The sequence below is a fragment of the Pelodiscus sinensis genome, chromosome 1 (assembly GCF_049634645.1).
Source record: "Pelodiscus sinensis isolate JC-2024 chromosome 1, ASM4963464v1, whole genome shotgun sequence".
NCBI classification, from domain to species: domain Eukaryota; kingdom Metazoa; phylum Chordata; order Testudines; family Trionychidae; genus Pelodiscus; species Pelodiscus sinensis.
This window is the reverse complement of record NC_134711.1, coordinates 74,433,010-74,577,188: the sequence shown is the minus strand read 5'-3', so window position 1 is coordinate 74,577,188 and position 144,179 is coordinate 74,433,010. Positions and strand designations below refer to the sequence as shown.

The 144,179-nt window shown below is 42.6% G+C and overlaps 1 protein-coding gene and 1 long non-coding RNA gene across 4 annotated transcripts in view; both read left to right on the top strand.

Moving 5' to 3' along the window:
* The window catches only part of LOC142826571 (uncharacterized), a 57,447-nt gene extending 14,257 nt beyond the window's left edge, over nt 1-43,190 (top strand). Inside the window, exons 2-3 of the long non-coding RNA XR_012900785.1 lie at nt 28,177-28,305; nt 42,238-43,190. This is a non-coding gene — a long non-coding RNA (uncharacterized LOC142826571). The remainder of the gene's footprint in view (nt 1-28,176; nt 28,306-42,237) is intronic.
* A 12,383-nt stretch (nt 43,191-55,573) lies between these two features.
* On the top strand, nt 55,574-113,764 carry SLC6A15 (solute carrier family 6 member 15). Of its 3 annotated transcripts, XM_006114017.4 has the most exons (13): nt 55,574-55,772; nt 71,608-71,713; nt 76,526-77,015; nt 81,307-81,464; nt 82,203-82,329; nt 85,701-85,882; nt 90,024-90,134; nt 93,849-94,090; nt 94,194-94,386; nt 95,155-95,347; nt 98,827-98,986; nt 104,828-104,990; nt 105,758-113,764. In XM_006114017.4, the coding sequence occupies exons 3-13, from the start codon at nt 76,727-76,729 to the stop codon at nt 106,127-106,129; spliced, it is 2,190 nt and encodes a 729-aa protein (XP_006114079.1). In that variant the 5' UTR covers nt 55,574-55,772; nt 71,608-71,713; nt 76,526-76,726; the 3' UTR covers nt 106,130-113,764. The 3 variants fall into 3 exon arrangements, with proteins under 3 accessions (XP_006114079.1, XP_006114078.1, XP_006114080.1); XM_006114016.4 differs by lacking the exon at nt 71,608-71,713; XM_006114018.4 differs by lacking the exons at nt 55,574-55,772; nt 71,608-71,713 and adding an exon at nt 55,962-58,152.
* The last annotated feature ends 30,415 nt before the right edge of the window (nt 113,765-144,179 follow it).

The window sequence follows — 144,179 nt, the reverse complement described above, 5'->3', positions numbered from 1 at the left end:
GTTTTTCTGAAGATTTTAATTGCTAATCTGCAGCCTCTTTCTTACATTTAGGTTATGTCTACAATGGCAGCTTCTTGCGCAAGAACAGCCGTTCTTCCACAAAAACTTGCCAGCTGCCTACACTGCACGAGCGTTCTTCCAGAAGTAAATTTACAATATAGCATTGGAAAACAGGGCTTCTTCTGGATGAGTTATTCCTTTCCCCAAGAGGAATAAGCCCTCTTGTGTAAGAGCTCTTCCAGAAGAGGCCAGTGTAGACAGGCAACATGAATTTCTTGCTCAAGAAGCCACTACGGTTAAAATGGCCATTAGAGCTTTCTTGTGCAAGAGAGCGTCTACACTGCCATGGATGCTCTTGTGCAAAAGCATATCTCTTGCACAAAAGCACATGGCAATGTAGATGCTCTCTTGTGGAAGAGTTTTTAAACAAGAACTCTTCCACAAAAGGGTTCTTGCACAAGAAGTTGCCAGTGTAGACGTAGCCTTAGTGTTTTTATATTTTATGTTTATAAAGGGGCTTAGATTTGAAGAGTTTTCAATCTGGCCCTGACAGGGCATTCACGACTTTTGCACAGAGTAACTTGTGCACATTTGCTGTACACACAGTGACTAGGTGTTAAGGACTGTTTGTGCCACTCTATTGATGGGAAGTAATTAAAGATGACCTATATGTGCAGTGGAAGAACCCTCCAGTATATGGCTAGCATAGAACTGGCATGATCAGCCTCCTTCTATCAACCTTCTTCTACCAGCTCCTTCAGTGTATGTTTTGGAGGGCAGGAAAGAATGTGGCCAGAACACATATTAGTCTCACAATCCTAACCAGCTTAATGGCCACTAAGGAAATATTGAAGACTACCATAATTTAGAGGAACCCTAATGCTATTCTAAATTTTGCTAGGATCAAATGGACCTCCAGCTGCATTGGGTAACAGAGAAGTACAAAGATGGCTTAAAAGTGGTCCTTCTATCTGAATTCCTGTGATGGAACTCTTGTGAGGCCAAGAATCAGAACCAATGCTTACACACTTTACTGATTGTGCTTAGGATGTCTAACTGACATTTTTTCCAGAAAAACTATACTTAATGTCCACACTGCAATTGCATTCTTTCGACAGAAAGTCGAAAGAATGCAGGGGTTTTTCCAACAGCAGTAAACCTCTTTCTATGAGGAGGAAGCCTTTTTCTGAAAGAGATCTTTCAGAAAAAGGCATGTGTGGTCGGGGAAGAGGGATTTTTTTCAAAGGAAGAAGCCTCCAGAAAAAAGCACAGGTGCCCGGGTGGCTACTCCATCCATAGTAATAATGACAACTTAAATGCAAGAGAGCTTTTTCGATGCACTTTTGCCGTATAGACACTCACTTTTGAAAGAAGTTTTCCTGGAAGATCTCTTCCAGAAATACTTCTTCTGAAAGAAGCCTGCAGTCTAGACATAGCTTAAGAGAGACTACAATCTTTTTTCGTGATGAATATTGTTAACTAAAAGGACTGATTCGACAAAAAAAAATCAAGTATTACAGATCTGTGGAAACAGTGGTTAGTTTAAATAGACTCAAGATACTTTTACTTTGGGCCTAGAATCAGGACCTGATTTTAATTTGTTTTTTGGAACAAATACATAAAGCATTGCTCCAAATTGTGCTCCAAATGCTAAAATTGTGTAGCTTATTTCAAGCTAAGGCTGAAGCATAGATGCACCTTGGATGATTACCTGTTCTGTTCATTCCTTCTGGGGCAGCAGGCATTGGCCATTGTTGGAAGACAGGATACTGGGCTAGATGGATCTTTGGTCTAATCCATTATGGCCATTTTTATGTAACACTGCACAAAATGCCTCAATTTTACACTGGAAAGCTACACTTACAATGCCATTGTGACGATCAGTTCCTCTAAAAATCCATAGCATCAGAAAGATATTGAAAATGAATAATTCTTTGTAATTTGTTGCCAGGAAACTAAAAACATGTTTCCATTACAATAGAGCACATTATTTTACTTAAATTGTTATTCTGACATTACCTATATATACATTAACTATAGAAAACATGGCAGTACTGTAATTAAAACTGCCTCAGTCAAACTAGTGGAGAATATACTGTAGGAACAATAGAAAATCTAGTATTTTTAAAAAAGGCTGTAATAACTACAGAATTTATGCAGCTTATATATGGTATATTGATAAACTGATCCTCAGAGCATCTGTGTGTGGCTGGTAAGAATAATACCTATTTTCCATATAGGAAGCTAATTCACAAGGAAATGTCAGCTCAATTTCAACAAAGCATGTGCTTAACTTTGACCAGTTCAGGATTCTCAAACTTCTAGAACCACTTCTTAAGAGAATGTGCACAACCCTTTCCAAATGTCCTATGTCTGATCTGATCGCATCCTAACCCTGTGAGAACTACTGTAAATCAACACATTCATTTGATTTTAAACTGTTTATGAGCTTCCTTTCCCACAAACCAATATTTTCCTCTTCTTGTCATCTCCCATGAACTAGATGCTAATAGGTCATTTTTAATATATCTAATGTCTATGTTCCTGTCAAAATAAACTTCTGTTCTCTTATTCTGTCAACTTGAACTTATAATAGCATTGTTACTGACTGGCTCTTTACTTTGCTTCTACACCTAGGTTTAGTCTTGTGTTAGTAATGATGAACCTTACAAGAATCAGTAAAGCAGCAACTATAGAGAGTAATTTTGGACAGTGAGGGCTGACTCTACGGGGTGCTGAAGATGAAGTTTGGCTGCTCAGACTTCTGAAAATTCTGTTCCAAGCTTAGCTGCTAAGTTTAAACATCTACCATGTTTACCCCAAATATTTTTGAGTTTTGGAGACTGCTGTGAGTTTTCCATGCAAATTTGAAAGCCACTTTTAAACAACCTAAATGCTAAATAATTTAAAATGTTCAATAGCCATCTCCAATAATATGGAGGAAATTTCACCCTGACAACAATATCTGAGGATGCCAAATTAATTACACCCTCAGACGTATCCTAAAATTGAAATCTAAGTATTTGAGACATTGAGGTGAATTTTATCTGTGTTTAAGAAACCAGCATGGGCCTAGGTATCCCTTATATCCCAAAGGTCTTTGTCAGATCTGAGTACAGGTTGGACCTCTCTCTTCCCTCACCCTGGGGACCTAACTGGACCATAGGAGGTCCCCCCTCCTACCAACTCTCCAGACTACCTTTCCTCCCCACTGCCAGCTCTAACCGTCATCCCACTCCTACCGGGCTGCTATGCTGCTGCAGCCCCAGCAGCCACATCCCTGTCCCCGGCCACACTACTGTGGCAGCTGTGGCTCCAGCCCTGATACCAGGGCTCCGGCGCCGGTCCCGGTCCTAGCCCCACCTGGCTCCAAGACACCCGCTTTCTTGTCACTGGGGCTCTCAGCCAGGACTACTTGGTCCAAGAACACCCATGGTCCTGCTGGACTACAGACATTGCCGAATGTGGGAGTCCCGGTTTTGGGAGGTCCAACCTCTAGTGCATAGTCCTTGTTCAGCTCACTCCCTTTGCAATGGGGATGGATTTTACTGTGGACAAATTTATAAATGTGTTTACATGGTCAGCATTAGCGTGATGTAGCGGGAACATCCTTGGCCTAAAAACCAGAGACTGATGGACTGAAAGTAACTCCTGCTAGCTGCTGCCTCCTTTAAGGAATGATGGACTTGGGAAATTTGGGTTCAAACCTTGTCTCTGCCACAGACTTTCAGTATTGCCGCACAACCTTTCAAAAGTCATGAATCAAAGCTCCCCAAATAATCTGTGATTTGGATGAAAAAATGCTCAATTATTTGTCTTCTGGTTTATCAGCCTTTAGGGTGCACTAGGTCATACCTTCAAATTTTTCTCTGCAGCCATGGCATCTGGAAACATACCTTCAAAAAAGAAAAACCGAGACTCAGAATCACCATATTCCAAGGTTTGGGGGTCTTAGGCAAAACAACAAATGTTGCAAGTCATGTGATGAAATCACAAGAATTAATGAGAAAGATGAGTTCAAATGTGGGGGAAGACTCTCAAACTTTCTGCGCCCCTTTTCTGCATCTCTAAAGCTGAGATAAAGAACATGATCTACACTTTTTCAGAATTGTCTATTTATACTATAAACTTGTTTTGGAAGAGATTGTCTGTTCTTCTCAAGGATTTAACATGGGGGAGGTAATATCTTTTAGGGGATCCACAGTGGTTGGTGAAAGAGACAAGCTCTCTTGCAAGCTTGACTTTCACCAACAGACATTGCTCCAGTTAAAGACATTACCTCACTCTCTCTCCCCAATATTCTGGGACCAACACAGCTATGACCACTCTGCAAACAACTGTGTTTATGGACAATACTTAACAGAGTGGACCCCTGATCTCAGATGGCAATTTAGATGGCACTGTTAGAAAAATGATAAATAATAAGGTTTTGAAAGTAAAAGTGAAGGCAATCTTGACAACTATAAGCTATGAGTTCTGTTTAAGAAAGTGATTTGTTGGATTTCCTGGTTGTACTGTTCAGTAAGTATCACAGTTCTTTGATACCTAATATTTTTGGAATTCTCTTATTTAATCCCTTTAAGAAAGTATCTGGTATCATATCAAAGTAAGTCATGCCCAAAAGGGAATGTCATATGATTAACCTTCAGGAACACCAATGCAAAAATAAAGTTAAAAAAAGATCAACAGCTAGATTCACTAGTAGATTCCGGCTGCTTTTGTCACTGTGGTGTACTGCTATGCAGCTGGAACATGCTGGTGGCTCTGTGTCCAAATCCTTTTTCCATGTAAAATTAAAAATTATGTGTGATGCATAATAGAGAAAACCATAAAACAAATATCCATATTTTAACAGCATGAAGTATAACAAACAGAATGTCCCTTACACAATGGCAATGTTGAAGGACAGCATTTTTTAATGTGTTCAATCCAGTGGTGGGCATCTCAGGCCAGTTATATCTAGTTTTTAAAAAGCTTGTGGTCAATAGGGAAAAATGAATAAAGAGGGAAAAAATCCATTTCAAAAGTGCAGTTCTACACGGCCTTGATTTTTGCTTTTATCAGGAAATGATTGATGCATATCAAATAAATCAGATATATACTAACCATTCCCTTGCAGGCAGACTCCTAAAACATAGGGCTTCCTAGGGAATAGGAGTGCCAACTGATGTGAATCTCCTGGCATGGACAATTTTCTCAGGATATTTCAGGATAAAAGCAGTCACATGCTCTTGCATCACATGGGGATTGTCAGGGGATATCTCTTCTGAATGCCTAAAGAGGAATCAGAGAAATGAGCTGGAAAAAAAAGGTGGCTCTGCCAGAATTATCGCTTCCACACATTGTCAGGTGACAAGTGCCCCCTCCAAGGGCAGAATACTATTTTCTGACAAGCATATTTCTTGTGAAATATTATATTAGCCATCTGCAGCATAATATCTTCAATAATTATCTCTGTGCTAAACTTAGACAACAGCACTTGTAGTAGATAAATTATGCATGCTTAAGTGTCTGTCAAAAGGATGGTTATTTCACACAATATGCACCCGTTAATACATCACAGTTCCTGAGACCTGCCAAGATGCTGGAAAACAAAACAAAAACCGCCAACATTACTCGATCATGCAGGGGTCTAATTAGGAAGGCCAGATTGCAATTGGTATTTCATACATCAAGTGATGCAAAGGGTAACAAGAAAGGTTTCTACAGGTGTGTTAGAAACAAGAAGAAGGCCAGGGAAAGTGTGGGAGGAGTACTGAATGAGGAAGGCAACCTAGTGAGGGATGATGTGGAAAAAGCTGAAGTTCTCAATGCTTTTTTTGCCTCACAGACATTTATCTCCCTCCCTTCCCCCCCCCCCCCATCCCCCTTCTGTTCTGAAATTTGATTTGTCCTTTTCATATGTGTTCATTTTTTTTAATTGTATCCTTTGGAATATATGGTTGTGACAATTTTCTTCCACTATTTGATCTGAGGAAGTGGGTCTGGCCCACGAAATCTCATCACCTATTAAACCATCTTGTTAGTCTTTAAAGTGCTACACAGTCCTGTTTTTTGTTTCAGCTGCACCAGACTAACACGGCTGCATTTCTACCACTTTTTTGCCTTTGTCTTCACAGACAAAGCTAGCTCTCAGATTGCTGCACAGGGCAGCACGAGAAGAAGGTGAGTAGCACTTAGTGGTAAACAGGGTTGCCAGGTATTCGGTTTTTGCCCGGATAGTCTGGCATTTGTGGCCTCTGTCCGGTAAAAAAACCCAGAAAATACCGGACATGTAAAATGTCCGCTATTTTCTGTTTTTCTTGGAAGGAAGGCTGGCAGGGACATTCTTCCCCTGCTGCATCTGGTGCAGGCTGGAGGGTGCGGGAGGGGGGGGAAGGAAAGGGCTAGGAGCACAGGGATTCTTCAAGGAGCAAAAACCTTTTTTGTTGTCCTGTTTTTTGGGGGTTTTTTGCTCAAAAACTTTTGTCTCCTGATTTTTTTTTCCCCGTCCGTCAACCAAGTTTGGTCTCCTTTTTTATTTTTTTTCTCAACCAAGTTTTTTTCCTGCCATGGTCGGGATTTTTGGTGAAAGCATCTGGCAAGTCTAGTGTTAAAAGAACAGATTAGGACTATTTAGGAAAGCTGGACATGCACAAGTCCCTGGGGCCAGTTCTAAAGCCTCCCAGGGTGTTGAGAGAGTTGGCTATGTGATTGCAGAGACACATAATTAATACAGGCCACACTCAATACTTGGAAGGAAGGGCAAAAGAAATAGAAGTTAATGGAGGCTACCTCAACTCCTATTTGTGATGATATTTGCACAGTGATTAGCAGGATTGTAGTTAAAACATCAATGTCTTCAAGTTGCAGAGCTGTTAGTCTCTTAAATATCTCAGGGTATGTCTAGACTGCAGGGTTTTGTCGACAAAAGTGGACTTTTGCTGACAAAACTATACTTGCATCTACACTACCGAGTTCTGGCGACATAATGTCAACAGAACACGGCAGATTTATCGACCGTGGCAAACATCATTCTACGAGGAATAATACCTTTTGTCGACAGAAGGCGTTATTGCATCTATACTGCCCTTTGCGTCTACACTCTCATGTCAACAAAGCGGCTTGCTTTGTCAACAGAACTGGCTGTAGTCTAGATGCTCTTTGTCGACAGAAGCTTTGTTGACAGTATCTGTCGACAAAGCCTCTGTTGACAAAAGCCTGTAGTCTAGACATATCCTCAGTGTCAGTGTAGTGCAGTGGCAGGCTTGAATGAGCTGGCTAGTGTGGAAACACACTGCTAGAGCAAGAGCAAGGGTCATCTAGAGCAGTCTATTGAAATTACTATCAATAGGAATGCTCCCAGCCAGGTGGTGATTCTGAGCAGACTGGAGAAGCAGCTTCCTTAGGCAGCCTATATACCGGTCTTTGTTTCACTTTGGTGGGTCCTCACCTGTGGATTAGGCCCAATACTTTTCAAGCAGGGCTCACCTAGCACAAGGCCTACAGGCTTCTCATCAAACTCTCTGGCTCGGAGATGACTCATCAAATTTTAAGAGGCTCAGACTCTGATGTAATTTAGATTATGCTGGCTTAGAAATATCCTTTCAAAAGATGCCCAGGCTTGGGGCAGGTATGGTGTCAGCTGGCTCTCACAAATGATGAGTCAAAACACTGCCCTCCCAATGGACACTCGGCATGCACTTCTCATGGAGAATTTGTAGTCCAAGATCTGCCTCACTGGTATTTTTTCTGCCTCAGGACCATGAAGTAGAGAAGTGGTGGTCATAGCCATCTGGAAAAGGAGTTTTCAATGCTTTTATTTGGGGGGGAGGGGACAGAGGACCATGTAACACTGGGTGTACAATACTTATATTGGGAGTTTAAGACCACTAGGTTATTTGGGTGAACAAAATAGAAACTGTGAAACACAAGCTTTATCATTCTCCAGTGATCAAAGTAGCTAGTCAGGGCAAGTGATGACAAAGCCCAAGTATGGCCAGATATGGTTGGCTTCCCAGAACATAGATCTGATATACGAGCAAGAGAACTGCATTCTTAACTGAAATGTTCAAATCTGAGGTCAGATTTATACTGTTTGACATCAATTGTACCACAAATGGGTGCCAATGCAGGAGAGACTTCACAAGAAACAATAAATCATTGTTCACAAGAACATTACCAAAACAACAGGATTTCTAAACTATGGAGGGCTCTGTGGGTCTATTTTCCTTGTTCAGGTAGTTGCCCATGTGAAATAATGTGTTTTCTTTACCATTCTGGTTAGGTCAGGGTAAAATCAAATTGTGAGAAAGAAGAGGAAACAGCAGATCTGGCATTGATAGAGAACCTTTGTGGTTCTCACGTGCTTCAAATTCTTATGATCTGTGAATACCTGAACTGGAAGACTTCCAAGTAGTTATGGTATTCTTTAAAGTTGGCTTTAATGGTCAACAGTTGGTACATTCAGGATCAGGTGCCTATATATTGTAAAGTCACCACTGGGCATAAGCCCAAATTTTGCATCCATATTCATTCCTGCACTAGTGCTAAGGAAGGCAGTTTGCACCTCTCTGATTGTGTTGCAGCTGGGAATAGGTTCAGTCCCCAGCATGGTCTAAGGTAACCTTATGGGCAGCGCCATCTGGTGCTGTGGCTGCCAGGACTTGTAAGGATCTGGCAAAGCTTGAAGACCAGCCTAAGGATGTTCCAGTATCTCCAGCTGTTGACTTTTTTTCATCCAGCTCCTGTCCTAAAAGTGCACCCCTGCCCTGGAAAGGCTGGGATTTAGGCTTGTCCTATGCTGAGGGCCACCTAATGTGGAACTTCCCTCTCCCTCCTCCAGATTTCTAGACCAGAAGTAAAAAGTGCTACCAGCTGAGAGCAATACTGACATGTGGTTATATGTTGACTAGAAGAAAATAATATTGTACATAATAGTGCTGATATGCTACATCATTTTTGATTAAACATTTAGTGGTTGGTAGTCTGGTAAGAGCAGAGACTCAGTAATTGCAATCTCCTGCAACAGACACAGGAATGAATATTTTATCAGCTATAATTTGGCAAGGATCTACAGCACTGCTGCCAATTACAGCTATTAACTGCACAACAAGGTATTGTTGTTATTGGGTTTAATATACATTGCATTGAAGGGGACATTATTTATTATATGTAAGGGTGCCATATCATTTAAAAAGGATTATGATTACAGGATGGAATAAAGAGTCCATTAAGGTTTTATAAAACAATTTAATATTAAATAATATTCCACATTCCTTTGCCTTGGAAGAAAATGTAAAGCATTTAAAACGCCCTTTCAGACTTCTTTTTTTACTTATTCAGTCTGGTATCCATCAGTCAACAAGCTAGGATGAAGGATATAAAGCAAATACATATAATAAAGATAATGGAGAAAGTAATTAAGGAAATAATCTGCAAACACTTGGAAGATAATAAGGTGATAGGGAACAGCCAGCATGGATTTGTAAAGAACAAATCATGTCAAAGCTTCCTATCCAGGTGTAGGGCTCTGCTCCCAGCTGGGGCTATGCTCCCTGCCGCCTGCTGCTGTCTTCAGCCCCGCCCCTTGCCAGCCCTGGTCAGGGCTGCGTCCCCCCACCACACCAGCCCTGGCCAGGGGCCAGGCCCGCTGCCTCCAACCATGGCCAGGGCTGCACCCCCTATGGTGCCTGATCTGTGCACCTAGTTACTGGCCCCACTGATATAGATATTGGGATAGAGAGTACTCTTATTAAGTTTGCAGATGATACCAAACTGGGTGGGGTTGCAACTTCTTTGGAGGATAGGGACATAATTCAAAATGACCTTAGCAAGTTAGAGAAATGGTCAGAGGTAAACAGGATGAGGTTTAATAAAGAGAAATGCAAAGTGCTCCACTTAGGAAGGAACAATCAGTTCCATACATACAAGATGGGAAGCGACTGTCTAGGAAGGAGCATGGCGGAAAGGGATCTAGGGGTCATAGTGGACCACAAGATGAATATGAGTCAACAGTGTGATGCTGTTGCAAAAAAAGCAAATATGATTCTAGGTTGTATCAACAGGTGTGTTGTAAGCAAAACTCGTGAAGTCATTCTGCCGCTCTACTCTGCACTAGTTAGGCCTCAGCTGGAGTACTGTGTCCAGTTCTGGGCGCCACATTTCAAGAAAGATGTGGAGAAATTGGAAAGGGTACAGAGAAGAGCGACAAGAATGATTAAAGGTCTAGAGAACATGACCTATGAAGCCAGGCTTCATGAACTGGGCTTGTTTAGTTTGGAAAAAAGAAGATTAAGGGGGGACATGATAGCGGTTTTCAAATATCTAAAAGGGTGTCACAAGGAGGAAGGCGAAAATTTGTTCCTCTTGGTTTCTGAGGACAGGACAAGGAGTAATGGGCTTAAAGTGCAGCAGGGGAGGTTTAGATTGGACATTAGGAAAAAATTCCTAACTGTCAGGGTGGTCAAATATTGGAATAAATTGCCAAGGGAGGTGGTGGAATCTCCCTCTCTGGAGATATTTAAGAACAGGTTAGATAGACATCTGTCAGGGATGGTGTAGACGGAGCTTGATCCTGCCTTGAGGGCGGGGGGCTGGACTCGATGACCTCTCGAGGTCCCTTCCAGTCCTATTATTCTATGATTCTATGATTCTATGATATAGCCCCAGCTAGGGCTGCACTCCCCACCAGCAGCCCACCTCGAGCTGCACTTCTGAAACTTGGCAGCCAGGGCTCTCTGGTCCAGCAATATCCATGTTCCTGCCAGACTACAGATGATGCCAGTCCAGAGAGTCCTGGATTTTAGAGATTCAATCTGTATTATAAACATATATGCACAACAGCACTGAACTAAGGTTGTATACGAGTGGTCCCTAACCTTTTTATGTCCAAGTTCACTTTTGGAAATTAAAGTGAAATCTGCAGTCTACTCTATCCTTGTCCCCATACTCCAGCCATTCCCCTAAGTCTTGACCTGCTCACTCCATTCCCCACTCTCAGTTGCTCAGCCTTCTCACCTTCATTACTTTTACTGGTCAGCAGCAGGGGACTGGGTTCAGGAATGGATATGTGATACAGTACAGTGTATGGGATGCTGAGAAGGGTATCAGGGCTCAAGCAGGTACTTGGGGATACAAGAAGGGGATCAGAGCTCAAGAGGGGGAATGGAGTGCTTGTTCTGAGAAAGGGCTCAGGGTTGGGATGTGGTTTTGTGGAGCTGGTTCCGGGAGTGGGCTCAGCTGGATGTTGGGGTGCAGGTGGAGGTGTTGGATACCGGTTCTTGGTTGGGGTTCAGGATGGGATTGAGGTACTGGCTCTGGGAGGGTAGTCAGGGCTGGGGCAAGGGCTAAGGTTCAGATGGAAGTATGGATGCTGGCTCTTGGATGGGGATGGTCAGGGTGCATGTCAACCCTGAATATTTTGGTTTGTGTCTGCAGAAGTGCACAAGGGACAATCCCTTTTTACGCTAGGGCAGTGGTCGCCAACCTTTTGTGGCTACCGTTGAGCCCAGGGGCGGCCCCAATTACTTGGCGGGTGCACATAAATGCCCCAGCGGAAGCCATGGTGCCCAGAGGCACCACGTTGGGGACCACTGTGCTAGGGTATGTCTACACTACATCACTATTTTGAAATATCTTATTTCGAAATAATGTGTCTAGATACAAAATGCATTTTGAAATAGCGTTTTGCTATTTCGAAATAGCGCGTCAACACTGATAGGACGCTGAATCACATTTAAGGCCGGCCAGAATCAGTTCTGGCAGGGCATCAGGTCAGGAGTTATCTTGTGTGGCTGCTGCCTGAGGCTATCTGAGACCTGTGCTTAAAGGGACACCCGCCCCCTGGACAGCTGGTTCTAAGGTTTCCCTGCTTGTTTGCCTACCTCGCTGGGGGACAGCAAAGCATTTTTTTCTCTGCGTGCTCTGATTGCCCTCACTCAGGACACCACAGCACTCTGCAGCATGGAGCCAGAGCCACCCCTGGGCACTCTGGTGCATCTCCTGGATGTGTTGCTGGAAGCCTGGCAGCACGTTCTGCAGTCAGTAACAGTCTCCCTGGTGTGCCCCACTGGGGGCTTGTGCCTCATTCCTCCGTTACATCCTTCCATTTACCCCTCCCTAACCCCCCTTCCTGCTGTACAATAAAAGACACATATGTTCATTACAACAAAGCCTCTTTATTGAACAAAACTGGGCCGGGGGGAATGAAACGGAGGTGAGACTGGGGAAAGAAGGTGGGGGGAGGAGAGAGATGAGAGGGGGAAACCTGGGAGGAGGGAGCTGGCAGGGGGAAGCAAGGGGAGAAAGGGGGAGGAGAAACTCAGGGCTCAGAGTTGGGGGTCTTGCTGGCCAAACTGTCTCCCAGCACTGTGGGTGCAGGGGCCTCAGTGTCCCTGGGGGTGTGGGGAGGAAGAAGCGGGGGGGGGAGAAGGAGTGGGAGGAGGAGCGGTAGCTGGAGAGGCAGCAGGGGCCAGAGCAGCAGGAGGCAGCAAGCTCTGCCCCAGGGTCGATGACCACCTGAGGGGCATGGACCATCCTGCCCCCCCAGATGAGGTCCATGGCATAAAAATAGGGGCAGGGTTCTGGGTCTCCCCCTGTTTGGGAGCTGCCTGCAGTGGCCCTGGCATACGTCTGCTGCAGCTCCTTTATTTTCATGCGAACCTGCTCCTGGGTTCGCATGTGGCCTTCGGTGGCCAGGCTGGCAGCCATCCACCTGTGGACGGTTGCATTCCTCCATTTAGTGCGGAGATCATGGACGTTGGAGGCAACCCCCCAAACTTGAATTATGTCCCTGATCTCCGCACTGGACCAGACAGGCACCCACCTTTTTCTAGCCCCTGGTAGGTTCCTGGGAGCTGGCAGACTGGTCCTGGGGAGCAGTGGAGGGCTGTCTGGCACTGGCTGCCTGGCTCATGCGGGGGCCAATGGGTCAGGTGCAGTGACTGCTGGCTCTGGGCTGGCAGGCTTGGATCTGACACAGGCACTGTGGCCAGAGTCTACCCCTTTAAGGGCTCTGGGGAGGGGAGGGAAGGAGAGGAGTTTTCTTGGTTGTGTCCAGAATGGCCTCCAGTGTCTACACAGCTCTTATTTCGAAATAGCAGTTTCGAAATTGTCTCTATTTCTTATGGAATGAAGATTACCAATTTCAAAATAAGTCTGCCTCTATTTCGATTTCATTTCAAAATAATGGTTTGGCTGTGTAGATGCTGGTAAAGTTATTTCAAAATAACTTTGGTGTGTAGATATACCCATAAAGATTGTCAGCCCTCCAGTGGCAGAAATGACAGTTGTCCTCACATCTCATAGAGGGGTGAATGAAATTTTCTTCAGAGGTATATCTTAAGGGCAAAGAGAAAGACTGGTAGTATTGTTCTGTTCTGTTGTAGTTTGTGTGAAGCAGACTCAGTATCTGAGTGATGGCCAACTTTAAGTATCTCCTGTTACTGGGCTGGACCTCAATCTGATGTCCTACATTGCTCATGTGATCTGCCTATTCCTCCCTCTCCCCCCATTTTACTATAGCCCTGTTAAAGGAAGAAAGCTAGTGTGTGTTACTGTCACGCTGGGTCAACGCATGACAGGCAGCCAGGGAAGAGCACAGCGAGTTGCTGTATCAAACAAAGAAAGAGTGATGGGGAGTGGCATCATGAACTGAGGAGACATGGAAGTTGACCTCACAACAGTGTATGAAAGATGATAGGTGGGGTGAGTATAAGTCATGAACAGTCTTGAAGTGAAGACAGTTAATTTATGCTTGAAGCAGAGAAGGGGGAGCCAGCGGAGAGCTACAAAGAGAGGAGAGATGATTGACTAGGAAATACTCTTTGCAGCAACACCCTGCAAAGCAAAACAAGAGCAAGACAAGGTTACATTTCTCAAGGTAACAAAACTGGCATGATCCAAGCATGGGGTGAAGAGAACCTGAGGGTTGGAGAAACAAGGTACCAAAGTTGTTGTTCTGAAATTAGGCTTAATTGCTGGTAAAATAGTGAGGAGAGGGGCTACTCTTTCAGCATCCTCAGAAAGATACTGGGGGAAAATCTGGTGACCACAATGCTGTCTGCCTGAAAAAAAGAGAGAACAAGCTTCACCATCATGGCTGCCACTCCCACCAGCTCCAGTAGCAATATGCAGATCTTAGCTATTACTGTTAGAACATTATTGTGCAAGGAACATCTCTCTTGTTGTTCTTTCAGTGACACTTGAAGATTATTTTGAAAAGTTTCAAATGTTGATCATTTAAACTGTAGCTTTATTAAAAATGTGGTTTTAATAAACCTTTGTCTGACACAGTCTGGTCAGACCATCTCTTGGAACTGGGATGAGAGAGGGAGGTAGAAAGCTTTGGCATCTACACTGGTTCCAAATGAATGGGATAATGTGACTAAGGGAGTCTCTACCCTAAAAGTGCTATGGCAGCACAGCTATAGTGCTTCTGTGTAAACACTATGGCTGTGTCTACACTGGCATGAATTTCCAGAAATGCTTAAAACGGAATACTATTCCGTTTTCAGTTTTTCTGGAAAAGGAGCATCTACATTGGCAGGCTGCTTTTCCGGAAAAGCCCTTTTCCTGGAAAAGCGTCTGTGGCCAATGTAGACGCGCTTTTCCGGAAAAGAGTCCCGATTGCCATTTTTGCGATCGGGGCTTTTTTCCGGAAAAGACTACTGGGCTGTCTACACTGGCCCTTTTCCGGAACAGTGTTCCGGAATAAGGACTCATGCCCGAGTGGGAGCAGAATAGTTTTTCCGGAATAGCGGCTGATTTTGTACAGTAGAGCATCGTTGCTTTTCTGGAAATTCAAGGGCCAGTGTAGACAGCTCGCAGCTTATTCCGGAAAAGCGGCTGATTTTCCGGAATAAGTGGCCCAGTGTAGACACAGCCCTCGGCTATGTCTAGACTGGCAAGTTTTTCTGCAAAAGCACTTGCTTTTGAGGAAAAACTTGCCAGCTGTCTACACTGGCCGCTTGAATTTCCACAAGAACACTGACTTCCTACTGTCTGAAATCAGTGCTTCTTGTGGAAATACTATGCTGCTCCCATTCAGGCAAAAGTCCCTTTTGTGCAAAAGGGCAGTGTAGACAGCTAAATCAATTTGTTTTGCGCAAAAAAAGCCCCGATCGCGAAAATGGCGATCACCTGCATCCTACTTCAGAAGACATTCATATCTGCACTTGAAAGGGAATCCTCTGAACTGGCATTCATGCTAAAATTCAACACTCTCCGCAGGGGGCCGAACAAAGACCCCAGCTACCTTACCTATTACAAAGATAGCTTCCCCAATTATCACCTCTAATACTATTAATCTACCCTTCCCCACCTCTAATATCATTAACTCATAGGCATTCACCTTCCTTCCCCCCCCCCCCGCATCCCCCTTCTGTTCTGAAATGTGATTTGTCCTTTTCATATGTGTTCATTTTTTTAATTGTATCCTTTGGTATATATGGTTGTGACTATTTTCTTCCACTATTTGATCTGAGGAAGCGAGTCTGGCCCATGAAAGCTCATCATCTAATAAACCATCTTGTTAGTCTTTAAAGTGCTACATAGTCCTGTTTTTTGTTTCAGCTACACCAGACTAACACGGCTACATTTCTATCACTATTCTAAGTGAAGTAGTTATTCTCACCTAATTTTCTAGTGCAGACCAGGTCTAAATCACACTCTACATCCTACCGCCTTCACCCCCCACCCCCAGCATGTCTTTTTCTTTCCTTACATGTTTTTCCTTTTTCCTTTCCCTCTCGTTTTGCTTCTTTTCAACAAGAGGTTGACTTAGGTGGCCAAGACTGCATATTTTGGAACACTGATGTAATCCAGTGATCAGAAAGACAGCTAAATGCCATGCCTCAAGCAACTGGATGCCAGGTTTTGGAATTGCTGACAAGATCTTATGCTAGGTGTGAGTTTTTCTGGCAGTGAAGCCTTAAGAAAAAGTGAACACCAGACTCAGAAATTGCTGTTCTTGTCTTTCCCTGTTCATGTGTGTTTGCTTTATATTGTCCCTGGGAAATGGGATTTGGACTTTAACAAGAAACACAACAATGACAGCTACAGCCCATCTTGGCTAAATTCTATTTTCCCTCAAAAGGACAGTTGTTACTATCTTAAATACCATGGAAGAGACTGTCACATGAGGGATTTTTCTTCAAAATCTCTCTCCATCTAAAGGGGAAGGGAACAAGGGATGCTGTTAAAATAAGACTTATTGAAACTTTTCAGTTCTATTGTTTTTAATCTTTTTCTCTCTGTATTTTAATAAAACATGAACAAGGATTTTAAAAGTGTATTTGCCATGGGATTAAGCAGGCTGAAATTTTTACGTATAAACCACAAACATTGTTTAAACTTGCTTAATGTTGGACAGTAAATGAGTTTCAGAGAAATTTAAAATACAGTACCCACATATAGCATAAACGCCTTAACTAACAACACAGTAAAGTAGCAATATGTAGATCTCAGCTATTACTGTTAGAACTTTATTGTGCAAGGAAAATCTCTCTTGTTATTCTTTCAGTGACACTTGAAGATTATTTTGAAAAGTTTCCAAGTGTTGATCATTTAAACTGTAGCTTTATTAAAAATGTGGTTAGATTCCCTCCTAACCCAACTCTCAGTAGGAAAGTATATTTATTTGCTCTCCCACAACTGAAATCCACCAAGAGGTAGAGTGCAATCATGCTCCCAAAAGGGCAAATTTTGAAAATATAAGTAGATAATGAGAGGGGTTATAATAAAAATAGTTTTGCAGCTTTAAGTATTAGATTACAATTTTTTTTGAAAAGTTACCATTTGGAAAGCTGATTTTTTACTTTTTATTCTAAACTCAAAACACAGATGAAATAATAAAAAAAATTACATTTTCAAAACACACTTGCAAATTGTGATAACTTGAATGGCCAAAATGAATTTAAAATATATAGCAAAATATACTATACACTGTTCAAACAGGAAGTACACAGAAACCAACTACAGAATTAGTACAGGATCTTTTTAATAGCACCCAAATCAATAAAAGCCAAAGCTCAATTAAATTCTTTAGATATTAGAGAAGCCAAACTTTTAAATATTATTTATGAAAACCAAATGGAAGATGAAAAGACCACCCTGCAAATTAATATAGTAGACTTCCAATAATCTGGCACCTTTGGGACCCAGCGGGTGCCAGATTATTGAATATGCCAGAGTATCAGGAGGTACTCCGGCAGGGGGGTCTCTGACGTGTTGGGGGGGGGGTCGGCAGGGAACGGCGCGGCATGGGGCGAACTTTCCGCCGTTTTGCAGGGAGGTGGGGGAAGCCCCGTGCAGCCACTGGTGACAGGCTAGCTGGGGCTGCAAGTGGCAGCGGCAACTTGGGGAAGTGGCGGGGCAGAGCAGCTGGGCTGCTGCCAGGTTGGTCCCGCAGCACCGCTCAGGTGAGGGGCGGCAGGGGGGTGAGGGGCGGCGCTGCGGGACCAACCCAGCAGCACCCCAGCTGCTCTGCCCCACGGCTTCCCCAAGTCTGCCACTGCTGAAACTGACCAGCAGCGGACTTGGGGAAGCCGTGGGGCAGAGCAGCTGGGGTGCTGACAGGTTGGTCTCACAATGCCATCCCTTACCCCCTTGCTCGGCGCCCAGCAGCACCCCAGCTGCTCTGCCCCACGGCTTGCCCAAGTCCGCCGCTTGTCAATTTCAGCAGCGGCAGCGGCAGACTTGGGGAAGCGGCGCAGAGCAGAGCAGCTGGGGTGCTGCTGGGCACGGAGCAGGGGGTTGAGGGGCAGTGCTGCAGGACCAAACTGACAGCACCCCAGCTGCTCTGCCCCACGGCTTCCCCAAGTCCGCCGCTGGTCAGTTTCAGCAGCGTGAGCAGCGGACTTGGGGAAGTAGCACGGAGCAGCTCCAATTGCCCTGCTGGATGAAGCACTTCAGGGTTCCAGTTGGTGCCGGACTCTCAGGAGTGTCAGACCACTGGATGCCGGACAATTGGAGTTTTACTGTATACTGAAAAGCAGAGCCTACATTTTAAGGAGTGCCTTAGAGCATTTCTAGAATAGGGAAAATGGTCATGATTGAAAGCATACGAATTAATACAATATTAGGTATGTGATTTCAAGATAAAATGAAACTTGAAAAGCGTTAGGCAAATAGACCTACACAGATCACTAGGATATGTCTGTACTGGGAAAATGAGATTACCGTAGGTGAGGATCCAGGTAATAACCTGTTTATAAAAATTACTGTCTTTTTGTATAGGAGTGCTTTAAAATGCCTGAGTGAAGACACGTTAAAATATACATTTCTCCAGTGGAGCATAATGCTTAGACACAGGTGAAATGCATAATTTTTCCACCTGAATTGATAGCCTTTGCAAATTGTATCAAAATCCCACAAAACGGTATAATCCCAAGAGCCTTCATTTCTATAAAAACAGCCTGCTTTCTTCAATCACTTTGCTATAGCACTGTGTTAAAAAACAGATGAAGGTGGAAACAGACTATAGAATGTGGATCCATTCAGTGCCTTTCAGTGAAGCTGTTTGGTTTATCTTTTGCTGTGTGTTGTCTTTTAAATGTAAGGATTTTTCTTCCCTCTACAAACAAACATGTAAAGTTCCCTTTTCTTGACTATTCTTTGGTTTATTAACATTTTTCCATTTTATACTTCCTGATTTGACACTTCAATCTTGAAAGTAGAGCCCTTCCCCTCCCCCAACCTCAGCTCTTTAAAGGAGCTGTTTCCCCCAACCAACTGCCAAATTCCTTAAAGAGTTTCTCTCTTCTTTTTAACAAACCCTCTAAATTTCTTTCTGTGGGCTTTATGGGTTAAATCATAGTCTGCATTTTTGCCTCCTGAAATTTACCATAGTAGTTTGCATCCTCTATTATCACATGGATAAAGATGTTGGTCATCTAACCTTGTCCCCTCCATTATTGCCATGGTATAAAGACACAAACAACAACGGCAATGACTCCATTCTGCCTCAGGTGTATGCTGTTGTCCATAAAACTCAGTTGGCCAAACAAGGTACTGAGTGACCTTCTAGCCTATCTGCTAGAAGAATCCAGTCCAAGTTGCCAACATGAAATTTGTAAAATGAAGTGGCAATTTTATTTTGAAGAGCATTCAAAAATTCATAGAATTCGTTACATCTGCCTTTCTCCTCCTAGCACCCTAAGCATGATGAAGGCCCTTAAATCACAAATACATGGTGCTCTGAGTAAATAGAAACTGAGGGTATGTCTACACCACCACCCTAGTTCGAACTAGGGTGGTAATGTAGTCAACCGGAGTTGCAAATGAAGCCCGGGATTTGAATTTCCCGGGCTTCATTTGCATGTTGACGGGCACCGCCATTTTTAAATGTCCGCTAGTTTGGACTCCGTGCCCCGCGGCTACACGCGGCACGGACTAGGTAGTTCGGACTAGGCTTCCTAGTCCGAACTACCTGTACTCCTCGTTCCATGCTTAGACACAGGTGAAATGTATAATTTTTCCACCTGAATACACGAGGAGTACAGGTAGTTCGGAATATGGAAGCCTAGTCCGAACTACCTAGTCCGTGCCGCGTGTAGCCGCGGGGCACGGAGTCCGAACTAGTGGACATTTAAAAATGGCGGCGCCCGGCAACATGCTAATGAAGCCCGGGAAATTCAAATCCAGGGTTTCATTTGCAACTCCGGTTGACTACATTACCACCCTAGTTCGAACTAGGGTGGTAGTGTAGACATACCCTGACTGATCAGCATTTTGGCAGAATGAAGAGGCTTTGGTGTAAAATGAGATTCAGGCTGACTTAAATACTGAGCAATTAGCAACAACAAGAATGTTTTACTTAAAAGTACACAAATATTGCCAGAGTTATAGTAAAATGTATCTTCTCTTTGGCTGAGGGTGCATTTTAAAGTGCTGTAGCCTGCCCTTCATTTTCATGTATAGAAACCCTCATTAGTGTCAATGTTCATATGGGTAGGCTGATGACAGAATCTCTCCGCTAATAGAAGAAAATAATCATATAGAAAAGGTCAACAGTAACTGCCATGCAATAAAACTTCCTAGCTCAGAACTCAAAACCTCTTGGACCTCACAGGATGCTCCGTCATCACTGTCTGTGAGTTTCCATTCTCAAAGGAAATATGCATTACAAAGAGGAAATTGTGACTTGAAGAAGACTTTAATACCGGATACCAGATTCATAAGAAAAAATTTCTGTTATTCACCTGGATGATGTCACCTGGCCCTGTTAATCATGGCTTTGAAATCATGTCTAACCAGAAAATCCATTAAAGAGAACAAGGAGCCAAACCTTCTTCATTTTGCTATTTGATATCTACTCTGGCTCTGGAGTCTGAAAGACTCCATGCTGGCTACCATAGCTACATAAAGAGTGGAGAGGAAGAGTGGAGCAGAAGGAGCCTGTGATCAAGCATCCCTCTCTCTCTCTCGCTCTCAAGTGAAGCATGGAGGCTGAGACTGAAGGTTTTACCTCATTCTTATCTATCATATAAATGTAGTCCCTCTTTTCTTCTTTCTTACATCACATCACCCATACAAAGACACATTCTTTGTCTCCCCTAGATTGCAGAGGAGAGGGATGGTTGAGAGGACTCTCAGTGCTTCAAAATACCTGTGAATTCCTAAAAGAATCATTATCTGTTGTTAGTTTACACATACTCACATACACCCATATCTATAAAAAAGGCTGGGATGTAATCAATAAATCCCAGGAAGCATATATTTAATTGCCAGGTTTATGGAGCTAATAGGTCATTACTCTTTCCTGTGGATTGGGAAATAATAGTGATGGTTAGGGGGCCAGGTGCACGTTGAGAAGTTTCAGTACATGCAATAAGGGGCAAATCCAGATCTCATCACTCCTTCTTAGTGTCTCACCGATGCCAAACCCCTTCAAGTGTATAGATCCTGAGAACACAAGGGCTGCATCTATACTGCACCATAACTCGAAATAGGATATGCAATTTGAGCTATGAGAATTGTGTATCTTATTTCAATGCTATTTTGAAATAACTTATTTGCTCATTTGGCGTTGTGACTCAGTGCCAAATTTCAAAATAAAGTGCTATTCTGAAATGTCCCCTTACTCCTCATAGAATGAGGTTTACAGGAACATTGGAATTGTGAGTGCAAAACAATGAGCTTGCTGTGAAGACGCGGGATAGCTATTTCGGAATACTCTAGTATCCCAAAATAGTGTTGCAGTGTAGATGTAGCTAAGATGGCAGCAAGGCTACTCCAGGCTCTGGCAGGACTCTTCAGTCAGAGGAATGATCAGAGTTATGGATAATGATGAGTCTGCTAGACCCATTCTGCCTTCACTGCATCCCACCCTGCACCCTGTCATATTCCATGTGCCCTGATAGTTGCGCCCAAACCGTGGATCTAAATAGATTCCACAATGTGATGACCTTCCCCACCAGAGGATACACAAGAAGGATTTGCCTTGAAGTGATATTTTTAGTGTCTTCAATTTTATTTAATGATTCTATTGAAAAAGTTATGTTAATGGGATGCTGAGGAAACAAAATGAAGCACTCTGAAGTCAGGAAATACCACAGTTCATGTTCTCCAGGCACTATAACTCCTCCACCATGTATATGTGTAATGCACCTCTGGTCAAAGCATTGTGTTAATGTTTGGTAGAATATTTCCTTCCCCTTTATTTTAGCTCAGGTGAATTAGAAACCACAGCTTAGTCTTGTAAGGATTTTGATATATCTGTCTCTATATATTATACAGAGATAAATCAGAGGATAAAAATGACATGGAATTGCTAAAGGAAAACATTAACTAAAATGTTTTAGTCCTTGTTACTACTACAGGTTCAAATGCAAAATATAGTGAAATGTGTACTCTCCTGTAGGTCTCTTCTCTGGGAGGACTAACCCATCTCAGTCTCTGTAGAATGGTGTCCAAACCACCTAGATGGCACAGCATCTCATTGAAACTGAGGGAGGAAAATTATTGTCTCAAAGCCATTTTCAACCTCTGTCAAGTCTTTGTAATGGCAAATTCTAGTCATCATCTTCTAAATCCAACAAAACTGGCAAAGTCCCTGCAACACAATTCTTATAGGAAACCTTCCTATTCCCTTTCATAGCTCCACCTGTTGGTTAGGGGTGCCATTTCAGATTTTGGTGTACACTCTGCATGCCACAATGGGAAGGCAGACTGAGAACAGAAGCGTGCTCAGAAGCATCCTCAGTACAAGCCAAGAAGCAAATAGGGAGGGACCAACCCCCTCCCATACACACTTATCTCTATCCTGGGGCTACTAAGGCACTGGAAAACTACTTTTTTAGGCAGACAATTTAGCAGTTAGCTGACAGGAGCGCTGTGTCTGATTCCTATAGAAAAGACAGAAAAATTAATAGATATTAGACCCACTCAGCTCTGGAACTCAGAGATACAACTTCTGTGTTTTAATTTGCTCTTTTCTCAGTTGTTCAGTAACACCTAGCAACCAAGTATGCTTTACCAAGTATATATTTTGGTTTTGTTAATAAAATTTCCTTTTTTAAGGCTATGATTTAATTTTTGTTTCCTGAAAGATAACAAGAGGACTGTGTATGCATGCCTAAGTTCAGCTATCAGAGATTGCAGTTTCTTTTTTTCTTCAAGCTCTCTTGTGAAAAAAAAAAGAGCTTGGGGGTGCTTTCTTCCTGAGTACAAGAAGAAGGGAATTTTCTCTTGATGGTGGCAGCCTATTTCCCAAGGGCAGGGAATCTGCTACCTTGGAGGTTTTTTTTTTAAAAGCAGAAGCCTATAGAAGCAAAGTATTTTTAAAGTCTCTTGTGGGTCCCCACCTTTCGGAACAGAGTGTCTATATTGGCACGGACACTTTTCCGCAAAAGCACTTTTTGCGGAAAAGCATCCATGTCAATCTAGATGTGCATTTCCGCAAAAAAGCCCCGATCGCCATTTTCGCGATTGGGGCTTTTTTGCGGAAAACAAATCTGAGCTGTCTACACTGGCCCTTCTGCACAAAAGCTTTGCGCAAAAGGGACTTTTGCCTGAACGGGAGCAGAATAGTATTTCTGCAAGAAGCACTGATTTCTTACAGTAGGAAGTCAGTAGTTTTGCGGAAATTCAAGCGGCCAGTGTATACAGCTGGCAAGTTTTTCCGAAAAAGCGGCTGATTTTCCAGAAAAACTGTCCAGTCTAGACACAGCCATTATGTATCCTCTCCAATGTTCCCTCCATTTTTCTTTCCCCTGAGAGGAATGAATTTTGTTATGTGCGTCCATATAGAAGTGATGTATGACAACACCTTCATAAAAATAAAAATTAATATGATGGAGGTAGGGCCAAATGGTTTTGAGTGTGACAGGGGGCTCTGAGCTGAGACAGCAGGTTGAGGTGCAAGGGTTCTAGCTAGGGATACAGGCTTGGGGGAGGGGTCAAAGATGAGGAGCTCAGAGCTGGGACAGGGAGCTGGGATGCAAGAACTCTGCCTGGGAGCACAGGCTCTGTGGTGGGGCTAGGGCAGAGGGTGTGGTGCTGAATGTGAGGGGGAGCGCCGAGGCCAGGCCACACCTTGGGGGCTGTGGGTCCAGGCTGCTTTGACTGTGGCAAGGGTGGGTCATGGGATGCTCCAGTCTTGGAGGGGATGTCCAGTCCATGGCAGGGGGCTCCTCTGAGGCCAGGCACCGAGTCTATGGTTACATTCTGGCTGGGGGGAAGAGGTCCCTGGTTTAGGCTATCCCTCCTCTGGTCACCAGGCTGGAGGCAAGGTTGGAGGTAGGACAGCCCTCCTCCCTGCCTTGCACGTGTTGAGTGCCTCTGTGGGGCTAAGTAGCCAGCTGTACAGCTTATTGAGAACTTAGATCCTCCCCACTGTTTCTTCTCTGCGAAGCAAGCATGTGGCTTACACATTAGCATTATGTCAAAGTAATTAATTATATGATTACATATTATTTGTATTACAGTTGTTCCTAGAAGGCCCAACTGATATCCAGGCCCGTATTTACTAGCCATTGTACATTACACTTAATAAGAGTCAATCCTTGGATCATACAACCTAAGTAAGTGAGCCAGGCAATGGGTGTAAGGAAAAGACACAGAAAAATGAAATTACCTGCCTGAGGTCACACAGTATAGCAATGGCTGAGACAGAAAGAGAGCATGAGTCCCAATCAAGTGCACTATCTAGTGGACTATGCTGTCTAGCAATATATCATGCGCTTTTAGAGGAAATGTATCTACCTAGCTGCCTAAGTTCTTGTAGTACACTCATTTCTTCAGGGCCTTGCTACTTTACTTCCCAGTCTCCCTCACTATTTCTCCCACTGCCAGTCAACACCCAGTTCAGGATCATTGATTACAATAATAGGCAGGCTCATGTCTTACTGAGAAATCAGGTATCCATGACAGTTTAAATTTCTTCATGTTCAAAACTCTAGCCATAAACTTAGTGGGTTCTTAACATAGGTGCTCGTGCATGCCTAACGCATTGCTCCCGAGTGTTCACTTAAACAGAAGAAAAAAGTACTGTACATATGTCGTGATTTTTTAGATCCTTAGTAGCTGGTAAATCAAAACCAATTTCATTAAATACTTGCCAACTCTATTCCTCAATTCATACATTAACTCAGCTTTCAAACCTCAGCCTGTTTAACAATAAGTCACAGTAATGTTTTCTGTTTTAAAAAGATAAACAAACAAAAACATTCAATGAATTTTGCAGACAAATATTTTATTCACTGAAAAATATAGTTGTGTTATTCACAAATTTGGGGCATATTCTGCCAATAGTTTTGGCAGACATTTTTTTGAAGTCTGAATGTTAACTTGTGACATTTAAAAAAAAGTTTTGACTTTTCATTTCAAAATTAAGTTTAGTGAAGAATTTGATTAGTTTTAGCTACCCCTCCCTACCCAAAACCAGCTAAACAAACAAACACCTGGAATTTGAATTACAAAGCATCATTTTCGGTGAAACAAAGTTTTGTTCAACCTGATTTTTCCTCATTTTCCATTTCAGTGAAGAAAAACAAAAACACACAAAAAACAAACAAAATAAAAACCTGTTTCTAGCTGACCCTCTTTTTTTCTTAGTTTGGCCCACTGAACTGAGAAAAATCAATTATTCTCTCAGTTCTAGATGAAAGGTTTCAATCATTTTGTTATAATGGTATTTTTTTCTTTTACTTGCCTATCACTCAGAAGTGGCTCATATGTTTTTGCTCATCTTTTACAGAAAAAGGTAAAACACAAGGAAAAATCAAAATTGATGAGAACGAGATAGAAAGTAATTATGTGACATTAATAAATTCTGAAGAATAGGCAGCATATAGGTTGTTTGTTACTTTCTGGAGGAGGCCAAGCAGCCTTGCTGCATCTGACTACAGGAGGGTCCCCTGAGGGAAAGAGGGCCTCCTTGAGCCAGACACCAGTGTGCACAACTTTCAGAATGTTAAATCCCAGTTGGGGTTTCAGAGTTCCATTACGGAGTGCCTCCTTGAGTTGAAGCATATATTTGCAGCTGATCTTAGCTAGGCTCAGACCTTTATAAATTCATGAGAGGAAGAGTTAAAGAGTTTCCTGGCCAGGCACCATGACAGGGAGCTCTGTTGATATTACAGGATCTTACTGGTCTGGTTTAATTGTGTTTGTTTGGAATTTATACACTTTAATCTGCATGAAGGAAATATAATCAAACACTATGCTAGGTAGTATTATTTTGGATGAAACAGCATGTTGTAAAAGAGGAAATGTTGGTGAGGAGGTTTTATTTTGATTAGGTTTCCCATATACCATCCCTTCTCTTTTCTCTGCCTCTTCTCCCCCTTATATATGCAAACTTTGTTTGTGCTCTAATCTTGGCTCTGCCACTGCTCAGTGGTTCCTAAATGTCAGTTTAAGAAGTGAAGTACAGGTTGAACCTCCTAAAACTGGGACTCTCTCGTCTGGCAACTTCTGTGCTCTAACAAGGCCAGGGGTGTTGCTGGACCAAAGAGCCCTGGGACAGTGGAGGCTGTGAAGTCCCAGCTGGGCCAGCAGGGGAACCCTGGTATCAGCTGGGCAAGACAGCATCTGGGATCCTCTGCCCTGGTTGGGGAACCCCTGATGTCAGTGGGTCAGGTGGCCAGAGTGGCCTTGGCTGAGGAACCCTGAGAACTCCCCGGTGGCAGGGGTACCACAGAGCAGCCCGGGAGTTTCAGCAAGTGGTAGCAGGACTGGCCTGGCAGCCCTGGCCATGAAGGCCCAGGAACCCCTGAGTGGCAATGAGTTTGGCAGCAGCCAGGCAGCCCTGGCCGGGAACCTCCCCCAGGGGCAATGGAGCTGGGTCGCAGCAGTGGAGCAGGTGGCAGCCAGGTGGTCTCAGGGCTGAGAAACCTGTGGAACCCCCAGAGGTACCAGGGTTAGTAGTGTCTGAATGGGACTGGCAGCAGCCTGGAAGCCCTGGCTGGGGAACCTTCACCAGCAGCAGGCAGGGAGACTCCACAGGGCCAGCGTTAGTGGGGTAGGGTAGGGAACCCCAGCCTTAATAGCCCCCGGGAGAGGAACCAGCAGCAGGACATCCAGCAATGGAGCATTGACCTTCCCTGGTGCTGCAAACTCCCTGGTCCAGGACAGCTCAAGTCCCAAGGGTACCGGACCAAGGAGATCCAACCTGTACTTCAAACACCACAAGGCAAACCGGAAAAAATAAATCCACATTTCATTCATTTGCACTGATAGAATCATTTTGGCTCTGAATCCGAATGTGGCTCCTAAGATAAGACTCATCCTAGAACTATTTTTATAGACACACTGTGAAGTGGGAAAGCAATGGGAGAGTTAAATGGACAGGGTGATACAACTTTAGCTCAAACACAAATGATATTGTCATAATAAAAATTCGTTTCACAAAGAAAAGACGATATAAAATATAGGAAAAATACCTTTTTAACATTGAGAGCCAAAAACAGCCCATGACCTTTACACCCACTGCAAGGTATTGAAAATTATACTGGAGCAGTATGTCAACTAAGTTGAGAGACCTATGGGAATTGCCTCTTCTCTACTACCTTCTTGTGCCCTATGGAGAAGCTAGGCAGGATCTGATCAGCACTATGTAATTTATAAGTTATTGCAATGAACACAGCATGACAATATATTCACATTGAAGGGGAAGTCATAACAACTCACTGCACTGAAACATTTTCCATGCATGGCTTGAGGGTAAAACAAAGGTCGTATTTATCAGACTGTAAAGACATTAAACCAAGTTGCCATCATAATTTCCTATTCGTTTTACAATGAAAATAACCATAACATAGGTTTCATTTCTTTTGTTGTGACCCTCAATAGAAAGACAAATTTTTAAGTGATAATGCAGCCTGAAAATGGAAGTCCATGTTGTTTTACCTTTTTTTGCCTTCAGCATAGTTCATTCTGTCTTTTGGAGAGCAGCTTAAATCACAAAGTTTCTCATTTTAGGCATAGATATTTACATCTGTCAATTTTATTAGACTGCATAGAGGATACAGGAATACGCTCCAGTTTACTTAGTTAAAAACAGATTCTTGATGTGACAGATTTTACTGGGGTTAGTGTTGACTTACACATTTCTGCTTCTATTCAAGCAGCTGTCTGGTGCTCAGTTTTGGATTTTGTTGTGTCCCTATTCTTCCTTTATGCTTTTTATTTTTATTTAAATTTTTATTTGCATTAGTTGTGATGTTACTATGCCCCTAGTTTTTCTAGGAATCATATGGGGGCGGGAGGGGGGGGGGAAACAGTAGCTATACAGCATTATAACAGCCAACCTTCATTGCACATGATGCTTAAAATATGAAGAGCTTAAGATAAGTCATGCTTTCTTGTCATGCACTCTGAAATATTCCTTTGATGCTTCTATTCAGAGAAGTAACATCGGATAGCAGACTATGCATAGGACAGAGTTAGGAACACTTACTTTATAATTGTGATGCCTCCACCAATTTATCCTGTGGTGTTGGACAAGTCTCAGTTACTCATCTTCACAATTGGATAATAATTGTACACTATTCTTGGAAAGGTATAAAACCTTATCGAAATGCTGAGTATGATTTTGAATAATTAAGCATTTTTATTCAAATGCTATTTTTCACATAAAGAAAATGCAGGCAGGGTAAATTATGCTTTAAGGATATATTTTCCTGTGAGTTTTCACAGAGTCACAATTGTTTCTACATATGACTGATAATGTCTGGTCACTTGTGCCTATTTCAGAGACCACATCTGACAGTGAGGAGGATGTAAGGTGCAATGCTTTATAAATGTTTTCTTAAATGTGAAGAATGGAAGTGATATTGCATGTTAATGAAGACTCTGAAAACAAATTCTTTCAGCGGGAAAAAGGTCATCTTACATCTCTGTTCTCTAGGCCAAATATATTAAAAACCAAAATGACTGTGGTACAAACATCTTTGACCTCTTTAGTCAGTGAAACATTATGGACCTGATTCTTTTTCACGATAACCGACAACTTCACAATTATCTGGAAGTGTAAAGTGTCTTAGAAATGTAAAGTGTAAAGAACTTAGAAATGGATAATAAATTCATACACTTTAGAACCACTATAAACCTCATAATCCTTTCATTGTATGACCAGCTGATTACCGCTTTGTGAATTGGTAAAAATTTGCCTGGCAAGCAAAGCTTTTATTATGGGAAGAGGGGGGGGGGGGGGGAGGGGGAGATTTCAGTGTTCCAGGTTCAGGGTAAAACTTAATTAAAGATCAATGGATACTTAGCAAGAAACAAACATGTGAAGCAAAACTTACACAAAACACTCATGTTTGCTTCTTAATTATTCTTTGCCATTTCTCTTTGCTGCTAAGTAAAGCTACTTTTAGTGAGAGTTGGCATGCTGTAAATGGATTAGCAGTGGGATACATAACTAATACAATGATATTCACGTTTGACAATAGTGTTAGCAGAGAAATCACTTTGAGAGTGAGTGTGAAAGCAGGGGCTGTACATAGGAACTGTCTTCCTCAACAACAGGAAGATGAGTCACAATCATTACTCATTTTTCCCCACATCTAAAATCCAGCTGCTATTGGAATGATCCTTAGCCCCAGGTACTATGCAAGTTAACTGTGGGCACAGACTTCTATAAAGTCAGAAAAAGGAATGTGTAATATGCAAATATGGGCAAGGTCATGAGATGAAAGCTATGTTTCTCTGGGGGGTTGCCTGATAAGATCTAGGCATAACTTGCTCACTAATATCTGCTTGATTATTTCTTTGGATTGTTCTCACTGTTAAGTTCCTTTCCTCCACCACAATTTGTGACCATGGACCAATCCACATGTGTGTCTCTGGAACCTGGTCATTGCAACTTGTTTAGAGGAAATGCATACGCACATGGGATACAAGCTCTGTTATCCAGCAGGCTGGGGAAATGTGGCGTGCCAGTTAATTAACTATTCTTGTTAACTGAGCATTATACAGGTTGAACCTTTCTGGTCCAGGGGCACTCATGTGGCAAAATCTGGTCCTGTTGGACCACAGATGTTGCCAGATCAGAGAGCCCCAGCAGCTTGGGGTAGTAGAGTCCCTTCTATGGAGCCCTGGGGCTTGCTGTGGAACTCCAGTGGCCCCGCAATAGTGGAGCTTGGCACCCTAGGGCTGGCCATGGCACCAGGAGCTCTGTGGCCTGAGAAGCCAGTCTCCCCTGGTCCTGCAAACTCTCTTCTTCAGGACCAGTGAGCTTCTAAGGGTGCCGGACCAAGGAGGTCCAACCTGTACTTTACCAGTGGAATACTAATTTCTTGGCCATGTATCCACTACAGTACAAATAAATGATGGCCACATAAATACCACCCTACTGCCTGCTATTCTTACTTACATGCCTCTAGTTTCCATCCAGGACACATCACATGATCCACTGACTACAGCCAAGCCCTTGGACACAACTGCATCAGCTCCAATGCCCCAGACAGAGACAAACACCTACAAGATCTTTATCAAGTGTTATTAAAACTAAAATTCCCACTTGGGAAAGTGAAGAAACAGATTGCAAGAGTCAGATGAGTACCCAGAAGTTACCTACCACAGGACAGAACTAAAAAGGAAAATAACAGAACACCTGTTATCACAAACAGCCCCCAGATAAAGCCTCTCCAGAGCATCACTGACAACCTACAAACTATTCTAGAAAACAATCTCACATATCTTTGGAGACAGGCCAGTACTTGCCTACTGTGGGGGTGCATACTCACGACCTTGCCTCAGTGACCCACTGCCAGTCTTCATCTAGCCTATCTCAGGGCAAACTGCAGCCTGTATGGGTTGCTCATCACCAGCACAGGGCGTGGATCTGCTACCCCGCTTACCAGAGCGGTCTCACTACTGCCATCCAAGCCCTGGGCCTTCCTCCAGGCCCTACAGCCTGAGACCAAACTTGGCCAGAGCTCCCCCCTGCTCTGCTCTAACTCCTGGGAGCCTCTGCTTCCTCATCTGCTAGCTCCTTACTGCTCTCCACCCTGAGCAGCAAACTGTTCTTCTTTATATATTCCCCAGCTGGGCCCTCATTAGCCCTAGTGGCCTCAGCTGGGTCTTCACTTTCAGCCCCTGCTCCGAGCCTGGGTTTTGCCCTTAAAGGGCCAGTGCAGGGTGTGCACCCTGTCACACCTCCATTTCACACCTCCTCCCCCAGCCAATGTGATGCAAATACTCACCAGCACTCACAGAAACATTAACCCAGGAACTTATCCCTGCAATAAACCCTGTTGCCAACTCTGTCCACATATCCATAGAAGAGAAATCACAGGACCTAATCACATCAGCCACACCATCAGGGTCTCATCCATCTGCATTTCTACTAAAAGTGATATTTGTCATCATGTGCCAGTAATGTCCCTCTGCCATGTATATTAGCCAAACTGGACAGTCTCTGTGACAAATGATCAATGGACTCAGATCCGATGACAAAAAAAGGTAGTATACAAAAATTAGTAAGAGAACACTTTAACCTCCCTGGATACTCAGGCTATGTCTACACTGGGAAGATTTGGTGACAAAAGTGCTGTCGACATGCCAAAGTTGCCAAAGGTGAAAAACAGTCAAATCAGTTTTTCTGCCTCTCATTGTCATAATTACATGGCCATATTGCAGCACCCTGTCAATGGATAGAGCAATGCAACATGGGTAAGCATCCCACAGTACAGTGTAGTGGGAAGGCAGATCTGATCCCTGCTAAGGAATGTCAAAGCAGCACAGAAGTCTTTCCATCCCACCCCCTGCAGGAGTCTGCCTGTTGTTCTGTTCCTAGCAGGGCAGAATAGAAGCATTTACATCATTTGCTCTTTCTTTGTTCCCCAAACAGAGCAGCGCACTCAGCTGTCAAGATACTACAACTGTCAGAAAGAGGAGAGGTGCATGCTTGCTGGCAGCAGAGATCATAGAACACTGAGCACAGCCATTAGTGAAGGCATTGTGGGATACTGGTTGAAGCTAGTTCTCTTGATAAAACATACAGCATAGTCCATACCAGCACTTTGTTGACAATAAAAGGAGGGGAAATGACAAAACACCAAAAAACCCAAACACATACACAATTCCCCCCCCAAAAAAACACTTCAAAACCAGACAATAAAAAGAAACAGAGCTCCAATTTGTTTGCAAATTCAACACAATCAAATTAGAACTTAATAAGGATTTAGAATGGTTCTCACTACAAAATCTATTTTCTAGGTATTCACATCTCCCCATCAACTGCTGCCAGTGACTTCACACCTGATGGAATTGGCCTCATTAACACTGGTTCTACACTTGATAAGTAACTTCCTCCTTTTGATATGCTAGTACATACATATCCCAACCTCTGTGATTGCCACTCTATGCATCTGATGAAGTGTTTTTTACCCACAAAATCTTATGCCCAAATTAATCTGTCCATCTGGAAGGTGCCACAGGACTCTTCATTTTTTGCAAATACAGACCAACATTTTTGCAAATACAGACTTAATTATTATTGTAGAGGGTGCAGGAGACTGGACTAAATCTGTAATGACCCAAAGACATACCTTATAGGCTGCTTTTTTGGAGTAAATTCCTGATCTTAGTTTGGTTACTTGTCTTCTGCCTGTGTAGCATAAAAATAGAGTGCTGAAAGTGTAATTACATAATGTGTTGGGCCTTATATGAATCCCTAAACTGAGGATTTGAATCGGAAGATATCAGAAATGCCAGTTAATTGTGCTTTCTGCATAATTAGTTGAGTGCCAGATAACAGAGCTTTTACTATATATGCTTATTGTTTGAGTGCAACTTTTAGCATGCATCTCTTGCTGCCTTCATTTTTCTGCCTACATTGGAAGGACAGGGCTCCTTACTTGAAATAATCAAAAACAAACATGAATTGCTTCTTGCTGGAGGATGACAGTTCTGTTTCAAGACAACTTTCAAAAAACAAAATTTGTTCCACACTGGAACAAAAACCAAAACCTTTAATACAATTCAGTTTCACAAAAAATGTTTGACTGCATCCGGTTTTAGACTGAAAGGGTCAGTTGGTTTTTTACTAGGGCCTCTTTTTCTCTGACTGGAGAATGAAGCTTGGTCCTCAGAAATCTTCCCATCTGTTGATGATGATCAGAAATCTTCCCACTCCATTGATGATGTCTCCTTGAAACATTTCTGCTTTGACAAAGAGAGCATGTTTTGACAAAAGAATGTTTTGTAGAAAAGGTTCCAACCAGCTCTAGTCGCTTCCTGTACACTACAACAGAAGATCAAAAGAACTGATATAAGTATTCATCCTGGAAGTGACTGTGCATTGCTGAACAAAAGTGTTGGGGCCTCTATAAAGTTAGCACTGTAAAAATAAAGAAATAGCTACTTTACAAATAAGTAAAACAAGGTCTCTGTCTCAAGTAGCCTCCAAAGAGAAGTAACATCAGAAGAGTGAGAGGGGATAAATATTTTACAGTCAAATATAAATGATTTTGATATATAAATATATTGATAATACACACATATGATTTTGTCTTCTGGCAGCCAAAGGAAGTACAAGATGTAAGGAGCTTTTCAGATGATTACACAGCACAATTTCATTTGTGTTTTGTTTGTTTCTGTATTCACGGATTCCTCTCTCTTGCTTTCAGAGGGCATATGAGCATTCTGTTCCTTCTAAAGCACAGTCTTTCCTTTGATTCTTTCACTGTCAGCATGAGCATTTGGGAGACAGCCTGGGAACTGAGCGTCTCACCAAGATTACTACTAAACACTACAAGTTCTGCAGCACCTGTCTCCACAGCCCTTTGGTCTTTAGTAGCTGGATAGTAAAAGGAAAGAACATTCAGTACCCTTACTAGCTACAGTTACATTATAATTCTGAGGCTGAGGTGATTTCTGGTTCTCGGTTGAACGTATACATCAAGGGTGCTTCTAAGAATGAAGCAGTATAAAACTAAAGAAAATGAAAGGTGGAATAATGAATAGTTGGGGACCATATATCTGATTGATATCCCTAATAATTCAGTAGGTGTGAATCCCAATAGAATACAATATCTCTACAGATCCTATAGCTGATGGAGATGTCCAACTGAGGTTATCTGAACAAGAGCATGAATTTTATAAAGTATTTAAACTGCAGAATACTCACTAAAATCAGTTCGTATACCTTACTGTAAATTGGTACCAGATTGCTCAACAATGCTTGGCTAATAAAGGAACAGAACTGTGACATTCAAAATTTGTTGGATGAATAGATCTCTGTTCTCTAAATAAGCCAAGGTCAGTATATATTTGCATATTGACATCTCAGTTGGTGATTTCAAACATCAGTGTATAAAAGAATCAACTGAACAGAATCAAAGAAAAAGGAAAATATTGACCGTATTGATGTTAGTCTTAGAATATAAGCATTCCTAAGACTTGTGGACATTTTCAAACCTATTTTTAGATGTACCTGCCATGGCGTGAGCACTTGCCACCACTGTGTCTCCTGCCAGTAGCACTGGGAATTAGCTCTTAACAGCCCACAGGGTACCTCCCTCTGGCTGGTGTCTTCCCTCAGTCAAACAGATAAAGTGATTTAATCTTGCATCCCTGCAAATTATGATATATTTTTTTTTCATCTGAGTCTTTGATTGCTGGAGGCCATCTCATTTATGATTCTTGTACAACTGAGAAGCTAATGCGATATTTATTGTTTCTGATTGTTATCATAGACATTTTTTCTTATACATGCACTGGAAACTAGCATTGATTACTCAATTAATTCAGACTGAAAAAAGCAAATAAATATTTCAGTTTAATGGGTTTTCTTCATGCAGATTTTACCCTGGTGCCTTATTCTATAACAGACATTGTATTTTTATCACACCGTATATGGTATACACAACCACGCTACGGTGACACTACAGAGGATGGTGAGGAGTGGCTGGGAGTCAGTGGGACTGCCAAACGCTGGGATGGGAGCCCAGCGGTGGGGCCAGGAGCCTGGCAGTCCTGCTGCCGCTCAGCAGATCTGCCCAGTGAGCCCCAGCAATGCAGTTGGACCCCAGCTGGGGGGCCGTGTGTGCAGCAATGGGGCCAGAGGCCCTGCATGCAGAAAGACCGGCAGCAGGGGGAAGCCAGCTGGGAGGCTAGCAGCGAGGCTATGGCTGGGGGGGCATAGCAAGGGGGAGCCTCCAAAATGAGCTTCCCTGGTCCAGCAAAATCCCTCATCAGGAATTGGTCAGGTCCTGAGGGTGCCAGATCAGGCAGGTCCTATCTGTAGATTTAGAAGCTCTCCTTCTTATGTGAATCAAAACTGCAGCTCACCAGCTGATACATGAGATTGGGGCAGATCCACAGCTTCTGTCAGTCCCCTCCCCCCATTACCGCACTGGTTACCTGCCCTAACACTTCCAAGCAATTTCTGCACTCATTCTAAACACTGTAACCCGGTACACTGATGAATGCTTTGTGAACAGCAAACGCAGCTTCCAGACTAGTCTGAGGAAAATTCTTTGAACCCTAAAGGTGAGCTGCTCAGAGCTGAAATATATAGACAGGGGTTGAGATGTTATGCGTAGGGGTTGCAAGCTGAATCAGTGACACATACACAAATTGTTTAGCATTAAGCATTCACACACTTACAACAGGATTATCTGGCTATATTGACTCTCTCCTCAGACTCTATGTTACCAGCACTCCTTGCTATCTTCGAGACACCACCGACTTCCTGAGGAAACTACAAAACATCAGTAATCTTCCTGAAAACACCATCCTTGCCACCATGGATGAAGAAGCTCTTTACACCAACATTCCACTTGAAGACGGATTGCAGGCTATCACACACACCTGGGTACAGAGCTCTGTGACTTTGTCCTCACCCACAACTACTTCTGATTTGGAGACAATTTGTATCTTCAAATCAGCAGCACAGCCATGGGAACCTGCATGGCTCCACAATGTGCCAATGTCTTTATGGCTGACCTTGAACAATGTTTCCTCAGTTCTCTCCTCCTAGCATCCTGACTCTACTTACGCTACATCGATGACATCTTTATCATATAGATCCACAGGAAAGAGACTTGTGAAGAATTTCACAGGGATTTCAACACCTTCCACCCTACCATAAACATCAGCCTTGGTCAATCCACATGAGAGATCCACTTCCTTGACACTACAGTGCAATTAAATGATGGACAAATTTCCACCACCTTATACCGGAAACCTACTGACTTCTACACTTACTTTCATGCCTCTAGCTTCCATCCCAGACACATTTCTTGATCTATTGTATACTGCCAAGCCCTAAGATAAAACCGAATTTGCTCCAATCCCACAGACAGAGGCAAACACCTACAGGATCTATATAGAGCATTCTTAAAACTGAAATACAAATGGGAAAAACAATATGAATTCAGTAGTAATTATCGATTCCATTTGATAAATCTGGATGACAGCCCTCAGCCCTCTGACTCTCATCTGAATAAACACTTCTCAGAGATAAGGACAAATGGTTAGCTATGAGCTGTTTTCTTAGGGTATGTCTACACTACCACCCTAATTCGAACTAGGGTGGTAATGTAGGCATTCCGCACTTGCAAATGAAGCCCGGGATTTGAATTTCCCGGGCTTCATTTGCATAAGCCGGCCGGCGCCATTTTTAAATGCCGGCTTGTTCGAACCCCGTGCCGCGCGGCTACACGCGGCACGGGCTAGATAGTTCGAACTAGCAAGCCATTCCGAACTGTCTGTACGCCTCGTGGAACGTTCCACGAGGCGTACAGATAGTTCGGAATGGCTTGCTAGTTCGAACTATCTAGCCCGTGCCGCGTGTAGCCGCGCGGCACGGGGTTCGAACAAGCCGGCATTTAAAAATGGCGCCGGCCGGCTTATGCAAATGAAGCCCAGGAAATTCAAATCCCGGGCTTCATTTGCAAGTGCGGAATGCCTACATTACCACCCTAGTTCGAACTAGCGGGGTAGTGTAGACATACCCTTATTTTCACAGATGAGTACAGAATGGGGATATTTTCACTAAGATCCCTTGGGATATCAACAATATTTTGATGACCACTTTGATGAGCCAAAAAATAAAATCTGCCGGTTTCATTAGTCCAGCATTTTAAACCAACAATATTGGTACTATGAAGTAAATAAGGGGTTTTTGCAATGTTTTATAGTCCCCACTCACTATTCTCACAAACACTGTCTCATTTTAAAGATAAGACACAAGGAAAATCAATAGAAGTTCATGCTAACTGAACTGCCTTCCTGCTGATGCTTTTATTTGAATGCATCACTAATTGTCCCTTTGTACAGATACAGAACAGAATCTTTTCTACAATGGCCTGAACACAATGCAGCATAAAACATGATGAACATACATATCTGGTTCTTTACTTCTTGGTTGCTGCTTCATAAATCTTGTGATTGTGAGGTTCTTCTCTGGGGTGCAAATTCCTCCCTACTTCTTGATCCTGGGGAGTAATTTGTTGCTAGTTTATATCCACAGGAAATTAAAATATCCCAGGCTGGCTCAACTGTACTCCTATACATGTTGTATATGCGGGGAAACTCCATCCATTACTCACCCAGATGTGATGTAAGTAGGTATGCCCACTAAAAGCCTGATCTCTATCCTTGAAGTCAATGTGAGTTTTGTCTTTGACTTTAACAAGCACAAGATCAAGACCATACTACAGGGTGCCTAGATTTCTGCTCCAGGAAGCCTAAACACTGCTGTAAGATTACATCATAGTCTACCCATTAGCATTTTCAACTATAGGGTCTGTAAATTCTGTCTGCATCAATTTGGTATTCTGGTAATCTGTGTGAGTAAACAGATGAACTATAGGACTGAAGCACAGCTGTATGAAAAAAGATTCAAAGTGTCTATGCAAAGTCAGAGGTGTGGAAATCACATCTGGGATGTGTATTTGGAGATTGTTGGAAATTCCCTTAGGATACGTATATACTGCATGCTTATTCCAGAATAGTTATTCCGAAATAGCTTATTTTGAAATAGCATGTTTACACTACAGGGAAGCCTCCAAATTAGTCTTGATTTAGAGATCCAGGAGCCAGTGGGGAGGAATAACTTAAAATAGCCCTGGTGAGGGACTATTTTGAAATAGCACAAGTGGAGCCTCTACACACGCCTTATTTCAAAATAGCTATTTCAAAATAGGTGTTATTCCTCATAGAATGACGTTTACAAATTTCAGAATAAGCCATCTGTTATTTCAAAATTATTTTGAAATAATAGCTGGGTAGATATTCACATTGTTATTTCAAAATAATGCTAGTGATCTTGAAATAACGGTGCAGTGTAGATGCACCCTTAGTAACTGAAGAATCCAGTTGGCAAAAACTGACTCTTGTAGAACTCCACGAGTAACCCATTCACCCTAACTCCCCTATATTCCATAATAATTAATGCTATCTGAAAAATTGTTTGATTTTTCATAGTAGATATTTTTCCATTTTTTAAGTTTTCCTCACAAAATTTGTTCCTTTGCTTTTATCCAACAATTTTAAAATTCAAAACTTCAATCAGCTCTGAAGTTTATTGAAAAACAGGATTCCTTTCTGAGAAATTATTGATGAAAAATGTGCCTGTGTTCCTGAAAGTCAATTTTTCTGACCAGCTATAATAACAACAAACCAAACTTCAACCCTCCTATGCCTAGTTCTTGGTACTTAATTGAAGCTCTCTGGTCTTTTGGGCATGGTGGCCAATATAAGAATTTACTTGGTTTGATTATAGGGACATTTCAATCTTATATTAAATGTTGCTATGATATAATGTAGTTACATTTAATTATATGATGTGTAAGTTATATTTAAAGAAAAGTTAATACAATCCTTCAATTGACATTTTTACCTTATTAAAAAAATGAAATGATACTTCAGCTGCTAGAATCAATCAGTTTTGGATGATTAAATTATAGTCAATTACTTTTGAATCCAAATTAGATCACTGCCAGTCCTTTAATATGGCTCTTCAATATGTTATTGGAAAATGTTACATGAATTTAAAGTTTGTAGAAATATTACAAACCTGAGGCAAGGAATGTCATAACGTAAATTATTTAATGTGGGTGCTACTTTCTTGTACGTCAGCAAACTGGAAACAAGACTATTTAAAATAATTTAAAATTTGTTTTTACTAAAAATACACACTATGTTCAAATGTTATGACTGCACTCTAGTCTTAACTTTCTAATGCATATGCAGGGCATTTATAACACTGTGTGGACTATTTTCCAAATATTTAGTCAATTACAAGTGTTTTTCATGTTCTAACATGACCTGTGATATCTGATCTTCCTTTTTTCTAAAATGAAGAGAGTGTTGTTCCTCTGTATAAAACTTAAAAAATTATTAGAAAGGCTTTAAAATTCATAGTAAACAAAGGTGTATAAGAGGTATAAAATGTGTATTAATAATTGCTCTTCAAAAACAATGAGTAATCATGGAAGATTATTATCATAAAGCACTTAGTTAAAAAGTATGCTTACTAAATTAAAAGTGTTACTTCTTAGTAACATTAAAAAATAAAAATTAACTGTTTACCAAGAGCACTGACTGTTGTTGCACAAATGGCCTTTCTCAGTTGCTATTACAGCAGCTGTGATTAAAACAAACCTACATCATCTCCTCTGAACAGATGCCAAGGAAATCCAGGACTTCCTTGTATCTCCAAAGAGAGGCAAGGAGAATGTCTGAAAATAGCTGGGGGTACGTCTACACTACAGCGCTAGTTCGAACTAACTTAGTTCGAATTAGTTAATTCGAACTAAGCTAGTTCGAACTAACGCGTCTAGAACTAAAAACTAGTTCGAACTAGCGTTTTGCTAGTTCGAACTAGCAAGTCCACATTGAGTGGACTCTGTACAGGGCTTAAGGATGGCCGGAAGCAGTGCCGGCAGGGCATAAAAGGAGGACTTAGAGCATGGAGATGCTGTCTCAGGCTAGCCGAGGGCTGCGCTTAAAGGGTCCCGACCCCCATCCCGGACACACAGTTCTAAGGGGTGCCCCGCTTGCAAAGAAGTTCTGGCTTGGAGTGCCCGGAGTGCCCACACTGGGCACATCACACCACTCGGCCATCAGCCCAGCTGCACTTGCCGCAGGCTGCCATCTGGGGAGAGGGAGTAATTGGGGGGCTGCAGGAGAACTTCTACCCCCAGAAGCCCGCAGAGCCAGCCCAGTCCTCCCCATCGGGGGCTCGTACCCCATTCCTCCCTCACCTCCTTCCACTTACCCTTCCTTAGCCCCCCTTCTTATTGATGTACAAAATAAAGATAACGTTTCTTCCAACATTGACTCTGTCTTTATTGAACAAAAACTGGGGGAGACTGGGAAAAGGAGGTGGGAGAGGGGAAGAGAAAGGCTGGGAGAGGGGAGGGCAACTAACATGATCAGGGGTTGGGAACAGGTCCCAGATGAAGAGAGGCTACAGAGACTGGGACTGTTCAGCTTAGAAAAGAGGAGACGGAGGGGGGACAGGATAGAGGTCTCTAAAAGCAGGGGTTGGGTGGAGAGGGTGCATTCAGAAAAGTTCTTCCTGAGTTCCCATAAAGAAGGACTAGAGGACACCAAAGGAAAGGAATGGGTAGCAGGCTTGAAACTAGTAAGGGAAAGTTGTTCTTCTTGACAAAGCAAATAGTTAACCTGTGGAACTCCTTGCTGCAGGAGGCTGTGAAGGCTAGAACTAGAACAGAGTTTAAAGGGAAGTGAGATAAAGTGATGGAGGTTGGGTCCATGGAGTCCTATTAGCCAGAGGGTAGGAGTGGTGTCCCTGCCCAAAGTTTGTGGAAGGCTGGAGAGGGATGGCACGAGACAAATGGCTTGGTCATTGTCTTCGGTCCATCCCCTCCAGGGTCCCTAGGGTTGGCCGCTGTTGGCAGACAGGCTACTGGGCTAGATGGACCTTTGGTCTGACCCAGGACGGCCATTGTAAGCTCAGGGCTCAGTGTCGGGGGTCTCAGTGGACCCCCTTGATTTTCATGCACACCTGGTCCTGGGTGGCCAGGCTGGCAGCTCTCCTGCCCTAGACGGCCACTTTCCTGTGCCTAGTGCGGAGATCGTGGACGAGGTCCACGATGTCCGCACTAGCCCAGGAAGGTGCCCGCCTCTTGCGGTCCAGGGCAAACTCCCGGGAGCCGCCAGCCTGGTCCCGGCAAGAGGGGGTGGGCTGGGGGGCATCGGGTGGGTGGCTCTGTGCCGTGCCAGGTGCAGGGTCTGCTAGCTGGGTGCTGGCAGGCTTGCACCTGGCACGGGCACCGTAGCCAGCCCGTGCCCCTTTAAGGGGTCCGGGGCCGGGAGGGGGGCATAGAGTTTCCCTGGTGTTGGCCAGAGTGGCCACCAGGGAAACCTGGGGAGGGCTAGCCTCCCACTAGTTCGAACTAAAGGGCTACACAGCCCTTAGTTCGAACTAGCTAGTTCGAACTAGGCGTTAGTCCTCGTAAAATGAGGTTTACCTAGTTCGAACTAAGCGCTCCGCTAGTTCGATTCAAATTCGAACTAGCGGAGCGCTAGTGTAGCACCTATTAAAGTTAGTTCGAACTAACGTCCGTTAGTTCGAACTAACTTTGTAGTGTAGACATACCCTGGGTTATTAGAAATGATAACTTCAAGAAGTGCATTTTGTTAAAAATTGGCAGCAAGTTTTTAAGATAATCAGGGGAACGGACAGCTTCCGTGGGCTCCTGGGCAAGCTGGGGAGGAGGGGGTTCAGGTGGAAGCAGTGGGGCAGGGCAACCAGCTCTCTACAACAGGCCTGCCCAGCGCTCAGAGCCACATAGAGTGCACTACACAGCACTCCAGCAGCTATTTAAAGGGCCTGGGGCTCTATCTGCTGCTGTTGGCACAGTAGCAGTGGTGGTGAGCCAGGAGCCTCTTTGAATCACTGGCCCCAGTGGTAACTGTCCCTTTGTTCACTTCTGCCTCCTCTCTGTCAGTGGGCCTGAAGATGAAGGTGTGCTGAATCCATACATGATTATTACCAAATTGTGTATACAGGCCTCTATAATGAGAACAAAGTAACACATAGAAATCACTGAAGTGTAAATATTTTTTTTTGTTCAGGATTAACATACTTCAGTTAAATCTTAATAAGCTGTAGAATGTAATAAAAGTGATCAAATAATATGAACAACCTTTTATAAAGCTGATCATTTCAGTTTCTTATTTACAAGAGATTTCAGGAATACAGTGAAATCTTTGTTATCCGGCACTCTGTTAACCAGAAAACTTTGTTAACGGCATTGCCCCCAGCCACAATACTTTCACATCTTCAGGTGCTTGGTTTCCCATGCTTGGTTTTTCAGAATTGGCTTAACAATTTTTTATTTAAGAAGTACTAATCATCTTTAACTCAAAATAGAAATGTGAAATCAACTGCCTCACAATACAAAACTACCAATATTAAAAACTTGAGTTTTTCCTAGGTTGATGGGACCCCAAGATAACCAGAATTTTTAGATAACCAGAACACCTTAATCCCTGAGCATGCTGGATAACACAGGTTTTACTGTACTGTAATATGTTATGCAGCCACGAAGGAGCATATTTACATGGCCATTATAACTTCAGCATTAGCACCCTGAAACAAATTTGTACCAGTTGATTCAACCATTGGAAATATGACACAATCTAAAAACATCTGGTTTTCAAACAAGTGAAAATATTTTCATACCTAACCTTATGTAACAGTTAGTACAACATTAACATGTGTGCTTTTTTTTTTCAAGAAACTTTGCTATACAATGCTATTTAAATCAACATCACATTAGGTTACTTTTATGACACATCTATTTATTTTATAATTCTGTCCTTAAGCAGGTACATTCACACAACAACACGGCAAGCGATCTCTTGGAGGTCAAAAGAAGAGATTCAAAGACACCCTGAAGGCCTCCCTTAAGAACTGTAACATAGATCCTGGAAATTGGGAGAGTATTGCTGCTGATCGTTCTGCCTGGCGCAGACGAATACATGATGGTGCAATAGCCCACGAACAAAAGAGACTGCGTTATGCTGCAGAGAAACGTCTTCTTCGCAAGTCCAGGGCTGGTTTCTTCTCTTCCTCCGGTCAGCAGTCCGATCTTTCATGTCCCCACTGTAACCGTCAATTTCGGGCTCGGATTGGACTAATCAGCCATCTCCGAACCCACCCCCAACTAAACTGATGACATTGGGTGGTCCTCATCGACCTTGATGGACGAACAGCAAAGCAACATTCACACAACCTTGTGTAACTGCCACCCAGTGGATGTGCACTGGGACCTCTAGAACTTATTGTAGGAGCCTCTACAGCTTGAGCTGAGGCTGTAGAGCTCCCTTGGTTTTATTGCTCATTGCAAGTGGTCTCAGTGCCACTGCATTGGACAGTGAACCACACTAGCTGTTTGGGATACTCTTGCTCCAGTTCTCTAAATTTAAATGCTCTGAATTTAAGTTGTGTTGTCCTGAAATTTCATCTCTGACTTTTCACACTTTGTTTTACACCCATAGATTACTGTCTCCATGAAGTATTCTTTCACTGGGGGCAATGACATGAGCTGTGGCCCCAGACCTCCATCTTCATATTTCCAACCCACTGTATTTGGAGTAGGAGTATTGCATTTGGGCTTTGGGCCTGTCTTCAAAGTCTGGAAATGAGGCTCTCCATAGAAGAAAATGGTCTGAGCTTCTGATAACTGCAAGCATGTAAATAAAATATGTGCTGTGTCAGTCCTGTAAACATCTGTCAAACCGTATGTCTTTCAAGTAAACTCCTCTGCACTTTTTACTTTCTCAGGTCACCCAGTGCAAGGTGTGTTAAAAGCTGAGGGCATCACTGAAAAGCTTTTCATGCAGCCTTCTTGCCATCCAACCACAATGTGTTGGGATATTAAATGGCAGCAGAGTTTCCAGAACACTGGGTTTGTATTGTTGTTTCTCACAAATAACACGAAAAGAAAAGTACTTTGGCTCCTGTGATATGCCAGCTTGTGTTCTAAGCTGCCTATATATCAGGGGTGGGCAAAAGGGTCTCCATGGGCTGTATCCAGCCCACCAAGCGAGTGGATCCAGCCTGTGGAGGCCCTGCTGCTCTCCTGCCTCCAGGCAGTAAGTGGCCTGGGGGCGGAGGAGCGCGCAAACCCTCCTCCGCCCTGCCATGAGCATGTGGCGCTTTGAAGAGCTGTGCGCTGCTTGCAGGGTGGCAGGGGGAGGGAGCGGAGGGAGCGGGGGGAGCGGAGGAGGCTTCTCATGCTCCCCCACCCCTAGACCCTAATTGGCCTGGGGGCGGGGGAACATGTGAACCCTCCTCCCGCCCTGCCAAGAGCATGTGGCACTTTGAAGTGCCACACGCTGCTTGCGGGGAGTAGGGGGAGAGAACTAAGGAGGCTTCACATGCTGCCCCACCCACAGAACCTAACTGGGCTACAGGCAGGGGAGTGACTGAAATCTCCTCCCATGACAGGGGCATGGGCACCTTGGGGAACTTGGGGTGGGAGCAAAGGCACTCCCTCACCCCCAGACCAATCATTGTCTGGGGGTGAGGAACCCGGAAATATCTTGGCCCCACCGCTTCCACTCGAAGTGGCCCTCAGTAGAAAATTATTGCCCACCCCTGCTATATATCATCATTTTGTTACAGTGAGCCAAAAAAGGAACATGTGCATGAGTGTCCCTGGCTGCAGCAACCACACTATCAGCATCATTATGGACACACCCTAAGGGTATGTCTAAACTACATTTTTTTTAAACTGCCCTTTTTTTTAAAAAAAAAACTTCACCTGTGTTCACACTGCAATCGCATTCTTTCGAAATTAAATCGAAAAAATGCAGGGGTTTTTTTTGACATTGGTAAACCTTAAATTATGAGGAAGAACACCCTTTACAAAAGAGCTCTTTTGAAAAAAGGCATGTGTGGACGCAGAACAGGAACATTTTTTTTGAAAGACGAGGCAATCAAAAAAAACACAGGTGCCCTGGTGGCCATTCTGTGAATAGCAATCAGGGCTTTCTTTCGAGAGAGTGTCTCTCAGCTACCCTAGACTAACACGGCTACATTTCTATCACTATCCTGCAGTCTGGACACTCTCTTTTGAAAAACAAATCATTTTTTCAATCCAGTTTTGAGATGTGGATACTCTCTTTCAAAAGAAGCTTGCACTCAAAACGTATCCTGAAATCATTCTTGTGTCTGCTCCTTCCTGGTGAGTATGAAGCTGATTGATGTCAACTGTTGCTATCAAACACCACACTTGAGCCTAATCTGAAAAGCCCCCAGGAAAAATGATAATTTTATCATATTGTGCTTGTTTCATTAATTACTTTTCTTGTATTAAACACAGTAGCTGTGTCTACATTGGCTAGATTTTGCACAAAAGCGGCCGCTTTTGCGCAAAATCTTGCCAGCTGTCTAAACTGGCCGCGAGTTCTTGTGCAAGAACACTGATGATCTAATGTATGATCGTCAGTGTTCTTGCTCAAGAACTCTGACGCTCCCGCTCAGGAAAAAGCCCTCTTGCACAAGTGTTCTTGTGCAAGAGGCCAGTGTAGACAGGGATAGGAATTTTTTGTGGAAGAAAGCCCCGATGGCGAAAATGGCCTCCGGAGCTTTCTTGCGCAAGACAGCATCTACACTGGCTCGGGATGCTCTTGTGCAAAAGCATACCTTTTGTGCAAAGGCGCATGCCAGTGTAGATGCTCTCTTGCGCAAATGCTTTAATATAAGAACTCTTAGGCATGGAGGAGTTTTTCTGGGATACGTCCGGTATCCCAGAAAAACCATAAACATAGCCTCAGGCTTGCCCAAAATGGTTTTAGGGACCTCTGGTTTGTAACTGGAATGTCCTGTGACAACATCTAAATAGATGATAGATGCAGAATCATTCCAACAATTCCTTCTTATTGTTAAAACTATTTGGAAAGTCCTTCCAGCACCTCTTGGGCCTGTAGATTCCCCACTGTTGAAAACAACGACCCATGATTTGAAAGCAATGCTTTCCTTCATTTATAACTAATAGGTAAACACAGAGTAAACTCAATGGATAGCCAGAAATAAGACTTAATTAGTTTCCATGCAGCTTTACACATCCATTAAATTCACACTTAAATTCACACATTTCAGTCTAAGGCTAATTAAGTACAGGAAACAGACAAAAATAATACAATCACCTCTCTCTTGATTTCTATCAGCAGAAGAGAATTGGCTTGAATATATATTGTCCTGTGCTGTACAGGAAATATTGGAATCATGGACCAAGAACTAAGGGATGACAATTATGATGGCAAAATGGGGTGAGATAATCAAATTAAATTGCAGGATTTCTTTGAATTCTAGGATATTGACACAAATGAGTGCAATTTTGTGGGTGATAGGACCTGAGGACAATAGGCTACCATTGATCAGGTATCTGATATGAAATTTCTCTGTATTCAGAGTTACTCAGCCATAGTGAACCTGATGTCCATAAAATTACTAGAGGCTCCAGAATCCAAAAGCATAAGCTGGGTGTAGCTCACCTAAGGTGTAGATGACATGCAGAGATGGAGCTAGTCTTGCCAATGGGGATGGCTGCAGTCTACAGTTAGTAAAATGCATGTTTGGGTATCTGGGTTCTGTGATTACATCCAGCCAGGACTCTTCTGTTAGAGTTGGTGGTGGTCATTTCCCAGATCGGCTGAAGATCTAATTTGAGGGAGGATTCAGTGGTGAAGTGAGGAGTTAAAAGTGAGTTACTTCTCTTTTTTTGAGGAGTAACATTAATTCGAACCAAGGGGTTTGGGCTGAACTAACGCATCCCGGCGAGCACTTCCTTGTTCGAATCAGCTGTGATTCGAACTAACATGCCGGCGAGATCATGCTAATGAAGCACGGGATATTTAAATCCGTGCTTCATTGATTATTTTGAATGCCTGCATTTGCATCCCTTGTTCGAACTAGGATGCAAGTGTAGACATACCCCATTAGAATACCAACTGAAATGTATTAAGTATTTTGTATGTTTTTTCTACATTTTCAATTACAACACAACATACAAATTATAAAGTGATTGCTTTATATTTATTTTTATTACAAATATTTTAACTGTAAAAATAAAAACAAAATAAATAATACTTTTTAATTTGCCTCATACATGTATTGTAGTGAGATCCCTTTATCGTGCAAGGGCAGCTTATAAAAGTAGATTGCTACATAATTGCATTGAAAAACAAAATAATGTAAAACTTTAGAGCCTACAAGTACACTCAGCCCTATTTCTTGTTCATCCAATTGCTAAAAAACAATTTTCGCTAAGAAATTATTTTGTTTACATTTGCAGGAGATAATGCTGCCTCCTTCTTATTTATAATGTACTTCAACTTCCTGTCTCAGTTCAGAATCCTCTCCTGCACCCAAACCCATTATAGACCCCATATCCCCTTTCTACAGCCCAGTCTCTTACCCAGAGCTTCCTCCTGTACCTAACTTCTGTCCCAGACCCCGTACTACATTAATATAAGGGTACGTCTACACTACAGCGTTATTTCCAAATATCTTATTGTGAAATAGTTATTTCGAAATAAGATAGTTTGAAATAATGAATCTTCACACAAAATGCATTTCAAAATAACGTTTTGATATTTCGAAATAGCGTGTCCACACTGATTGGACGCTGAATCGCATTTAAGGCCAGCTGAAACCAGTTCCAGCAGGGCATCAGGTCAGGAGTTAGTTTGTGTAGCTGCTGCCTGAAGCTATCTGAGGCCTGTGCTGAAAGGGACCCCCCTGGACAGCCAGTTCTCAGGTTTCCCTGCTTGCTTGCCTACCTCGCTGAAGGACAGCAAAGCATTTTTTTTCTCTGTGTGCTCTGATTGCCCTCACTCGGGACACCACAGCACTCTGCACCATGGAACCGGAGCTGCCCCTGGACACTCTGGTGCTTCTTTTGGATGTGTTGCTGCAAGCCTGGCTTTGCTTTCTGCAGGCTGCCTCGCAGCATCTGCTGCAGCCCAACCCCCACACCATCATCTGGACCCTCCTGGGATAAATGTAGGATCAGCTGCAGCTCCTGGATGCCAGCATGCCCCACCAGCAGCTACTGGTGGGACCACATTGTCCTGGAGCACTGGGGAGAACAACAATGGACCCAGAACTTTAAGATGAAGAAGGACACCTTTCTCGAGTTCTGTGAGTGGCTCGCCCCATCTCTGCAGCGATGGGTTCCGCACATGAGTCCCACCATTTCCCTCCAGAAGCGTGTGACCATCGCCCTCTGGAAGCTCTCCACGCCGGATAGCTACCGATCCATGGGGAACCAGTTCGGTGTGGGGAGATCCACTGTTGGAGCGGTGCTCATGGAGGTATGGCAATCTCCAGCCACTATGCCAGGAGGGGAGTGCAAGGAGGGGATGGGCTGCCCTATGGAAAATGGGGGAAAGGGTTTGTTCTTTCCCATCTACACTATGGACTGCCCGCAGTGGCAAGGATTGAAGGGGTTTGCTCCTGAGGAGTGGGGGCGTGGGGCAGTGGTGGGGAAGGAGCACTCTCAGCAACCCTGGTACCCCTGGACTCTCAGTTTTGTGTGTCCCTCTGCAGGTGGTCAAGGCCATCAATAGGGTGCTGCTCCACTGAGTCATCTACCTTATTGACGTGGACGCAGTGATTGAGAGGTTTGGTGGCCTGGGCTTCCCCAACTGTGGGGGGGCAATCAATGGGACACTCATCCCCATCTGTGCGTCCTTGTACGTAAACTGGAAGGGATACTTCTCCATCATCCTGCAGGCTGTGTCTGACCACCGGGGCCACTCATGGACATCAACGTGGGCTGGTCTGGCAAAGCACATGATGTACAGGTTTACTGCAACTCCTCCATGTGCCAAAGGCTGCACGCTGGGACTTTCTTTCCCGACTGACACATCAGGGTCGGGGACGTGAACATGCCTGTCTGCCTGGGGGGGATACGGCCTATCCCCTACAACCTTAGCTGATGAAGCTCTTCACGGGACACCTCAACCCCCTCCCAATAGGCCTTTAATGCCAAGTTCGGCAGGGCCCGCATCACGGTGGACGGGGCATTTGGTCGGTTGAAGGCCTGTTTTAGATGCCTCCTCACTTGCCTGGACCTCTCCGAGTGGAATGTTCTGCACGTGGTGGCAGTGTGTTGTGTGCTGCATAATTTGTGTGAGAGAAAGTGGGAGGCTTTCCTGCCAGGCTGGATGGCAGAGGCCAACCACTTGGCTGGCCTGTACATGAAGCCCTGCATGGCTGCCAGCTGGGAGGCCCATTGGGGGGCTGTCCATATCCGGGAGGCCCTGCTGTATATAGTGCGGGTGGGGGGAGGGGAGAGGAATGTATCCTGTCTCTGTGTAGAGGGGGCTTGTGGAGGGAGGCCATCATGCAGTTTCCTACCCCAGGATCAGGAGCATATCATGTGCCTTCATACATACATGCATTTGGGTAACAGGCCAAGGCCCCTGTGAGGTAGCCAGCTGGAGCCACATGCCCAGGGGTGGCATGGAAAATGCACAGGTTGCTGCATGATCTGTAGTCTCCTTCTCCTCCCCTCCCCTACCCCCCCGCCGCAAAAGGGGACAGTGATGGCACTCACATGTCGTTGTCTCCCCAGCCTCAGATGACACCGGTAACAGGCTCACTGGGACAGTTAGGGGCTTCCTGGGTGCATGAAATGCTCCCTCCAGGCTCCTACAGCTCCTGGCTGTCTTCCTCCTCCTCGGTCTCATGGCCAGGGCCCTCTGCCTCAGGGTCGATGACCACCTGGGGGGCACGGACCGGCCGGCCTCCCAGGATGCGGTCCAGGGCATCAAAATAGGGGTAGGAGTCTGGGTCTGCCCCCTGTGGCACTGGCATAGATGGCCGCGTTCCTCCGTCTAGAGCGGAGATCATGGATGTTGGAGGATTTCCCCCAAACCTCAATAAGATCCATGATCTCTGCACTGGACCAAGAAGGCATGCACCTTTTCCGGCCCCTGGGGAGCTTGCAGACTGCTCCTGGGGAGTGGTGGAGGACTGGCTGGCACTGGCTGCCTCACTCATGTTGAGGCAAGTGGGTCAGGGGCAGTGACTGCTGGCTTTGGGCTGGCAGGCCCGGAGCTGGCAGAGGCACTGTGGCCAAACAGACTCTACCTTTTTAATGGCTCCTGGGAGGGTGGGGAGAAGAGAAGTTTTCCTGGTTGTGGCTAGAGTGGCCACCAGGACACCCTGGGAAGTGCTGGAGGCCCTCTATTTCAAAATAAGTGTCTACACAGCTCTTATTTCGAAATAGCAATTTCAAAATTTGTGTTCTTCCTCATGGAATGAGGTTTGCCAATTTTGAAATAAGCCCTCCGCTATTTTGAATTAATTTTGAAATAGCGGTTGGCTTGTGTAGATGCTAGTGAAGTTATTTCGAAATAACTTTGCTGTGTAGACATACCCTAATAGAAAAGTGCCATCTTTGCTTAACACATTTTTTGAGTGCCCCCCCCCCCATAAAATATTATTGCCCATCCCTGGGGAGAGCTGGTAGCACTTTCTAAATGTCATTTCCTTCTGTTACTTATAACTTTGTTGAACATCAACCATTCAACTTGAAGTTTTCCAAGTCAGATATATGCCTTTAGCTGAATATTTCTGGAGAAGTTAAGACAAAGTGATTCAGAGTCTTCCCAGAACTATGGTAGAGAAAATTATCTTATTTTTCCCATGCCAATAACTTCAAGAAACCTTTCTTTGAAATTCTCTAGAACTCCTTGTTTTGGAGCATGGATTTTAATTTTTGCAGTTGGGTCTATGTTAGAATGATATTGGAGTCTGTGCATTATCTCCCTTGTCTAAATCCAGATTGCTGTTTCCGTATGATGGTATCCATCTGTCCTTTCATTCTAGTCATGATGACTGTTGCTAACACTTTTCCTATGACAGACAAAAGTATTACTCCCCTTCATCTTGAGCGATTGTTTAGATCACCTTTCTTTAGTAATTTGATTATGATACCAAGAGTCCATTCTTTCACAATTTCTCCTCTGTCCATATGTTGTTGCACAACAAACAGATGACTTATTCCACATCTTCGTCTCCATATTTAAGCATCTCAGTATGAATGATGTCCAGACCAGGTGCCTTGTTATTTTTAACTTCTGCAATGTTTACCTTAAATACATCTATATTCTAAGTCTGATGGTTTATCATTATTAAATTCCAGTCTTATAATTTGTTATGGTTTGTTTAGCATTTCTTTGAGGTGTTCAACTCCTCTATTTTCTTGCTCCTCCTTTGTTTTCAGAATTTTTCCTTGTTTTCCTTTCTTTGGGACACTTCTGAATTTCGAGTCATACCCTGTTAACTGTTACAAGATTGTGTAGACTGTTCTTGGAACTGCTCCATCAATAGGATGGTTCAGGATGGTCACCCTAAGCTCTGTGCTTTGAAGGGCCATGTCATCCTATGGGTCAGACAGTCCACCATATTTGTGTTAGTCATGGGACTCAGAGCAGCCTGGAGATTACCTGGGAGGGCCTGATGTGGAGCAGCAGCAGGGGTCAGGCCCCCCTGCAGTTACCACAGTGGTGGGAGCCACAGGAAGCAGAGTGACACAGGGGTTCCAGCCAGGTAAGTCACTCCGCTTCACCTTAGCAACATGAGCTCAGAGGAGCAAAGCTGAGAGAGCCAAAGTGCTCCACAGCAGAGCAATCTAGATGGGAGATGGGCAATGGAGCAGAGCAGGCTGAAAGGTTGTTTCACTTCCCATGACTCCTGCTGCCATAATGACTGGGTTACTATCCAAGCGCATAGCTTATAGGAAACACTGAATAGAACCCAAGGTCTTTGGGCTCAACATTCCTCCATTGTCAGTGAAATCTACTGATGAAATATGTGTTCATTCCCCATTAGTGCTAGCTCATATAAAGGAAGACAACACACTATTTCTATTATAGCTCAGTTAGCTCAAGTGGCAAAGGCATATGGGGTGGATCTAAAGTTTCCAATCCTGCTGATGTGGTTGTCAACATGATGTCACACAATGGAATTTCAATTTTTTCATTATGCTTTTTATAAAAATATAGAAATTACACACAAATTCTCCTGATCATCTTAATTTGCCCCCCCTTGTGTTTATGCCTTGCAATACCATTTTAAATAACATACTCACATACGATTTTTTTCCACAGGACTCCTGCTTTATTCTGTGTATAGAATGGTCTTGATGCAAGGATGAATCAGGATTATGTAATAAATGAGGTTGTTGCTTGTAGGGCCTTGCCTCATTTGTTGTAGAATTTGAAGGGTATATGGTGAATGAGGCAGGCATAAAGGGAAGCAAAAGGGTAGTTTCATGACTAATATTATCCCTGCCTCTGCCACAGAAGTTCTGTGTGATGTTAAGTAAGTCATTTAATTCAAGCTTTTCAGAGGTGGTAATTCTCTGTGCTCATTTGCTGCATGCCAGACTTAATATCCTGAGGTTTGACTTGCTGCATTTGCAGAAATGCTGAGTATTCACAAATTCAACTGCAGTCATTTGAATGCTTTGCTTCAAAGTGCCATATAATGTGAAGCACTCTGAAAACTCAAGTCTTAGGTGTCTCAAATAGGGCACTCAAAATTAGCAGATGTATCTCTCTGTGCCTCAGTTCCCCATCTGTAAAATGGAGATACTACCCCCTCACCTTCAAGGAATGCTGTGAAGATAAATTAACTGTGGAGCACTCAGCTACTATTCTGAAAAATACCATTAAAAAGGTCATGCAGAGGAAATTAATAATTGATCTTCATAACAGTGTTTGAATAGTTTGCAGTAGATAAGGCCCAGGAGAACATGCTGAATAGTAATGAAAAAAAATATTGACTAGCACCTCACACAAGGTACGTCTACATTGCATGCTTATTTTGAAATAAGCTATTTTGGAAGAAACACTCTGAAATAGCTTATTTAGAAATAGCACGTCTACACTACAGAGAAGCCTCAAAATTAGTCAGAGGCAGGCTTCCCTAATGTGGACATACTCACTTGATTTAGAGACCCAGCAGGCACTGGGGAGTAATTACTGTGAATGACCCTGGGGAGGAGCTATTTCAAAATAGCAGCAGTAGAGCATCCACACTACTGCTATTCTGAAATAGTTATTTTGGAATCATAGAATACTAGAACTGGAAGGGACCTTGAGAGGTCATCAAGTCCAGTCCCCTGCCCTCATAGCAGGACCAAACACCGTCTCTAGACCATCCCTGATAGATATCTATTCAGCATGCTTTTAAATATCTCCAGAGATGGAGATTCCACAACTTCCCTGGGCATTTTATTTCAGTGTTTAAGCACCCTGATAGTAAGTTTTTCCTAATGTTCAACCTAAACCTCCCTTGCTTCAGTTTAAAACTGTTGCCTCAGAAACCTCAGAGGCCAAGGAGAACAATTTGTCTCCCTCCTCCTTGTGACACCCTTTTAGATACTTTAAAAGTGCTATCATGTCCCCTCTCAGTTTTCTCCTTTCCAAATTAAACAAGTCCAATTCTTCCAGTCTTCCCTTGTAGCTCATGTTCTCTAGACCTTTAATCATTCTTGTTGTTCTTCTCCAATTTCTCCATATCTTTCTTGAATTGTGGTGCCTAGAACTGGACACAACTGAGGCCTAATCAGTGGAGAGTAGAGTGGAAGAATGACTTCTCGTGTCTTGCTCACAACACTCCTGTTAATGCATCCCAGAATCATGTTTGCCTTTTTGGCAACAGTGTCACATTGTTGACTCATATTTAGCTTGTGGTCCACTATGACCCCTAGATTCCATTCTGCAATACTCCTTCCTAGACAGTCACTTCCCATTCTGTATGTGTAAAATGGATAGTTTATCCCTAAGTGTAGTACTTTGCATTTGGCCTTATTGAACTTCATCCTATTTACCTCAGACCATTTCTCCAATTTGTCCAGATAATTTTGAATTATGACCCTATCCTCCAAAGCAACTCTTCCCAGCTGCAGCCCTCCCAGCTTGGTATCATCTACAAACATAATAAACGAACTCTCTATGCCAATATCTAAATAGTTGAGAAAGACATTGAACAGAACCCATCCCCCAAAAGACCCCTGCGGAACCCCACCTGTTATGCCCTTCCAGGATGAATGTGAACCATTAATAACTACTTTCTGAAAAAGTTATCTGGCCAGTTATGCACCCACCTTATAGTAGTCCTATTTAAGTTTTATTTGCCTAGTTTATTGATAGTAAGATCATGTGAGACCGTCTCAAATGCCTTACTAAAGTCTAGGTATACCTCATCCACTGCTTCTCCTTCATCCACAAGACTCGTTATCCTATCAAAGAAAGCTATCAGATTAGTTTGACATGATTTGCTTTTTACAAATCCATGCTGGCTGTTACCTATCGCCTTATTTTCTTCCAGATATTTGCAGATGAATTTGTTAATTACTTGATCCTTTATATTTCCTGGCATAGAAGTTAAACTGACTGGTCTGTAATTTCCTGAGTTGTCCTTATTTTCCTTTTAATAGGTGGGCACTATATTTGCCCTTTTCCAGTCTTCTGAAATCTCTCCTGTTTTCCATGAATTTTCAAAGATGATAGCAAAAGGCTCAGATACCTCCTCCATCTCCTTCTTGAGTATTCTAGGATGCATTTCATCAGACTCTGGTGACTTGCAGACATTTAACTTTTCTAAGTAATTTTTAATGTGTTCTATTTTATTTTATCTTCTAAACCTACCCCATTTCCACTAACATTCATTATGTTAGGCATTCCTTCATCATCAGTTTTCTTGGTGAAGACCAAAACAAAGAAGTCATTAAGCACCTCTGCCATTTCCAAGTTTCCTCTCCCTTTTCACTGAGTAACAGGCCTACTCTGTCCTTGATCTTCCTCTTGCTTCTAATATATTTATAGAATGTCTTCTTGTTACCCTTTATGTCTCTAGCTAGTTTGTGTTTGCTATTCTTCATGGAATAGGTGTTATTCCTCATGGAATAGACACTATTCCTCATAGAATGAGGTTTACCGAACTTGGAATAAGCCATCCATTATTTCAAATTTAATTCAAAATAACAGAATTGCTGTGTAGACACTCGCATTGTTATTTTGGAATAACGGCTGTGATTCTGAAATAACGCTGCTGTCTAGATGCACCCTCAGTGAGCATCATCTATCCTGTGTACTGAATGAAGAAAAAGGTCCTGTAAGAAAAACAGTATGTGATCATATAATTAAAACTGTATTATTATGCATATTCACAAGAGAACTAAATTGATGTTTCACAGTGAAATGTCTCCCTGCCAATATATTGCAGTCCTTTAGAAGTCACCTACCATATTGCTGCAGAACTCATGCATTTTAACATCTGATCTTGAATTTTCGAATGTAATGCTCTTCATGATCAGAGCACACCTCAGGCCTCCATCTTGCTATTTTCCCAAATCACCTCTTCACCTCAACTCTTCCATTTTCCTACTGCTTCTTCCTCACTCCATCATCCACTGCTCCAGTCCTAGCACAACTACTCATCCTCGCTCTCCAGCCCCATCAATTCTACAGCATACAGCTGGACTTCTTCCCTGCTACACAACTCATCTCCTCCACATCCTCTTATATGTACCGTTCGCTGCTTACACTCTTGTATTCTTCCATCTCTGGGCATCCACCCTTCTTTTATGAGTATGTCAACCACAAAACACAGGTACCTGCACACATCCCTTCCCCCTGTTGCCTTACTGATCCCAATTTTCCATTCCCCCTGGCTGCAGCGGAGGTGGTGGGTCTGAGCTAAGGGCACAGTAAGAGCAATAACAGTTTCACTTTCCCATAACCCTAGGGCAGACATGTACCTTGCAGTTTTGCACTGAGGGTGCAGTAGTGGTAGCAAAGGGGAGGAGGATGAGAAGATGTCCATTGCCTTTGTGAGACAGGGCAAGGAGCACACTGCAGATGGCATGGCCAGTTCCAGGCAGGAGACAGGGTGGGGCCAGCTGGGGGCTGCTGATAATTCCTGAACACAAACAGCCTAAACAAACAGGTTGAAGGACCACCCGGCAGCTGAGCGGAATGGAGCACTAGGGGTCGCCGCCTTTCTCCACACCCCTCCCCACACCATCGCCCCCCATCCCTGGCTGAACAAGGAGAATGCAACTGCGGGCGGGTGTTGCATAGTTTCCTCTGCGTCAAGGGAGGTGCGGCTCCACTCCCTCCCCCCCTTCCTCTCCCCCCCCAGCCCTGCCTTCCCTCCTTCCACCGCTCCCCACCCCCTCGGATATTTTTTGTCCGCCTTTAAGCCGCCTCTGCATAGGACAGCTGGGCATATGTGCGCCAGCATCTCGGCTCCGTCACGCTCATTCATTCACTCCAAGCACCCAGCCTCTGCTGCAGGGCCTCGCTCCGGGGGCCGCCCCACAGGAAAGGTAGGTGAGGCGGCCGCACCGCCAGGCAGGGGGGGATGGCGGAGGTGGGTGGAGGGCTGGACGGGAAGCGGCAGGAGTCGCCATAAGATGCTGGAGGCTTTAGCCCTCCCGAGGCAGCGGTGCTTTAGTGTGCGCTCGTCAGCTGGACTTGGGGGGCTGAGCGGCGGAGGGAGGGGGGGGGGGGAGAAACACATGGTGGGGAGCCACGGTTTGTCTTGTAGATTAGTGCCAGTGGCGGGTTTGTGGACTGTAACGAGAGATCCCCCCCCCCACTCCCGCTGCTTGTCTATAGACAAGGGGGGGGGGGTGTCTTCCCTCCCGGCGTTTCCTCCGTTGCGGGCACCAGGAGCATTGCCACAGACTCATCAATCCCAAGGAGATACCCCTGGCTGGATTGAAAGTCGCCTGGTCGGTGGGAAAGTCGCCTGTCGTTGCCCTTGGGGAGACAGTAGTACGGCCAGATGGAAGGGGGCGCCGCGTGCTTTGTTTCAGTGGGGGGCGGCTTTTTGTTTCTCTTTTGGCGGGGAGTTCCTTTCCCTCGTGTGAACGAACCCAAAGCGTTTCCTTCGGGTCCTGCCGGCTTCAAAACGCCTGGGTCGCCTGCGCGTGTCTCCAGCTCAGGGAAGGACCATGGCATCTGGAGACATACGTTTCTGGATGTAGCTATTTCGGTGGCTCCAAGGCGTATTAGCAGGGAACTGCCTGATCTTAATCAGGGATGAAAGGATGAATAGCGCCGGTCGCGCTTGTAGCGGTTCCCAAATCGGAATCTCTCTAATTCCGGACTGCGACTGGAGGAGAGATTAGGGAAATAACCTCAGAAGGCAGGATCTGCTCAGAGGAGGCGATTGTCACATTAGTTTGGAGATCGGGGTCTGGGGCCAGGATCTGAGATGGTTTTAGCAGTGGAAAGGAAGAGGTCCGGATGCTGTCTCATTCTATGTAGCCATGCAGCTAGTGATCCGGCTGGTGCGTGCTCCCTCTTCCCCCGCCTTCCGTAACCCAGTCTGGCTGGAGTAACTCGGGGGAAGGCACCAGGCTTGGTCTTCTGTGATGACAGCCATGTTTGGGTGGCTATGTTAATGAGGATCTCTCCTCAATTTTTTTTGGTCTTAGATTCCTCCCCCGTCCCTCCCCCCCGCATTTTAAGGCTCATACATCCTTTCCAGCGCACATATACACAAATATATTCTAAGGGAGAGGAGAGATTCAGGCCCATCATTTTCATGCTGTGATTGGACTCTGCGGCTCTTGGATTCCTTTGATAATCCTCCTTATTGCCTACATGCTCCTGTAATGTTTTCCTTTTGGGGCTGCTAGTATGAGCATGAATTGCCAGCCATGCAGTGAGGTTTCGCATTTCTCTGTCTTGCTTGGATTTGATAGAGGACGCACATAGGGTTAATAGATATCATGCCATGATGCGCATAGGGATGCAAAGGAATGTAGATTTCAGTTGCTCCGAATTTAATTGTATGTGTTAAATGTTAAATCACCGTCTTCTATTACTGTGGGAATCAGCCATTTTAGATTATCTGGTATTTAGTATTGCTACATATCAGTTGCGGTGGGTGTAGGAGCTTTGGTATAGGAGAGAGCCTATTTTCAAAACACAAGTCTTCAAAACACTGTCTTTCAAACATAGTCTTTTAGGAGGCAATCATTACTTTTAATAGAGGATAAAAATGCTGTTTTCTTTTGTTTTCTTTTTCCCTCAAAAATGCAAAAATCAGCATGCTGAACAATAATGATTTTCTGAGAGTCAGGTGTTACATCAGACATTAAGCCTGTGCTAAGATATGTTCCCCAGACAACTTTCTCGCTTTGATAAAAATGACAAAAGCTCCTCATGGTCCTTGTGTTTCAACTTTCAAGACATCTATTTGTATTGGGTTTTTTTTATTAGAAAGGAAATTTAGTTAACTAAATGTTAGGATACCCAAATCAGGATTTCTCCATTTTGGATTTCTTAGCCATTATAGAAGTCTTGAATTTATAAATGGGAACAGTTAAGAAAACATCTTCTTGCATACAGACTGCTCCCTAGAAGGTCAATACTACACTCTAACTACAAGAGGAGGGCAACTTCCTGTTGATTTTGATCTTAGAATTCAGAATTGGGTTCTTTCATAGAGGTTCACATGTGCCAGCAGCAGTGAAAGTAAGAAGTTGCTGATGCAATTCAAGTTGCTTTTGCAGAATACAGCTGATGCATTGATTCATAGATTCCAGGGCCAGAAGGGAACACTGTGACCATCCAGTCTGACCACCTGTATAGCATAGGTCATAGGTCACCCCAAAATATTTGCATATCTTTTAGAAAAACAGCCAGAATTGATTTAATAAATTGTAGGTGATGGAGAATCCAACACAACACGTGGTAAGTTTTTCAAATGGTTAATTACTCTCACTGTTAGAAAACATATGCTTTATTTATTGTCTGAATTTGGGTTCTCTCTATTTGAAAAGTGTTTGTATCTTTTAATATTAAAATACAATATTTTCCTTCATGTTCTTTCCCATCAAATACCTCATTGTCATCTTCTTTGGATAACTATCTCATGATGTAAATATCAAAAGCAGTTTTTCAGACAAGTGATTTGACAACCACATGTTTCCGTGAAGGGGCTTTCATGTTGTGAAATTATTTTTGCTGAGTTACAGAGACTTTTGTCCTCACTTGCTGTTTACCATTTCAATCCTCTTTATGCAAAATAATACCTTGTCACCACTTAAGTATTAAGTTCTATAAAATCTAATATGAAATTACAGTTGATTGAATTAAGATATCTGACTAAACCACTTTAGTTAATGCGGGCTTTTAGCATTTTTGGTCCTTGGGAAGAGTTGGTAACAATCCCTAGATTAACATTGCATACCATGTTGTCCAACCAGTTCTGATTACTGCTATAGCGAACTAGTCACGCTTACCTAGCCAAATAGCCACATTGTTACATTGTTCAAACCAAACAGTCACACTCAACCAGCCAAATAGCCACATGTGGCTATTGGCTGGTGTGTTGGACACCACGGGCCTAATAGTTTCTATTATAAAATATTCTTGTGACTTTTTTTTAGAGAAATGCTAACGTATCTACTGTTTGCTGCAGGCCTCAGTTATTGCTTTATACTGGGATTTAAACATCCAGATGTCTAGAATGAGGCAGTAGTACACATGCTGAAAGGCAGGGACATAGGTGCTTAAAGAAGTTTTGCTGCAAAAATGTAGGTGATGAATGAAATTAGACAGTAGCTGAACAAGGTGTTTGTATTTAGTAGTGGTGCATTTAGGTGCTTAAAGTAGAAACTAGGAAGCTAATTCTCCATGTGAATCTGGCCCCTTTGTAATATTTAAAATACCTTTATTTACTTTCCTACCGCAACTAAGGCTCAAGGAATAAGGGTTTTTGCTAAGCTTTTTATCATAATGCAAAGGCAAACTCATGATTAGGGCAAAAAAAGGAAAATCCATGTACATTTGCTTTTGTGCCTTGTGTTGACCAGGTGGATGTTTTCGTCACTACATGTCCATTGCCTTCCTCCCAATTACAATTGAAGGCGTGGAGACTTAAGCAGGAGTGCTGAAACAATTTCTATAGCAAGGTGCTGAAAGTCCTTGAACAGAACTGTAAATTCTATATATCAGAGTTTCCCAGAGTGTGCTCCATGGAGCCTTGGGCCTCCATGCGATTGGTCCAGGGGCTTTGCCAGAAAATATCAATGACAATTGTATAATCCTATTATTTTGTAACTAATTTTCTGGTTGTTTTCTTGGGGGAAAAAAAGAATTTATAAGAAATATACAAGAAATAAAAACAGAATACCAAAACTTTGTCTATTTATTTGAGTATCTATTGACTTAAAAATCACAATACTTAAAGGGTTCCTCCATATTTTCAGGACTCCATAAGGGTTCTTCAGCTGAAAACATTTGGGAAACCCTACTCTATATTATGGAAACCAATTCAAGCTAAGTGGTGCAGAAGCATTCCCAGCAGCACTAATTCCAGCATCTATGGACTTATGATAGTAAACTATTAACCATGAGTGAGATACCCATAGAAAATGATCATAAAGTATGTGACGTCTTTGCTGAATCTAACGTGGAATTTTCTGTAACAATGTCCATATAAACCTGAAAAAGATTCTATCCAGAAAAAATGAACATGATGCAGGACTCATTCAATAGCTCCCGAGTTGTGTGTCACTAATGGGGTCTATCAGTTCTCCTCTCCCTCCGTTGTGGCATGAGAGCCCTAATATTTTCTATCCAAGGAAAATCCACGCAGATTGGGTACCCTACAAGACAGTTCTCCAGAGGCCTAAAAGGGCCACCCAGAAATACTGATGAATTAAGAATGAGCAAGCCAATAAAGAAGGCTGCCTGCTTCTCGCAGGGCAAAGCTGAATGAGACTGGGACAGAAGAGGAGCTCATCAGGAACTAAACATTTGCATTTTGAAGGTGTTTTCCCCTCCTTGGTTAAAGGCTCAGACAGCCAAATCCTGAGTTCCTGTTTATAGTTGCTGTTTTTGTTTAGCTTGTTTTGCTTTTAGTCCCATATAGGTAGCCAAACTTTGCACACCGAAGTGGGGAGCAGCAGCAATACCACAACTTGGAGCTAGAAGTGGGATTTACTTTTTTGTGTAAAGGGGAACCATGGAGATGATCAAACTTCTCCTAGCTCAGCAGCAGCAGGTCCAGGCATATTCCCAGCAGCTTTTCCAGAAGTGCAGAAAGAGACTCAGCAAGCCACCCAATCAACAGCAAGAAAGCTGTAATGGCAGCAACAGTTTTCGGAAGTAATAATTACCAGCTGCTCCCACTCTGAAATGACTCAGCCAGCCCCAGGTATTGTCCTTGCAAATTAGGATCTTCTGCTGATCCTGAGACTTATCTTGTTACAGCTGAGTGAGTAGGCCATGCCACACAGTGGGAGAAAGCCACGTGGGCCACATGACTAGTAGGGATTTTAGCATGTACCCATGTACATGATTTACTGATAAGCCTGGATTAATCAGTTAATCGTAACAGATGCACGCAACCCTCTTCCCCTTGCTGCCTCTGTATCAGAGGCAGCAAGGGAGGGAAGGGGGGAGCTGGCTTTTAAGTCATCTCACCACGTGTGCCAGCTCCTGCAGAGCCCCCTGCTCCTCCCTCCTCCCACTGCTGCATTTCACAGAGGCAGCAGCTTAGCGGGAAGGGAGGCAGGAGCCAGTACATGCAGGGAAACAGCTTTTAAGCTAGCTTTCCACACGTGCCGCTACTGCAGAGCTGCCTGTGGCCCCTGCTGCCTCCCACAGAAGGGGGGCAGACAGGAGCCAGTACATGAGGGGAGCTGGCTTTTAAGCCTGTTCTCCATGTGTGCAGGCTTCCATGGAGCCACCTGCCCCATCTCCCACAGAGGCAGCAGCACGGGGGAGAGGGATAGGCAGGAGCCAATGCCTGGAGACAGTTGGCTTAAAAGCAGACTCTCCACAAGCACCGGCTCCCGCAAAGCTTCCTGGCCTTCTCCACCCCTCCGTGCTGCTGCCTCTCTATCAGAGGCAGTAGTGGGAGAGAGAAAGTGGGAGCTAGTGCTCACAGGGAGCCAGCATAACTACTTCCTTGTCTCCTTTTGCTATACAAGAGATGCCCCTGGTGTCAACAGGCTTCTATCCCTTCGAACCTTTATTTGTCTGATAGCCTCATTGGATCCTGGACTCTTTAAAGAGCCATTCTCAAAGCCATGAAAATAAAAATGGCCGCTGCGCTGTGCTGGCTCAGCTGATTGTCGGCACAGCGTGCGAATCAAGATGCGGATTGGTCGACGAGGGAAGCCTTCATCGACTGCTCCTGTAAACTTCGTTTCACGAGGCATAAGGGAGAGGTCAACAAAGGCTTCTCTTGTCGACTGATCCGCATCTTGACTCATGCGCTGTGCCGATGATCAGCTGAGCCAGCACAGCGTGGCAACCATTTTTATTTTAATGAAGCTGGGGATATTTAAATCCTCACTTCATTGACTATGTCGGGTAGCCTATTTTACACGCCTCTGTTGGCAGAGGCATATAGTCTAGATGTATCCTTTGATTCTAGAGTCTTGGGCGAGTCCAACAATCTCTGGTGTAGCCCAGTGGTATGGTTTACAAAAGTTAGTAGAACCATTACATTCGGCTAGGACTTCTGGAGGTTTCATGCAGTATCACAATTTGATGCCTACATGATACCACCCATCAACAAACTCCTCAACCGCTTTGGGATTCCTAAATGTCTAACTCCATGTGATTTAATAAAATGATGCTGGTAAATACTCTGAATACCAAAGAAGAGACAGTATTTTCCACACATCTATGGCTTTTTCAATGTATCATCATGTCATTCTAGAGGTTTATGGACCAAGCCCTATATAACTACACCCAATTTGCAGAAGCCTATTTGGATGATATATTTTGGTACAACTTGGCTGCTATGAAGGGCGCCATTTGTGTGTGTGTGTGTGTGCTGGGGGGGGGGGGGGGCGGGGAAGAGTAGTAGGGAATGCAGCAGCCCCACCTCCTAAGGTTGGAACCCCTGGATTTCATACTTAAGGTCTGCTTAAAGCTGCATGCCTTGACCCCTAGAGGCAGTTCTTAAATGCAACAGAGTTTCAGCTGCTTGCAGCTTTGCCTTTGGGGCAGGGAGTTCAATTCAGGTAATTGAAGGATTGCTTTATCATCATGAAAACATTGTCAGGATTCTTCTTAGAAAATGGGGCAGGGGGAGGGAAAGAAAGTAGAAATGAGTGTTGTACTGCTGAGATTTGCATTTGGATCAACTCTGTGAAACTTACAAATGTTCTTGAAAAAGGGGTAAACAGGGATTTATCTAAAGCTGACTGCAAAGAGTTACAAAGGGATTTAACAAAACTGGGTGATTGGGCAACACAAAGACAGATGGAATTCAGTGTGAATAAGTGCAAAGTAATGCACATAGAAAAATATAATCCTAACTATACATACAAAATAACTGATACCACTCAAGAAAGAGATCTTGGAATCATTGTGGCTAGTTCCCAGAAAACATTAAATGTGCAGTGGCAGTCTAAAAACTAAAACAGCTAACAGAATATTGGAAATCATTAGGAAAGGAATAGATAATAAGACAAAATACCTTATTGCCTCTACATAAAGTCATTGTATGCCCACATCTTGAACACTGTATGCAGATCTGATCACCCCATCTAAAAAAAGATATATTGGATTGGGAAAAGGGATGGTGTCCCTAGTTTCTGTTTGCCAGAAGCTGGGAATGGGTGACAGGGAATGTATCATGATGATTGCCTTTTCTGTTTATTCCTTCTGAAGCACCTGGCATTGGCCACTGTAGTAAAACAGGATATTGGGCTAGAAGGACCTTTGATCTGACCCAGTATGGGCATTCTGATGTTCTTATATAGAGCTGAAATGTATCTGCCCCCTTGCTGTAACCCACTAGACCCCACTCTCCTTCCAGAGATGAGATAGAGCCCATGAGTCTTGATGGGGTCTGTTTCTCTCCACATAGTTAGTAACAAATTTTAAGGCTTACATTTTTAAATCTAACCAGTCAGAGCTGAGTGGGTCTAATATTTATTTTTCCTTTCTTTTCTATAGGAATTAGATACAGTGCTCCTGTCAGCTAACTGCTAAGTTGTCCGTCAAAAAAAGTAGAGTTTCTCAGTTCCTTGGTAGCCACTGAATAGAGGTGATCTAGTTTCAGACTATGCACACCTTAAGTGGTGGCAGTCAGTGAGTCACTTACACTTGCATTACTTGCTGGTATCTGGAGTTAGAACCCAATGCCTTTTTGTGCAATACCATCCAGGTTCACAGCATCAGAATGCAGATTTCTTTTCCTTGGATGATAGCATTATTGCAGAGTGGGGAGACTGAGCGACAGGCACATTCTTTGGGGAGGAGGCATGGGATGGGGTCTATTAGGCCTTCTCTGCCCCCCTACTAGAGGCATCAGTATCCAAAACTTCTAGCCCATGGATAATCTCAGCACAGGTAGTCAGCAAGCTAGTTTTCCAAGGTCCAGAAAAAAATACTGACTAATTAGGAACCAGCAGTCCAATCAAGAACTTTGCAGATTAAGATGAGGAAAGATCCTGAAGTGGGCACTAGAAGCATCCCTGCCTGCTACAATGACAAGCGTTTAAAAGTCTGTGGAATCTGTTGAGAAAATTAGAGGCACAAGAGATAAAATAAGGATCTTTTGAGGCCACAATTGAGATAATTATTAGTGACAATCTACAAATGCAGAACAAAACTGGCACTCAAGAATTCCAAAATGTAATAATCTTAGATATTTCCCTTATGGCAAATTGGAGATCCCCCAATGTAAGTCCCTGTCGGGCCACTGGTTTGCAAGGAGAAAGTTGCCATTGAGTCAATGAACCAACTGTCAATAAATATTTCCTGAGCTCTGACGATTCCATTAAAATAGTTTCAACCACTAGTTGATCTATATTGTTTGCCTAATAATTTCAGAAGGAATCCTCCTATGGATCTGAGAGTCAGAATGAGAGGGAGAAATGAAGGACTTAGTTGGCCTGTATTTGAGATTGTAAAAGAAGTACCTGTTTTAAGAGAGATCCCAGGAAGATATGTGCCTACTTATGTGAGTGGTGAATTAGGACCTGAGTTTTTAAATTATTTTGATAGGGTCAAAATATTTAATTTCAGGAAGAAATACTTATTTTTCCTCATATCTCCAAACGAAAAATCAAAAGGTCCATTTTTGAGCCTATAATAAGATAGCAATGTCAGATTTTTTTCATAGAATCATAGAATACTAGAACTGGAAGGGAGCTCAAGAGGTCACCAAGCCCAGTCCCCTGCCCTCCCTTCAGGACCAAACACCATCTACATTATCCCTGATAGATGTCTGTCCAGCCTGCTCTTAAATATCTCCAGTGATGGAGAGTCCACAACCTCCCTAGACAATTTATTCCACTGTTTAACCACCCTGACAGGAAGTTTTTCCTAATGTCAGCCTGAGCCTCCCTTGCTGCCTTCTTGTCCCATCATCAAAGGTCAAGGAGAACAATTTTTCTCCCTCCTCTGTGTAACACTCTTCTAGATACTTGAAAACTTCTCTCATGTCCCCTCTCAGTTTTCTCTTTTCTAAACTAAACAAGTCCAATTCCTTCAGTCTTCCCTCATAGGTCATGTTTTCTAGACCCTTAATCATTTTTGTTGCTCTTCTCTGCACCTTCTCCAGTTTTTCCACATCTTTCTTGAAATGTGGTGCACAGAACTGGACACAATACTCCAGTTGAGACTTTTGTTATATTTCTCCACATCTTGGATAGAATCACACAGGAACACATAGAACTGTGTGCCTCTTTATATAGATGAGTTCACCTCTTTCATAAGGGAAATATGAAGTCAGATATAGCTTGACTCCTCTGTTTCTACCACGCTCATTGACATTTTTTTGATTCGTGCCTTAGAGACAATATGGATGAAACTGAGAATGTCATGTTTTCCTAAAAGAGTTAAAGTTCTTAATGTTCGGCTATATAACAATTTTATTATAAGAAATTTGTATTAACTTTTTGGTATTCATAACTACATTAATTCACTAGGGGTATGTCTACACTGCATTCCTCTTTCGAGAGAGGAATGCAAATGTAGCCAAGCGAAATTGCAGATGAAGCGTAGACTTGAATTTCCCACGCTTCATTTGCATAATCTGGCCGCTATTTCGAAATACCCTATTTCGAGATAAAAAATGCTCTGTAGATGCAGTTATTTTGAGAAAAAACCCTTCTTTCAAAATAGCTCTTAAAACTCATTTTATAAGGAGCAATGGTTATTTCGAAAGAAGGGTTTTTTTCTCAAAATAATCGCATTTACACAGCATTTTTTATCCGTATTAGGGTATTTCAAAATAGTGGCCAGACGCAATTATGCAAATGAAGCACGGGAAATTCAAACCCGCGCTTCATTTGCAATTTCCTTCGGCTGCATTTGCATTCCTGTCTCGAAAGAGGAATACAGTGTAGACATACCCTAAGGCAAATGCTATTACAGACAGCTTCTACTGAGGAGCACTATAGCGGCCACTCTTATACTTTTCCACCTTGTAGGGTGCAAAAGGTATGATGGACCGGGCCGGGTCTGGGCACCTTAGGCTCAGGGCAAATTGCTCAAACTCGGGGCTCCTTACAGCCCCAGACTTGAGACCTTCCCAAATAGGCCACAAACCAGTCTTACTGTGCGCTCCAGCTGCTATCTGGCCAGCCTGAAACCTCACTAGCAAAACCCCTCTGATAGCCCAGCTCCCTCTGTGCCACAATCAGCCCCAGGCCTAACACAGGTGAGGGGTTATATAACACAATTCTACCTACACCGAACGGGTTCTTCCGGTTCCAAGAAACCAGCCACAGTTCTCAGTCAATTTATACTCTGGATCTTACCCACAAGATCACGCTGGGCCAGTCCTTTGGAGTCTAAAGGTTTATTAATAAAAGAAAGAAAAGGATAAGTGTAAGGTTGTTAAAGAGAATACATTACATGCATCAAATCACCAAGTTCTGGATGCAGGCTCTCAGCAAAGATGTTATAAATTGCTACCTTAAAAGTCTCTGGTGTACATCCTATGTCAGGATGGGTCCATGGTTCTTTCCAGCTTGCTGTTCCTCGCAAGGCTGCATCTGGAATCAGTAGCTGAACTGAAAACAAAATGGATATTGCCACATGGCACTTAAATACCTCTCCTGGCCTCTTCCTGGCCAGAGCAGGTCACATAGTCGAGTGACCTATCTGTTTCACATGCTGGGAGCCATTATGCCCTGGCCGCTCTGCCAGTATCCAGATTTCCAGATGCATTCCTCAGGTGTGAATTGGCGCCTAGAAATCCATTGTCCCTGGAGCTTTGCTAATTAGCACAGTCACTGGCTGAACATTCTTTGCCTATTGATTTCTGTCTCAGACAGAGAACCGTCCAGCATAAGCACAGAGTACATATTTATAACTCCACATACAGATATTATACAAGTACATGAATAGTCAGGGGTGGCCTGTGGATGTAGGCAACCTTGGCAGTTGCCTAGGGTGCAGCGTTTAATGTGACATCCAATGATGACGTCACGCCATTGAGGGCTATGGAGTCAGGGGTGCCGATCGCGCATTCTGCCTAGGGCACCAGTTGCCGGCAGCACTCCTCGAACCACTCCTGTGAATAGCACATATAGAATCAGTAGAACATAAGCTTTCATTTGACACCTCATATGGCCCCCTTTGTACATACTTTGGGGCAAACAACTCCACCCCCCCCCCCATGGGTGCAGCAATGATCTTTAAAATCCAATAACGTGACAGAAGGGTAACAAAGGGCTTGAATAGGCAAGAAGAAGACAGTGCAGGCTCTGGATACCTGCAAGGAGTATACTGGTGCATTGCAGCAAAAGTTCTGCCTCAGCTTTTTTCACTGTACTTTCTTTGTTCTAGCTCATGAGCAGATGTGGGTGGAGCCTGCTCTGTATTTGAGTTTACTCCTGCAAAGTACCTGTAAGGTGTAGAGCATCCTCATATTAGCTTTGCTCAGAGCTGTTCACACATAAATCTCAGAGATAGGTAAGTATCATCATCATTTTACAGATGAGAAAACTGAAGCATGGAGATGTGACTTGAGCAAGGTCAGAAAGTAGAGTGAGGGATCTTGATGACTAATTCAATGTCTTATCTATATAAGAACATAAATCAAAGAGCCGTAAGAAACCTCAGGAGGTCATCAAGTCCAGCTCCCTGCCCAAAGCAGGACCAATCCCAACTAAATCACCCAGCCAGGGCTTTGTCAAGCTGAGACTTAAAAACCTCTAGCGATGGAGCTTCTACCACCTCCCTAGGTAACCCATTGCAATGCCTTACCACCCTGCTAGTGAAACAGTTTTTCCAACCTAGACCTCCCCCACTGTAACTGGAGACCATTGCTCCTCATTCTGCCATTCGTCACTGCTGAGACCAGCCTCTCTCCATCCTCTTTGGAACCTCCCTTCAGGAAATTGAAGGCTGCTATCAAATCTCCCCTCACTCTTCTCTTCTGCGGATTAAATAAATCCAAATCCCTCAGCGTCTCCTCATAGGTCATGTGCTCCAGCCCCCTAATCATTTTGGTCATCCTCTGCTGGACCCTCTCCAGTGCGTCCACATCCTTTCTATTTTGGGGGGCCCAGAACTGGACACAATACTCCAGATGTGGCCTCATAAGCTTTCGTGGGCAAAGACCCACTTCGACAAATGCATGTATCTGATGAAGTGGGTCTTTTCCCACGAAAGCTTATGCTCCAATAAATCTGTTAGTCTATAAGGTGCCATAGGACTTCTTGTTATTTTGACTTTATTCTCGTTATGAAAATGTCCAAATGAGCACTGAAACCAAGTAAATACAATATATTTATACACTTTCTAAGTCTTTTTAACAAATGCTTTTAATTTTGATTAAATACAAAATAGAATATATAAAAATAAAATAACTACTGTACACCATCCATTAAAGTTGTGTTAGGATTTGTGTTTTCAGATGTTCCCTTTTGAAAGCTATGAATCAACAATAATTATGCTTTACTTTATGTCAAAATAAATATTTGCTTTGGCTTTTTGCTGTTGAGTTACATCAATCGGTGTAATACAATTCTAGTAGGGCTGTCAATTGGCCTGCATTAACGCCTATGATTAACACAGCACAGGATGAACACGTTAATTTTTTAACACATTAATCATGAGTGTTAATGCTGCGCTGCCTCTTTGAAGTGCCACTCTGCCTTGGCCCCACCCTGTGAGGAGCACCTGGCACTTAGAAGTGACGCGCACTCCTGGCAAGGCGTGAGAAGACTTCGCATTCTCCCCTGCCCCCAGGCCCTGATTGGCCTGGGGGTGGGGGAGTATGTGAAACCTCCTCCTGTCCTGCCAGGAGCATATGGCACTTTTAAGCTTCATGCAGGGCAGGGACAGAGCAGAGGAAACTTCACACGCTCCCCCACCTCCAGGCCCTGATTGGCCTGGGGCAGAGGAGCATGGAAAGTCTCCTCCCAGCCAGGGGCATGGGCACTACAGGGAAGGGGGAGGGGGCAGAGAAAGGTGCTTCCCCACCCCCAAACCAATCATGGTCTGGGATGTGGAACCCGGAAGTATCTTGGCTCCGCTCCTTCCACTCAAGGCCCTTCCCCTTCTGATGTGGCCTAGGGTCACTTCAGAAATTTTTGAAGTGGCCCCCGGCAAAAAATTATTGCCCACCCCTGTAATAGTGTCACATCTTGAGTTTAGTGTGGACCACCAGAGTGTAGAAATTTTACTTCTTCCACAGAAATTTCATCACTTTGTAGCACATAGGCCTTTCTGATGCCAGTGCTTATAGTCTTGTAATGGTTGAGTTCTTTGACAAGAATTGTCTTCTCCCCATTCAGTGCCAATACATTTCATGTGGCAAGTGGGAACATGCCTTTAAGGCCTGATTTGGACTTCAAAGAAATTGGAATCATGCGCCTTTCTGTAAGCTGGGTTTCTTTCAAGCTCATTCTGTATGGAGAATACTCCCTTTCTCCTGTTGTTGGCTTTAACCCTTATGCTGATGTTGCGATCTGTCATAGTTGTAAGCACATTTCACTCTGCCTTCCTGGGAGTGAGGAAATGTAGAGAGATTTTATTTTGAGGGACACTGTTCCTCTTTGCACAAGATACTACAGTAAAGTCTTGATTATCTGACCTAACAGGACTGGAGGATGTTCGGATAACCGGAAATGTCAAATAATACGGACGGCGCTGGCTCGTGGCAGGGTGGAGCAGGGGCCTGGCGCACTCTGGCCAAGGGGAGGGAATGGAGCAGCAATGGCAGCAGTGGTGGCAGCTGAGGGTGGGGGCCTCCCAGGTGGGCTCTGCTCTTTGTCTCGGTGGTGGTTGGCACGCTAGCTGCCCCCTCCTCGGTGGATTCCGGATGCTGCGTCCTCATGAAGGGCTGCATCCTCCCCTTTCCTCTTCCTCCCTCCTCCTCTGGGCTGCCTGGATGTGCCCAAAGCCCCAGCGCTCCTGCCTCTCCTCAGCCCAGTGGTGCTGGCGGCCCCTCCCCTTGCCTCAAACACCCCTCCCCTTTCCTTCCTGCCTAAGCCCGGAGGGGTGGGCCCTCCGGACTTCCCCCTTGCTCCAGCTGGGAGCCGGGCTTGCTCCATAGGGGGGCGGCTCCCTCCGTTCCCCCCTCCAGCTAGCCTGCAAAGTTTTGGGAGGGGGAAGCGGGTCCCGGGCCGCACCTAAAAGCGGAGCCGCTAACTTGGCAGGACAGGCAGGATCGGGCCCCAAATGGGGCATGGACCCAGCACATCTGAGTGTCGGGCGAGCCCGCAGTGCGGGCATGAGCTGCCCCAGGTGTGGGGTGGGGAGGTAAGGTTGCCGAGCCTGCGCTGTGTGTGCATGGGATGTCTGATAATTGAAGGTCGGAAAATCAAGACTCTACTGTATTGGTTTCAGAGCATGTGGATGACCATTATGAAGATTTAGTTCTTGTGTATTATACTGTACACTGTATGCACATCCATGGTAATGACTTATCCACCTTTACCACCATTGAGGATCATGGCTCTATTCCACTGGATCTGACATTGACTCTAGTTGGGGGTAAATTTTCCATCAGATGCAATATGCTTTGCTGGACCAGAGTTATACTTCCCATCTGCCCGTGCCAGTTTTTCTGAATGTGGCTGTGAACCTGACAGTTTAAAATTAATAAGATCACAGAAATGTGGGAGGTTCTATGGTTAAGTTACTAGCCTAGTGTAATTACCACTCGGTGAATTTGAACCCAGGATCTCTGGAGCTTAGTGTAGGAGCCTCTACAGCTTTAGCTAAAAGACACCCAACTCTCACCTTATGCTGTAGAGCTCCCTTGTTCTTATCTCTCACTATACATGGTGTAAGTGCCACTATATGGGACAGTGAACCACACTAGGGCTATGTCTAGACGACTGCATCCAGGGAATGAGTCTACTCTTCCAACATTTTTTGCAGAAGAGCAGACACGCTCTTTCAGAAGCCCTGTCTTTTTCATTTTATGAGGAAGAAGGGCTCTTCCGAAAGAGGAGGTTTTTCCAAAATTTTTGGCCAAATTTTGGAAAAGCCTCTTCTGATAAAACTATTGGAAAATGGTACGCAAAATGAGGTTTACAGGCTCTTGCACAAAAGGGATTTTTCTGACAAATGGTCCCGTCTACACAGGGTTTTTTATCACAAAAATCTCTTCTGCAAAAAGGATCAAAAGAAGATATGCAAATGAGCACTCCATTTGCATTTCCTCTTCCGCAAAAAACACACACAGTAGACGTAGCCTGAGAGTGGCACATACATGCCTCTGTGGTATCTTCAAGATCTTGCCCCAGGATGTTTCTCGTGGCATTTGATCCAGAAGGCCTGCAGAACAACCTTACTGCCACTTTCTGGGAAGGCAAAACAGGACTGGAAACCTTTTATTTATTTATTTTTGTGCATGGGAGTCTGGTGGGTGCCTTGTCACAATGTGAATCTTGGACTATAGAGTAATATGTTCATTAATTCTAATTTAAAGGGGCATTTTAGGACAATTTATAGTTGACGGTATCCTCTAGAAACCTGAAAACAAATGCTCTTTATTTTCCTTTTTCTTTTTTTACTTTCCAAGCATTCATTTTATGTTTTTCTATCAAGGCAAGCATACAAATGTGATTTGTTTATTTCTCTTCCAATGCATAGGCTTTGTTACATAATCTGTGATAGTACTAGATATGTGCACATCATTGGCAATAATGCTTTGTATCATCAGAGCAAGCAAATGTGTATGACCCATTCTTGTTTTATCTCTTTTAGAATCAACATCCACTTCAGAGCAGTAGGTTCATCTCAGGTAGCAAAGCAGGCTCTGCGCACATTGACCTAGATTCATTGAGAAACTACATTTTCTAAAGCTGCTGAAGTGAGCTTTGAATTTCTATTGCAGCATTTATTCCCCTTGAAACATTCTTGCATTCATAAGCCTATATAAATTATCAGTTTCAGTTAGTGGTGTTGTGGGTAGCTTTTATATTAAATGGCAAGTACAATTATAAGTGCATTGGGTCTAATTACATTTACTTCTTATTCAGAACAAAAATGTCTTTGTCTACATGGAAACATGTTCTTTAAAATTATCAAATTGTCCAGTTAGGATGACCATATTAGAGGAAGGGAATCTGTGTAAGTAACAATCACAAACCACCAGGACTTATTATAAGCGGGGGAATGGTCCCGCTATTGTGGGGAACTTTCCCGGCTTCTGTACCACCCCGGTGAAATGGACCAGCGAAAGGATCTGAGTCCCCGCTCCCACTTCCTTTACCCTATGGCCTCCCTGTTCCTGAGGGCTCCCCCTCCACTCTCCTGAGTAGCAGAGTCCTCGAAACCCCAACAAGGCTGGGCCCAGGTTTCCTGGGGCTTAATCCCCAACCTTGTAGTCACTAGGGGCAGGAGTTAGGGTGTCCCCACTCCGAGGTGCTCTCTTTACACTGCATGTTTTCTTGGCCCAGTGATTATTTCATAAGGTTCTAAGCAAAATACAATTTATTAAACATCAACTGATTAAAGAGAAAAGAATAAGAAAAAAATGAGAATGGTTAAATGAGAACACACACAGCCCAGCTCTGTAGCACAGGGACATCAAAACAGCAGCCTGCAGAGTGTAAGGACAGTTCACAGTCTCTTCCTTATAGGCCCCTTAGAGGCCCTGGATGTGCTGCAGGGGGGCTGCAGGCTGGACACGCTTGCTCTGGCAGTGACCCCACAGCCTCAAGCTCTAAGTGGCCAGACCCCTCTCCCAGTCTGGCCTGCTGGGCCTCTTGGCTGGTGATATCTCCCTGCCCAGAGCCTCTCCCTGCACTTTGCTGGTCCCAGCTGCTCACCACACCCAGGTGCAGGCTGTGCTGCCTTGTCAGTCTCAGGCTCCTTGCGTTGCTTTTCTGTCCCTTTTGGCTGCTCTGAGCACTGCCAGTCTGCTGCTCAACACAGGGTCTGTGCTCCTTGAGCTGTGTGTGCCTGGCTCTGTTGCTGCAAAACTGCCTCTCCACACAGCTTGCACTCCTTGGGCTGTCTGTGTCTGGCTCTGTTGCTGCAGGACTTCTTCTGCACACAGCTTACACTGCTCTTAGCTGTCTCTCAGCTCTCTCCTTGCTCAGGGAGACCCAGAAGAATCCTAGCTCACAGGGAGGACGGGTCCTGGCCTCTTGCTTTTCTCACCGGCCTGTCCAACCTGTAAAACAGGCTGAGCTGGAGTGTTGGCTGCTTTCCATTGTCTCTGTGGTCTGTCAGTCTCATGGACCCTTCCCCTTTTGATACTGCGAGCTGGCAAACCAAAACTCCCACAGAGTTTTAGGAAGGGGCTAACAGTCCCCTTACATTATGGAAGAGGTGTAAATACAGGCAGTCTCCGACTTACGCGGATCCGACTTACGTCGGATCCGCAGATACGAACGGGGCTGCCCCAGAGTACACGGACTGCGGGACCTCGCGGTCCTGCCGCCCATGTACTCTGGGGCTTTCTCTGCATCTCCCTGGTCTGCAGACCAGGAAGACGCAGAGCAAAGCCACGGGGGGGCTCGGGCAGCGAGGCAGCCCAGGCGCGCCTGGACTGCTCCGCTGCCGGCTTCCCCGCGGCTTTGCAAAGCCGAGGGGGGGCTCGGGCAGCGGGGCACCCCAGGCAGGCCTGGGCTGCTCCGCTCCCGGCTTCCCCGAGGCTTTGAAAAGCCGTGGGGGAAGCCGGCAGTGGGAGAGCCCAGACACCCCGCGGCTGTCCCGCTGCCGGCGTCCTCAGAGGCTTTGCTCCCCATCTCCCTGGTCTCCTGGTCTCCAGCAGTCCAGGGAGACTGGGAGCAAAGCCACGGAGGACCCAGGTGGCGGGACCGCGGTGCGTCTCGGTCCGCCGCCCGTGTCTTCCTGGTCTGCTGGGGTGGGGGGGGGGGGCGCAGCTAGTACGCCCCCCCCCTCCAGCAGACTAGGCTTTTCTCTGGACGCCTGTGGCAGAGTAGCTGGGGTGCTGCCGGTTGGTCCCGCAGTGCCGCTCTAGGCGCTACTGGTCCAACCCAGGAGCACCCCAGCTGCTCTGGTCCTGATTCAGCCGCTGCTGGTCAGTTTCAGCAGCGGCTGAATCAGGACACCTGGGGCAGAGCAGATGGGGTGCTGCTGGGTTGGTCCAGTAGTGCCAAGGAGCGGCGCTACTGGAGCAACCCAGCAGCACCTCAGCTGCTCTGCCCCAGGCATCCTGATTTAGCCGCTGCTGAAACTGACCAGCGCTGACTACAGGAAGCCCGAGGCAGAGTTGCTCTGCCCCGGGCTTCCTGGAATCAGCTTCTGATCAGTTTCAGCAGCAGCTGACTTGGGGACGCTTGGGGTTCTTAAGTTGATTCTGTATGTAAGTCAGAACTGGCGGTCAGTTTCAGCAGCGGCTGAATCTGGACGCCAGTTCCGACTTACATACAGATTCAACTTAAGAACAAACCTACAGTCCCTATCTTGTATGTAACCCGGGGACTGCCTGTATGTGCTAATATGCACATCTCTACTTCCTGAAGCATGAAGGAGCCCTTCAACACTTTAGACTCCCTGGATGAAAAGGGATGGGAAATTTCTGATGGGCAGGAGGTGAAATGCCTGGGTCATACCACTTTTCTATGGCATTATCTCCCTCTAATCTTAGAGGTTTTTCTCACGCAAGAGAATAGTACTAAGATTAAGAGTGAATCCAGCTTTGCTTCTGCAAGCACTCCCGTTCCTTTGATTAGCTACAAGTTGAATTGGGTTAAAATAACTCCCTACATGGCTGTCATCTGGCATTAAGACCTGGAAAGTAGACTAGCTTATCTCGGTGCAGACATTCTAGTTCTATATAGTTAGTCTGAAATTCCTAATACCTCTCTTCAGATCTCAAACTATCCCTTTGGTTTGGCAGGGCACTACTACTACAGTGGAGTCCTACCACTAAAGATTAGCTGCTGCTACAGAAACTCTAAAGTTGAAAGTCTAGAGGAGTTTTCATGCCTCATTTATATTAAAAGATGACTCCCCATCAATTGGGACTCAGGATTAGGCCATTGGGGACTTTGGAGAGCCTGTTCTTAACTCTCCACAATACTTGGGCCTCATTTATAGGACCTGTGTTAGAGGTTTAAATTGTCAGATGGCTTCATTCCAGTCCTCTGACTGGGTTGAATCTCATCCTATGAGAAAAGTGAAAAAATCCTTGCAAAGCACTTCCCCTGAAGTTGAATATCCACTCAGATATATCTACAATCCATTGTGAGCAGTTCCAAGCAAATGTAATGTCTTTTTAAATGACTTATTGTGTTAAAAGCAAACATAATTAAATGTACACATTTTCATATCTGTGCTGTAATATATATGTCTAAAAGGGAAGTGTTTTTTTTTAAACATAGGGTTGTCAGACATCTCAGACTATGTTCAGATATCCCTTTTTTCAAAATAATAGTATCTAAATAACCATTTCCATCACTCTGAAAAAATGGAAATCCCTACCTTGAAAATTACAAGCTTGAAAATGTGTTTGAGGGCTCTGACATCTCCCATGATATATGCCCCCTGCATAGGCTGTCCACTCTCTTACAGCAACAGTACTACTCTGTACACTAAAATTGAAAATTTTACTGATGTCTGAGTTTCAGTAACAATTTCAGAAAATTAAGGCTGTCCCTTGTATAGATTCTTTTGCTATATATTTGAGAGAGTTTGTGTGTCTAATTGTCTGTGTGTCTGTCTGGTTGTCTGAGAGTCTGTTTTTTCAAGAACTCCTTCTAAACTATAAGATCTAGAACCACCACATTTGGTATACAGCTTCCTCTTATTATAACTTAAAGCAAGGTATGGGTTTGGTTGTGCTGGGATAATGGGATGTGCATGGAATCTCATGAAATTGAAAGGGAGGGTGTAATAGGAAGGATAGTTATACTCACGAATGACCACAGGGACCAGCAGGCATGGGGGACAGGTACACTTCAGAATGACCACAGTGGGCAGCAAGTGCTCCAGCCCTGGGGAGCAACCAATGGCCACCCCTACCCCCTGCTCTGAGCTCCCCAATCCCTCCCTTGAGCTTACCTTCACTTCCCAAACCCCACCCTGACTCCTGCACCCTCATTCTTCTACCTTGAGCCCCCTCCTCATCCCTCAACCATGACACCTGCACCCCCCCACAAACACCCAGTCCCTTGCTCAAAACCCTTCCTTAAAAATCCAAGAAGCACTATGTAAATGTGCTAGTAATAAATTCCAGAAAAAATTAAAAGAATAAATTTAAGTGTTTAGCCACATGTAAAATAGAAATTCTGAATTTAAATTTTAAATTTTATTTTGTACATATACCTGATGATTCAATGTATGTAGATATGACTACATCAAAATAGCAGTTGTCTTGTTAATCTGCAAAATTTACTTAGTTATTGAGTAATACTTGTTTTAAATAGATGTTTGAAATCTGAAAGGTAGAGTGAAGTGGATTATCATAACTTAATGTAAATGAAAATTTGAACCTCCACATATTGACAATGTGTGTCTGATATTTTACTTATCAGAAGAGGAAGCATATTGTCACTGTAGCCTACAGTCAAATTAAAACAATCGTCTAAAAGTTGTTAGGCGTTTTCTTTTAACAAATATGAAGATAAAAAGATAAATGAATAAATAACTTTCCAAATTACATTTTCATATATAATTTAATAATTTATTCTTTTTTTTTATTTGACAGGTATATATAGTTCAGACATTTAGAACCAGAAGTCTTCTTTCTCTTAAACACTCTTTATGAAGGAGTAATCTGACATCCTCTTCAATCTAGCTGTTCAGTGAGTTATCCACATTTTTTATTTGGCAGAAAGAACAATTTCTTTGAGGCTTGTCAGCCTGCTTGAATTGAACCTGACACACCTATAACATTCCCTTATTGCAAATGCCTAAGAACAGCAAGGTGGTAAAAAGAGAACTAGATGATGAGGTCATCGAGTCAGTTAAGGATCTTCTCTCAAATGAAGACTCTGCAGATGATGCCTTTAAGAAAAGTGAACTACTGGTTGATGATCAAGAACATAAAGATGTAGATGTTGAAGAGGGGTCAGATGTAGAAGATGAAAGACCTGCCTGGAACAGCAAACTTCAGTATATTCTGGCACAAGTTGGATTTTCTGTGGGATTGGGAAATGTATGGCGATTCCCATATCTGTGTCAGAAAAATGGTGGAGGTAAGGGAAAATGTTTACTAACTTGCTTTGCCAATTTCATTGTAAAAGCCAGGTAAGTTTCTCCAGTGTCTCAAATTTGTCTTTTAATTTTGGCAAGAGTTTATGAGAAGAAAGCATTACATCTTTATGTGAGAGAGAAAAATCTGTTGAAGGAAACAGTACATTACCCTGATATGCTTCTTTGGCCTTGTGTTGTGTGGTAGAATTTCCCTGGTCATGTGACTGTTTTATATTACTTAAGTATTTGCTAAGCAAGGTTCTCTTCCTTATAATTTTTTTTGGGAAGACTGTGGTATGTTAAATATTTAGGGGCTGATTTTCAGTTAGATTAAGACCTCTTTATATCATTCAGGCAGTGTACGAGGGTATTAAAATGAGCAATAAATTGAATGTACACTTACTTTAAGGACCACAGCAGTTTAATGGAGACTTAACATAAGTGATCATCAGGTCCTTTTTAATTACACCTCTACTTCCTGATTAGTTCTTGCCAGAACAACATATTATGGGAATGTAATGGAGTTTCTCTAGATAATGAATACCTTTAATCATACAGTGTACATCAGTGTTTGTTAAACTTTTTAAGACCGAAGAACACTAGACAATAATTTTTTTTTTGAGGAACATTAAGGATTTTTTGTTGAGCAAAAAAAGGGTGGGGGGGGGAGGAGTAATTGGCCGCCATTTTGAACTCTGTTGTTCGCCGCCGCACACAGGTGTTCCCCGGAACACCGATTAAGAAACACTGGTGTACATTGTACACTGTACAATATGAGAAAAAGTGAGTTAATCTGTATGTTAATAGAACATATTGTGCAGGTTATGTAATTGCTTCCATTTGTCTTAACATCTTTCACATAAAATAGAAATCACATCCAGTTGCATTTTACTTGTCTGTTGATGCATGTCTGAAATACAGTGTGAGGTATGAGGCTAGGACCTTCCTTCAAAATATGCAGAAACAGCCTGTTAATCCTCACCCTGGTTTGGCTGACTGCTTAGCAGAGTTGAGAAAGAATCTGTCCATATCTGCTGAATGAAAATTGAGAAGGCTCTGGAGAAATGAAAACAAGGAAGAACTTTTATTCATAGTGGACACTAAGGGGCAGATCCTTCAAAATGGAAAGACTGATACAACAGATACCATTAAAGGCTACAGGATCAGGTCTAAAACTGTTACTTGAATTCCAACCTGTAGTCACAATGGCCCAAATTCCATAGCTGCATAGATCTCATGCATTTATTTTGGAGCTAAAAATATTACATTATTGGGTCCCCATGGAGTCTGACTAATTTCCTTGTCTATGTACTCAATAGGAAGTTTGATGAAGTGGAAGTTGGGTAGAGTGTAATTGAAAGCCATGTATTATTTCTGTTTAAGGGATGTTTGTAGTCAGCTTATGGGTAGGGTTGCACTGATCATGAATTATTAGAACATAAGAGTGGTCATACTGAGTCAGACCAAAGATCCATCAAGCCCAGTAGCCTGTCTGCTGACAGTGGCCAATGCCAGATGCTCCAGAGGGAGGGAAAACAACAGGTAATCACCACATAGGTGAGAGGATTATTCTAAGAGGGGTGGGCAAGATTCTGTGGCCTGCACTGTGCAGGGGGTCAGACTAGATGATCATAATGGTCCCTTCTGACCTTAAAGTCTATGAGTCTATGAGTCTATGACATGAACCCTTTCCTGTCTTCCATTTCCAGACAAATAGAGGCTGGGGACACCATTCCTACCCATCCTGGCTAATAGGCATTGATGGACCTAACCTCCATGAATCTATTTAGCTCTTTTTTGAACTCTGTTAAAATCCTAGTCTTCACAACATTCTCTGGCAAGGAGTTCCGCAGGTTGACTATGCACTGAGTGAAGAAAAATTTCCTTTTGTTTGTTTGTCCTTATTGGCGGACACAAACAAATTAAACTAATGGGCCACTACATGCATCCATTTCAGTTTCCAGGTGTTATCGAGATACAGTTCCATGTAGAATGTATTACAATACCATGTTCATCAAACGTATAGTTATGTATGATTAGTGCTAATCAATTATGAATTTTGCAAACTTGTAGCTTAATTCTGTGAATCAAAAAAACAAGTCTATCAGCTGCTTTCCTTAGATCAAGGAAAGATTGTTTTAATATGGGCAAGCATCTTTACAAGTATTGTGACAACTTGTGCTTGCCAGATTAATCCAGGTGAAACATACATTTGTTAATGCAATGAATAATGTATATTTAATTAAATTATCAGTATAAATCTGGGATTGTGCTATGGTCTGGCAAAATCTACAGTGGGTGTCATTGAGGGTTCAATATTTATCCTTCCTAAGTGACTCTCCTATTCTAAATATAGATAGATGTTATGCTTATTGCAGGGGGCTGGGCCAGTGATGCATTGCTTAACATTGCCTACTTTCTTTATTTATTTTGTATCATTTTGGGGGTCAAGGTGAGCTTCTGACTGGTAGAGAAGATTGAGAAGTATGTTGATCCATTTCCTTGTAATTTAAGATAACAAAAAAGCAAGATGGGGAGACTTCAATATAAATGGAAACTCAAACATAAGTTTTGATTCTTTCCTTTTGCACATTCCACATTTTAAGACTTCAGTTAGAGTGCTTTTGCAGAAATTTCACAAAGCCTGTTCAAAGTGTGTTTATCAGAATTGCTCTACAGTCTTGCTTTTGTGATCATTTGATAAAAGTATATGCATAAGTCCTGATTGTACAGCAGAGCACCTTCATGTAAATTTTCCATTATATGAGCTTTCCCAGTACAATATTTGTTGACCTAAAAACTCTAGTCTGATCCATACTTTATTCTTTAACTATAAAGTACTTATACATGACAAATAACTTTAGAGAAGGAAGATCCTCATGACTATTTTTAAATGTAAACCAATCAATTTCTAGCTATTAAAAATAATATATTTATTGACTAACAGGTTTTCCATTAAAACAATACATTTATCATATTTCCTACTACACAATATGTTCTAAAATCATTAAAAGAGTATGTAAACATTTATGATGGAGTCACCTTCACCATTTTTATCTTTGACACTTGAGACTTTAAAGATGCAAATAACTATAGAAAAGAATATCAGGGTTCCTAATTAGGGTTGAATATATTCCTGGAAGTTTCATCATATGACACACTCTTTAATTAAAGATTAATCTTTAATTCCTAGTTGGCAACACTAATTGTAGGCCTGAAGCTGAATTAGTTACAGTTACATTCTCTAAGGGATATACTGGTATTATATCAGTTCCTTAATGGGACTTGGCTAGACTGGTGAAGAGACTTGGATGCCTCCAAACACTTTTCCTTGGTTCCAGATTTCCCTGTCCACACTGACTTTCTCATTTACTAGTTCTCTTTCTCTGATGTATTCCTGGGGGTTTGAGACCTTTTCTTTGCTTGGTCCCTTGCATTCTGTTCACACACAGAGCACACCATCAATAGATTGGTATGGAGATAGGTTTGTAAAATATTTGCTTTTTTTTAAAGTTTGAAGAAAAAATAAAATGAAAAAATAGAAATTGGTTGGGGATGATATCAAGGTTACAGAGTTAAAATGATGTCTCAGTCTATTAAGGACACCTTACTTGCATACAGAATTACTGTGTAAATGGTGTCTCAAAAAGATTTGAAATACTGTCTCACAAGGCAGACTTCATAGGACTTGCTGGGTCATATCCTTTCATTAGGAACTCCAAAATACAGGTCTTGTAAACTGTTAAGTATCATCTGTAGCATTTTTCTACTTGCAGCACTTTTGCAGTTGATTATTTCCATTCACATTTGATCATGATGCATTATATTTAATCATACATTATTTGTATGATTCAGTTCACAGCTTTCACTAAACGGATGAATCATTTGAAGTTTTAATCCTAGCACTCTGAAATTGATAGTTTGGGACATCAGATCAGAAAATACAAGAATAATATCATATTAGTATGGATAATTTTGTTAGAATATAAATCTATTTTATAGATAGTAAAAGAAAAAGAATGAGAACTGTGTTAACACATATTTTAATATAATAACTTGCAGGTTTAAAAGGAAAAGAGGCATAGAAAGTGAAATGGAGACATTAACCCTTATAAGTTAAATTCTAAAACTTTATTTTGAATATATATGTATATATGGGTATGTCTGCACTTGCTCCCTATCTCGAGATAGGGATGCAAATATAGTGTACCGAAATTGCCTAATGAAGCACGGGATTTAAAAGACTAAAAGACTCTTCATCATCCTAATGTTGATGTCCTCTTGTTTTCATAGGAGCATATCTTATTCCATATTTAGTTTTGCTGCTGATAATAGGGATTCCACTTTTTTTCCTGGAACTTTCTGTGGGCCAAAGAATCCGACGAGGAAGCATTGGTGTATGGAATTACATCAGCCCCACTCTCGGTGGAATTGGATTTGCAAGCTGTGTAGTAAGTTTGTAATTTACATAGTCTGATGTTCTTCAAACAATGAAATGCTTTCTGCTCAGTTTTAACCAAAGGTTAATAATTTAGGTCCTAGCTTCAGGATCAGTTTAAAATGTTTGCATAATTTGTAATATATATTCTAATATATAAAATATTAGTCTCTTGGAATGAAGAGAGTCTGCTAAAATATTATCAAGGTATAAAGGATAAACACAGAAAAAAAAAAGAATTTGGAAAATATTGGATTTTAAGTACAGGTTGAACGTCTGTAGTCTGGCACCCTCAGTACCTGATTGGTGCTGAACCACAGAATTTGCTGGATCACGGGAGTGTAATATTGTCCAGCAGCATTTGCACCACTTCCATTTTTTCTGGGCTCTGAGAAGACAGGTCTAAATTAAAGCTAAATAACAGCACAGAACACTGAGAGCCAGGACTGATGGCTGTAAACAAACTTTATGGGACAATGGGAAACTTGGCCACACCCATGGTAAGTGGACATCCAGCTAACTAAAATCATGCTGACCACTAATGTTGCCATAGTAGAGAGGTTCAACTTGCATACCAATGAGGGCCAAATCTTGGAGCCTTAATTCATTCCTTACTTAGGCAAAATTCTCAATAATTTCAGTAGCAATTTTATGTAGTTCAGGGTTTAGCTCATTGTTTTATTTACTTTAACCTAAGACATGAATTTGTTTAATACAGTTTTTAAAATATCTTTTTTTTTTTATTCTTCAGGTATGTTTCTTTGTGGCCCTCTACTACAATGTCATCATTGGATGGAGTTTGTTTTACTTTTCTCAGTCTTTTCAGCATCCCTTGCCATGGGATCAGTGTCCTTTGGTCAAAAATGCTTCTCATACCTGTAAGTCTGGGATATATTCACTTTTTTAATAAACATCACTTTGGGACTGATCCAAAATCCATTGAAGTCAAAGGCAGTCTTTCCATTGATTTCAATGGGCTTTGTGTCAGATCCTTTATTTTGATAACATCAATTGAAAACAACACTTTTTAAGCTAATATTGTTTAAGTAACATATTAGACTAATGTAACTAAACGAGACTAAAAAAAGATATTTTCTATTTATTTTCTGGTTATTTTCCTTTATCTATTTGACAACGTGCCAATAATAGTCAGTTTCCCACATTCCCCTATATAATGCTTCAGTTATGATTTTACTTTGAGATTTTCCCATAGCAGAAGGGGAGACATTTGAAAGAAACATTTCAAACCACAAATCACAAGGTGGCTGATCCATAAAGACATCAGTACTGTTGTAGAGACTACCTGTACCTCATTGAAAAAAGGATACACTGACTAGATTTTAAACCTAAAATAAGATAGATATGTTATTTTGATGAATTAAAAAATAAAAATAAACCACCTTCTGTCAAGACAAATAAGGCAGAATTTGGAAAAGGCCTAATAATGTAAAAATGTGATTTGAAGGTTAACTAGGTTGGTTGAATACTATCGTCTTAGGAAATATTTTGGTGAGAAAAGTTGTAGGCTAAACTATAAATATATGTTTCTAATTTTAATAGTGGGTTTCATATTTACATTGTTTAAAATGGAGGGAGTAATCTATATTTAATATTGTATGTCAAAACTCTTGTGGACTTAACAAGACTTTGTCGTTGGAGACATTTGTTGTACGATGATAAGATTTGTTTTATATTTTCATTAGTGATGTCAATGGCATATTTATTCAGTGCTTTAATGACAACAGAAAGCCCTAAAGGATCAGTGAAATACCTGTGAATTAAATAATATTATGTTTGCCTCATAAATAAGCAAGAATCAGAGAACTAGCCATTGGCTTGCAGACATAATGCAATAATCCTACCCTGGCACATTATGAAGCACAATTAATTGCTTCTTATATCTAAGATTTGATTATCTCATGATGGCCTAACCATCTACCAAGAAGTAGGAAATATTTCTTTTGAATTAAGTTTTTATTTTTAATCGTATCTTAAATATTCGGTATATTTTCTCTCTCTCTGCATGAAGATGACCAGGGTAATCTGAAAGTTTCAAATAATTTCTTTATGAAGTCTTTCCCTAATTTTAGTCATTTCTTCAGGACATGGAGGTAAATCCCCAGCTCACATAAATTGTCATAGCTCCATAATTTCCAGGCAAATGTATACTAGCCCTAATGAATCTAGAATAATTTATACTAGCTGAGGATCTGCTCTTTGGATTAATTAGATTTTAAAAGAAAACTCTTTCTTCCATAAGATACTTCAAGACCTAGATTTAGAATTCTATCATTTAAAAATGTGAATAAATTTTATGAGTTTTTGTTTAAAAATCCTCTAAGATAAATGTAAACTATTTTGTTTGATATGTATGAGATTACTGAAAAATTCATAGTAGCATTACAGTACCATAAAATATCACTACTGTAATACATAACTTTCAGTTTAACATAATAATAAAGGCCATGTTATCAAGTGCTTTGACACTTTAAATAATTGTTTTGATATGTAAAATAATCATTTATGTGCCTACCTGACAGAGTGAGTGAGTGTACATAAGATTAGGCTATTCTATTGAGGCACCTTGTAAAAGGGCTCTCACCTCGTAAGCACCTTCTAGTGCAGGACTAGGCAATAACATGGTGGTAAATTTCCAGTGTTAGCTCCTTGCAGTTCACCATTGCTATATTAACCTGTGCCTCCACTGATATAGGCTCCTGGTAATTGCAGAGGATGACCGTTCCTGGCCAATGGGAACTGCGGGAAGCGGCACAAATCAGAACATCACTTCCTGCAGCCCCCATTGGCTGCGAATGGTGACCCATGGTCAACAGAAGCTGCTATTGCCCATACCCGCAGAGGCAAAGGTAAACATAACAGTGGCAGCCCTCCCGGGGCTAACCCTGGCGTACCTGATCTGGCCTGCAAACTGGTTTTTGCCCACCCCTGTTCTAGTGGTTGAACCCCTGCATGCTGCTGGCCAACCTTGCTGTGTCTTTAGTTGCTTGACCATGTGGCCAAGTCAAAAAGTCCTAAAGAGTTCCTACCAGATATGAAAGAGTCCAATGACTAGACAGTTTACTTGCCTTTGGTAGGGTCTTCATCCCTGGCTTTGGGCCCTTTAAATTTTGGTGCACTGTTTGGGCTCCCAATAAGTGGTATTTATGCTCCCAAATAAGTGGTATTTATGCCACTTTACAACTGGCCAAAAAGGGAACCGGAGCCTGGCCCCACCTAAGCATTCTATACTTGTACTATTCATGTACTGGTTAGTTCAGTCCTCTGCTGCAGTTCCCTGGGCCACCTCTGCCTAGGCCCTTTACTTCCAGCTCCATCTCAGAGCTAATGTATGCAATCCCAGAGTAAGTGCAAACTGCTATAAAACTCTATCTTTGTCAGGCACTTTTTGTCAGAAAGCAGCACCCTTCTTTAATCCTCGGGTCAGCCAGCAACTGATCTGCTAAGTCCCGCAGTTTCTTGTAGCTGACCCTGCTGGGCTTTGATTGGCAGTTGCTTGCCCTTCTAGCCATTGTAGAAGTCTCTCTAGCTTCCAAGCTAGCTTCTACGATGAGGCCTCACTAAACAGGCCTGGAAGACTCATCTTTGCTGCCTTTTCCTCCTACCTTACTGATTCTTGTGGCACTGGGTAGCAGAGCAGTGGGACCTCCGGCATGGGGCTATGAAGGCCTAGTACAGCCCATCATACCCCTTTACTCGAAAATAACTTTAGCATATTTATTTCAAAGTTAACATCATCCATATTTAAGAATAACTTTATAGTAAATTACTTTCCATAATGATCATGAAGAACCTGGCACATGATTCAGAGGTTCATAATGCAGAAAGTCCAATTTATTCACAAATTTATGAAATTCACCTTTGTGCAGAAAACGACATGCAAGGCCTGTGCAATACTCAAAGTCTTATTTTGAAGTCTTTCTTGGGATTTAAGTGATTCATAAGTTTGGACTGGTGTTCGTCCCACAAATTATTTTTTTTCCAGGGTCATATTCAAAACTTCCCATTCAATAAGCCTCAAATTTCATCTTTGAACTGTGATATTTTCTTATTAAAAGACCAACAACATTATGCCTGTGGATTTACTTTTTCAGTAAAATGATGCCACCATGGTAATAACATACATAAGAACTAATTCAAGGCTGCTGTGATACTTTGCTGTAATATGGTGAAAATACTCTCTAACCAACGTCCAAAGATCAATAATGATTTGTTGACTTTTTTTTGCCAGTTGTGGAGCCCGAATGTGAAAAAAGCTCTGCTACCACTTATTACTGGTACAGAGAAGCGCTGAATATTTCCAACTCTCTCTCAGAGAGTGGGGGTCTGAACTGGAAAATGACTCTGTGCTTGCTGGCTGCCTGGGTTCTGGTAGGCCTAGCAATGATCAAAGGCATTCAGTCTTCAGGCAAAGTGAGTATATTCCTTAATTACAGTATTTTACTTTTCTGTACATTCTTACTTGTCATTTTCTTCGCCAATCCTCATAAAAACATAGGATCATATGTCACATAGACAGAATAAAGGTGACTCACCTAGCATTTTTATAATCTCAAATTGAGAACTGTTGATACTTAAGCATTAAAACTGGAGACCTAATGTTTGGTTATAAAGAGTGAGAGAGTGCTGAAGTCTGAGAACCCTTTTTGTTTTCATTCAGGTCATTTTCACTTTCTTTTATTGCATTACTGATACATGTGAATATGTGTCTGTGTGTCAGATTAGGAGGTGAGATGGCTCTTACTACATCCAAGCCCATTAACAGCATGGTAGATTTGGTTCTTATGATCCCTTATTTATTTGTCTCACAGGGATCCATGCTGCTTTAACAGTCTTTATCAGGAGAGCCAGATGCAGCTCCTTTTGGAAGCCTTCACTGTCCCTTTTTCATTAGCTATCCCCTTTTGTTGCTGCTGAGGAGAAGAATAGTGATAAATTCTACAGAGTAATTGTTATACTTTGCTTTCTCTCATGTGCACTGTCTCTGGGTATGTCTACACTCCAGATGCTTTTTTCGGAAAACCTCTGTAGAGGTGTGGTTTGTTTTTTTTTGCTCAAGAACTTTGGTCCCCCCCCCTTTTTTTTTTCCTTCAACAAAATTTTTTCCTGGTGGGTTTTTTTTGGGGGGGGGGGTTCGATATTTTTCTTTCAGCCATCTGGCAACCCTAGTGATGGCTGAATCAGCCTATACGCACAGGCTGCCCCTGCCTATAGTCTAGACATAGCCTCAGTGTCAAAGAGTTATTTGAGATAGCAGGAAAGAGAGAGCATAAGCACGAAAATGACTCTGTTGTCTTAGAGCACTGGGAGGTGGGAGACTGGGGATCCAGCCCTCCTGTGCCAGTGACTAATTATTGAGAGTGTGCAACTTCAGGAGGAGAGAAGTTCCACATCAGCATATTCCATAGCCCAGTGGCAGATCCCTTCATCTTCTTAGGGAGAGTTGATCTTGAATTGTGAGTCTCCCGTGCTCTAGAAGAATACCCTAACCATTGGGCTAAGTGTAATGAGGGAAACTGGCCTCTCTTTCCTACTTCTGTCTTTTTTGTGTAAAGTCACCTGAGTGCCCATTAGCTGTGCTCAGAGGCTGTCCATCAGGCCCCACACGTGATTGAGGTAACAGAAAACCAATCTTCCCCTAATCCATGAATTGCTCTGGGAATTACTCGAGCAGGCCCACCAATGTGGTGAGAGCAAAAGCGACCAATGTCCCAAGGCCCATCAATTCAAAGGGCTGGAAGATTCTGGCTACCACCACTGCTGCTGCGGCGGTAGTGTCAGCGGCTGAAGCCCCACTTCCAGGTGTGCTTTGGGAAGTGCTGAGAGCTTCCTGGTGTAAGTGTGACATGCTTTGGCAGTGCTGAGGAAACCTGGGGAGAAGCTAACTTCAGTCTTGCCCCTTCTGGGTGCACAAAGCTTCCCCACCACCTTGCCCAGGAGCCCAGGGAATCTGTTGGCCCTAGCATGGGCAGGCTGTTGGAATGCAGGCACATAGAATCAGGCAGCAGTGGGTATTCTCAGAGGCAGAATCATAGGTGCCTAGGGAAATTTTACAGCAAAATCATAGGAGTGAGTTTGGAAACATGGGTTCAGTGGAAGTTTTGTGCCTAAAACTGGGACTGGCAGCAAATACATATATGAGTGTAAATGTTTGCAGGGAAGGATCATAAGTAGGGCTGACTCATCTAGCATTTAGAAAGGAGTTACCTGAGGTGTGCTGCAGGGAGGTCTGCAGGGAGGTCTGTTCTGTTCTACAACAAAAGAAGTTGGAGAAGGGTATTGTGGGATGGGCCTGGAAGGTAGTAATAGCAATAATTCTCTGCCCACATTGGTACTCCAGTTATTCCTGATCCTAAGTGTGGCTATAAAATTTGTATTTATCTTGACTATGTAAATACTCACCTATAATCCACCCATAATCTCCTGCACTGGAGGCAAGAGTACTGTGTCATAATGGCAGGCTGTATTATAAAATACTAGCCACATTTAATGGAATTCATCTTTCTTTCATGAAAAAAAAATTGTCCTTAAAACTGGCTGGCACCTCATTGTTGACAGCATCATCTGCTTGATTCTTTGCAATCAGAAAATCTTGTGATAATCACGGGAAATTATCACATGCCTCTTTAACGTATTCCAGTGAGAGAAATGATGTAAGTGTGGCCTGTTTTGGCACATGATAAAATGATTGAGCTTTTCAAGCACCAAACCCATTTACTGGCCTTTTTAAGAACAGCATTTCACTATTGGATGCTGTTTTCTTTCTAATATGATATCAAACCAGATAACATTAAAGCAAAAAGAGGATTTATCACAAGAGGGTTACAAATAGCTCAGAAAATTAAGCTTTATGGTTACAAAGCCAAAAGAAGTCAGGCCCCAAATATAAAGAAAAACCTGGTCCTCAGCTGAACGGGTGCTGTAGAATATAAGTAGGAATAGGAGTCTCCCAGCTCAGAAAGTTGGGCCACGATTGCATTCTAGAGCTCTAAACTATACTAGCTTCTGGGCCTTCTAGCCCAATGAGATGTGATCTTCAGGTGAGGGGGAAAGGTACAATCCCTATTGAACATGACTCAAATCCCATTGATTGTGTGGAATTTGAACATTGGTTTTGGTTCCTCTTCCTTCTTGGCAGTATACATTATTTGATAGGGTGTAGGTACTGTCTACCTGTAGTTCCCCTTCAAAAGGGAGTACAAGATGAAGATTATAACAATGCTACAAGGAACAGCTATAGTCTTCATCATGATTTCTGCCTGAAACAGAGCAGAAACAAAGTGCTTAAGAGTGGCTGCTCCCCACTCCTTTCATTAGAGATGTTAGAGTTTAAGTGTTGATGCTGATGCTTATTGGTTACTTAAATGATTAAACTCACCTGATGGGATCCCAACGGCCTCCAAAAATGTACAATAGCAGGCCAGCTGATGGGACTCTGCCTGTGCTCAGGAGCCCACAATGTCAGGTCTAACTGTGGTGGCAGGGTTGGTGGGTGGGACCCAGCTTGTGGCTGGGTGCCTACAGCCCCAGGGCTGGCTGCAATGATTGGGCTGGGTTCCTGGACCCCATCAGCAGCAGGGCCAGCTGCTGGAACCTCGTTGGTAGCCTGAACCTCTAGGATCTCGCCAGCAGCCAGGAGCTTGTGGTGGCAGGGCTGGCTGTGGTGGTAGGGATGGCTGCCAGGATCCCAGGAGGGAGGCCACCTGCTGGACCCAGGAGAGGGGTGGAGCCCGCGGTGAGGGGCAGTGACCCTTCCCTACTGCTACATCCCCTAAAACGTTACCTCTCTCCGGGTATGTCTACACTACCACCCTAGTTTGAACTAGGGTGGTAATGTAGGCAACTGGAGTTGCAAATGAAGCCCGGGATTTTAATTTCCTGGGCTTCATTTGCATAAAGCCAGGCGCCGCCATTTTTAAATGTCTGCTAGTGCGGACTCTGTGCCACGCGGCTACATGAGGCACGGACTAGGTAGTTCGGACTAGGGTTCCTAGTCCGAACAACCGTTACTCCTTGTGAAGCCTAGTCCGAACTACCTAGTCCGTGCCGCGTGTAGCCTCGCGGCACGGAGTCCACACTAGCGGACATTTAAAAATGGCGGCACCCGGCTTTATGCAAATGAAGCCCAGGAAATTAAAATCCCGGGCTTCATTTGCAACTCCGGTTGCCTACATTACCACTCTAGTTCGAACTAGGGTGGTAGTGGAGACATACCCTAACTGATCAAATTTTGATCGGTTACACAGTTAATGTTTTTCTAAGATTTTTACATCCCTACCTCTCATCAGGTCTGACATACCCATTGAATTTCCATGGGATCCCAAATCTGTGTTGTTCAAGCAGCCATTTCAGAAATTGTGCTATTATTGTTTCTAAATTTGGGGAACCATTTGAGCAATGGTACCTTGCTTTTGCTCCCTTCTGAACAAATAGAGGGGAACAGATTTAATCTTGGTCATGCAATTGTGTCATGAAAAGGCACTGACTATAGAGAATGAAACGCTAAGAAAATAAAGTTCATGAATATTTTTAATGTTCTTTTCATCTTTTTCAGATCATGTATTTTAGTTCCCTTTTCCCATATGTGGTACTTATATGCTTTTTAGTCAGAGGATTACTCTTAAATGGTTCCATGGATGGAATTCGTCATATGTTTACACCTAAGGTATGTGCCTATTTTCCATTTCATAGGCATTTAAGACTTCAATGGCAAATTGTTCATTTATGAATTCAGCGAATAACAAAACATTAAGCTCGGCAGCCTTCTCTCAGGGTCCGCTTCTTCTCCTATTATAATTGGAAAATTTCCATCGACTTCAATGGCACACAGTCAGGCCCTTAATGCCTACCTGCTCAGAAATATATATGCAATCTGTTCCTGTTTCTGTACAAGTCAGTCCTACAGTTAAGTGAAAGTAGGACTGGCCCTCACAGATGAATGTTAAATAATATATGATAAAACTGAAGGGACCAATAGGTCCAGAGAAAAATAACAAGAGTATTGCCCTTTGTTTGAATGCCAGGAGCGCCGTCAATAGTCTAAATTACTTTTGTTAGCAATATTATTTTTAAATTTCATGATAGTAATTTAATGAGATTCAGGCCCATTGTACTACTCGCTGTACAAACACTAAGGGTACATCTAGACTAAATCCCTCTTTTGACAGAGGGATGTAAATTAGACACTTAAAAATTGCAAATGAAGCCAGAATTTGAATTTCCCACACTTCATTTCCATAATCGCATCATGGTGCTTTTTTCTAAAAAGCGTTATTTCGAAAGTGAGACCACAATCTAGACCTCAGGTTTACAGGATCTTTTGAAAAAGGCTTCTATTTTTGAAAGAACTGTATCTAGACTGCGGTTTCACTTTCGAAATAGCACTTTTTGGAAAGATCGCCATGATGCGATTATACAAATGAAGCACGGGAAATTAAAATCCTGGCTTCATTTGCAATTTCAAAGTGTCTAATTTACATCCCTCTGTTGAAAAAGGGATGTAGTCTAGACACGCCCATAGTGAAAGACAGCCAATTCCCTAAGTTAGCTTACCATCTAAATAGACAAAACAGATGTAGCGTGGTTGTGGAAATTCCAGTCTCTAGAGATGGAAAACCTTAGAGCAGAGAGGATAAGTGACTTGCCCATGGTCGCACAGGAAGCCTGTAGCAGGGGCAAGAACTGAAATGAGAGCTCCTGAGCTGTAGTTAAGTGCTTTAAATATGAGAGTATCTTTTTTTTAATCATAAATACATTCTGGGGCCAGATCGTGAAGGAAGCTAAGCACAACAACTTCCATTGAATAAAAGGGACTCAGCATCTCCATCATGATTTAAAAGAGGTGATGAGCACATGACAAATAGGGTGTGTCTACACTGGCACCCTTTTCTGGAAATGCTTAAAACGGAACAGTTTTCCATTATAAGTATTTCTGGAAAAAGCGCGTCTACATTGGCAGGATGCTTTTCCGGAAAAGCACTTTTTGAGAAAAAGCGTCCGTGGCCAATGTAGATGCGCTTTTCCGGAAAAAAGCCCCGATCGTCATTTTTGCGATCGGGGCTTTTTTGCAGAAAAGACTTCTGTGCTTTCTACACTGGCCCTTTTCCGGAATAGTTTTTCCGGAAAAGGACTTTTGCCCGAACGGGAGCAGCATAGTTTTTCCGGAAAAAAACTGACAATTTTACAGTATATCGTCATTGCTTTTCTGGAAATTCAAGCGGCCAGTGTAGACAGCTGGCAAGTTATTCCGGAAAAGCGGCTGCTTTTCTGGAATAAGTGGCCCAGTGTAGAAACAGCCATAATATTTTGTTTAAAATTCTAAAGATTTTCAATTAAAAGAATTTAGTAATAAAAGAGTTTCAGCTGTTCAAATAAGGAAATGTTTAAAGAAAAATTGTATTCTTAGTACATTCTATTGTTCTCCAGATATGTGTGTCAAAATCTTTTTTTCATTACTATCAAGTGATTGTGATAATAATGTTGTTTGCAGTGTGTATAACCAGAAGAATAGTACTTAAACGCTGGCTTGATGTAGATACAGGTTAGACCTCCCTGGTCCAGCACTCTCCAGGCCTGACCAGTCCCAGACGAGGGAGTTTGCCAGACCAGGGGAGGCCTGAGAGGGGGGCACCAGCCTCCTCACAGGGCTCCTCTCTCCACCCTCTGCTGCTCAGCTTTCTGGTCCTGCCAGCTGTGTCAACCCTGCTGGAACTCCCAGCAGCTCTCCCAGTCTCAGGGCAGCTCCACCAGCCCACCGGAGCTAAGGCGGCTCAGCTAACTGTGGGCTTCAACTCCCCCAAGCTTCTCTGCCCCACAAGCTGCAGGTTCTGGTACCCCGCAGGCTCTGGTGCCCCTCAGTCCCTGCCAGCAGGCTCTGGTCTGAGCCACCAGCAACCTTTGTCACTGGGCTCTCTAGTCCAGTAACATCTGTGATGTTTCCAGACAATGGATTTTTCTGGACCAGAGAGTCTTGAATCACAGAGGTTCAACCTGTAGTAGATAGCGAAATGTATACAGGCCTGAGTCAAAGCCCATAGATGTCAATTACTAAAGTAGAAATACCACACTATGTGGAGAAATGTTTCTTTATATTGCACAAAAAATTAAATGAAATTTATTAACAATGTGAAAAAGTGTTCTGAAATGCTGGTGGGAATTAAGATTGTTTATTTAGCTCCATCTAGTGAGCAAGCATTAGAAATGCATGTGTTTTAAAAAAAAGAAAAAAAAAGTATCAGTAGAGTATATCTGTTTGTACCATTTGTAATTATACTACAGTGTATCTGTAGAAATATGTATGTATATATTTTCCACTTACATTCCAAAGATACATTTATCAGGACTTCCAGGACCAGAATTAGATTTATGAAAACAGCTCCTACACAGTTTACATATGTTTTCTTTCAGCTTTTGCAGGAAGTTGGAAACTCTTCTAATATTTTATTATAGTAACTTGAGGCATATTTTTACTTAAAATAAGGGAAAATAATACATTGATGTAATTATTTTGATACATTTATTTGCGTATACTTTATATTTAAATTTCATTAGTGTTATGTTATCAAAATCATATCTAACTGTTAATATTATATGTAATTTCATAACATATTTATAAAGGTATGGTTCTATTTGATCTCACTGGATTAATCTAATATGTCAGACAATTTCTGACCTTTGAAGTCTATGGAAGAAAAACAACATAAAAGTATTTGTTAGTGTTGTTATTCTGTTATGATGTACTAATTGTGTAGATCCAAGATAAACTGGTAATGGATAATGGATTATAAATTATCTAGTTTCACTAAGGCATTCCTTGAAATTGGATTGGCTGAAGAAGGAATGGAAATGGAATTTACAATCAATTTTCAGCATAGGGACATCCCTACAGATATGTGATCCATTTGAGTCAGCTGGAGGATTATATGTATATTTGAAAATAGACTCTGACCCATAGATAGTAGCATTGGTTATACCGGCCGGAGTTTACTTTGCCTATTGAATCTTACTTTACTGCACAGACTAAAATTTAAGTCCATTAACAGAAATCTTGTTTATACACACATCTCCATTTAATTAATTTTTTCTTTTCAAACAATCTTCAATATATACTTTTTTTTAGTTTTTTTTTAAATGTACACTCTTCCCCCAAATAACAGTTGCAATTCAAATCAATTGATCTATAGTTAAACTGGAAATGTGCTACAATGTGGCCTCCCAATACCAAGGTACAAAGATAAAATAATTGCCATTTTAATAATGATATTAACTCGTCAGCTTTAGAATTTTAATTGTTAAAAGTTATCTTCCACAATTATATATTGTCTAGCCATACAAAAACTATATTTTGTAGCTGACGTATATTGTGTCTAATTTCAAACAGATTGAAATAATGCTGGAGCCAAAGGTCTGGAGAGAAGCTGCTACTCAGGTGTTCTTTGCCTTAGGGCTTGGATTTGGTGGAGTCATTGCCTTTTCAAGCTACAACAAGAGAGACAACAACTGCCATTTCGATGCTGTTCTGGTGTCTTTCATCAATTTTTTCACTTCTGTGCTGGCAACCTTGGTGGTGTTTGCTGTTCTGGGCTTCAAAGCAAATATGATAAATGAGAAATGCATTACTGAGTATGAAATATTCATTTCTCTTCATTTTTTATGGTATATTTCACTTACAGATTCACACAAGATGCCCTCTAATTTATAATCGCTATTCCATTGTGTTTTACAGAAATTCAGAGATGATTTTAAAACTTTTGAAAATAGGCAATCTAAGCCAGGACATGATACCCCATCATATCAATTTCTCAAGCATTACAGCAAATGATTACAATTTAGTGTATGACATCATTAAAAAAGTTAAAGAAGAAGAATTTCCTGCTCTTGGCCTGAAATCTTGTCAGATTGAAGATGAACTTAATAAGGTTAGAATGATGTTTGAGTCTCCAGTGCAAAGGTTTTGAATGACTGAGTATTTTATTAGCCAGATCTTACTGTGAAATATAAAGAATGCAATACTATATGGCTGTGTCTACACTGCCACCCTTTTCCGTAAAAGGGATGCTAATGAGACACTTCGGAATTGCAAATGCCGCAGGGGATTTTAATATCTCCCGCGGCGTTTGCATGAACATGGCTGCCGCTTTTTTCCGGCTCAGGGTTTTGCCGGAGAAAAGTGCCAGTCTAGACAGGATTTATTTTCTGCAAGATCCCGTCTAGACTGGCGCTTTTCTCCGGCAAAACCCAAGCCAGAAAAAAGCGGCAGCCATGTTCATGCAAATGCCGCGGGGGATATTTAAATCCCCTGCAGCATTTGCAATTCCAAAGTGTCTCATTAGCATCCCTTTTACGGAAAAGGGTGCCAGTGTGTAGACAGCCAGCATGTGCAAGTGGTTTTGTCTTCTGAACAGCCTCATTTGTGAATACACTGGCATGATCTAAAGCTCCAATTAGGTATTTTTGGACCAGGCCCCTAAATGAATGTCTCTGAATTGAGCTACTTGTATGCTATGGTCAAGAAAAGCTGATCCTAATTTTCAGAAGTTCTGAACATTCATTATTATTAGTGGGAGGCAGAATTTGTGTACCTATGCTTACAAGAATATGTAAATAAATATTGTTCCACTGTTACTGCAACTCACAGTTTGCTCAAAATCTCCATTAATCATCTCATGTGGATTTCATATTGACAGGCTGTTCAAGGCACCGGCTTAGCTTTTATTGCCTTTACAGAAGCAATGACCCACTTCCCTGCTTCTCCTTTCTGGTCAGTGATGTTCTTCCTCATGCTGGTAAATCTGGGACTTGGAAGTATGTTTGGAACCATTGAAGGAATCATCACACCCATTGTTGACACCTTCAAAGTGAGGAAAGAAATTCTTACAGGTGAGTTTTCATTTCTCATTAGCCTAATAAAATACATCTCCTCCTTAGAGACAGAAACAGCTTTGGAGAAGAATAAAGAGTATTTGATGTTTTTATTAGCATGAGAAGTTGCAGCGCAAAATATAGCATAGTGTTATTTAACTTCAGTCCAGTTTGTATTCTCTACCTCCCCGCCATAGACATATGTCTTTTCATAGAATTATAGATCTGGTAGGAACCTCAAGAGGTCATCAACTACATGGCAGGACCAACATCATCTAAATCATCCCTGAGAGATGTTTATCTAACCTGCTCTTAAAAATCTCCAATGATGGAGATTCCACAACCTTCCTAGGCAATTTATTCCCATGCTTACCTACCCTAAGAGTTAAGAAGTTGTTAAAGTCCTAATGTCCAGATAGTGGAAGTGGTAGCAATCATTATAATTCAAGTTGTATAACAGTTTTTATTGTGGACCCCATTAGAGTCAGTCATACTTAAGTCTGCCAAAATGTTCATTGTTCAAGCCTAGGCATGTATGACAATGATGTAAATAAAAAGGAATGAAAAAATAAATATAAGATGCTAAATGCGTAAGGAGGAATTAAAGTTTCACATGTAGTCTTAATTGTGGCTTGTGGAGATTAATGGTGCATTTTTAATCACCTTTTACTAATCTTTTCTTTGGATAGAGGGAAAAAAGAGGTAAAGAAATTAACAGTGAGATGAAATCTGAAGTTCAGAAAGTTCAAAGAACTGTCACAGAGGACCAGACATATTGCCTATTCAATCTGGTAGCCTACTACTAGAAATGGACTGTGTCAAATATTTACAAGGAAGATAGCATCTCTGTACCCACCGTTCATAAAAGAATATATTTTTGCTGAAAGTTAGGCCTGGCCAGCAATACACTAGGCTCCAATGGGGTCCGATGCAATTTTGAAAATCCCACTAAGCATCTGTCTAATCTTAGGTGCCTGAATACCTTTAAAAATGTGGTTATGGAGGAGTTAGTTAACAAATATGTGCTTCAGTTATTTGCTGGATCAGGGCCTTATAATAAAAAATACTAATTTCATTATATTCTTGAGTACTGAGCCCTTGAGTAGAAATGCTTACCACTTCTGAAAAACAGCCCTCAAATTCCTTTGCTTTTTTAAAACTATAAAAGAACTCATGTAACATTACTATAATTTGAAAACTATCTGCTTGTTCTGAGTGTATATGAATGCCTTGTAAACAGGCAATACAGTTTTATCACTTTGCAATAAACTTTGGTTATGCTTTAGGAATTTAAATAATAAAAAATGAAATAAAGTTCCATGGCACTTTAACATCTAACATTGCTTCTGAGTGTTGTGCGTTGATTTTACTGCATGATTCCATTTAAATCAGTTGGAGTCACAGTATTACAATTTAGTGTAATGTTTTCAGAATTCATCTCCAGTCTCCAAATTGTACTCACGATTGAGTGCCATGCAGTGCCAGTTGGGAGTTGCACAACATAAAAAACAGCAGGAGAATTTTTGGCTAAGGAGTCATGGATTCCCACAAATCTTCAATTTTGATTAAAGCGTTCCTGCATTTGTAACTTATAACATTATGAGCCCAATTCAGCAAAATACACAAGTATTTTCAAAATGTCCATTGCCTTCATTGAGACAATAACATGCTTAAGTGCTTTGGGCATGGGATGTATGTGTTGAGCTACATTAGAGCTCTTAGCTGTGTCTTTTATATAGATTTTTGTATACTTTGGCTATATACAATATTGAGGCACAATGAGGAACATTAACAGTTCAGAAATAATCTAAAATCTGAGGGTGAAATTTTCAAAATCACACAGTATGGGTCTAAATGTGTTTTACCAAAATCTCTAGTATAATTCCTATTGACGTTAGTGGGAACAGTTAGGCTGAGCACTTCTGAAGGTTCCAACTTTCCTTGCTTTTGTCAGTTTGTTTTGGGCTCTGAGTGTCCTGAATTTTTAATTTAATAGAGGTTTCTTCTGAAATGCTTTAATTCAATTTTCCCCCCAAAGGACATTAATAAAGCAAACAACAGTGGCTACATGATAAAAAGAGTATATTTTATATGATCATATTTACAAAATTATTGTTCTCTTCCCTTACTGTACTTAAGTCAATACATATGTTAGCTAGAGAATAGCCAGTGTTTCTTACAGATTATATTACATTTTGTGGCCAATCCTACAAGTCTTCTCTGTTTGGAATAAAACCAACTTCAAATTCTTCCAGAATTTATCTCAATTTATTATAATTATGGGGCCAAGTCATGCTGCTATTAAACCCAATGGCAGAAATCCCATTGATTTTCCTTATTGAATTTCAGTGACTTTCGGATAGAGATTTCCAGCTGGCCTTTAGAAGAAGAAGAGGTTTTAATGCTGTTACTCTGAGGCTACATCTAGAATACAGTGCTTTGTTGGAAAAAGGTACGCAAATTGCACTCCACAATTTGTGTATCTTTTTCTAATAGTTTTGTCAGAAGAAGGATTTTCCAAAATGTGGCCTGTCTATACGGGGCAGAAAAAAAAGTGGAAGAGTAGACTTGTTCCCTGGATGTGGCAGAGCTTTTCTGAGATACCTCTAGTATCCCAGAAAACCCCTGGGCTACGTCTACACTGGCCCCTTTTCCGGAAGGGGCATGTAAATTTCACCTATCGTAGTAGGGAAATCCGCGGGGGATTTAAATATCCCCCGCGTCATTTAAATAAAAATGTCCGCCGCTTTTTTCCGGCTTCGAAGTAGGAATAAGAGCCTCCGGAAAAGGGCGCTTTTTCCGGAGGATCGGGGCCAGTGTAGACGCTCTTTTCCGGCTTTTTTAAAAGCCGGAAAAAAGCGGCGGACATTTTTATTTAAATGCCGCGGGGGATATTTAAATCCCCCGCGGATTTCCCTACTACGATAGGTGAAATTTACATGCCCCTTCCGGAAAAGGGGCCAGTGTAGACGAGCCCCCTGTAGTCTAGCCTGAAAGAAAGTAAATGTAGATAGCAGTGGCAGTGAATGACTCTACCTACTAAACCCATATAGCTATTTGTTTTGAAAATTCTAGTAAAAAATTGTGACACAGTTAACTTTAGTTGATGGAAAGAGGGAGAGAACTAAGGACCAATTTGCAGGATATTGTTAAGTGTAATGTTTTCCTGGATTCTTCCCTTCCATTCACTTTAAGTGTCTAATGATGAATAGTTCTTGATTCAGCAAAGAATTTACATAGGTGAATCAGGGCTGCCTTACAATCTAGTAATCACTTTTAATTTTAACTATTGTCTGCTGGCTAGGGAATGGGTAAAATTGCTTTGTGGCTTTACTGGGCAAGTGCAATGGTAGGAAGGGAAAAAGAGAAAACTAGTGTCAATCTAAAATAAAGCAAAAGAGTAATTATTATTTGATACTTCATAACTCTTTCTTTCTTCCTCCTTTTCTCTGATGCATGATTGTGGTTACAATTCTCATTTCTGTCCTTTGTTCCAGTCATCTGCTGCCTGGTAGCATTTTTAATTGGCCTGATCTTTGTGCAGCGCTCTGGAAATTATTTTGTCACAATGTTTGATGATTACTCTGCTACTCTGCCTCTACTTATTGTGGTCATTTTGGAGAATGTTGCCATTTCTCGAATTTATGGGATAGACAAGTAAGTTCAGAAAATGATGGTGTTGCTTTTTCATGTGATTGTTAATATGTTGATGCTATTCATTGTAATCCTTGTTATTGTGTTAGTTGTATAGGATCAACAGCTCACTTGATGATATAAAGACAGATCCCTTCCCCAAAGATCTTACAAATGATCTAGACAGCATACAAAAACAAAGAAGGGATAGAAGGGTGAAATTAAGTCTTCAATTTGGGATTTTTTTTTCTTGTATGTAGCACATTATTTTTGGTAGGTTATGTGTACCAGGGTGGATGAGCCTGTGTTTGTAGCACTCCTGAGTGACATGCATTTTTAAGGGTGGATTTGGAGAATATATTGGATCAGGATAGGAGGGGGGTTCTAAATCTATGGAGGCAGCATGGAAGAAGGCCTGCAAGCATGAATAGTAAAGGGACACCAAGAGTTTATTAGCCTAGTGCAACAGAAGGGAGTAAGTCAATGAAAAGAGATAAGGTCATAAAGATGGGAAGGATGAGAAAGGTCTTTAAATAAAGGAAGAGAAGTATAAATGTGATCTAGACAGCAGGGGGAAGCTAGTGGAAGGATTTCAAGAGGAGCTGAACATACTCAGAATAGTTGGCAAGGATAGATTGTGGTAGCTGAGATGAGAAATAATCAGGCCCTGGGAAAAAAACTTAAAGTCATCACTGATAAAGTTTGCAGATGACACCAAAATTGGGGCAGTGTAAGTGATGAAGAGGTCACTGTCATACAGAGTGATCTGGATCATTTGGTAAGCAGGTCTCAAGCAAGTGCCATGCATTACAACACAGGTAAATGTAAAGGGATATATCTAGGAACATAAGATATAGGCCCTATTTACAGGATGGGGGTCTTTATCCTGAGAGATAGAAAAAGATTTGGGGTTTGTGGTAGATAAGCTGTCACTGTGCTATGGTAAAAGGGTTAATGTAGCCCTTGGATGCATAAATCGGGGAATATCAAGTAGAAGTATAGGGATTATTTTTATCTCTGAATTTGGCACTGGTGCAAGTGCTGCTGGAAGACTGTGTCCAGTTCTGGTGTCCACAGTTCAAGAAGGAGGTTGATAAACTGGAGAAGGTTCTGATAATAGCCATGAGAATGATGAAAGTATTGGAAAACAGTATAGTGCCTTATACTTATGGATGCAAGGAATTCCTCTTAAAATCAGGAATAAGGGATCTTTCGGAAAAGGCTTTATTTTCCGAAAGATCCCCGTCTAGACTGGCACTTTTTGCCGGCAAAGCCCCGAGCTGGAAAAAAGCGACAGCAATGTTTATGCAAATGAAGCGGAGAAGATTGAAATCCCCGCTTCATTTGCAATTGTGCTGTGTCTAATTTGCATCCCTTTTACGGAAAAGGGGTGCAATCTAGACACAGCCTTATTGTGGGGAAGTTCTATGATCTGTGTGATACAAGAGGTCAGAGCAGATGATCAGCACGTTCCCTTCTGTCCTTCGAATCTTTGAATGATTTAGATGGTGGGGAAGGAAAAGAAGGAAGGAAGGGAGAAATGCAGAGAAACATGTGGTAGAATTTGTTAGCATCAGTGAAGAGTCAGAAAAAGATGGCAAGGGGATCAAAACTTACACTAAGTCTGCAAGCTTGATGGTAGAGTTGTCAGTGAAGGGAAAGGCAGGATTTAGGAGGAAAGATGATTAATTTGTATTTTTTTCAGCTGTTTACTAGATCACCTGACAAAAGTTATCATTGTGTATTGAGATCAATGTGCTTGATCTTGTACAAATATAAAGGATGAAATGGTCCCAGTCACAAGGAATTTGTAATCCAAATCAGATAGAACAATTCAAACCAATCCATTGTAGTGAGATACTGAAATATGTTCATCATTTGATCTCTGTGCTCTGTGAATAAGCAGTGGCATAAATTGAATGTTTCCTTTGAGTTCTTATCTCTTGATTCTTAATCATCAGCCAGTCCCCAGCACTAGACTATGATAAGCAGCTTTGTTTTATGGTTTTCAGAAGTTATTCCAAGACTGTATAAATATTGCTTGATCTACTTGCTCAATAAGGACAAATTCCCATTTTTGGTACAGACATAATTCTATAGTTGAAAATGTACAGAGATGAAAATACAGTGCAGTATTTCTTTAAATTGCAAAGACGAGGAAGAACAAAGGTTCCAAAGAATCAAGTTTAGGTTGCACTTGAGAAGTTGTCTTAGGGCTCGATCATGTTCCCTCCATGTGCTCATTCACAACCCCCCCGAATTAGTAGATCTGCTGTGAATGGAGGTGGACAGGCCAGAAAGTCTGCTACTCCCTATGCAGTTCAGAGCAGTGGCTCAAGATGGTACCTTCCAAGCAGATGTAGGTGGGTTTTTATCTAACTGCAACTATGTATATTCACTAGCCAAAACCACATGGGAATGGATGCCCCTGAAAGAACATACATATAGGCTAGGGGCTGTGGAAGTTCAATGTATTGATTTTTTGTTACAGTGCAAGATTCTGTCCCTCAGATTCAGTTTTCTCAAGCTTTGAAAGGGTGCTTCTGGCAAATTACAAGAACAAAATAATCAATCAGCAACTATTCCCAGAACAACCAACAACCTTTCCAACAAAATCCCTGTTCCATCAAAGCCTTTAATCTGCAACACTCCCAGCTAACACATATGGCTTGCAGAGTGCTCTCAGTGTCAGCTGACTAACTTCAGACCAAGGAATCCAGGATTCCAGCACTGAGGATCCCTTATGGAGAATGGACTTCCTCCGGCTCCCTTCCCTTTAATTAAAGGACAGTGCTGCTTGAGCTTATCTGAGCATATTTCAGCTCTGGCAATATGACAGGAGACATATGGCAAACCGCATATGGCCTGAGGGCCACTTGTTGCCCACTCCTGGTCCTAGGTATGACTTTGTCAGTTGTTCTATGTGGTATCCTGATGGTTCAGCTGAAAGTGCTTGTGAGTCACGGCAGGTACTGTAGTCCAGCATTCAGACTTGATCTTTGAACTCATTGCTAAACTCTGTACATCACTGATGGGATATATTTCTCCACACTAACTTTAATAAGGAACCCAGAATTATTTACAGAGATCGCTTGAGTCAGGAGCACTCAAACTGCCACTGACAATATTTATCTGGTCTGTTTTTTATTCGATATAGGAGCCTCAGTCAGAAGTAAGGATCACATTGTGCTAGGTGCTGGATTAAAAGAACAAAAAGTCTATGCCTGCCCCATAGCACTGATAATCCAAGTCAGGGGTCTCAAACTCCCAGCCTGTGGGCCAGTGCCAGCTGAAGTGACTGCACATTCCGGCCTCAGACTCCAAGCTCCAGCCATTCCTGCCATCGCCACCCTCCCCCACAACTGTTCCTTTAGCACTCAGCTGTGAGGGCCACCAGGGGTGCCTGGAACCACGCGGTGTCACTGATCAGGTCACTGATCAGGTTTACTCAAGGCAGGGGAAATAGAGTGCAGTAGAGTGAATGTATTCACCCTGTGCACTCCACTTCTCCTGTGGTTCCTGCCTTAATGAGTAACCAAGGGGGGTACAGCCTCTGTGCAGAATTAGCCCCCCCCAGTGATCCCCAAAGCTTTGTGCTTGGAGAAGGGGGTGACATGGGGGGGGTAGAGGGTAGGGCAATGACAGGAAAGGGTGGGGTTTGGGAGGTCCAGTTATAGACAGGCAGAAGTTCCAGGCTGGATTGCACAAATGCTCCAGCTGGGACTGGCCCACGGGCTGGGAGTTCGAAACTCCAGACGTAAGAAAAGAATCAACAAGAGGATACAGACAGACAGGGGAACACAAGGCAACTTGAGACAATATTGATCAGCTTAATAGGCAATGGCCTCAACACACCACCTAATCCTTATGTTTTTTTGTGAGCATCACAACCAAGGAGAGTTTGAGGGAGATGATCTTGTGGATGTTTATGGAGGGCCCTTGACAAACAGGATGGGAAGCATAGGAGAAAGTAAAGAACTGTTTGAAAATGTAACAAGTGGGTGACAGGAGATGACATCTTAATGATATATGAGAAATGATAAGTATAGCGGGGTTAGGTCACAAAAAATCTTAAAAGTGGAAACAAGTTACCTACGTTTGCTGTGGTAGAGAAGAGGGAGCTATATATCAAAGGCCAAAGCCATTTGCAAAATCAGTTATTTTCATTGGTTTTAACTATGTGCCTATCTCTGTCCTTTGCCCACAATAAAATATGTTCTCAGTGGTATGTTTCCAGGAATTAGATGAGCTTTTATGTCATAATAACTTTGCACGGGACATTTCATAATGTAAATTATAGTGGAAACATTTTGTTTCAGTAATTTTCAAAAAGGGAAATGAAACAGCAAAAGAGTTAAGATGCTATTAGAATTTGATGACAAAATCTAAAAGAAAGCAAACCAGTTCTAAGTTAACATTCCCATTTTCTGCTGGCACTGGAGCAGGTGTACTCTTTCTTCAGTCAGCCCTAGAACACTAGGCTTTGTTCTAAACATATGTTGCAATTCCAAGACATAGAGGCTGAGTCAAGACCTCACATAGTCATTCAACAATTGATATGGTGCAAAATGGTTGCTTGTTCATAATGTAATTTATTCTAATATATAGCACACTTACATTTACAACTGGTTTGTAAAAGCTATTTTGTCCTTTTGTCCTTCTTGTTTGTGAATTCAAAAACAATGACACATGCCTAAATAGATAACACAGTGCAATATAAAACATGGCAGTAGCTTTTGAGTTAGGTGGAGAGTAATATTTCTTTTTTCATGTATACTGGTTTGAGTTAGGTTCTTTGAACTAATAGACAGCTGAAGGAATGGGTTGGGAAAACTTATAACTGTGTGTTTTTTCCAATGCATTGTATCTGCACACCAGTGTTAAATCTTTCTGAACTGAACACTATGGATTTTCAGAATGCTTCATCAACATTCAAAAAATATTTCTTATCTTATGGTCATCTAATCTATATTTGTAACAGCCCAGAAACTAAACATTGGCCTAACACCATTTAGGGAAGTGGTTAGAACCTCCAGCCCGCAGGCTGCACACAGATTGTCAGGGTTAGCTGCTGCCAGATGGTTTGTTTATCTGAGCATCTGCAGTCATGGTGCCCCACAGCTTCTAGTGGCAGCTGTTTGCAGTTCCTAGTCAATGGGAGTTATGGAAAGTGGTGAGGGCCAGGCCTCTGCTTCCCACAGCTCCCATTGGCCAGGAATGGTGAACTATGGCCACTGGGAGCTATGAGTGGCTGTACCTAAACAAATCTCTTGGGGCCTGCCAGAGGCTAACCCTGACAAATTGTGTGTGGTTGGTGTGCCAGAGGTTCCCCACCCTGATTTAGGGACTAGGAAGACCTCATCACAATTCAAATCTAAGTTTTCTAGCAGTGTATGGGTGCATCTACACAGCAGGGCTTAACTCGAAATAAGTTACGCAAATTGAGCTATGTCAATTGTGTAGCTTATTTCAAAATTGGGAGCGTCTACACAGCATTTATTTCAAAATAGAGCACTCTTTCCCCAACTTCTCTTACTCCTCATACAATAAGTCGGAGTAAGAAGTCCTCCAGCTTGACAGTATTTAGACATCATTTCAGAATAACTCCCTGCTGTATAGATGCGGACTAAGTTATTTCGAAATAATGTTGTTGTGTAGATGTACCCTGAGTGAACTTGATCTGAGTTGGTACAATCCACTATTAATAAAGGTATTATTTGTAAATCTGTACAATTGGTCTAAGTTCAGACATTTCTATGTCTACCCCCTTTGTTAGTGTGCAGATTGTTGCAAATTATCTGACATGTCTCAACTGCAGACATTGAAACCTCAGTTTCTGAATTAATAATGTCCATTTCCCTGCAGATTTATGGAGGACCTAAAGGATATGCTTGGTTTTTCTCCAAACCGATATTATTACTACATGTGGAAGTATGTTTCCCCTGTAGTATTGTTATTTTTGCTGATCGCTAGTATTGTCCAAATGGGATTAAGTCCTCCTGGTTACAACGCTTGGATTGAAGAAAAGGTATGTAATAATATATACTATTGCCAGAAAAATGTAACATGTTTAAAGTACTTTTGCTGGCTCACAAGAGGACACTTTGTAATTCATACATTTCATTACAAATGTGAACATGGCTCTTTTGTTTCTAGTAATATTACTATAAAATACTATCTTTAATATAGCAGTTCTTTCATTTTTTTTAAAGCAGTCATTGGCTGATACCTCCCTTTTATCCTTTGTGTCAGTGCTGATTTGTTGGGTTGTCTGATGGAGAAAGAGGGTGGAGGGTGAGGTATAAAGGTGTTTGTTTGTTTGTTTATTTGTTTGTTTGAATTAAAGCAGAATACAGCATGGCAGCACAGAGCAAGACTCAGTTGTTTTAGCACTTGGTTTATCATCTGTCATAGAACCAAATATCCAGATTAGGCATTTTATGGTCACTTCCCTTGGACGTTGGTACAGCAGATTGATGAACAGCTACTTTATAGAACACTCTATGATTGTCCAGTTTAGTGATAAAAAGAGGTTGGTTTCTTGGAAATCTCTCAATATTGTTTTTCAGAGAAGATTTGGTACTATTCAGTTTTCTAGTTTTTATGCACCATTAGCACTACTCTTAGTGCTATTGTCATCTCATGTATCAGCACCAAATCTGGCATTAACTGCGAATCATAATTTGGGAGAAGTTAATGAGTGATCTCAACAGGAGTTTTATTTGGGTTAGGTTTACAAGCTTTGTCTCTTACTACATAACAATGTATTAACTGTGTTTCTCTTGGCCCATATAGGCTACTGAGGAGTTCCTGAGCTATCCAGCATGGGGAATGACTGTCTGTATATCTCTGATGATATTGGCCATACTTCCTGTCCCTATAGTCTTCATAATCCGCCGCTGCAACCTTATTGATGATAGCTCTGGTAGCTTGGCAGCTGTATCCTACAAAAGAGGACGGATAATAAAAGAGCCTGTTAATCTAGAGGGAGATGATGCAAGTCTGATTCATGGGAAGATTCCAAGTGAGGTTCCATCTCCAAATTTTGGTAAAAATATATACCGGAAACAGACTGGATCCCCTGCTCTGGATACTGCTCCCAATGGACGCTATGGTATTGGCTATCTAATGGCAGATATGCCAGATATGCCAGAGTCTGATTTGTAGCTAGAGAACAACATAATTTCTTTTTTTTGTTTATACTGTATCACTGAACATTGGCTCTCTAAGAGAAGTGGTTTGCTTCACTTTATAGAATGCAATCTCAGGTCTCCACTAGCTGTATTCTTTAAAATATCATGATGGTACATACAGCACGACAATTTCCATTGGATTTATTTTCTGGTTTTATATTGCATTAGAACATAAGAATGTCCACACAGGGTTAGACCAAAGGTCCATCTGGCCCAGTATCCTGTCCTCCGACAGTAGCCAATGTCAGGTTCCAAGAGGGAATGGACAGAGCAGTCAATCATAAAGCCATCCATTCCCTGTCACCTACCCCTAGCTTCTGGCAAACATGGCAGGGACACCATCCTTGCCTATCCTGGATAATAGCCATGGATGGATCTACCCTCCATGAATTTATCTAGTTCTTTGTTAAATTCTTGGCCTTCACAACATCCTCTAGTAAATACTTACGTTGACTGTGTGTTGTGCAAAGAAATATATTTTTTCTTTTAAACATGCTGCCTATTAATTTCTTTTGGTGACCTCTAGATCTTTTGCTATTAGAAAGAGTAAATAATATTTCCTTATTTGCTTTCTCCAAACCAGTCATGATTTCATATCCCCCCTTTTCCCAAAATGAAAGTCTGTCTTATTAGTATCTCCCCATATGAAAACTGTTCTATGCTCTTAATAACTTGTGTTTCCCCTCTGAACTTTTTCCAATTCCAATATATCTTTTTTTTTAGATGGGGCATGCAGTATTAAAGATATGGTTGTACTATGGATTTATATACAGGCCATATGATACATGCTACCTTATTCTCTATCCCTTTCTTAATGATTCCTGACATTGTTAGCTTTTTTCACTGCTGCCATTGTGACAGGGTCAGGCCAGGGAGCTGCTGCAGCGAGGGGAAAAGGCAGCCCAAAAGGGAAAAACTCCTGTTAGAAAAGCAGAGAACTGCAGCACAATTAGGTGAAGCTGAGAGGGAGCTGGCTCAGGCAAATTGGGGCCAGCTGACTTCTCTGCTGTCTCTCTGAGGGCCTTTAAAAGCCTCAGCAGTTGGAGGCTGGGGGGAAGAGTGAGAGGACGAAAGGAAGGTGGTGGAGAGGCAGAGAGGAAGAAACGGAGAGAACAAGTTGGACCAGCATTAGGTAAAGGCAGCAAAGGAGGGAACCTGTGGGCCCCTGGCTTGGGCTCCCTACCACTGAGACCTGCTGCAAATCCCCAGTAGAGGCTTGGGGAACAGGGGACCTTGCCACACGTGGTGCCAGGAGTGGGATCGCGGCTGTGAAGCCTCACAGCAACCCAAATCTAGCTAAGTTGGCCCCTCGCAAAGCAAAGTACCCATGGAGGACCTGGTAAAAGCACTGGTGCAGGCCACGGCGGCTCAACAAGAGTCTACTTGGGTGCAAGCAGCTGCCCAGCAGGAGTCGGTGCGGATCCAACAAGAAACCAACCAGTTGTTGATGAGCCAAGTAGCCCAGGACAGGGCCACCCTGCAGGAGGTGGTGACCCAGCTGAAAGCCCTGACAGTCCAGGTACGTGATCAAGATGGGGCTCGATCCTTGTGGGCCAATTTCTACTTACAGAAAATGGCAAAAGACGATGAGGTTGAGGCCTATCTCTTGGCCTTCAAAAGGACAGCTTTGCGGGAGGCCTGGCCTCAAGCTCAGTGGGCCAGCATTTTAGCCCCTTTTCTGAGCGGGGAAGCCCAGAAGGCATACCTTGCATGGCAGAGGAAGCTGCATCCGACTACCCCCCAGCTGAAAGATGAGATCCTGGCACGGGCTGGGGTCATGGTCGCAGTGAGAGCCCAGAGATTTCACAACTGGCGATATCGAGATGACCAGGGCCCCAGAACTCAGTTGTTTGATCTGGTCCATCTGGCCCGGAAGTGGCTGCGGCCCGACATCCACAGCCCCGACAAGATTATCGAGGTGATCGTTCTTGATCAGTACATGAGGGGTTTACCCCCAGACCTTCGGGAATGGGTGGGCCAGAATGACCCCACGACATTTGATGAGCTGGTGGCTCTCGTTGAGAGGCAATTGACAGCTAAGGGACTTTCCCGCAGCCCCAGAGTCGAGGTGCAGCAGAGCAGAAGGTCCACCTTCCTCCCAAGGACCCGTGCCCCAGAAATTTCCGACCGAGTCCAGACAGGAAGAAAAGAGGCGGAAGAGCGGCCGGGACGGGCAAAAGACCTTGGGGTCTGGACAGGAGAGGGCCAGGGATGAAGACCCAACAGCCCAAAACGAAAGGGGCTATCCCGCCCAGGGTATAGGTGTTATGCCTGTGGGGAGATAGGGCATATTGCGGTTCAGTACCCTAACATAGACGAACCTATGCAATGTGACCTGGGGAACCTACAAAGTGTTCTAGTTAACCTCGTAGGGGTTGCAGTGGGCCCCCATCAGTATACCCAGCCCGTGAAAATGAATGGGGTAGAAACCACTGCCTTAGTAGATTCCGGGAGTGCAGTTACATTGGTCTCAGGGAAGCTAGTGGGACAAGATCAGCTGACTCGAGCCAAGTACACTGGGGTATCTTGTGTACATGGGGATACTAGTTATTACCCCACCATCCCTGTGGAAATAGAAGTACAAGGGCGGGTTACAGAGGTAACTGTGGGGGTGGTCCCAAGGCTCCCCTTCCTTGGGTCATTGGGCGAGACTTCCCCAGGTTTAGTGACCTGCTACCACGGGACTGGGAGGAGGAGGATAGCTCTCTCCCAGCCTTCCATGAGTTCTCCCAGGACCTGTTCTCGGTGCCTGGGGAGCCCTGGAAAACCCGACGGGAGAGGAGGGCCGCAAAGAAATTGGGGACCCAAGGTCGGAAACAGACATGGGTAGAAGGGGAGGCCTACCCAACTACTAGAGCAGAAGCTCCGGGACAGGATGAGCCTGAAACAGGACCCAGCTCATCAAGGGAGGAAAGGGGGCTAGGTTCCCTGGAACCTGAGCAGGTGAAATCCCCAAGGGAGACCTTTGGGCAGGATCAAGCCAATGATCCAATATATCAGAATATCCATAAGGAGGTGGTTGAAGTTAATGGGGTCCCAGTGGAGGGGAGGAACAAGGGCACGGGGCCCTTCTATATAATCAAGGGGGATCTTCTATATAGGGTAGTTCATCTACAGGGCCAAGAGGTGGAACACTAAGGAAGCACCAGAGGGCAGTACTGGAATTGGCACACAGTCATCTATTTGGAGGACATCTAGGGGTGGATAAGACCCTGGACCTCATTCTTCGGAGGTTCTTTTGGCCTGGGCTCTATGTGGAAGTCCAGAGGTATTGTGCTTCCTGCCCGGAGTGCCAACTACATGGGCCCCGACAACACCTGAGGGCCCCGTTAGTACCCCTACCAATAATTGAAATCCCCTTTGAATGGATCGCTATGGACATAGTTGGCCCACTAGAGAAGTCTGCCCGGGGCCATCAGAGCATACTAGTTGTAGTGGACTATGCTACTCGATACCCAGAGGCAGTGCCCCTACGCAACACCCTATCCAAGACCATCGCTAAGGAACTAATTCAAATCTTTTCTAGGGTAGGGATTCCTAAAGAAATCCAAGGGACCCCCTTTGTGTCCAAGCTTATGAAAGACTTGTGTACCTTGCTCCACATACAGGCCCTGCGGACCTCGGTATACCATCCTCAAACCGATGGTCTAGTTGAACGGTTTAACAGGACCCTAAAAGGTATGCTCAAGAAAGTGGTAAGCTGGGATGGCAAAGATTGGGATATGCTACTACCCTACCTCATGTTCGCGGTAAGGGAGGTTCCCCAAGCGTCGACTGGTTTCTCCCCGTTTGAACTTTTGTATGGGCGTAACCCATGGGGCATACTAGACCTTACTAAGGAAGCCTGGGAGGAACAGCCCAACCTGGGGAGAAATGTAGTTTATCATGTGAGGGACAGGATAGCCAGAGTCACCCCCATAGTGTGGGAGCACCTAGAAAAGGCACAGGAAGCCCAACAGGTCTATTACAACCGGCGAGCAACTGCCCGGAAGTTCCAGGTGGGAGACCGGGTGATGGTGCTAGTGCCGATGGTGGAGAGTAAGCTCCTAGCCCAATTGCAGGGGCCATATGAAATAATAGAAGCAGTGGGAGAGGTAAACTATAAGGTTCGCCAGTCTGGCTGGCGAAAGCCTGAGCAGGTATATCATGTCAACCTGCTGAAACTCTGGCGAGACAGAGAAGTGGCCTTGGTTGTGCTGGGGCCACCACCCCAAGGGTAAAATCCATCAAGGCAGGTGGGAATATCTCCCGAACTGACCCCAGACCAACAGGCTGAAGCAGCCGACTTGATTGAGCAGAATCAGGATGTGTTTTCGACAGAACCGGGTAGAACTATGGAGGTTTACCATGACATCATCACAGACCCCGGGGTAAAGGTGCACGTTAAGCCATACCGGATACCCAAGGAAAAACGAAAAGAGGTCCAAGCTGAAGTGGAGAAAATGCTGAAGCTCGGAGTCATTGAAGAGTCCCATAGCCAGTGGTCTAGCCCTATTGTTATGGTGCCCAAGCCAGATGGAAGCTGGCGCTTTTGCAATGACTTTTGAAAGTTAAACGAAGTATCCAAATTCGATGCCTATCCCAAGCCAAGGGTGGATGAACTCATTGACCAACTGGGCAAGGCCCGATTTCTATACACCCTCGATTTGACCAAGGGTTACTGGCAGATCCCCCAGCACCAGGGGCCAAAGAAAAGACAGCCTTTTCGACTCTGGAGGGTCTCTTTCAATATATGGTCCTCCCTTTTGGTTTGCATGGGGCTCCTGCAACGTTTCAAAGGCTCATGGACAAGCTGTTGCGGCCCCATATCAAGTACGCCGCTGCCTATCTGGACGACGTTGTTCACAGTCCTAACTGGGACACACACATTGAAAAAGTAGAGTCAGTATTGGAGACATTAAGAAGAGCGGGACTTACGGCGAACCCCGCAAAGTGTACGATTGGACTGGCCGAGGCCAAATATCTCGGGTATATCATGGGAAGGGGGGTAGTGAGGCCCCAGCTCAACAAAGTGGATGCAATACAGAATTGGCCCCGACCAACCCGGAAAAAGCAGGTCAGGGCATTCTTAGGGTTGGTTGGGTATTACCGCAGGTTCATCCTCAACTTTGCCTCCAGGGCCTGCCCTCTGACCAACCTGACTAGAGCATGTGGTCCCGACATTGTAAAGTGGACCATGGAGATGGAAGAAGCTTTTAAAGATCTCAAGAATGTCCTCTGCGGCAATCCAGTTCTCATAGCCCCTAATTTTAAGAAGGAGTTTATCTTGCAGACAGATGCCTCCGAAGTAGGACTGGGAACTGTATTGTCTCAAATGGTGGGAGAAGAGGAGCACCCAATCCTGTACCTCAGCAGGAAGCTTCTGCCGAGGGAACGAAACTACGCCGTGGTAGAAAGAGAATGTCTCGCAGTAAAGTGGGCCATGGAAAGCCTTCGCTACTACCTTCTTGGGCGGAAGTTTACCCTGGTCACCGATCATGCGCCTTTGCAGTGGATGCACTGAAACAAGGACAGAAATGCGAGGGTTACCCGATGGTTCCTGTCCCTGCAGCCCTTCCGCTTCCTTGTGCAACACTGATCAGGAACCCAGCATGGGAATGCAGACGGGTTGTCAAGGGTGCATTGTTGTCCGACCCAAGTAACCCAATCCCATGGGGTTGAGCAGAGGGGCGGGGGGGGGGGGGGGGGGGAATGTGTGACAGGGTCAGGCCAGGGAGCTGCTGCAGAGAGGGGAAAAGGCAGCCCAAAAGGGAAAAATTCCTGTTAAAAAGCAGAGAACTTCAGCACAATTGGGTGCAGCTGGGAGGGAGCTGGCTCAGGCAAATTGGGGGCCAGCTGACTTCTCTGCTGTCTCTCTGAGGGCCTTTAAAAGCCTCAGCAGTTGGAGGTTGGGGGGAAGAGTGAGAGGATGAAAGGAAGGTGGTGGAGAGGCAGAGAGGAAGAAATGGAGAGAACAAGTTGGACCAGCATTAGGTAAAGGCAGCAAAGGAGGGAGCCTGTGGGCCCCTGGCTTGGGATCCCTACCACTGAGACTTGCTGCAAAACCCCAGTAGTGGCTTGGGGAAGAGGGGACCTTGCCACACCATACACTGAGTTGATGTTTTCAGAGAACTTTCATCAGTGATTCCAAGATCTTTCTTGGGTTAACAGCTAATTTAGATCCCAGTATTGTGTATGCATGACTGAGATTGTTTTCCAATATGCATTGGTTTGCATTTATTGACATAGAATTTCATCTGCCATTGTGAGATCCTTTTGTAGCTCTTTGTAGTCTGCTTTGGACTTAACTATTTGGAGCATTTAAGGGAATGCATACCACACACAAAATCAGTGATGGCCTATGTCTGTCAAGACAGATAAGATATTTTTAAAGTACATGTGTTACCTCCATTTGCTGCAATTTTTCAATTAATGTCATATTACTGATTTGATGTAATTGAAAACCCCTTTTTGCTGAATGAGTAGTCCTTTGATACATATTTTGCTGTCAAGTTAACTGCCCAGTATTAGAAGTGAGCTCCAAAGTAGTTCACCAAACCCATATTTCTGCACACATTTGTATATACATTGTATAGATATGCTGTACTTACTTTGTTAGCACTGATAATTACTTAGGCTATTAGCTGAGTACAAAATCCTGCAAACTATTTTCTTATGTAATAGTTGTATAGAAAAATAGTATTAGAAAATGAAGAAGGAGGCTTATGATGGGAATGTAAAAATGATTCCCATTTCACTGGGGACTGCTTAAGCTCTTGCTTGTATATTTTATGTAAAATATTTGCTTTTTCAGTGTGAAAATGATGTAAGAGTGAGTCACTCCAAGACTTAAGGATTGTGCAGATTCTGCATTTTTTTTCTATGCTGTGTGCCTACAAATCTTCTTGATATTTATTGTGGTTACAAGATTACATATATATTATATTTATATAATATACTTGTAATGTAAATATGTATATTAATACTGTATGTAATGATTTCAAAACTTGAAGCAAGATGGCTTTTTAATTAGTCTCTTTCTGTTTTGCTTCTGGTTTATGCAAAAAGAAATCCTTGGGTTTTTTTAGTCAATAATTGTTAAGAACTGTATGGCATTACATTTTAACCTATAAATAAAGAGAGTGAAAAAAGATGTATGTTATTTCCTGATATGTTTTTTATAGTGTAAAATTCTTGCCTATCAGCTGGGCTAGCTGGAAGAACAATGTTCACAATCTGGAGATAAGTGCTGAAAATTTCTAAAAGCCAAAAAAGAAAAAAATTAAGTGGAAGGTCATGTTTTCATTAAATTACTGCAGCAGAATAAGGATTTTTATTATTACTACAATAATTTATGTAGCCGTGTAAATTTACATTGCATTTTATAAAGCTAAACATATTATGTGCCCTGAAGAGCTCATAAACTATAGACTTAATTCTGCTTTGGCCAGAAGTCCTGAGCAAAGAATAGCAAGTAGTTACGTTGCCTCAGGAGCAGAAAAAACCCCAGCTTGTGTATGTGAGAGAGAAATGCAAAAAAATTGGAACCACCATCTGTTTCCCTCTGCCTCCTTTCTCCTAGTTGTGACTTCGTGATATCCATATCCTATCCCTGCCCCTCCATGTTCATAAAACTAGAAAAACAATGCATAGTCTAGTAGCACCTTAAAAACTAACAAAACATGCAGATTGTATCATGACCTTCTACATACCATCTACATATTTTGTTAGTCTTTAAGGTGCTGCTAGACTGTTCGTTGTTTTTCAAGTTTTTTCAGTGATGCTTTGTCTACACTCCCGGTTTTTGCCGGCAGAGAGCACACAAATGAAGCTCTGATTAGCATTTTGTGCTTTATTTGCGTAATCTGTTTGAGTCATTTTTGCGCAAGGGGTTTTTGCGCAAAAACAAACAGTGTGGACGTTTCCTTTTTACTCAAAAAACCCTTTTTGCACAAGAGCCTTATGCCTCTCCGAGGGATGACTTGTCCTTGGTGAATCCATGTTGACTATTCCTGCATGCTAGGAATAGTCACTTACCATATTTTGCATGCCACCTACCATACTCTCAGGCTATGTCTAGACTATAACTCTCTTTCGAAAGAGGGATGTAAATTAGACGTATTGAAATTGCAAATGAAGCTGGGATTTTAATTTCTCGCGCTTCATTTGGATAATCGTGTCACGGCGTTCTTTAGAAAAACAGTATTTCAAAAGTGAAACAGTGGTCTACACATGATTATTTCAAAAGAGGTGTTTTTGGAAAGAACGCTGTGACGTGATTATGCAAATGAAGTACGGGAAATTCAAATCCCGGCTTCATTTGCAATTTCGAAACATCTAATTTACATCCATCTTTCGAAAGAGGGATGTAGTTTAGACATACCATGGTTGTCCAGTCATCCTGGTTGCATGGAATGCTGTGGACACCAGGATTCCCTGTGCCCTAATACACATCCTGTGGACTGCCACTCAAATGCTTGGTGCTTACCACTGCTAAACAGCCTCCACTGTTGAAGTTAAGTCTGGCAAAAAATGTGTGAATGGGTATGGAGGTGTTCAAAGAGTCACCTTAAAAATAATGGGAGCAAAAGATTCTTTGTAATATCCCTGCTCTAGGAGAGAAGCCAAACATGACTAAATAGTGCCTGCTGAAAATGTATTGAAATCTCTGAGTTACTCCACATAATTACTCTGTTTAATTTGTCAATTTGTTAAAAAACCTCTTGACTACTAAGTTTGGGACAGTTCCTCAGATTTGCCATCTGAAAAAGAGTGGCTTAGGTGCGGGAATCTATCATACCCTTCACAGTGAAAATTGATGGAAAGTTTCTCCACAACATTTGTCCACCTTGATTGTCCAACAGTCCCACTGATGGTTGCCAGGTTTCCTGTTTCCAATGTACTTAAAAACATTGCTGTTCATTTTAATGTCTTTTGCTAGTTGCTCTTCAAATACTTAGTTTGGGCTGCCTAATTATACTTTTAATATTGACTTGTCAGTATATATTTTCCTTTCTATGGCTACATCTACACAGCAACATTTATTTCGAAATAACCAGTGTTATTTCGAAATTACTTAGTCCATGTTTACACAGCAGGCAGTTATTTCAAAATAATGTTGAAATACTGTCAAGCTAAAGGACTTCTAACTCCAACTCGTGTAACCCTTGTTGTATAAGGAGTAAGGGACGTTGGAGGAAGAGTGCTCTATTTCGAAATAAGTGCTGTGTAGACACTCCCAATTTTGAAATAAGTTATGTAATTGACGTAGCTCAATTTGTGTAACTTATTTTGAGTGAAGCCCTGCTATATTGATGCACCCTATAATCCTAAGTAGAATTTAATTCCCCATTCTTAAAGGATATCTTTTTTTGCCTCTATCTATCTCTTTACTCTGCTGTTTAGCCATGGTGCCATTTATTATCAACTCACAGTTTTTGTTTTGTTTTATTTGAGGGGTGCATTTACTTTGAAATTCTATCCTCGGTGTTTTTAAATAGTTTTCATGCAGTTTGTAGGCATTTCACTTTTGTAACTGTTCCTTTTAGTGACCACTTAAGTAGCTTCCTTATATCAGAATTTAAATGGTGCTGTGGTGGGTTTCACTTATATTTCCTCCCACAAGGACATTACATTTAATTACATTATGGTCATTATCAGGATTCGACAATTAGTGTAATCTACTCGCGCATGCCGAACAGCGCGGCTGGTGAGCAGGGCTTGCTGCCGCTTGGCGAGACCTAGTCATTATAACCAAGCAGTTCATATATATTCACTGGTTGAACCAGATTCTGTTTGCCATTCAAACATAAATCAAGACTTGCCTCTCCCCTTGTTGGTTCCAGGACTAGGTGCACTAAAAAGCAGTCATTAATTGTATGTAGAAATGTTATTGCTGCATTCTGTCCTGTGGTGACATATACCTAGTGGCTGTGTCTAGACTGCATTCCTTTTTCTTAAAAGGGATACAAATTAGACACATCGCAATTGCAAATGAAGCGGAGATTTAAATCCCCTGCTTCATTTGCATAAACATGGCTGCCGCTTTTTTCCGGCTCCGGGCTTTGCCGGCAAAAAGCGCCAGTCTAGACAGGGATCTTTCGGAAAATAAAGCCTTTTCCAAAAGATCCCTTATTCCTCTTAAAATAAGCCCCAAGCCGGAAAAAAGTGGCAGCCATGTTTATGCAAATGAAGCAGGGGGATTTAAATCCCCGCTTCATTTGCAATTGCGATGTGTCTAATTTGCATCCCTTTTACAGAAAAGGGATGCAATCTAGACACAGCGAGTCAGTATGAGGATAGCTGAAGTACACCATTATAACTAAGGATGTTAAGAGGTGGGTAATTGGGTAATCATGTAGCTGATACAATTTGGAGGTCTAGGTTGGACATTAGGAAAAACTATTTCACTAGGAGGGTGATGAAGCTCTGGAATGGGTTACCTAGGGAGGTGGTGGAATCTCCACCCCAGAGGTTTTTAAGTCTCGGCTTGACAAAGCCCTGGCTGGGTTGATTTAATTTGGGATTGGTCCTGATATGGGCACAGGGGTGGACTTGATGATCTCCTGAGGTCTCTTCCAGCTCTGTGATTCTATGATTCTGTGATAACAGAGGGTGCTCAGAATGAGCTACCGCCATTGCGGCTCTGCAACTTAAATGTAGCAAGAGCTGGATGAGCAGGCAACTCTGGAGGATAGCTCCAGGTTCCAGCGCAAACCAGACTGAGCCAGGCTAGCTTAGTCCTGGCTTTTGACAGGTACAGCAGACCACCACTTGCTGATAGAGGCAGCAAAGTGTGTGTGTGTGTGTGTGTGTGTGTGTGTGTTGGGGGGAGGGGCAAGCCACACCATAGAGATGGTGCTGGGGGAAAACAGCTTTTAAACCGGCTCCCCCCAGCACTGGTTTGTTTTGCTGCCTCTGTATCAGAGGCAGCAAGGGGGGTAATGCGAGTAGTCAACTTGACTACCTGATAAGCCTAGGCTTATCAGGTAGTTGACTAATCAACTACTCTTTTACATCCCTAATTATAACTGGGTTTTCAGCAGTTACAAATGTAGCCTCTTTGATCTCTCCCAGCATTTCACAATCACCATTGCCATCCTGGGTAGGTAGTTGGTAGTATATTTCTACTGTTTAATTATTCAAACATAGAATTCCCATCCACAGAGCAATGACAACACAATGAGTGAAGACTGTTTTAATTGGACTGGTGTCTTTGTCCAGCTCTCTCCTATTCCTCCATTTCACATTGCTTCAGTATTTTTGGTCACCACTTACTCTGAAAGAAGTGGGGAAACACCCCCCCCTTCCTCCTCAGAAAATGACAGAGCAGTTGGAAGGCATGGGGTGCCAACCGGTTAATTAATAAATCTGTGGAAAAAAAATCATAGTACAAATTTTTAAAAAACCTTCTTAATGTGTAATCCAGTGAGAAAGGCCACAAGGACAAATCATCCATGGGGAAAATGAAAATACATTAGTTCTATAATTTGTTGTAAAAGTCCAAGGTATTTAAAATGGACATGTTCTCTGAAGTCTAATTGCACAAATGAAAGCTATCAAAGACCTGCATCAATATAATTAGGCTTGGCAGAATTCAATATTTATTTATAATTTTGATGGATAGTATTAATATTTATTTTAAGTTTTTTAATGTCAAAGTTTTAATTTTCAACAGTTACAAAAAATTATGGATGGATCAAGCACCGAGGGTGTCAGACAATAATTATTTAATAACAGTAGACACAGAGTAAAACACCTAAAGCTTTAAGAAAACACAGATTGTCAACATCACAACAAAATATACAAAGCAAATATCCTTAAATATCCTATGCAGCATTTTTCTTACTTTGCCTTTGTAAATTTCAGTTATGAGTTTGTGTGTGTATGATGAACTTGACATTTACTGGCATTTGCAGATAAAAAGCTAATCTTCCCATGTCTAAATATTTTGTAATCATGATTCACATCATTTCCTCCACATCCTTGTGCTCATTGTCCACCAGATGGCTGGTGGGCAATGTGCACAGAAATTAAGGAGTCACAATCCGAAGATTGTTCCCTATCTGTGTCCCTGTTCCCTATCTGTGTCCCTATTCCTATCTGATCCCACAGACATTTGCCATGGATACTCCAGAAAGGGGAAGCAGAGATGGAAGGGAATGAAGCATTTTAGTCTAGAATGCCCACAGAGCAGGTTGCTTGTGCTCAGGAAGTCCAGGGTGCATTTTGATACAAGTTGATGATGACCTAGAATTCGCAGGTAGGTTTTGTGTATAGTGGTGCAATCACAGAAGACATAAACCAGTTATGTTTATGACAGTGCCAGGAAAAAAAGAGTATTTGTAAAATTGTTTCATAACCCGGTACTAGAATAGTTGTGCAGGGTACAAATTACCAGTATTAACTGTACTGATTATGGAAAAATGTTGGGAGAACTGTATATCTTCTGAGATCAAGTGTATCTGAATAAACATAAGTTTACTCTCTCCTGAATACACTCTTTGAAAGACTAATAACTAATTTAGCTGTATCAGTTTCCAAAAAATGCACCAAATAAAGCATAACCCATAAAACACTGGATTAGATTTCACGATGTGTAAAAGGAAATATGAAATAATCAAACATAAGGTGTGAGTCAGTTCTATTACCACTGGAGGGTGCTGACATTCCAAAAGTGTGTTGGTGAGATGCAACATGAGATTGTTGCCTGGGAAAAAATGTTATGTTCACGTCCCCTATTAACCAGACAGCAACAGCGAGCATTTCAGAATGAAAATGGATTTCTATAAAGCAAGAACTGGAAAAATCAAAAGCTTTCATTCTGTGTTCTCAACTGCTTTCATTAGAATTTGTATTTTATGTCTAAGAAGGAAATGGGCAACAAACTTGTAATTCTTATAAATGTAGGGGCAAGCTATCTTTTTTTCTCTGTGCCAGAATGGTCTTCAGATTTGAATGCCCAGGTAGATAATCAGCTTCTTGGTCTGATATTCTTTTTTTTTTTATTTTAAACTACCACCATGATAAGAGGTCAAATCCAAAAGGAATAATACAGAAGTCAGCAAACTAATCAGTAAAGTTGAAATAACCTTTTTGATTCTAACCAAGAATGCTTCAGTATTGCTTCTCATTGCTTCCATTCATGAAGACTAAAAGATTCAATGAGGGGGATGTCAGAGAAGGGGGTGTACATGGGAAATAGTGTAGCTCACATAGTGATTCATCTAAACGTAGGTGATTTGCTTTGTAACAAAAGGCAGTGGTTTAAATGCTGAGATATCATGGCCTTTTATGTTGCCTCACACACCTTGTGCAGTCATTTGCACCTGAGGGTAAATCAGGTCTGAAATGTTTTCCACTAACAGTACAGGGACAGTGCCACCTACTAAATTATCCACATCTCTTCTTTTGCATCACATAGATGTCCCTTAAATGCCTATGTTCACCATTGTTCAGAAATAAGATTCATAATGAAGGCCCTACTTAACTTGTGGTATTGCGGGAACTGGGCATTTGGGGAAATTAGTCAATCACCACTGGGAGTCCCCACTCCTAGTGTCAAGGTCCTGCTGAAAGTCATAACCCTCCCCTCACCATCCCTACCCCACTCTCATCTCTAGGTGACAGGAGAAAATCATGTAAAAGTAGTAATGGAGTTTATTACCTTGAACAATAAGGTCCAATATTACTTTTTTGCAATTTTCTGTAGCTTGTCTGCAACTCTGCTGCAATTTTTTTGATGATCACTCCACAATTCAAACAGGGCATTATACATAATGCAATGTTCAAGCCTCAGGTCATTAATACACTCTTTCTTTATTAAATAGGAGGAGGGGCTTTGGCAAAGGACACAGCTTATGATAGCTGGTGCCATCCCATAACTTTTAAACTAGTATGTTAGGGTGAATTAAGTCATTCAATGGAAAACCTCAAAAAGATATCTCTGGTTCTGGGCCATCCCACATACCTGCTTTTGAAATGTCATCCCAGATGTCTCACAAGTGATTCAAATGCAGTGTGTTGAAAAATAAACTTCTCTTCTCTTTGCTTTCTTCATCATTACCGATAACTGCTATCAGATTATTGGTAGCAGAAACGATGGCAGGTTTGAGCAGGAAGACAAAGTTAGAAAACAGTTGTTGATGTTCTAAGGATAATGAGTAGGTCTGTCGAGCAACAAAAATGTCTGAACTGGCGGAAAGAAGAAATTTGTAATGAAGGAAGCCCACTTAAGAAATAGCAGAAGGTGAAAACATAGTAGATGATGAGAACTCTGAGGCTATGTCATCAAAATGAGTGAATGATTTGGTGGATATGAGAGTGAGAGTGTTATCAAGGTAGTAAAAGGACAAAGCTCCAAGGTCAAATAAAAAAAATGTAAGGCTGGAAGGTAGTTCATGGGGTTATCTTGTTTGTCCTCCCATGCGGAGGCAGGATCAAGTAAATCTATACTTGTCCAGCTAGTTCTTAAACATTTCCTGTGATGGAGATGGCACAACCTCCCTTGGAAGCTTATCCAAGGGCTTAACTACCCTTACAGTCAGTAAGCTTTTCCTAATTTCTAACTTTAATCCTCTCTTGCTACAGATTAAGCCCCTTACTTCTTGATTTTCCTTCAGTGGATGTGGAGAGCAATTTATCACTGTCCTTTCTGTAACAGCTCTTAACATATGAGCAGACTGTGATGAAGTTTCTTCTCCCCCTTGGTCTTCTTTTCTGAAGAATAATCATGTCCAGCTGTTTTAATTATGGGCCTATTCACTGTAGCATTAATGTGGGTTGACATTGGAGTAACTCTATCTCCAAAATAACACAAAAAAACAGATGAATACCAATTAGACGAACTGTGGAATACAAAAAAGAAATGAGTTGGTTAGTAACGTTTTAAGGATGGATTTGAAGAAGCAGAATCTGTTAGTTTTGCTGATGTTTACAAGAAATCCTCCAAGCATGAAGAGCAGCATATGAAAAACACAAAAGTGCTTGTTTGAAAAAGTAACAAACGGACAACAGAGGCTGTCACCATGGGGCTATAAGAAGCAGGAGTCAACCCTTCATTAGTAAATGAGAAATGCTAGGTAAGCAGAGATAGGACATGAAGGGTCTTGGAAATGAAGACAAATAGCTTATGTTTGATGCACTAGAGAAGGAGAGGCTACTGGAGGGATTCCAATACAGGGATGACATGTTCTAAGCAATGGGTTAGAGAGCTGATCTTTGCAGCAACAGTATAAGTGGATATGAGCACAACAAGATTGCTTTATCAAAGCCTGAGAGAAGGATTTTGCAGTATTTGAAATGAGAGATGATGACAGCTTGGAGGAGAGTTTTAGCAGTGTGGATGAGTAAGAATGGCTGTGTCTCAGGGTATGTCTACACTAACCCGCTAGTGCGAACTAGCGGGGTAATGTATGCATACCGAACATGCAAATGAAGCCCGGGATTTGAATTTCCTGGGCTTTATTTGCATAAGCCGGCCGGCGCCATTTTTAAATGCCGGCTTGTTCGAACCCCGTGCTGCGCGGCTACACGCAGCACGGGCTAGATAGTTCGGACTAGCAAGCCATTCCGAACTATCTGTATGCCTCGTGGAACGAGGTGTACAGATAGTTCGGAATGGCTTGCTAGTCCGAACTATCTAGCCTGTGCCGCGTGTAGCCGCGCGGCACGGGGTTCGAACAAGCCGGCATTTAAAAATGGCGCCGGCCGGCTTATGCAAATAAAGCCCGGGAAATGCAAATCCCAGGCTTCATTTGCACGTTCGGTATGCATACATTACCCCGCTAGTTCGCACTAGCGGGGTAGTGTAGACATACCCTTAGAGATGTTTGCAGAAAGGACCTCCAAGTTTTAGATATAGTCTTGATGTGAGGATCTAGAGAAAGTTCAGAGACCCAAGTGATGAACATGCTGGTGATGTTGTTCACTGGGATCAAGAAAAGAGGGAGTGAGGAAATCTGAAAAGGTTGGGGAGAAGATTAGGAGTTTTGGTTTTGCCATATTAAGCTTGAACTGATGGCTGGAGAACCATAAAGAGATGTCAGAGATAGGGGTCAATGTTTTAATTTAGACAAAATGAGACCAGTCTAGTGTAGAGAGATAGACCTGTGAGTTGTCAGCACAGAAATGGCGATTGAATTTGTTTGCAAGTCACTGACCAGAAATAAGGTGTAAAGGGAGATGAAAAGGTGACTAAGGAAAGAGCCCTGTTGAATCCCCACAGAAAGTTGGAGAGGTGGAGATGATGATGAGGATCTTCCACAGGACATGCTGAAGGAACAATTAGAGAAGCAGGAGGAGAACCAAGAGAAGGTAGAGTTACAGAAACTAAGATTTCAAGAAGAACATGGTCAATGGGGGTATGTCTACACTACCCTCCTAGTTCGAACTAGGAGGGTAATGTAGGCATACCGCACTTGCAAATGAAGCCCGGGATTTGAATTTCCCGGGCTTCATTTGCATAAGTGTGGAGCCGCCATTTTTAAAACCCGGCTGGTTCGAACCCCATGCAGCGCGGCTACACTGGGCACGAACTAGGTAGGCTTCCTAGTTCGAATTACCGTTACTCCTCATTTCACGAGGAGTAACGGTAGTTCATGCCCCGTGTAGCCACGCTGCACGGGGTTCGAACCAGCGGGGTTTTAAAAATGGCGGCGCCCGGGAAAATGCAAATGAAGCCCGGGAAATTCAAATCCCGGGCTTCATTTGCAAGTGCGGTATGCCTACATTACCCCGCTAGTTCGAACTAGCGGGGTAGTGTAGACATACCCTGGGAATCTAGGATGACAGACAGGTCAAATAGCATGAGGATAGAGTATTGGTTCTGAGCTTTGGCTAGGAATGAGAGATTAGAGATTTTGATGAGAGTGATTTCAGTCAAGCAAAAGCCAGACTAAAGAGGAATGGAATGGGAGGAGAGAATGCCAATGACTGTAAGCTGTGTTCAAGATAAAAAGGAGAAGAGAGATGGGCAGTAGTTAGAAAGGCAAGTGGAGTCAAGGGCATAGTTTTTAAGATTTTTTAAAGATTTTTTTTTGATGGGAGAGATTAAAACATGTTTGCATTCCGGAGGGAAAGAGACCTGAGTGAGAGGTTAAGGAAACTAGAGGTGATGAGTGTGCATGAGGGAATTCAGGAGATGAGAAATAGTCATGGGGATAATTGTACTTCAGACCCTTGAGGGACATTTCCCTAAAGCCCTGATGCTGCCTACATTTAAACATTTGTTTAATTTCAAGTATGGGGGAAAAATCATTCCCTCAGCTGAAATACTCGTGTTCTTGAAGTTAGGCAAATGCTTCATGCTTTGCTCAGCTGAAGCCTGAGATCATATCTGCTAAACCCATTGAGTGCATGGTGACCTTTAAGGAGTCTATATTAATACACTTATTTCAAGTGTACATTATCTAGGGGTTTCTCTTGCACTGTATGCATTGGTAATTGAGTCCATAATATACCAAGTTTTCTGTTAAGACAAAATAATTTCTAAGAAGTGTGCTGAGACAAAAGTTCAAGTAACAATACATCTAGTTCTAAATTTAAATGGCATGTTTTCACACACTCATTGTTTGTGGTTGATGTCAAGGCACTGACTTGGAGAAGAATTTCCTCTCTCTGTGTAAATAAATTAATGTGTTCCTGGCCTCAGATCACAATAGTCATAATACGGGATAAGTACTTTTCCTTTACAAGATGACAGCTTTTTGCTTAGGGATCCCATTTTTCAGAGATCCATGATAAAATGTAAGATAGTCCCTGGATTTGGCTACCAGCATATCCAAATACTTTCTTTCATTCTTTCTTTCTTTCTTAAAACACCAGGGCTATGTCTAGACTGCAAGCCTTTTTCAAAAGAGGCTTTTTCAAAAGATACTTTCAAAAAAGCCTCTTTCGAAAAAGAGCATCTAGACTACAACCAGTAATTTCAAAAAAGCAAGTTACTTTTTTTGAAAAAACCCTGTAGTCTAGACACACCCCAGATGTTTTGAGCATAGTGTGAGTGAGATAAATTTAACAAAAACTTATATGCAGTGTTACAAATTAGAAATGAATGGATATGGAAAGTAAAAAAGTAACATTTTGATATCCCCAAGTGGTTAAAGGCTTACTGAATAATCATGCATAGACATCCAGAAACTATTAACTAAAGCCGACTGAACTGTCACGCAACATCAGTGAATTACAGCTGTGCCACATTCCTCAATTTCTTCTAATTGACAAACTGAAGAAAAATGGCAGCACGTATGAAGTTGATTTCCAAGATTTATCCACATCCTGTGTCAGCAACTTCCATCAGTAGAGCCCTGCAAATCCACAGATATCTGCTTTATATCCTTGGGTATCTGCATCTACAGATGTGGATGTGGATAGCCATGGCTCATTTTTGCAGATGTGGATCCAATTTTTTTATCTAGAACCCTGCAAATTTGTGGCTATTCACTTTATGAATTCGTGGATGTGGATGCAGATACCAATTTTGTGCAGGGCTTTATTTATCTTCATACAGTGAACTGAACTCTTAATAACAGTCTCTGCCTGTAGAAGGTGCAAACAAGTGGCTGCTTGCTAAACTCAAAATAGGACCACATTGCCTGCTTTTTGGGAACAATACAGGGATGCTGCACCAGTGAAGTTAATCAGAAGTTAGCCACAGATTCAGTTAGACTAAGTAATTACCTGCTGCAAAATACTGCAGTTTTCTGCAAACCATTCCACAACAGAAATCATTGCTCAACAGTGTCAGTTCATATATTTAAAGAGGAAACAGGGAAGATAAGACCAGAAAATTGAAAGGCAGAGATAATTAAAATATCATAATTTAGAACTGATTAAGTGAATTGTATTAATTAGGTCCAGAGGTAGTGCCTTGTTCTGATCATTAAGGAAATAAACATTTCCCAAGGTTTTAAGCTTCACAAACATTGAGAACACAGGCTGGAGTTTACTTTTTAGGTCTTGTTTACTTAGGAAAAAGGAAATCAATACTCTAAAGGCTGTGTCTACACTGGGCCACTTATTCCGGAAAAGCGGCCACTTTTCCGGAATAAGCTGCGAGCTGTCTACACTGGCCGCTTGCTTTTCCGGAAAAGCAATGATGATCTACTGTACAAAATCAGCCCCTATTCCGGAAAAACTATTCTGCTCCCGCTCGGGCATAAGTCCTTATTCCAGAACACTGTTCCAGAAAAGGGCCAGTGTAGACAGCCCAGTAGTCTTTTCCGGAAAAAAGCCCCAATCGCGAAAATGACGCTCGGGGCTCTTTTCTGGAAAAGCGCGTCTACATTGGCCACGGATGCTTTTCCGGAAAAGCAGCCTGCCAATGTAGATGCTCCTTTTCCGGAAAAACTGAGAACGGAATAGTATTCCGTTTTAAGCATTTCCGGAAAAAGGTGCCAGTGTAGACGCAGCCTAATAGAATGGGGGGAAGTATCAATTATCCTATTACTTACTGCCCATAATTGAATTATCCCATTAACTGTCTGTGGCAAACAAATTGTGGGGGTGGTATGCACTCTCTGTACCTTTCCCGCTAGAGGCACAATCTCACTAGTAGTCCTCAGGGAGACATTTGGCTCTTACCAGTGTGTATTTGAGGTGCTACCACAACAATGGACCAGAACCCTAATGTGGTAGGCACTGCAGAGGTCCACTCCAAAGAGCTTACAATCCATATGCACCTAATTGTGACGTGCCATGGCATACATTCCACCGTCTAGCTGGTTGTGTTGTGGTGAAGGCCAGGTGTGACAAAACACATGTGGTTCCAGCAGGATTTAGAGGTTTCCTGAAGCTACCCCGGCAGTATTACAATCATTACTACATGCAGGTGTATCAAGATCTAGACTTAACTCTTGCAGTGCCATACCTCACAAAGCCCTAAGCTTTTACAGTAGTCTAGTCAGTGTCCAGACCTTCTGAAAAATCTAACTATTACCCTATATTTCATTTAGAAAGAACGACAATCAAGGATCAGTAGCATGAATTACTTTGACACTCTGGACTCATGAACCAAAGGAGTCATAAAAAGGGAGAGGAATGTAACAGCTGTGGTGTGAGCTAGTAAATGGAGCACTCATGGAAAATGCAGGGATCTCTCCTTTCAACACACACACACCAAAGTATGGAGACAAAGATGCAATTTCAGAGGGAATCAACAATGCAAAATAAAACTAGCAAACAAACTTTCTCATGTCATTAACTGCTGATCTCAGGGGCAAAGGTATGATGGTCTTAGTTATGTATTTCACTTATGCCCCTCCACGTACATGCTGCCAGCAGGAAAACATTCAAAATGGGAATGAGGTTTAAGCTTTTAATGTCTACTGACTTTAATGGATATCATATGATTTAAAATCCTACCAAAACATAGTCCTATGTATCCGTTTAGGACTAAGTGTTTTCCCTTTGAATCTTTCTCACTGGCACCCCATGCAAATTTTGAGCCAAATTATGCAATACATGCCAGTATTTTCATTTTCAGTGCTATGGACCCTAAATGAGGTTGACAGTCTAATTTTGAGCCAATGTAAATTTATCATCAACTTTATTAGAAAAAATGCAACTGTTCACTTACAATAATGGCGTTTCTGTATGAAAAAAGAGTTTTATCTGTCCAATGGTGGCACTAATAATAAGTTCTTCTGACTCTTTCATACAAACCTTTGGTGCAGACACGTACAGGTACCGTATGTGTGGTGAGGTTGAGCATGATATTGTAGGTGGCATCCTCTATTGTATTTTACAATAACTGCCCCTTTAAAAATCCTGGAGAAGACAATGGCAATTTTGCCACTGACTTTTGAGAGTCTATGATTTCCCTCAGGCGACCCTTCACACCAAGTAAAACTGATCTCAAAAGCTCCATATCCCACAAAGGAAGAATATCCTTGGTGTGGTGCTTCAGGCAGAGCCATGAGTCTGTCTTCCATGATACCTGGCATACGGTGCATACTGAGGTGGGACTAGAGTGACATGTTTGCGACAGGGCCCCAATATGTATAGATTCCAAACAGCACCCATGACCTAGAAGGTTTGGATTGCCACTGCAATCTGGGAAATCTGTAAGTGTGCTCAGGACATGCTGCCAGCCGGCTAGTTTTGGGTGCTCTGAATGATCCCAGAAGTCACAGGTTTTTGTACCTCAGAGCTGGCAACTATATCAGGGATGTTGCCATAGGTCATACAGGCATCACAGTGCAGCCTTAATTTTGACAAGATCTGCTCCAGCCCCTGCCACAGCTCAAGGTTAGGAACATAGATAGGTGGCTTAAAAACATTTTAACCTCTCCCTTCTTCACTGCCTCTGAAAGTGTGGTTTCTGTGCGGTACCTCTTAGGAGTCTTTTACTGTCCTCTACCTAGGTATACTGTGCCCCCCATCACAGTAATATCTGAGTATATATGTCACCTCTATTTTATAGATGGGGACATGAGGTCCAGGACACATTAAATGACTTTCCCAAAGTCACACAGGAAATCTGTGGCAGAGCTGGAAATCAATACATGATTGCACAAGCATCAGTGAAAGGGGAAGAAGCTGGGTCTTGGGAAGTTGTGACCTTGCTTCAGTGACCTTGGAGGTGTGTAGAAACATGTGCAATCCTTCAGGGCTGCGTCACAGATGGCACAGAGCAGAACAGGTATTGGAGGCCACACCTCCGTGACATTTTTGTACCAGAGTAGCTGGGCCACAGCAGAACGTTGAAGCATAAATGCAAATCCCTAATCCAGTGTGTTAATCACACAACCATCCTTCTTTCCTTCTGAACTTGCTCTTAAAATTAAGAAGTTCAGCAGGGACTTTGCTCATTGATATCAGGAAACTTACAGGTATATTAATAGCCCCAATCATAGTGAATATGCATTGCACCTGGGGGCTGCTCCCTGATTGCATTTTAATGTGAGGGTGCCACATAAGGCTATGTCTAGATTGCAGGCTTCTTTCAGAAGAACCTTTATTTAGAAGAGATCTTCCAAAAAACCTTCTTCCGAAAGAGAGTATCCACACACAAAAGCGCATCAAAAAAGTGATCTGTGTTTTTGAAAGATAGCGTCCACACTGAATGGATGCTATCTCTCATTTAAGCTGTGATTACTATGGACAGACTGGCTACCAGGGCACCAGGGCTTTTTCCTCTTTCCTCTTCCTTCAAAAGAACTCCCTCTTCTCCATCCACACGCTCCTTTTTCCAAAAGACCTCTTTCAGAAAAAGGTTTCTTCCTTATAGAAAGGGGATTATCAACGCCGGGAAAACCCCTCTGTTCTTTCGATTTACTTTCAGAACAATGCAATTGCAGTGTGATTGTAACTCAGGTTCTGTCTGAAAAATGACTGTTTTTCTGACAAAACACTGTAGTGTAGACATACCCTGAAATATTCCACTGATTGTAACTAGAATAATAGCAGCATGAATCAGGGCCTATATTGTCCAGCATAATGGGGCCTGAATGATAGTTTCTCATACAGTAAAAATAAATACATAACAACAATCATAATTTATGTTTGATCTACAACAGATTATAATTTGATCCCCTAGGGACAAAGAGGGACAGGGAGATATGTGCTGGCATCTATGTAAAATCTATGGCGGGGGATGTAATAAAGCTATGAAATGAAAAAAATGTCAGCAAACATTTATTAACAATATTGCATATTAATTTCTTAGCTCTAGGTCCAGCAAAGTCAATTTGCCTTTCTGCCACACACAACACAACTCCTGACATGCATCTGACCAAGTGTGTCTTTGCCCACGAAAGCTTATGCTCCAACATTTCAGTTAGTCTATAAGATGCCACGGGACTCCTCGCCGCTCCAGTAACAAAAGTTTCTAGGGTTTTAATTCTTGTCTATACAACACTTTTAACAAAATATCACACAGCAGTAGAACAAGTGAAACAGGCCTGTTCCCGTACTTGCTTTCATCACTATTCTCATCAAGCAGTAGACACCACTATATGCTTGACAATTATCCTTGTCCATTATGTCTTCCTAGTATTCACCCAAACCCACATGATACAAATAACTTGGTTCTTAGGGTTTTAGTTGCATAAAAAGAAGGCTGAAGCAAGCAGAGATAAAAGGAATGTTGCATAACCCTATCCCATAACATAATAGTAGTGTGGGAAAGAAACCATCAGGGGCATTATTTGGGGTTTTCTTCTTCAGCAGTGTACCGCAGTAAATTGGCAATGCAACTCCCAGATTTGGTTCAAATTCAACAGAACATCTACAGAAGCACAATGAGAACACTGCAAAGGATTTATTCATTTAGCTGACTACAGACCAAAAAGAAAACCTTGGATTTCTCTCTACATTGGGGTCAAAAAAGGGTTTATATATTTCTTAACTGAGTCATGTTTTAAAAAGGAGTCAACAGAGAGTTCCAAATGTCAGTATTTTCCTGTGGGGAAAAAAAGAGGTATGATTTTTGCAAAAAATATTGCCTAAATGTAACCACTTTTCCATCAACTTTCAATAGAAAGCCCTTACTAAAATGCAAGGACAGACCCTCAGCTACAGTAAATTGGGTTGGTTCATAGAGACTATATTCTGGTTTAATTTTGAACTGAGATATAAGATACTTGAAGGCACTGTCTACACTGCAAGTCAGGAGCGTGATTCCCCTGTTTGGTTACACAGACTTGCACTAGCTCAGTCATAACAGTGTAGTAATAGCAGTAGCACTGGTAGGTGCAGAAGAGGTACAGCGAAGCAAGAGAGAGAACCCGTGTTGCCGTGCTTGTGTTGCTGCTACTCAGTTATGCTAAAATTAATACTCACGCTATCTCCATAATAGCTAGGGCAGGTATGTGTATATGAGCAGAGGAAACGCTCCCCTAGTGCAGTGATTTTCAATTTTTTTTCCTCATGACCCAACATAATTTGATGTCTGCGACCCAACATAATTTTACGAAAGTGTGGGCTCTAGGGTGAGGCTGAGGATGAGAGTGCTTCAGCATTGGGGGTGGGGCAGGGCTGGGGCTTACCTCGAGTGGTCCAGTCAGCAGTGAGGCAGGGGTGCTAAGACAGGTTTCCTACATGCCCTGTCACTGCAGACTATGCTGTGCATCCAGCAGCAGCTTCCCAGCCAATGAGAGTGTGGAGCTAGTGTTCAGGGCAGGGACAGTGCACATACTCCTGTGCGCTCTTCTGCCCCCAGGCCCTCACCTATGAGCCAGGCCTGCTGCTGGCCGCTTCTGGGGCACAACACACTCTGTGGTGTCAGGACAGGCAAGAAGCCTGCCTTAGGACCCCCCTGCCGCAATGAGTCCCAGTGTCTGATATTCCACGACTTCCCCCATAGTTTGAAAACCACAGCCCTAGTGCATCCTGTAAAAACAGCCTTATTTAAAAAACCTCTACCCTGTGAGAAATGAGGCCAACATTTTTAACTGCTCAAGTCCAATGGCATTCAATTCCTTCTGTTAAAGCATATGATGTATCAATTAGGAGTACAGTAGTTGGAGCATCTCATCTGACAAAATGTTACTCATAGGAAGCCTGATTTTAATATCAGGACTACGAAGTCAACAGCAGCTGCAAGAACAGAGCACTTCTGAAAATGTCAATTATTTTCTCCACAGTGTTGTTACTAGTGGACTTATTTAGACATTGGCAGGGCACAGTGAGAAAAATTACTTTTTTGGCAGTTGGCTTTTTTGGGGGGTTAGGGAAGTGGGAAGGTGCTCCTGGAGAGGAGATGTTTGCTGATAGCTTTCTCAACTAGCTAGGTAACAAAGTCAATCCTTGTGAAAGCCAACTGTCACCATGAGAGACAGACACACTGCAGAGTGGGGCATGTTCACTAGGCTAAATTTCATTTAAAAATAAGTTTTCAGTCTGAAAAAATAAGTTTTCAGACTAATTTAATTGTAATGGATGGAAAACCCCATTGGACATCAAATAAAAGTGTCCATACATTAGTAATACTGCTGAAGATAGCTTGTCAAATGACCACCCACATAACTGAATATGAGTCATGGGGAATGGCTTGGATTCATTACGAACCACGGCTGATATTGCAAGTTGCTATTTCTGCTTCCTGTGCACTTTTATAGGGCTCTCTAGAATCAGATTCACAGACTTTGTAAATGTCTTGCCATGGATACACAGTGACAGAGACTTTCTAACCCAGTATATTTGCAAAGTTGCTGAAAATACAAAACCCTGCCAGTCACAGAGATTATATAGAAATAAATTACACGTGGGTTGGTGGTCTGTCATTCTGTCCGATTACATCAGAGAAAAGGCTCATAATGAAAAGGGGGTAGAAAGTGAATTATAATTGTATGTTCATCTTTGAAATGGGAATTTCCCTTGTTTACTGTAAAAAGAAAACAAACCATGCTAATAAACTTTGTAGTATATTTTACATTTCTAGTGCAGCTGTGCAAAGCTACTACTTTCGGTTACATAGGAATTTTCATAAGATACTTGAGAGCTTCACAGACATGTGCATAACGATTCCTAAGTTTAAAGCAGTGAGCGATTTCATCAAGACTGCTACTAAAGAGAATTTTGCACTAACCAAATAGTGGCATGAACAAAGTTATGATGTTTCCTAAATTTGTCTTAGGGCACAATTTTGCAAACTTTATAGTAAATAAATGCTTTTTTTGTTTTTTTCTCTGGGATTGTAAAATGCATTTTTTGTGTTTGGAAACTGCTTGCCATTGCCAAACAAACAAAAGAAAAAAATTCCAAATGAGCCAATAAAATGCTTTATCTTTGCTTGAAACCACAAACACATATACACACTCAGGGTATGTCTACACTACAGCACTAATTCAAACTAACTTAGTTCGAATTACTTAATTCGAACTAAGCTAATTCAAATTAGCGCAGCTAGACCTAAAAACTAGTTCGAATTACCGTTTTGCTAATTCGAACTAGCATGTCCACATTGAGTGGACCCTGAACAGAGGTTAAGGATGGCCGGAAGCAGTGCCGGCAGGGCATCAGAGTAGGACTTAGAGCGTGGAGCTGCTGTCTCAGGCTAGCTGAGGGCTGTGCTTAAAGGGACCCGACCCCCACCCCGGACAGACAGTTCTCAGGGGTTCCCCGCTTGCAAAGCAGTCCTGGCTTGGAGTGCCCTGAGAGCCCACACTCGGCTCATCACAGCACTCAGCCATCAGCCCGGCTACACTTGCCACAGGCTGCCATCTGGAGGGACAATCGGGGGGCTGCAGGAGAGCTTCCACCTCGAGCAGCTCGCAAAGCCAACCCAGTCCTCCCCATCAGGGGCTCGTACCCCATTCCTCCCTCACCTCCTTCCACTTACCCCTCCCTAGCCCCCCTTCCTGATGTACAAAATAAAGGACATGTGTGTTCAAAAATAGAATCTCTCTTTATTGAACAAAACTGGGGGAGACTGGGAAAAGAAGGTGGGAGAGGGGAAGAGAGAGGCTGGGAGAGGGGAGGGCAACTAAAATTAATTAGGGTTTGGAACAGGTCCCATATGAAGAGAGGCTAAAGAGACTGGGACTTTTCAGCTTAGAGAAGAGGAGACGGAGGTGGGATATGATAGAGGTCTCTAAAAGTATGAGTGGTGTGGAGAGGGTGCATAAAAAAAAGTTATCCATTAGTTCCCATAATAGAAGGACTAGAGGACACCAAAGGAAAGGAATGGGTAGCAGGCTTCAAATTAGTAACAGAAAGTTATTCTTCACAAAGCAAATAGTCAACCTATGGAACTCTTTGCTGCAGTAGACAGTGAAGGCAAGAACTAGAACAGAGTTTAAAGAGAAGTTAGATCAATTCATGGAGGTTGGGTCCATGGAGTGCTATTAGCCAGGGGGTAGGAATGGTGTCCCTGCCCAAAGTTTGTGGAAGGCTGGAGAGGGATGGCACAAGACAAATGGCTTGGTCACTGTCTTTGGTCCATTCCATCCAGGGTACCTAGGGCTGGCTGCTGTCGGCAGACAGGCTACTGGAGTAGATGGACCTTTGGTCTGACCCAGAACGGCCATTCTAAGCTCAGGGCTCAGGGTTGGAGGTCTCAGTGGACCACCTTGATTTTCATGCAAACCTGCTCCTGGGTGGCCAGGCTGGCAGCTATCCTGCCCTAGATGGCCACTTTCCTGTGCCTAGTGCGGAGGTCGTGGACGAGGTCCACGATGTCTGCACTAGACCAGGCGGGTGCCCACCTCTTGCGGTCCTGGCCAGGCTCCCGAGAGCCGCCAGCCTGGTCCCGGGAAGAGGCAGAGGGCTGGGGGGCATCGGGTGGCTGGCTCGAGCCGTGCCAGGTGCAGGGTATGCTGGCTGGGTGCTGGCAGGCTTGCACCTGGCACGGGCACTGTAGCCAGCCCGTGCCCCTTTAAGGGCTCCGGGGCAGGGAGGGGGGCATACGAGTTTCCCTGGTGGTGCCCAGAATGGCCACCAGGGAAAGCTGGGGAGGGCTAGCCTCCCACTAGTTCGAATTAAGGGGCTACACAGCCCATAATTCGAATTAGTAAGTTCGAACTAGTCTTAGTCCTCGTGGAATGATGTTTACCTAGCTCGAACTAAGCGCTCCGCTAGTTTGAATTTAGTTCGAACTAGCGGAGCGCTAGTGTAGCGCCTATCAAAGTTAATTCGAACTAACGTCCGTTAGTTCGAATTAACTTTGTAGTGTAGACATACCCATACCCTCACATACACAGTCTAATGTCAACAAATAATGGAGTATTTTCCCCAACACAATCTGATCTACTCAGCATCCTTTATATAGTGAGTAGCATGCAACTCCTATGCTGAAGAGACTTACAAACATGTATGGGGTATTTTTTGGAGGGAAGGGAATTTTGCAATTCAGTTTTAGAGATAGAAGCTAAGCAATATTATCCCTAAAACGTTTCACAATATTCTGGAATGATGTTTGGTTAATATTCTGAACAGAGGCACATTTTAAAGCTTGGTGAAAGGCTGGGTGAATTAATTTTTTTTCGTTCATTGGCATTTCTGGAAAAATCAGGGAAAAACTGATTCAAGTCAAATGATATCTGAATTTTTTTTAGAATGTTTGGTGGAACCAAAAAAGCCACTTGGGGCCTACTCCAGAGCAGAGATTCAAATGTGGATTTTCCACTCTATGTGAATTCCCTAGCCACCAGAATGTACATAATAAGGAAAGGGGCTGAAGACAGCAGCCACAGCAACCCCTCCTCATCTTCTTCTGGCCATTTAAACTACATCTACACTACAGTGCTATTTTGGGATAGCAGATGTATAGCTATTTCGTGTCTTTTGAGAGCACCCATTGTTTCGAAATATAATGGGCTCACTTTTATGATGTCCCTGTAACCCTCATTCTATTAGGGTTAAGGGACATTTTGGAATAGCGGGTTATTTCAAAATTTGCTGCTCTGTAGACAGCACCAAATTTCAGAATAAGCTATTTTGAAATTACCTCGAAATAAGCTATGCAATTTGCCTAGTGGAAATTGCATAGCTTATTTTGAAGTAAGGGTGATGTGTATATGCACCCTTAGTATGTCTAGACTACAGGCTTTTGTCAACAGAGGCTTTGTCGACAAATACTGTCGACAAAGCTTCTGTCAGCAAAGAGCATCTAGACTACATCCAGTTCTGTCGACAAAGCAAGCCACAAGAACTCTGTCAACAAAAGGTATTATTCCTCGTAGAATGAGGTTTACCACCATCGACAAAACTGCTGAGTTTGTCGACAGAACTCGATGGTAGTGTAGATGAAGGTATAGCTTTGTCGACAAAAGTCTACTTTTGTTGACAAAACCCTGTAGTCTAGACACATCCTTATTGAATGGCTGAAACTATTCATGTCAAATTCAAGCCCAGTTCCAATTTGATTGACTGGTTACAAAGAGGTAGCCCTGTTAGTCTTTCAAAAAACAAACAAACAAACAAACAAACAAACAAACAAACAAACAAACAAACAAGGAGTCCAGTTTAAAATTTAAAGAGTAACACATTTATTTGGGTATTTAGAGCATAGGCTTTCATGAGCTACAACTCACTTCCTCAGATGTGAAAGAAAGAAAGAAAGAAAGAAAGAAAGAAAGAAAGAAAGAAAGAAAGAAAGAAAGAAAGAAAGAAAGAAAGAAAGAAAGAAAGAAAGAAAGAAAGATGGGAGTGTGACAACAATGCTAATTAAATCAGAATGACAATTCTCAGAGAGAAAAATTTCAAAAAAAGACTGCAGAGGGATACTGCTGAGCTGGAATTCATATGCAAATCTGACATCCTGAATCAAGGTCTAAATAAACATATCACATATGGAATGGTTCTTCAATTACAACAGGTAATTTTCTGTTCAGGTACCCTCACCTTCTCACCATTGTTGAGAGGTGAGCCACGTCCATTTCAGCATTAGGTGGCCTGGCCACATGTCTCTTTGGGACCAACCATAGTCTGTGCTTACAGGACAAACAAGACTATTCACAAGTCATTGGTTTGAGTACTGAGTCATTAAATTTCTGGAGCATCAGTAATAACCCTCCTTAGCACATTTACAGCTATAAGCAGAGCCACAGTTCATATTTCTAACTTCACCAGGAAGGACAATATATGAACAAAATAGAATATACCGATTCAGCACATTACAATCTTTAAAATATGTCAGATGATTTGTTTTGCATAAAGCATCTTTGAATTATGCCTTCTCATATTCCGAAGCCCATTGCCCCGTGACAGCAGCTTTGAGGATTACTTGCATGAAGTGGAATCTGAAGCTAAGGGAAAATTTTGACTCTTTCCACTGTGGTAATAGAGGGCACTCTTGGAGGGGAATCACAGTAGCTCCTCTGTGATTTGGAGATTCTGCTTGTATATCACAGGCTTAGTTCCACAGGAATGGGAGTCTCTGTGTGCCGCAGTGCAGTGGGGATTTGATGGCAATCCAGAATGGATGAGGGGCAGAGGTGAGAGATCCACCACTATCCAGATCTACCTGGCAACTTCTCCCAGATAAAACAAACAACAAAACAAAACCAAATCAAAGAATACCAAAGAACTGTATGTAACTCCAGTTCTGGCCCTCCAGTTGCTGCTATATTGACTCTGTTGCTATGGTGTGTCCTGGAATTCCTTTTCTGGCAAACCACCTTTTTGAAAGGGGGCAGGAAAGATGAATCATCCCTGGACACTATCCAGGAGAAGAGAAAACCTATGGTTACTGGCTCCTCTGGCACCCAGACATTTGGGTGGCCAGAGACAACACAACATCAATGCTAAGATGAAAGAATCTTAAACACCAAATAGCTCCCAGTGTGTCCTGAATATGAAGAACATAAAGGTTATACATTGAAGTGGGGGGGGGGGGTCCATTTCTCTTATAGAATCATAGAAATGTACGGTTGGAAGGGGCCTCAAGAGGTCATCCAGCAAGTCCAAGTAAACCTAGACCATCCCTGACAGATGTCTGTCCATCCTGTTCTTACAAACTTTTAATGATGGGAAATCCACAATTTTCCTTAGAAACTTATTCCATTATTTACTGAGGGCCAGATTATTCCTGGTTTTCATATGCATACACAGCCTGTGGGTAGAGATGGCAAAAGGAATCTACAGACACTGATCCCTCCTTCACACTCTAAGGGCCCCGTGTCCCAAAACAGGAAGGACACAAGTAGCTCTGCACAGACCTTCTTCACACTGGGGATCAGCTTTGCAGCACGCTCCCTGTGTGCCCAGGAGCTGCATCAAATGTTCTAACTTCCTGGGGCAACTTTGCACTACCCCCTACTATTCCTCTGGAATAAATTTAAGCCTTAAGAGAAACAGACTGAAGCTGATGCCAGGAAAGTCTATGCCAGTATTTCCATTTTCAACACAATAAGAATCACAAGGCATTGCATGGAATACCAGTTAATAGTTCTTAGTGCCAAAAACTTGGGTTGATTGATCATTCATTCAGTAACGGGACACTGTTGCTGGGTCAGTGGCTACAACTTTATTTGTGCTGGTATCTAGTGCTTCTAAGAACAGCATAAAAAAGCTTTTAGCTACTTATTGTCCCCCAGGGTAGGGAGGAGAACTATAGTAGTTTCTCAGAGTAATGTGCATTTATCCCAAGGCATGGTCATATTTTTTTTACCTTGTGGGCTGTGCATTCCCCTTAGGCTATTCACTGCATCCTATAAACCATGCTAGATTTGTTACTGGGAGCAGTGGGGAATAGGGCCAGTGGACATGCTTGGGCTGATGCTATTTTAAAGTAGGTTTGGGAGGGGTTCTGGAAGTTATTGAGAAAATAAAATGTCTAGGTTGATATAGGGTGGGTCAGGAACTAAACTATATAATGGCTCATTTTCTTTGGTATTTGTACCCTGCAGAGAACCATGTTGTAGTTTCCCTTCAGTCCCCCAATCAGTTCATTTGATTTCCGCTGACTCCTTCCACATTGTCATCTAGTCATCAAATGCTCAAACTAAAATACAGAATTCAAACAGTGGTGCCCACAGCTAGATGCATGGTGTACACCATTGGCAGGGAGAAAAGCTTGCCTCACAGCTGTGCTGAGGATGAGCCACACTTAACACCCCCACTGCCCACTCTGGTTTCATCCTCTGTCAAGCTGAGAGGGCATGTTGAGGATAAATCTGAGTGAATGGTATTGCAACCTGGTGCCTGCAAGTCACAGCATTGCTCGGGTTTGTCTCCACAGCCCCTTGTTTATGACCTGAGTGGCACTGCAATCCCTATGTCCCAGAAGTCAGACAGGAGAATTGGATATAATGTTCTAGTAATGGTTTCACTAATGTTTTACACAGTAGTATGAACACCTACCTATTTCTAATCAGTGTTCTCCTGTTTATACATCCCAGGATCATATTTACTCACTAAAGTACTGCAGTGTAATGAGAGCCCATGTTCAGTTGGCTTTCCATTGCTACTTATATCCTTTTCTCCATCACTGTTTCCATAATACTGTCCCCCAGTTTATTAGTGTGTCCGACTTTCTTTGTTCCTATATGTATGATTTTGCATATAACAATTCATGCTGGTCACTTAAGGACAGCTTATTGTGAAATACAATTCACTTTGGAGAACTGACCTGACCTCATTATTTACTACTGTTCTGATTTGTGTGTCCTCTACAGGTTTTACCAGCAATGATTTTATATTTTCTTACACATCATTGATAAAATTATTGAATAGCATTGAGCAAAGAACAGATACTGATCTTGCAATATCTTTTTGCAGTGGCCCCTTTGTATTTCTCTGTTCTCTCAACAGCAGATTTCATTAATCTGCTATTGGCTCTCACTTCTAAATACCTATGAGTATGTCTACACTACAGCACTAATTCGAATTAAGTTAGTTAATTCGAACTAAGCTAATTCGAACTAGTGCACCTAGACCTAAAAACTAATTCGAATTAGCGTTTTGCTAATTCGAACTAGCATGTCCACATTGAGTGGACCCTGAACCGAAGTTAAGGATGGCCGGAAGCAGTGCCGGCAGGGCATCAGGTTAGGACTTAGAGCATGGAGCTGCTGTCTCAGGCTAGCCGAGGGCTGTGCTTAAAGGGACCCAACCCCCACCCCAGACAGACAGTTCTCAGGGTTCCCCGCTTGCTTGTCTACCTTGATGAGGGACAGCAAAGCAGTCCTGTCTTGGAGTGCCCAGAGTGCCCACACTTGGCACATCACAGCACTCGGCCATCAGCCCTGCTCCACTTGCTGCAGGCTACCATCCAGGGGGTCAATCTGGGGGCTGTAGGGGAGCTTCCACCCCAAGGAGCCCACAGAGCCACCCCAGTCCTCCCCATCGGGGGCTTGTACCCCATTCCTCCCTCACCTCCTTCCACTTAACCCTCCCTAGCCACACTTCCTGATGTAAAAAATAAAGGACATGTGTGTTCAAAAATAGAAACTCTCTTTACTTAACAAAACTGGAGCTGGGAGGGGGGGAATTAACCTCTGGGGAGATTGGGAAAAGGAGGTGGGAGAGGGGAAGAGAGAGGGTGGGAGAAGGGAGGGGGAAATCTGGGAGTAGGGAGCTGGAAGGGGGAAGCCAGTGGAAGAAGGAGGAGGAGGGGAAGTATCAAACTATGGTACGCCATATCTTCAGTACTGTGCACAGATGTGATCTCCTCACCCCAGAAAAGATATTTTGGCCTTGGAAAGGGTTCCGAAAAGGGCAACTAAATTTATCAGGGGTTTGGAACAGGTCCCATATGAAGAGAGGCTAAAGAGATTGGGACTTTTCAGCTTAGAAAAGAGGAGACTGAGGGGGGATATGATAGAGGTCTATAAAATCATGAGTGGTATGCATAAAGAAAAGTTCTTCATTAGTTCCCATAATAGAAGGACTGGAGGACACCAAATGAAATGAATGGGTAGCAGGCTTCAAACTAATAAAAGAAAGTTCTTCTTCACAAAGCAAATAGTCAACCTGTGGAACTCCTTGCCACAGGAGGCTGTGAAGGCTAGAACTATAACAGAGTTTAAAGAGAAGTTAGTTAAAGTCATGGAGGTTGGGTCCATGGAGTGACATTAGCCAGGGGGTAGGAATGGTGTCCCTGGCCTCTGTTTGTGGAAGGCTGGAGATGGATGGCACGAGACAAATGGCTTGGTCATTGTCTTCGGTCCATCCCCTGCAGGGTACCTAGTGTTGGCTACTGTCAGCAGACAGGCTAGTGGGCTAGATAGACCTTTGGTCTGACTCAGTACGGCCGTTCTTATGTTCTTATGTTCTAAGCTCAGGGCTCAGGGTCGGGGGTCTCACTGGACCTCCTTGATTTTCATGCAAACCTGCTCCTGGGTTTGCATGTGGACTTTGGTGCCCAGGCTGGCAGCTATCCTGCCCTAGACAGCCACTTTCCTGTGCCTAGTGCGGAGGTCGTGGATGTTGGAGGCCTCCCCCCAAACTTGGATGAGGTCCACGATCTCCACACTAGACCAGACGGGCGCCCGCCTCTTGTGGCCGCAGGCAGGCTCCTGGGAGCCGCCAGCCTGGTCTCGTGCTGTGCCAGGTGCAGGGTCTGCTGGCTGGGTGCTGGCAGGCTTGCACCTGGCACGGGCACCGTAGCCAGACCATGCCCCTTTAAGGGCTCCGGGGCCGGGAAGGGGACAGAAGAATTTCCTTGGTTGTGCCCAGAGTGGCCACCAGGGAAAGCTGGGAAGGGCTAGCCTCCCACTAGTTCAAATTAAGTGGCTACACAGCCCTTAATTCGAACTACTTAATTCGAACTAGGCTTAGTCCTCGTAGAATGAGGTTTACCTAGTTCGAATTAAGCGCACCGCTGGTTCGAATTAAGTTCGAACTAGTGGTTTGCATGTGTAGCGCCTAATAAACTTAATTCGAACTAACGGCTTTTAATTCAAATTAACTTTGTAGTGTAGACATACCCTATGATATTAAGGCCGATCTGTACTCAAGCCCCTGCAGGTTCCACTAGTCATCAGTTAATTTCTGCTGTTTATAAACATTTGTTAATGGTTCCTCATCAAATCTTCATTCCTCATGACAATAATTTATTATGAGCTATTTCACCCTAATGTTGATAAGAATAATTCGTAAACCACTAACAAAGACTTTACTGAAACAACTATCAGACCAGATTTAGTGAAAGTGGCAATAGTGTGCAAACTACCTCCCCACCCTCCATCTCTAATCAGATGAGAATGCAAATCTAGCCTAGGGGGAAGTGCTAATCTTTTTCAATGTTCTTGCTGAAGCCCTTCCCTATTAGGGCTCCTTGGCATTTGGACTCTGTGGCAGAAGGAGTTGAATAGCATCTCTGTCTATTAGATTCTTCTTCACACATGCAAAGGGAAGTAGCTAATAGAAAGAAATGGAAATCTGCCGTGACTAGGTCAAAAACCGCAGCTTAGGTTAATACACTTTTTTTAAGGGCAGAAGGGACAAGGACAATCATTTAGTCTAACATCCAGCATGGCACACTCTTTGGAATTTCACCCAGTAATTCCTGCATCATGCCTTTGGTTGCAGTCATGATTCTTATCCTGGCATTCTCCCACTCTTGGATCATGCCCTATTTTCTTGATCTTGCCCTGCCCCACAGCTTCAGCCTACACTCCTATAAAAGTACCTACTACCAGCCCCATCTCTATAGATAATGAGGGATTTGGTATCCTCATGTATGATAGCATTATCACTGCCTATGCAATGAAACAGCAACAGTTTCTACTATTCTCTACTGCACAGAGGGAGTCTTTTGTGCCGATGAAGTACACAAGGAAAAGAAGAATGTTGTCTTTTAATGCCTAAGGATATTGACCAGATTCTTAGCGGATGCAAATCTGCCTAGATCTATTGAAAGCTCAGAATCTGGTGCTATTTATTTAAGGATATAATAATAAAAGATGGCTTACATAGACTAGAACATTTTGTTTATGAGGAGTTAGAAAAGTTTCCATAGTATGGAAAGTAGCTACCATCTGGTCCATGCAGGATTAGCTAATCTTTTCTATTTAAGGATGTGTACTTAAATAACTACTTGTTCCATACTTCTGAGTTTTTCTGCAAAGGAAACATATGTTCACTATTATTGCCATCAGAATGAATTTTAGAAGGGTCCATAAGTTTAGAGTTGCTTTTTAGAACACCAAATAATATTTTTACAAATAAAATACTCACTTAAAAAAATAGTATGGTGCTGATAGTATGAAACAAACTATTTGGTTCATGTGATTTTATAAATATGGATGAGAAATTTCAGGTCTTTTGTTCTTTTTTTCATAGCTGTTTTGGAAAATAATAAAAGCCTGGATGGGTTGGTCTTTCAATTTTAGACTGTTTGTTTCTTCTTCCCAGGAACTATTTTCTCTTGGTTTGTACAATATAACCTGAAAAATCACACCTAAGCATGAAGTGAGACTGTTCAATGTATGGCTTATCTAATCTAGATAATGGAGTCTAAAGCAAGCCAATAAATCAAATTGAGGCAGTGGTGAATTCAAAACTTTAAAAGCAGGGAAAAATGCATGAATATTTAACAGTCACTGCCAAAACTCAAATCAAATCAAACAGTTTCTTATTTTAGCATGGTTAGAATCTATGCTAAGTAGACAGGTTCAATGCAAAGAAAAGAAGACTAGTCTTGTGAGCAATGTACTGGAGTGGGGCATGGGAAATCTAAGTAAAATTTCTTGTCCTGTGCCAATTTGAGCAATCTATTAACATCATTCTGTGCCTTAGTTTTCCATGTGCTCAATGAACACAGCAATAATGCTTCCCTCTAACCCAGTCTGCCTTTTTTATTTAGGCCTTGATGCTATACACATCAGCTATGCATGAAGGGACCTCTTTGTCTCCATGGAAGCTCAAAGAAGACAGGGGGACATTGTGTGGGTGTAAAGGTCAGCTTGAGATGAGTTGCTTGCAGCAGCAGCCGGGCTGTAAGGCTATGTCTACACTGCACGATAGTTCAAAATAAGATATTCAATTTGAGCTATGCAAATTGCGTATATTATTTTAATCTTATTTCTGCACAGCACCAAATTTTGAAATAAAGCACTATTCTGAAAGCACTACTCCTCATAGGTTTACAGGGATGTTGGAATAGCGAACACAAAATGACGGGCTTGCTGTGAAGACACAGGATAGCTATTTCGGGATAGCGTTGCAGTGTAGACATAGCCTAAATTGCACATTCTTAGGGGTAAGGACTGTCTCATATTATGTATATGAAAAGTGCCTAGAACAATGAGATATTGCTGTCTATTGGGATTTAGGTGCCACTAATAAAGAAATATATAATTTTTTTTATATGAGTACCTTTTCTTTCTATGTCTGGAAGCTGGGGGGGGAGGGGGTTACTGTAATTTCAATCAAATGGCCACATTGGGTTTTATTGGTGATGAAGAATGATTTCCTGTTTTGATTTAAATATTTACAATGAGAATCAGAAATCTTCTACTGGGGAAGGTTTTGGATATGAACAAATATGAGCCTTTGGGGGCTTTTCATACCATATTTTTCTTTACACTTTAAATCAATTTCTTTTTTAGTTATTTGAGAATTTATATCTCAATCACAAATAATAATTTCTACCCTTCTTTCAGCTCTTTTCATTTTTTAAAACGTCATTGGATAGTTGGATAGTTTTCAGACTGATATTTCCAACCACTTTATTTTTAATTATTTTTCCAGTTTTAACTGCACATCATTTCACTTAGGTCAACTTTCTGTAACATTTCATATCCCTTTGAAGAGACTTTGGTTTTGAAGTAAATCTGCCTTTTTTATTTCCTGCTTCCCTTGTAAATTCTGTTCAATTTATTCTAGCCAGCCTGGTTCTGATTTAGATTTCCTTTATTTACATTTCATTATTTTCACCTTTTAAACTTTTTCACCCAATAATTTCTTATTTTCCAGTTCCTTTCAACTGCCTGAAAGTGCTTTTTCTTTATTATATTAGATCTTTTCTTCCTATGTTGGAAGACTTCTTTTTTTAAGATCTTTTCTCATTTTTGAATACACTTTGTTTCCTTTGCAACCTCTCTGCTGGTAAGATCACAGCTTTCTTCCTGTTGCTGAAAAACTGGTGATCCTCTTTAAAACAGAGCCCTGTGGTTTCTTCTATTATGCTTTGTGCCTGAGATATCTAACCTTCCTTTTAAATAAAGAAAACTCTTGAGCTAATTTAACTTTTAGTATTTTATTATCAACATTTGGTTTTCTAAAGAACGAATGGAGGGAGAATGGGACTCATCAACCTCTAGTCTGGAGAGTTTCTTTTCACTCTTTCCATTTCGTATAAAAAAATCTGTTTTGCTCTGTGATAAGATTGGCCCCAACATGCAGCGAGGAAAGAGGCTTGTTATGAGGGGAAAGGACTGATAATAATTGTGACAGAATATTGAAAACAGCATTAAAGGAACAATTTGGCTGTGAGGCTTTTTTCCAAGCTATTAAAAGTTGCACACAAAGAGAACAAGGAATAGTTCTGTTCTTTTATTTTTCACACATTCTGAAAAAGTCTTCTTGACTGAGACCAAAGTCTTGTCTTATCTTTTATTTCTGTTTGCTAAACCTGTTTTCTATTTCTAACCGGTATTTTTTTAACCACTTTTAAAGTCTAATAACATTTCTATCTATATGTACTGACAATGCTAGTT

What these genes read in the sequence shown, in the direction of transcription:
- SLC6A15 (XM_006114016.4), top strand. Translation starts at nt 76,727, where the DNA reads ATGCCTAAGAACAGCAAGGTGGTAAAAAGAGAACTAGATGATGAGGTC. An exon ending in AATGAGAAATGCATTACTGA is followed by an intron (nt 94,091 to 94,193) that starts GTATGAAATATT and finishes TGTGTTTTACAG; the next exon opens with AAATTCAGAGATGATTTTAA. An exon ending in ACGCTTGGATTGAAGAAAAG is followed by an intron (nt 104,991 to 105,757) that starts GTATGTAATAAT and finishes TGGCCCATATAG; the next exon opens with GCTACTGAGGAGTTCCTGAG.